Source organism: Lepisma saccharinum, chromosome 17, assembly GCF_977018435.1.
Source record: "Lepisma saccharinum chromosome 17, izLepSacc3.1, whole genome shotgun sequence".
NCBI classification, from domain to species: Eukaryota; Metazoa; Arthropoda; class Insecta; order Zygentoma; family Lepismatidae; genus Lepisma; species Lepisma saccharinum.
This window is the reverse complement of record NC_139245.1, coordinates 64,071,960-64,216,138: the sequence shown is the minus strand read 5'-3', so window position 1 is coordinate 64,216,138 and position 144,179 is coordinate 64,071,960.

Sequence of the window (144,179 nt, the reverse complement as noted above, 5' to 3'; positions counted from 1 at the left end):
ATGGAAGGCCTGTGTTGCTGCAGCCATGAACCTTCGGGTTTAAGAAGGCTAGGGAGAGTTATGGAGGCCGTTGATATTAAAATATTTAAAAAAATGAATACGATGCACACTTGAGAGACGTCCCTTCTGCGCATACTTCCCCTTAAAAGTTGCAGATTTCCAGATTTTAAAATTAATACTTTTTTTAGTTATTGTTCATATGTTGTGTTAACACACGCATCATGATTAATTCACAAATCACATATATGTATTCAGGATGCAAAATATAATGTTATTTATGTTATATATACAGTTATGTTAAGTAGTGATGTAGTGCATTCCTGTAACGAAGGAAAGGGTTTAATGAGTTCAAATTGCTGAGATTGGTAATTTTATGTCCGTTCCTTCGTAATGACTGTTGTCAATCCCATCACCACCATCTTGCCATGCGAATAAAATAATAGTAAATCGTCAATTAACATAAGTAAATGGTTGTTGCGATTGAGGCCGATTCGATAAGAAATTACTAATAAATATTTATATTGTGAGTGACAAGCAAAAAATTCAAAACCTCATAATGATCGTTAATTCGTCACTGCCTTTGTATCTAAAATGTTTGTCACATGCCTATGGTTCTATTTAAGAAACCTAAGATGCGTTCAAGATGGCGGATTCCAAGATGGCGGCCGGGGTTGGCACATGTGTCCTTGGGTTTGCCCCACCCCCCAAACATCATATGTGGCCAAAGTGGACCTCCAACACACCAGCCTTTCCTATGCCAATGCTGCCACCTGACTTTTGGCCCACCCTGTACTTTGAGGTTCTTTTTCAGGACACTATTATCGCTTTAATCTGTGGTTCGAAATTAAAATTAATCACAATATTACATGAAATTATACTCTGGTGTACGTGAAGCAGAACTGTATTTTCGGATGCTGGCCGACTACAGTATCGTAGACGGTTCAGTCTAAGAAGAGATGTATTGGTGTTTAAGTCAACTTTATGCACAGTAAAACTAATCGGGCCTGGACATACAGTTTAAAGTGGGATCCGAACCACTGTACAATGAGCCTCCACCTGATATTAAAACGGGGACACCTTGATTACAACATGCTGTTTAAGAACATGTATTTATGATATATTAATTCTTAATGTGTGTTGTCATAGCTTTTGAGAGCTAAATTAAAGGAAAGGTCTTGCCAAAAATCCTGCCAATCAGTGAAAAATCAAGAAGATGAGTAGAAACATTTCCGAGGTACGCATCGCATAAATATTTACAGTGATTTAATTTAATCTTATATTATTACAACACTTCGTACTCGGTAAACAACAATAAAAAAAGAATCAGGAGTGGGTGAGATTTGAACCTATGGTGTTTCGTTCTAGGCGAAAAAGTAAAACAAGGAGACCGTCTAACCAAATGCTCCAGGAGATTACTAACATGAAACGCCGTAAAACATGTTGATCTAAGTTGAAATAACATTTTGCCGAATTTCCTAACCATGTTTCGCCACAGATTAGGGAAAAGACGCACTTTGTAGAATCGTCCGGTATTGTGCAATTTATCTTTATTTTCATTTTGCCTAAAATCGAGGGAAATTTGCTTCATTTCATTAAAATGTGATTTCAATTCTCTCCAGGTGGTGGAGAACGAGTTCATTGTTTCCAACTGCACATAAATTCCCCTATTATCCATTTCAGAAAAATTGTCTTAAAAAAATCAACATTTCTATTTCCAAATTACGATTTTTGTTTAATTGCGTACTATATTACTGGTATAGGGTTTCTAACTTCATGGAATGTAAAAAAAATGAAACAAATTCACAAGAGCGTTTTCGTTTAGAAAGAAAAACTGTTGCTAAGTTGGATACTATTTGTGGACCCTGAAACGCTATGTTGCCAAATTTACGAATTATGGTCTTTGAATTATTTCAGGGTGGTCAATTAAGATGTAGCGAAAAATACATATGCGAGCGTGTGTAGTATTAGCCAGTTAAACTGCATGTGAGTCAACTCAACTTGTTGTTGCAATACTTCGGGTAAGTACATCAGTTGTGTTCAACTTTAAACATTTTTGATTCATTATACCTAACGTACGAAAAGCGACAACAACAAAATCCCTGAAAAGGAGAGAGGAGATGCGGACAAAGAATGGGAAAAAAGAAAAGAATGGGGGGCAGGTTTAGGGGTTAGGAAGAAAATTACTCTTCTTCATATTTTGTTACTTCTGGTTTTAGATGATGCATTGGAATTCCTGAAAAAAATATGGGAAGGAGCGAAATGCTAAAATAACAGATATTAGTGAAAAAAAACATATTTCCTGAGGCTGTCAAGATGAATAATTGCATGCTCGATTCCATTTATGTTCAATTTCATATCCCTTTTGCAGGGGATAGGTTGGAATGGGGCGACATGATAAAATAATTTAAAAAAATAATATTAGAGACAAGTCCATGACTTCTTGGGTTGTCGAGAGATGTGTTGACATTTGATCTTCTTCGGCGGGAACGAGATGGGGAGAGGTTGAAATATTAAAAATAATCTATAAGTAGTAAAATAAGACCGATTCTGTATCGTACTTAGTACGAGCTCACACTATTTATTATTTAAAGGGAAAATATCATCATTTTTATGCAAAAACTCATTGTTTTTTCATATATAAATATATATACAACCAAATCGAATCCATAGTTTTTTTATATCTAAGATGAATATTGACACCCTTGATGATGTTTATATTCAATATTAATCCTATAGTCAGGGTGGTGGAAAAAGGGTGAATTGTAAAAATAAAATCCTCAATGCACATATAGGGATTCATTTCCAAATTATTTGTTTACATAGCAAAGTTAAAACTTGAGTACTATATGATTTATAACAAAATCCCATTAGTCTCTCTTCCATTACTGAATATTATGCATGAAAAGAAAGACGATGACGATAGGATTTTGGGACAGGGAGAATGTAGGGTTTTATATTTACAGTTTGTCGCCGACTTCGAGGTCTATGGTTTGAGTTGCATCCTCGACATATACAGTCTCCCTGCTTTCAGGATGTGTAAAATCGACCAGTTCCATACCTCTGACTTTCGGATGGTTGCCGATGTCGGTTAACGTCGCTACCGCGAGCTGTGTAGAGCTCGCGGTAGCGACCAGTACGAAACCTTGACAAACTGAAGTTTGCCCCTGATGTAAAATTGATGGTAGGATTTTACGGAATGTAGAGTTTGCTGCGCGGATTGAAAGGGGAAGGGAACTCTCGATTCGGGATGCTGTACAACTCGATGACTGTTCTCGATTTCAAATTATCGAGGTTTGTGTTCAATATGTTGACATTGGTTCGAAGTTCATCCTGGACATCGTCCAGTTTGTTCTGCACGGGTTCCACAAGCTCAGTGATGTAGGTGATGATGTCGTACGAAGATTTGATCTTGACATCTATACGAAGTGCCTTGAGCTGCTGGTTCAGATCGCGAAGCTGAGTACTGAAACTCTTCAAGGCCGATTCTTGACTCACTTCCACGGTCCCGTTTTGAAGTTTGACATTAGTAATAATCTGCTGCAGGTTTTCTACGAGTTTAAATTTTGAATTTTGCATTGCGAGATAGTGTACTTGGTTTCTAATTTCGACAAACAGAGCATGCAGTTGATGGATGTGTTGGTTCGTGGGCAGGGCTGTGATGTTTTCTAGACTTTGAGGAATTTCCCCTTGTATGTTTTTCATGTCCTCGGATTTGAGTATTCGGTTCACGGTTCGCTTTACACTCTTCAATTCCTGCGATGTTGGTACAGTGGCCACGATACCCTTCAGTGAGGCCAAGGCATTCTTCACGGCTTCGAAGTCTGTGGCGTCGGCCACAGTACTCAGGGCATCCTGAAGTCGCGTCATGTCATGCTGCGTGGGCGTCGATTGCTGCAGAATTTCCAACTTGCTCTGTATGTCATCGATCAGATCGTGGATATGGGAAAGTTCAGTTTCGATGTTTAGGCTTTCCAGCCTTGCAATCTGCTGCTGTACTATGCTTAAGGTTCCGGTGGTACCAGGCAATTTCGATTCCAAAGTTTTCTGAATATTCGCGAGTTCGGTTTTCATGGTTGTCTAAGTGTCCTCGATTTATGCCACGGTGCCTTGAATCTTCCCGAAATCCTCGTATGTTTCGAGCTGGAGTTTTATGTTGGTCACTGACTACTTTGATTTCCACGGACGACGGAAGGTTGTTGATTCACTCTTCGACGATTTGATTTTTTCCCTGATGGATTACACCGAGTTTTCCAGTTCAGCATATGATTCCAGTGAAACAAAACTATTTCTAAAGCTCCCGATTTCGTTTCGTAAGCCTGCTACCGCCTGTTGGATCTGGAGAATGTCTTCAGGTGACGAATTCGTTTCGAGTTGGATCTTGATATCTGCGATGATGTTTTTTAGATCGCTGAAGCTAGCTTCGATGTTCGCATTCTGTTCATCAAATTTGGTTTTCAGCTGAAGAACGTCTCCAGATTTCTGAAGTTTGAACAGTTCGTCTCGCAGGTTGGTTATCGCTTCCTGAATGTCCGTTAAACTTTCCAAATATGTTAATTCGGCATACTTGGCCACTAGGGAATGGAGTTCCGCTTGGATTTTGAGGATAGAATCCACTAGTGTTTTCTCTAGACCCGTAATTTAATCCTGTAGACTTGAGGTAAGAGTATTCTGGAGAGTCAGTAGGTCGTTACGAAGTTTCTTCACTCGCTTGCCGAGTTTCAGTATTTCAGTGTTGTCAGGCAGCACAATATCTGTTCTACCTCTGGAGTGGCCGAAGATATTTATAGGCATATTGATGACACTTACTATTTATTTAGGTTATATATGACTTTTACGAAACTCCCAAATTATTATAATAGTCATTAAGTTACCAATGACTTTCTCACCAAATACATATATCTGAAATTTGATTTTCTGTTTTCCAGAAAATGGACCCATAGCAAGAACCATCAACTTCACCTTCTTTCTCCAAGACGAAAGAGACCAGAGTCACCTGCCCATACTGTAGCATTCTCCAAACCAAATCCAATATCAGCCGGCACAATGCAAGATGTCAACAGCGCCTTCGAAACTCGAGAAAACGTTCCAACGAAAGCAAGCTTTGCAAAAAATGTGGAAACATCAAAAACTTTGTCGTGTGTAAAAACGCAAGCTTCCCGAAGACGATGCCAGCCAAGCATGGCCTGATCAAAATAAAATGAAACTTCCGGAACCTGTATATGACGGGGATACCGAACCCATTTTAACTAACTGAACAGCTTTCAGGAAGAGATTGGCCAACTAAGGCCTGAACAATGGGGATTCACCCTGAAGCGCAAGTATATTCCTGGAGGATAAAAAGGAGAACGTATTAACAAAATTGTCAACGCAGTCAGTCTGGTATTAGGTTCTGAATTTTCCAAACAACCGGGGGACATTCATGCGTACTTCCATAGAGCCCAGCAGCAACAAATACTGGACATCGACAGTAAATTGGTGTACATTACGATAGGTTGACGGGGAAGCCTTTTCGGAAACAAGAAGAGTTCCAAAGAAAGGGTTCCGGGTGGAGCGTCTGCAATACGACGCATACACTAGATATTTGGTTAGCAAAAACACAAATTTCCGGCTCAAATTACGTGAAGTTCTCAGAAATGATTGAAAACAGTAGTTGTATTTGTGGTATTATAAACTCACAAAAGGAAGAGCTCCCCTCAAGCAGAATTGTCTACACTTAAACCTAGCTCAACATGCCCATATGAGCTTTTTGCTCTAGTGTAGAACCCTGCCTAATCCAAGATTTTTGTAAAAGAGCCCTCATGGATTCCATGAGAAAGGAAGAGCCCCCTTAGATTGAAGTGCCTACACTTACAAAAGGCACTTCTGTGAGATTGTTGTCCATAAACTTGTCAAAAATATGCCCTTCTTGATGGCCACACTTAAAACTAGGCCAAGATACACCTATATACACACACCCACCCATATACACACATATTTACTTCCAGTTTAAGTTTAAATGTTCACCAGGCTCAATTTGTATATCCAATATTAAAACAATGTAATTCTTCTAGAATTGCTCCGTGACTCTCTCATTTCTTACATCATAAACATATGATTTTTCACCTATGAGAATAACACTACATATGGTGTCATCAGGCAATGCCTCATGAAATTCACAGATAATTTTAATATTTGTCCTGTCATTCACCACAACCTGTTTTCTTTTTGAAGCATTGATTACAAACATGGGTCTCTGTGCCTTGAATTCATCTGGTGTGTAGTACATGTCAGTATTGCCTGTAGTGACACGTTTGAAGGAAGAAAATGCCTCATATAATTTGAGGAAATCATTCTTGGACATGTCTAAATTGTAATTTTCTCTAGGAAAAACCTCATTTCTGCCATTTTTAAGATATATGTTCTTGATGTTGCAGTTATCAAATTTACTTGAATTTTTTTCCTGATTGTTGTGTCTTCCAGTCTGAAACAGTACCACCACAAAATCAGGCATGTCAAATTGAATACTGGAGAATGAATTTGTAGCATCAAATTCATAATAAGAACCAGTTGCGGGCTTCTGTACGCATTGATATGTATAAAATTGCAGAGGAATCTGTGGATTTTTTATTATATCTGCTTTGTATTTAAGAGAATAACTGGCCTCATACTCAACAACAGGGATTCTTAGCTCCATAGTCTGAATAATGCATTTGCCTGCATCTGGTAGGGTATTGGGCAGAGCTTCCCCTGTAGAGTTTAATGTGCTGTACCTCATCAAAGCATTGTTATCATTGGCAGCTCTTCTAAATGTGATTCTTAACCCACCCTTCCACATAATTTCTTTGTAATCTGAGAAGAATCCTGGCAACAGGCGCATCGGGAACAGCACTGTGTGGTTCTTAGATAATATCTTGTCACCAGCCTCAAATCCTCCTATTTTGTAGTAAGAAGCCTCGGTTTTGGATAATTTTAATGTGGCCAAAGCTGTGGAGGTAATGCCGGGATAATCCACTCTGTTTATAACAACACCATGCTTTCTGATCTCAATTTCAGAGAATAGATGCGGCACAAAATTGTCTACCAATCTTATATTTGAATTTGCCGGATAATCTGTTCCATCGAGCTTTACAACATCAAATTTGATGTATAGATCTGCTCTGTGGGTGTGTATAAATCCATCCCCTACATCAAGATCAACCTCAATTTCTGTGTTGGGTTGATTTAAATTTGCAAATGTCCTCCTGTTTGGAGGGAATGATTGTAGCTCATAACTCTCAATATTTTCCATTGTATGTATTTTTATTTAAATGTTAATCTCTATGATTGCAGTTGTTGTGGCTCCAGCAAAATCAACTAATTCTTCTTTTTCATTAGTGACCATCAATTCAATATAATCTATTCTGTTATGGCACACAGGAAAATATAATGTTGAGGATGGATTGTAGATGATGGGCTCCATGAATTCAGAATTAGGTTTGAATGTTGCAATGATCCCAGTTTGTTTGTGAGAGCCTATGCCATTTGATTTGGTGATCATACCCTCAGCCACATTACAGTGAATATTCAGAGTCTCTATGGCTAAGAATTTAGGTATATTCATAGCAGTGTGTTTGATGCCTGGTTCAAGTTTTGTGTTGTTCTCAAAGCCTAACAGCTCTCCTATGGTACCCAGATCCACTGTTTCTGTGGCAGATACAATTTCTACTCTGTGAGTGACAGAATTTTGACTTAACACTATACCTCTGGGTAATTGAGCATTTAGAGTGGATAGATTATATTGCCCTGGAGTGATGACAATTTTTTCATCCCCAACTGCAATTGTGTTGTTGTGGTGTGTAATATTTGGGATCAGGTACATGCCATAAAATGCTCTGAGAGCAATTGTTTTGGGATACACTATGTCATCATGCAATTTGAGTTTCAATATTGAATTTTGGCTGGTGAGATGGAATACCCCCATGATGTTTCAGATACCACAAGGCTTTTTGAAAATCTTCAATTGATGGTTTATTTATTTGAGACATGTATCTAAGAACAGATAAACACAAATGTCCGCAATTAACATCTTTGAAATTTTGAATACGGGCATTATTGTAATAAAGATTAGATGAATTTAGATATTTTATTAAATTTTCAGGTGGAACACCTCCAAATGAATCAAACACAAATGCCTTATTTTTTAAATATTTAAGATAACAAATCCAGTGAGTGCCCTGATTTTTGTACTTATCCAAATTAACAATGCCACACTCTTCGTTGAGTAGTTGTTCTGGTAAAGAATCAGACATGTACACACCTCTAAAATTTTTGATGCCCAATGGCTTGATTAAAGTTTCAATATCTTGGTTTGTAAGTGATTCTTGTTTTTTTTAAACTTATTCATGGCTCTCTTAACACCTTTGCCCTGTTTCTCAATGGCCAGGTTATGGCGCCTCTGCTCATCTAATTCTGCCCTATTTTTCTTGGCATCTATTACTGTTTTTGCTATTGCAGCTGATCCCCCGGCCAAGCTCCCAACAGCCCCGAGAGCAGCTAAGATGGCAGGGATGGTAAATATAAATCCCCCCACATGTGATTTTTTTCTTGATTGCTGTAATTTTTTTAATTGGGGGGTACTAAGCAACAATTTCATACCATGCCCTTTTGCAATACAAGAATTTTTTTTCTTGCGCTGTTTTTTGGTCAAAAGACTGTCAATAGTTTTAAGAGATTTAAGACCTGCATAAGGTATTTGATACATAACACCCTTGGCCTTCATTGTAGGTTTATTATATATATATTCACAGCCCCCACCCCAGTTTTTGTTTGGTGCTCATAGCAATGGTGGTTCCCAATGCTGCTATTTTTTCACTTAAAGAAGCATCTTTGCTTACAAATCTACCAAATGCAGCCTCTTCTAATTTCTTGTCTGCAACATGTCTCTTGTCAAGATCAGTATGTGTGTTGTATGCTATGTCATGGTCTCTACAAGCAGCATCTAAAGGATTAACACCAGGATCACCTCTGTTTAATCTATGATCTAATTTTGTGCCGGGACCACAATACTGATAGCCTGGTATGTGTAGTTCAAATGGCAGTTTGTTTATAATGTCATTAACCAAGCCCCGACCCTCAGAAATATTCCAAAATTTAGGTGGTAGAGTATTAATTATTTTTATGAGATATCCAATCCCCTTAGTGTCATTCACTATAAAATTAGACAATTTGGTGCTTATCATGTCCATAATTCCAACCTTTTCATTGTAAAAATTGTGGTTCCCAGCATTTTCCTCCCCAGCTATCACCAGCAACCTATCTACAAGTTTCCTGACATCATCAACCCACACAAATTCTTTGGGCAGGGTGTTGTATTGTTTGATTCCACTGCCAGTCTTGATTTGTGACCATATGGGCTTGATTAAATTGTTGTATTTTGCCCCACTGCTCGACTTGACTCTTTTTTGTGTGGGATCATTGTTCTGGTAAAGAGCATCTGATTTTATTAATATTTCTTTGTAATCCTCATAATCCTGATCTGTATAGCTGCCAGGCCTCTTCCTAGTCATCAATTCCCACAATCCAGGTGTTCCGGCATATTTAACAAAAGCACCTTTTTCTCCAAGTCGAGATTCTGAATATACAATTATATCATCTCCCATAAATGTTACTCTGAAATTGCCAATTCTATGAATGATGCTGCCATCAAGCTCTGTGTCAGCATATAAGCCAAACACCTCATCTTTATTGTCTTTAGGTGTGGTTAAATATTTTTGAGCAAGAAGACCCAATTCAATAGGATCCTGACTAGCCTCAATTCTTCTAGGAGGTCTAGGTGTATGAATACTTGAAAGTGGAGTGAATGGATAATCTAATATGTTCCTAGCAGCTACAGGTACAAGCTCTGTGAGCAAATTTTGATTTTGCTCTGTAACAGTTTTGATATTCTTACCTAAATTATTAATAGCATCAATTACAGGCTGTTCTGTTTGTTTGTGTTTTTCATAAATTCCACGGTTCTCTGATTTCCATCCCTTAAATCTTTTTACAAGATAATCTCTTAACTTAAGATCATCAATAATTGGCCTTTTCATGTTTATTTATATATGTCTCTACGTCTAGAAAATTGTTGATTTTATTTCTGTATTTGCCACTATTGGGTGTTCTTGTCATATCAATTGTGACAAACCCATAACTGTCCTGGTTCCAACACCTGCTGCAAAACTTGGAAAAATCATTGTAGCTCAGGTCCCCACCTACATATTCATCATGTATGTGTTTGAGGTTGGTATGGTCATGATGAAATACACATGTAAAATTGCTGTTGTCTCGGATCAGTTGCTTCGGTATTTTTGAAAAAGTCTGTGCCAGGTAGAAGCAATCAATGTTTTTGTGCCGGCCCTGTGTAAAGAAGTTTCTAACCTTGTTTTGATTATCCAGTATAATGTCATCAAACACAACAACAGAATTATCGAGACAGTCATGAAGTGGCTTAACATCTGGTTCAAAAGTGGCAATATCCAATCCATCATATAGCTTCATCAGCTGCTGATATTTTAATTGTTCCAAGCTCTTAGAAAAAACATACCAGTGCCTGTTTTTCCAGTCTAACCAGTTGGGTGCCAATAAAAAATTATCAACTAATAGTGTAGTTTTACCACAAGCAGATGGCCCAACAATAAGACATCTAATATTATCAGGTAGCAGCACTCCATTTATCTTATTCTGTTGTTCAGGTTCTGGCAGCCTCTTTATAACATCCCAGGTGTTCATATTATTATTTTGTTTGCATCGATCCAGCTGTTTTCCGGATGACCCAGCCATTTGACAAGTAACTTGTTGCTTTTTCTGCGGATGATTTTTTCTATGAGATAAGTGTCAGGCTGTTTAGTTTTGCTGAGCTCTTGTTCATAGAACCTGCCTTTGAGAATTTCTCCTCTGTGATCCTTTATTATATAAGTGTTAAGGGTCCCGGGTTTAACCTGAACCACTGTAAATAATTCTGTGCTCCAGTTTCTTGTAAAGCCTCTCTTGAATAAGTGCTTATATTTGCTTATTCTTACTTGATCCCCCACCCTGTATTTGGGTTTTTTTGCTGTTGGCTGATATCTAGGATAATAAACAGTGCTGATCAATTTTTGCTCATCAGATGAAGTTACTTCAGAGGGTTTCATGTTGATTGTGGAATGGACAGAATTGTTATATTTATGTAGAAGTTCTGGAAGAATATTAATCCATTTATAATTACCTTGAAGGGTAAATTGTTTATACATAAGATTTTTTAAGGTTCTGTTGAATTTCTCTACAATTGAGGCCTTGAGATCACTGTAACTCGAGTAATGTTGTATTGCCTGGCTTTTAATAAATTATTGAAACACTGAATTATAAAATTCTTTGCCATTATCTGTTTGCAAATAGCGCGGGGATCTTCCACTCTGATTGATGATTGTCCTGAGGGCTTCTGTAACACATTTTCCAGTCTTGGATTTGAGTGGCACAGCCCAGGCAAATTTTGAAAATGTGTCTATTACAGTGAGTAGATACTTGTGGCCCTTGTTGATTTTGTCTAAGTTTTTCAACTGCCCACTCGACATTTCAATCAAGTCGCTTTGCCATAAATCATCTATGCCCTTTGTGACTACCGGGAGTCTCTTAAAATTATGTCGGGCTTGTCTGTGTAATTCATCAACAATAATTTGTCTAGACATAATATGTAAACAAGAATATTGCAACTATGGGGTGTTCAGCAGCTGAGACTGCAGGATTTTCTAAATATAATTTGTCCCCTATTTGTATTTTAAATTCCAGAGTGCCATCATCTTCAGTATAGGCTGTTTCTAATGTATCGGGATCTGTAAAATCCTCCAATTCTACACTGGTGATTTTCACTTTGTTATCAGCATTTGTTATTGATAATGTAGGGTAGTGATGTGCCTGTGGTTGAAGCCAATATTTGATCTTGATTGGTCTCAATGTGCCCCCAACAAAAAATTGGTAATAAAATTGTGCAGGGGACAGCATATATATTTTGCCTCCTGGTGTAAATGGAGAATCATATTCTTTGTTGGGGATGCTGTACAATTCAAGAATTACTGTATGTTTTGGATTCTCGATTATGCCTGTTATTTCCTTTTCTGCTGTGAGCAATCTGCTTGTTACAGATTCAAGGTGCTCATTGATGGTCCTAACAACATCATCATGGCCCGGCTTGATTTTTATGTCCACAGCAAGTCTCTTGTATTGCTGCACAATATCTTGAAGCTGGGTGGCAAAAACAGACAGGGCATTTGCTTGATTGGATTCCATGGTCCCTAGCTGTTGCTTGATATTAGCAACAATTTGTTGCAAATTTTCAACAACTGCCAATTTTGAATTCTGAGCTGTAAGATCATGGACCTGTCTTCTGATATCCTCAAACAGGGCATGCAGTTCATTAATATGTTGATTGGTTGGAAGAGTGGCCACTGTCTGTGTGAGATGTTTGATCTCTGCTTGGATATTCTTGATATCTTCTGATTTCAATATCCTATTCCCTGCCCTCTTAATATTTTTAAGTTCCTGTGATGTGGGCAGATTTGAGACTGTATTTTGCAAAGATTCAAGTGCCAATTTTACATTGTGTAATTCAGAAGCATCAGCCACATTTTGCATAGCATTTTGGAGCAGGGCTATATCTGCCTGAGAGGGTGTGGATTGTTGTAAAATTTCAAGTTTTGTTTGGATATCATCTATCAAGTGATGAAAATGAGACAGTTCAGATTCAGTGTTGAGGTTTTCAAGCTTTGTGAGTTGTTGCTGGACACTGACAAGGGTATCTACAATCCCGGGCAATCTGGATTCAAGTACATTTGCCAAATCACTTTGCACTGCTGCTATTGTACTTTCAAGATGGGTTATGGAACTTTGAATTTTTCCAAAATCTTCATATGTTTCAAGTTGCAGCTTGATGTTTGCAACACTCCGAGTTATTGCATTCAAAGCTTCAGAAGAGGGCAAGTTGTTCATAAAATTTTCAAGTGTCTCAATTTTTTCTTTAACCTCGGCTATGGCATTGTTCAGAGGGTCCAGATTAGGTATTCGGAGTGACTGAATCTGTTCCTTCAGAGTGGAAATCACCAGATCAAAATCCTCTTGTGATTTTATGCTTTTGACAATTGTTTGGAGCTGTGCCTGGACATTATTTATTTGCTCCTCTAATTGCTGTTTCAATTGCTCAGAGTTGGTGGCCTGGGTCTTAAATTTGGCTTGAAGAGCTGCTACAGCTTCTTCTAAACTTTGAAAATTATCCAATCTCGCCAGATCAGTATATTTCTGAAGCAGCAACTTGAGTTCAGAATCAATTTTAAGAAGAGGGTCCATGCATTGTGATTGCAAATTTGTAATTTCTAATTGAAGACTGGCATTGAGTGTAGTTTGTAGAGCTTGTAAATCACTTCTTAATTTCTTGACTCTGACATCAAGCATCAAAATCTCATCACTGTGATCTTCATGTCTTGTGTGGCCAAAAATATCATTAGGCATTTTGTTTAGTAGTTATTTATTATTGAATATCTGATTCTTAATTCTATAAAAAAAGGTATAAGCTTATCATAGGATCCAGGGACTTCAATATATAAGCAGTCACCAGCAGAAACAGTATAAACAGTGCCAGAAACCATGTTTGAGTGCTTAATTCTGTAAATATTTCTCCCTACTGAAATTTTGACATCACCCTCAGGGGTTGTAATAAATTGCAATTGCCCACCTACAGGTAATTGGTAATGATTTAAATTATTGTTAAATATGTACAATATTTTGCCTGTTTCATCATCAACATCTGTAAATATGCTGTTCAGGTGAATAATTAACAAGCCACTCAGTTTAGATATGATATCAGAAGAGGGTTGTGGTGGTGGTAGCTCCATAATAGCCCGTTTTTTGAACCCAAATAAGTTCATAGGCATGTTTATTTATTTCAAATCATGCTCTGTAATTGGGCATTGATTCCCATTTTTCAAATCACAATGACCCCATGGTAGAGTATGTATTCCACATGATAAAATGCATCTCTTATCATCATGTGGGTCCAGAGCCACTTTTCTTACAACATTTGAAGTCAATAAGTGATCCACACTCTGGATTCTGGATTCAGATGTTTTGATTGAACTCTGGGATTTGAGGCAATTTTTATAATCTTCAAATTGGAGCTCTTTTTCAACAGTCACTCTGCCAATGCCCTTGGCTTTTTTGACAACAGCACTACATGTTTTAAAACTGTACATCTTGGCACTTAACCCAGCAAATTCCACAATAACATCACCAAGTGTCTCATCTTTTAACTTGCCGGGCACTTTTTTGTTGTGGGGTTGAATATTCAAATGGTCTGGCAATTCACTGGTATCAAAATATTTGAACAATTCAGGCTGTGACATATCTTGATAAACATCTTCTGTTTGAATATCAAGAATAAAACTATCCGTGTCCATGTACATCAATTTTACATTATCACCATAAAAAGGTTTGAACACATCATAATACAATATTAACATATGTAATTTGGACAATTCCAATATTGCAGCCCCTACATAAATAGGTTTATCAAACTTAATTTTTGTTTTTTTCATGTTGAAAAGTGCCATATTTTCATCATAAATTCTTCTATAATTGAAATTAGGCTTTGCTATCAATTTTTTGCTCAGGCTGGGGTCAGTAATTAATTTAACATCGGTATGTTTTCTGACATTTTCAATTGTTTTGCCATATACAGAATTTACCATCAATTTAAACAAGGTCTTATCAAATTCGCTCTTTGCAGATGTTCGAAGCTCCGTGTTTGTATTAATATATGGTTTCAACCATTCTGAGTGCCTGAACCTCAAAACTTTTCCAAGTTTGGTCACTTGAACACCATGTTTCATCAGGAACTGGAGGTTCTTGTAATATCTGACATAGCCTTGTTTTGACTCCAGTGTCATCATGAGCTTCTTCTGTTTAGAGCCAGGTGAGCACTGAACCTCAGGAATTGGGGGCAGATCAGAAAATTTGTTATGTAAATGATCTGGAATTGTCAGATCAACCTCTAAGAAGAGGCCATGTTCACGGTCATCAAAATCCTGAAGATCCTCAATATTGAAATCTTCAACCCACTCAAGCCCTGCATATGGCAGTTTTTGCATCATGGCATGACCATAGAGGCTATTTGCATCCACATACAATATATAATTTGATGGCAATTCTGGATTATAATCAGGCATATATTTGTTATTTGCTCTGGCATATCTCTGAGAACATTGCACCATGCCTCCTCTTATACGTTGCTCCATAAACAGATACATATCTTGATCTTGGATCAGATCCAATTGCATGTTAGTGTTTAAAAACATTGCATCCCATGCTAGGCCCGGGGCACTGAAAAAATACACTGGGTCCAGTCCATAATTTTGCATACACAATTTTCTGAATGCCTGCCATATATCTGCTGAGATGGTCACATCAAGTTTCAAATATGCCATGTGATAATCACCAAATGTCCGGCATTTTAAATTGTTAAACATCAATTGGGCACGGTGATAATCCTCATCAGTGATTCCAGATCCTCTGATTTTGCTGTAAAACTCATGTTGTGGAGGCAGGGAACACTCATCAAATTTAGAAAAATCTGTGACATAGTCATAAGGATATACACCCTTCCGCCTAATTAATTTCAGGTCCAGATTTGGAAACAATGCACGTGTGATTTCGAATTGCTCATCAGATAATTGAGAAGCCAGTGTATCCAGGCTAGCAGGTAAAAATCTGTAAGAATCAAGAAATCTCATGTGAATAGAAACTCCATTAACTTTAATTGTTTTGCTAATAGATATATATTTCTCATCATTTTCAGCTAAAATATTTAAATTCTGCTTCTCAAACCCCTCGTACCTGATTAGATGATGGAAATCATAATTGGATGCTCCATGGCAAAATATGGGGACAAATCTTGGTACCTTGATCTTAATATTACAGCTATTACACAGGGCCATTAAGAATTTACCATCTGTATGAGAATGGTGATGTGCCTTGATATTTGTATCTGAAAATTTACAATCACATAGTGGGCATTTTTCTGCATTGTTGAAATCCTCATCTGAAAATTTACAATCACATAGTGGGCATTTTTCTGCATTGTTGAAATCCTCAATCTGTTTCTCTGTTAAAGGCAACATGGGCTTTGATTTTAATAAGATGTTAGATGCTATGTCACGGCACTCATTTTCTATTTTATGTGCAAATATTTTGATGGCATCTGGCCCCATGTATGAATATTCTTTACTAGCAACACCATCCTGTACAACCACATAACAAAAGCTGGAAGGTTCATGTAGCTGGTATGGTGTAATAGAAGATTCTTCAGGATCTGGATTGCAGAATGCAAGAGATTTGAGGTTTGATTCAAAATCACAGACAATATATGCTGGGTGTTCCAACAAGGCTTCAAATTTTTTGAATTTGGCATTTTCATTTGGATTGGGCATCACCATATGAACAGGTTTATGATTGCCACAGTATTTCCGATGCTCAATTAACTTGTTTTTAGCAATTTCTGCATTCTCTTCAGGAACCCCCTTCACCGTTTTTCTACCATCAAATACACTTAAACATCTTCTGCATATTCTGAATATTCTATTAGATTTGTCTAGTTGTGTTCTGACTAAAGCTTCAAAATTGTGTATCAGTGTATAATGATATTTGCCATCCCCTTCAATTAAGAGCAGATTAATCGGAACAGCAGAATCATCATCAAATGCACTGATTCTGAGAGGATCTATCAAGCAATTGCCAGTGGAGCAAATATATACATTAATAGATAATTGTTTGCCGTTCATATCCCTGGCTTTTTTTTCAAATTTATCAATATGCTGAACAGACATTGGATATTCTAAGCCCTCCATTGCATCGTCAAAAAGATGTTCATGTTGTTTGTAATAACTTATTCTCTGAGGATTCCTTGAAACTGGAAACAAAGCAGCTAATATACACCACAAAAAGCATTTCTGGTCGGTATTTTCTATATTAACCACGGCTCTTCTGTTTTTAATATTATCAGGTAATGGCAGATATGTAGATCCTTGCAATGGGCTGAATTCAGAAATATTAACATATAACCTGTGTGGAGAGCCGCATAGGCTCCATCCAGACTCTTTGGCCGCAAATTCAGAGTGTTTAATGTTCAATTGATCTATTAAACTGCTTATTATTGTGTCTGAATTTGCATTTGAATATACAGGTACAGTTGCTGTTATGTGGGGCTGTGTAAATTTAGTGCCGTTTGGTTTCTTATATTGTGCAAACAATTTGAGGGAGAGCTTATAAGAGCCATTTTGTGCATTTAGAATTGCCTGCAGATCAGGATTTACACTGTTCAAAAAATTCTCAATGCCACATCTTGGCTCTGATACAAACCGATAATCCCTAAGTTGGGCATTAAAACTGCTATGGATAGGTTCATAGCGTGGCTGCTTTGCAGGTCCGGCATTAAGAGGTGCTTCATGCTTTCTTTTCAGACCAGATGTAGATGGTTGTGGGGGCAATGTTGATGGCTGTGCAGAACAAGTATCTTTATGTGTATATTTGAAGTATTGCATGCTGTATTTTCTATTGCATTTGGGGCAAATTTTCGTGGGAGTTCTGTATTTGTCTGGGTTACAAATCTTTTGGTGTCTAGCCCAATTAGAGCTAAATATATTTTTATTGCACTGATTACAATATTTTTGACTTGGCATTTTTCCTGTTGTTTATTATATATATTTCCTGGGATTCAATTCAAAACTTTATACTGAATAAAAAATATCAGTTGGGTTCAGCACTGTGCTTTGTGTGTGTGTATGTGTGTATGTGTGTATGTGTGTTAATATTTCTCGCTTTGGTATTTATATAAAATTTCCTGGGTTTCAAATCTAATCTCTATGCTTAATCAGTTGGGTTCAGTACAGACAAAAAAACTGCATAGCTCTATGTCAATTAGTTCTTGAGATATTGTATTTAGGAACCACTTTGGCCCCCCCCTGCCAAAAATTGGCTTTTATTGTATCAGTGTATATTGTTTCTATGATCAAAATTCTATGCTTAATCAGTTGGGTTCAGTACAGACAAAAAAAACTGCATAGCTCTATGTCAATTAGTTCTTGAGATTTTGTATTTAGGATCCACTTTGGGCTTTCCCCCCCCTCTTCCCCCCCTGCCAAAAATTTCGCTTTTATTGTATTAGTGTATATTGTCTCTATGACCTTACTTGGGTTATTCCGCCAAATTATATGCTTCAAGTCTCCTATACTTTGGTGGAGCCTGTTCAGGTTCTATCCCCCACTTGTGGGTTCCATTGCCGATCCAGCAATGGTGAAGAATCTGCTCTGTGCCCTGCCTTATATAGTTTTACAGAGCCAATAGAAACACTGCTTATTTAAACCAATCAGAAAACACCACATCATCACATTATGCCATAAGCATTTAATCAATTAATATTGCAGAACATGATGCAATAGAAGTGTGCCGGGGAGTAAATATGTATGGATGTGGGTAGGTGGGGGTGGGGGTGGGGGTGCATCTTGGCTTAGTTTTAAGTGCTGTGTTCAAAATAAAAATATAGTGGCTGGTAGCTATATCCAAGCCCTATTATAATTTTTTGTTTTTTGCATTCTGTCACTAATTTTGATCCTAGAATAATTATATTTATGGGGGTGACTCTGCATGGCCCCCAGAGCAACATATTGAAATTTTGATTATTTTATTTTTGCAATTTTCACTAGTTTTGATCCTAGGCCAATTATATTTATGGGGGTGACTCTGCATGGCCCCCAGAGCAACATACTCAAATTTTGAAAAAATCGATAATTTTTTGGATTTTGATTATCTCTGGAACCATGAATCCTAGAGACATGGGGTTTGTTGCTTTGGCCTGGGCATGGCAAGATGCAACTTTTTGATCTCCATAATTTTTCAAAAATCTCTTGTTGTTCTCTAAATCTTGAATAACTTGCCTATTTTTCAAGATAGGAGCATGGGGGTTGCATATTTGAAGTTTAGAAATTTTGTGAAAAAATCGATAATTTTTTGGATTTTTATTATCTCTGGAACCATAAATCCTAGAGACATGGGGTTTGTTGCTTTGACCTGGGCATGGCAAGATGCAACTTTTTGATCTCTATAAATTTTTCAAAATATCTTGTTGTTCTCTAGATCTTGAATAACTTGCCTATTTTTCAAGATAGGAGCATGGGGGTTGCATATTTGAAATCTAGAGGCTGTTTAGAAGTTTTGTTAAAAAATCGATAATTTTTTGAATTTGAGATTTTTCAAAAACTATCAGTACTGGAGACTTGAAATTTTGTAGACATATTCTAGGCATGATTCTCTACATTTTTTGTCCCTATAATTTTCCTGATATATGCAATATTTAAGCTGTAAATGCCTAATTTTTATAAATAGAATTTTCTGAAAAGTGCAATATTAACAAAATTGTTAATATTTTGAAATCTATACATGCTAGAGCACTATAGCAGTTACTATACTTAAGATATCATACAATATCAAGAAGAGCATATTTTTGACAAGTTTATGGACAACAATCTCACAGAAGTGCCTTTTTGTAAGTATAGGCACATCAATCTGAGGGGCTCTTCCTTTCTCATGGAATCCATGAGGGCTTTTTTACAAAAATCTTGGATTAGGCAGGGTTCTACACTAGAGCAAAAAGCTCATATGGGCATGTTGAGCTAGGTTTAAGTGTAGACAATTCTGCTTGAGGGGAGCTCTTCCTTTTGTGAGTTTATAATACCACAAATACAACTACTGAAAACAAAGAAGCCATTTTGAGAATTCAGAACAACGAAACACAATGTTTCAAATGGTGCATCCTTGCCCATTTCCATCCTGCAAAAGAACACACAAAAAAAAAACGTGCAGTGTGTCGAGCTGGGCTGGTTTATCTTCCCAGAGGCAGAGCTGTATGCCACCAGGCGCGTCCCCAGGTTGCGGATAGGGGAACGGCCAGCAGATATGTTGGCTAGCTGGACAAGCAGCAGCAGGATTGGAGGAGGCAGCGAAATGTGGAGTGGCAACTGCATCTTGGTAAATACTGCAAGGCTCCGATGAAAATCCTGCGATGTGGCGAGGAGAGCCGCCACTAACTAAGCTCAGCCCCTGCTGCCTTGCAGGGAGGGGAGGGATCCCCAAAGGCTAAGGGAAGGATACCCTGACAGAAAACCAAGGGTGGGGCAGACTCGTAAGGCATAGTGAAGCCAGCTGCCCTACGGGAGTAAACCCTAAACAAATCCTGGTCCTCCAAGAATGGGGGTTGGGCGTGGGGCCGACAACCCTATCCCACAAAAGGAACCACGTTACGAGACCCCAAAGAAATGTAGCCGCACAGATCTACCGACGACGGACTGGCGTGAACAATGGACAAGCGAATTATGGAAAGGGAAGGGATCTATATGTAGGGAGCTGGAATGTGCTATCTTTGTATAGGGCAGGTGCATTGAGGATGTTGCTGGATCAACTAAATAATTATAAGCCTGCGATAGTGGCATTGCAAGAAGTACGTTGGATCGGAAAAGGAGTTTTGGAAAAGAGAGAAGCAACTGTCTTCTATAGCTGTGATGAAAGGCTGCATATGCTAGGAACTGGATTTATAATACATAAACAACTAAAACATCTAGTGATAGGATTTAATGCTATAAGTTCAAGATTATCGACATTAAGAGTTAAAGGAGAGTTCTTTAATTACAGTATAATCAATGCACATGCACCCACGGAAGTATCCACAGATGATGTAAAAGAAGATTTCTATGATGCGTTAGAGAAAACATTTCATGATTGCCCAAAAAATGACATAAAAATAGTAATTGGAGACTTCAATGCCCAGATAGGCATTGAAGACCTGTATCAACCAACAATTGGTAAAAAAAAGTATGCATAAAATAACAAATAACAATGGTATGAGGCTAATAATGTTTGCAGCATCTCGGAATCAAGTAATAACAACAACTCTGTTCCAGCACAAGGATATTCATAAAATGACATGGAGAGCCCCGGATGGAAAAACTTACAATCAAATTGACCACATGCTGATAGATTGTAGACATAGATCAGATATCATTGATGTTAGAATCTTTTTATCGATTCCGACCATTATTTGATTATGGGAAGGATTAGAGCAAGAATATCTAATAGCCGAAAAATGAAGGCGACTAGCCTGATTAAATTTAATGTCACGCAGTTAAGAAATCCAACGGTGGTTGAGAGGTACAGAAGTAAACTTCAAGAGGGATTCGTCGGGATGAAACCGGCAGAAGTGGAAAATGTAGATGAGAGGTGGGATAGATATAAGCTGAGGATCAGTAATGTAGCAAAGGAAATACTTGAAACACAAAAGCCAGTAAAGAAAGAAACGTGGTTCGATGAGGAATGTCAAAATGTAAGTAAAGAAAAGAATGATGTATGTAAGAGGATGCAGCAAAGAAGTGCAACAAGGAGAGCTAGTGATGAATATCAAGAGAAAAGAAGGATTGAGAAGATAGTCCATAGGAAAAGAAAAAGGGAATGGATGAAGCAAGAGATGAAGCAGTTGGAAAGCCTGCATGAGCAGAAGAATGTAAGACAGATGTATAAGCTGGTAAATAATACAAAAGATGTTTTAAACCAAGGACAACAGTCTGTAGAAATGAAACAGGCGATATAATTAGTGACACTAATGAAATTTTAGAAAGGTGGAGAAGGCATTTTAATGATGTATTGAATGGCAGTGCAGATGTAGCAGGTATGCTGGAAGAAGGATTAAATGAAGAAGAGGAAGGAGAAGAGGGCATAGAAAGTCCAAAGTTAGATGAAGTATGGGAGGCAGTCAAGATATTGAAAAATAGGAAAGCACCTGGTATAGATAACTTGCAAGCAGAGCTGCTTAAGCATGGAGGCGAGAGTGTCATTAGAGGCTTGAAGGAAATAATAAACATAATCTGGAAAAAGGGACAGATGCCAAGTGAACGGAGGACGGGTATCATAGTACCTATCTACAAGAAAGGGGACATGATGGAGTGTGCAAACTATCGTGGAATTACATTGTTGAACGTTGCATATAAAGTATTTGCAGGAATTATATATAAAAGACTACTACTATATGTAGAAAAGTGCATTGGACCATATCAATGTGGGTTCAGGCCAGGGAAATCTACAATTAACCAGATATTCACCTTAAGGCAAATACTGGAGAAAACGCTGGAGTTTGGGATAGGAACGCACCATCTATTTCTTGATTTTAAATCTGCATACGATAGTATAAACAGGACCCAAATATATATGGCAATGAAAGATCTCGGAATTCCAATAGGATTAATAAGAATGGTGAGGATAACTATGGAGGGCTCTAATAGTAAGATAAGAGTAGGAGGACAACTCTCAGAACCTGTTGAAATAGAAAATGGACTAAGACAAGGCGATGTGCTGTCATGTTTGTTGTTTAACATTGCCTTAGAGAAGGTTATACGGGAAGCTCGGGTGCAAATTAGGGGTACCATATATTATAAGTCAATCCAGACACTTGCATATGCAGATGATGTGGACATAGTAGGAAGATCTCTACATGCAGTGGAAGAAGCATTTCTGGGAAGGAAAAAAGATGGGATTGGTGGTGAATGAAGGGAAGACTAAGTACATGGCAGCAGGCAAAGCACACAGATATAATCCATCACCGACCATAACAATGGCTAATTATACCTTTGATAGAGTGGATGCCTTTACCTACCTGGGTTCTGTTGTGACATATGAAAATGATTCACAGGAGGAAGTAAAGGCACGACTTATAGCAGCGAATAGGGCCTATTATGGACTACAGAGACATTTTAAGAGCACCATATTGTCCAGAACAACTAAGTTAATACTTTACAAGACACTGATAAGACCTGTATTGACTTATGCTGCGGAAACTTGGACCAGTTCAAGGAAAGATGAAAAGTTGGTAGAGACCTTTGAAAGAAAGATATTACGAAGATTATTGGGACCAGTATGTGAGAATGGAAAATGGAGAAAGCGATTTAATAAGGAGCTCTACGACTTATATCAAGAACCAACAGTTATTGGTGTAATTAAGGCGGCTAGATTAAGATGGGCAGGTCATGTGATGCGCATGAGTGATAGTGACCCTGCAAAGAGAGTGATGTTGGATAGCCCAGGTGGACAAAGGAAACGAGGAAGGCCTAAATTAAGATGGGTGGATGGAGTGGATGAGGATGTTCGGAAGCTCCAGTATAGAAATTGGAAAGTTGTGGCGAAAGGTAGAGATAGATGGAGACAAATCACAGAGGAGGCCAAGGTTCATCAGTGGACTGTAGCGCCATAAGAAGAAGAAGTGTCGAGCTATAAGCAGTATTCAGAAGAATTGAACACATACTTCCGGGACATCAAATTTGCAAAATTCGTGAAGGATTAAAACGAGAAAAATGCAATCCCAATCGTCGTCAACGTTTATGGATATTGTCACGATACCAAAAAGTGAACAAGTTGCAAATAGATCCGCTTCGGAGCAGCGACATTGACGAAAAAGGTAAAGAAGTTAATTGATAGACCTGCTGCTAATAAAAAAATTAGGAGAATCATCACTATTGCATCATCAGTGATCTATCAAGGCTATTCCGATGTGGAATCACAAAACATAACGGTCACATCGAAATATCACACAGATGCCTGATATTCTTTCTTGGGCTGGGTTCAAGATTGGCCAAAGACAAGCTGAAAAAGCACCTGAAGGATTGCAGACGACATAAAGCTGCATGGTTCTTGTTCCCAGGGCGTTCCACGAATTCAAAAACCACAACGTCCTACTGGAAGCCCCGGTGATGATTGTTGCAAACTTTGAAGCTTTCCTGAAACCGATGGCTATTTGCGATAGCGATCCAGCAAACTCCTCAACTACAGCGTATCAGGAACACGAACCTGCAACTATGCTTATTAAATCCACTTGGTCGATGGAGCATAATCGAAGATTAAAATATCAATTATTTACCAGGGACCCGAGGCAGGTAAACAATTTCTCCAAACACTTGTGAAAGAAAAGAAAAAAATTGGGAAAGTTCTAACGAAGAAGAAATAGACTCTCACGAACATCGACAGAGAAAAACATTAATCATAAACACACTGAGAAAATTGCAAATGACAAATTTACTGATATATCCGAAAGAATAGTAATGAAAACATGTTATCATGATCACATAACAGGACACTACATTGGGCTGTATTGCGGGAAATGCAACTTAAATACGCAAACAGATACGTTTGTGCCGATATTTATGTACGGTCTCAGCAATTACGATGTACACCACTTTGGTAAGGAACTTGGATGCGATAGAAATCGTATCGAAGTGATTGTCGAGACCGATGGAAAATATATAACCGTCAGCAAGTGTGTGAATGTACCAACCGATTACTACCTTGTGAATTGTAAAAGAAAAATTCCCTGAGGAGATGCTTGTTCCATGTGTGCCGAGGGTAAATTATCGAAACAAGACCAAGTTCAGATGCGATTCTTGGACTCCTACCGCTTCTTCCAGCCAAGTTTGGACAAGTGCGTCGCTAAATTGGAAAGATTGGAAGTCACCAGAAAAACTTTAAAAACGTGCAATTGGATCTTATTCGTAGGAAAGGTTTGTATCGCTACGAGCATGTCGACTGCAAGACCAAGTTCGATGAAACAACGCTGCCGCCGAAAAAGGTTTTCAATTCCACCTTGACGTAAACAGTTTTATCCGACGAAGACTACGAGCACGCCAAGCGCGTGTAGAACGAATTCAAATGTAGGACACTGAGACATTTCCATGATCGATATATCGAACTCGATGTGCTGCTTCTTTTCGATGTGCTACAGACGTTTCGTCGAACCTTGATTCGGGTTACAAGATCGATCCTGCACACTTCGGCAGCCTCTCATCCTTATCGTGGAACGCCACGTTGAAATCCACCGCTCTTAAATTGCATCTTTTTAACGAAGAGGAATGTGCCATGCAGCTTTTTATCGAAAACTGCATAAGGGGTGGCATTGTCCAGTGTTTGCGCCATGTCGAAGCCAACAATAAGTATATGAAGGATGAATAGGATTAGAAAAAGAAAGAACAATACATCATGTATTTCGATGCTAACAACCTATATTGCTTTCCCATGAGTCAACACCTGCCGTGCATTCAGGTGGGATTCGAAGGTGACGAAGAAAGAACTGGAAGAACTACTAACTGACGAATTTGAGTGGCACGAAGGTTTCTCCGCCGAAGTGGATTTGGATTATCCTCAGAAATTGCACAAGCTTCATATTTGATTTTCCTTTGGCTCCCAAGTTGAAGTGTTACCTAACTCTCGACAGCCTAAATTGCTCTTGACGTTGAAGTCAAAGAAACAATATGTCGTTCATTGCAAGCTTCTGAAATTTTACATCCAGAAGGGACTTGAAATCACTAGATTGCATCGCGTGTTGCAATTTGCCCAAAGCAAGTGTCTGGAACCTTACATTATGTTGAACACCAAAAGAGGCAGGAGGCGACATCAGACCTAGACAAGGACATGTATAAGCTGATGAATAATTCGATTTGTGGCAAATCCATGGAAAATGTTAGAAAATATCAGGATATCAAGTTAGTTTCAGACAAGAAGAAATGCGAGAAGCATTTCATAAGCAAAAAAATTTTATCAGATAATCTAGCGTTAATGCATCTTGACAAAAACACCAACACGTTTAACAAACCTACTTACGTCGGTGCAGCAATTCTCCAGCTGTCCAAGTTCAAAATGTACGATCTCCATTACAACGTCATGAAAATGATATACAAGGAAACATTCGTATAGCATACATGGATACAGACAGCTTCGTCTATGTAATGGAAAAAATCCCTAAAAAGACAAGGAAGAAGAGCTAAAAGATAATTTCGACACTTCGGGATATTTGCGAAACAACCCATACAACATTCAGCCGACGAACAAGAAGGTTCGTGGTCTGATGAAGGATGATATTAACGGCGATATAATCATGAAGTTTGTGGGGCTCAGAGCCAAGATGTATTGCATCACAACAGATTCGGTCATCATCAAGAACTCGAAGGAAGTCGGCAAAAGAACGGTTCAGAAGAAGATCACGATCTACGACTATGTAAGCTGCATCAAGACGAATCGTTCTATCATGCGGGAAGAGAGGCAGATACAGATCAAGTATCAGAATGTAGCAATTGTGAAGCTGAACAAGGAGGCGCTGGATGGTCGTGACGACAAGAGGAGAATTTTAAACTGCGATATTCACACTGTTCCGTTAGGATACTTTCCGATCGAAAGGAAGTCTGTGTCATGCAATATCTGCCCAAAACAGAAACCCGAAAACTAAGAAGTAGAACCCCAGCTACCCGATGACAACTACTTGCTTGCTTGATTTGTTGTCTTAAGTCCACTTAATGCACAGTAAGGCTAATCGGGATTGGACCTACAGTTTAAAGTGGAATCCGAACCACTTGTGAATCCACCGGGTATCGAACCCGGGACCCCTTGGTTACAAGGCGACGACGCTACCACTGCGCCATCGGGAAGGCCGCAATGACAACAACTACAAGATGAATTTGTCGAGATTGAATTCAGTTCTCACGAAGAAGCAATGCGAGAAGAAGAGCAAATGCTTAAAGAAGGGCAACGGGATGAAGCACTTGCTCAGCAGATCTCAGCTGAGCAAGTTGCAAAAGTCCAAGACACAGAAGCAAGGGTGGTTTATTTTCAGTATCCCTGCTATCCTTGCGGCACTGGGAGCAGTGCGAAGCCTCGCGGGCGGCAGTGCCGCAATCGCCAAAACCTTGATAACGCCAAGAAGAGCAGGAAAGAGCTCGGAGAGCAGAAAAGGCACAACCTCGCCATGGAAAGCAATATGCTCGAGGCTACTACGGGTTCCGGAGTGGGACTACGACAAAGAAGAACAATGAAGCAGACAACTTCCGTTGCAGCATTGAAGAAATTCAACCTTAAAAAACGTGCCTCTTTCAAATGAAGATTTGAACTATCCGGAAAGAACTGTGCTACAACTGCTGGTCGGCCTTGTTCCTTGCAGCGAGATCCTCTTTGTCGCGGTACGCGATATCGTGGTCTTTGCAGGCAGCATCCAAGGGGTTAACCCTGGGATCGCCTCAATCCAGTCGGTCGGCCAACTTGGTAGCCGGGAATATGCATCTCGAAAGGCAACTTGTTGATGATGTCGTTGACAAGCTCCTTTCCTTCCGCCTGTCGCCAGAATCGCGGGGGTAAGGTGTTGTTGATCCTGATCAAGTACGCGATGCCTTTGGGTTCGTTGACGATGAAGCGATTCAGTTTGGAAGCGAACATATCTGTGATGCCGACTTTCTCGTTGTGGAAGATATGGTTCCCAGAACTTTCTTCGCCGAAAATGACCAGTAACCGATCCAATAGCTTGCAAACGTCGTCCAAGCACACGACTTCCACGTTCAAGTTCGTGTACCGTTTAATTCCGCTGCCGCTAGGCTCGGGCGGCGGAGGTTGTTGCTGCTGCAGATTGATTTCGTTCCACAGCGGTTTGATGATATTTTTGTACTTCTCGCTGATGTTCGACTTGACCCTGTTCTGGGAGGGCTCGTTGTTCTGGTACAGCGCGTTGGTCAGGTTGAGGATTTTCTTGTAGGTTTCGTAATCCTCTTCGGAATACACTTCGGCATCGGGACGTTTCTACGTGACCGTTTGTCACAGTTCCGGCGTACCTGAATACCTCCGGTAGATACCTATGCGTCCTGATCGACTTTCGTCGTAGACGATGAGGTCGTCTTTGTCGAAAGTAGCGTTGTAGCTGCCGATCCTAAGCACGCGACTCCGGAACGATCCGGTTCCGAATACTTTCCGAATACTTCGTCTCTGTAGCTTGCACTCAGATACTTAGCAGCGATTGGTCCCAGTCGTATTCCTTCGATGGAAGACGAACCGCTGCTTCTGCTGCCGCCTGTAGATTGGAGCCTAGTGGGAAGCGGCGGGAGCTGGAAGTGTTGGAGAGCCGCTGCGGGTGCAGGAGGAGTGGGAGGATAATTTATGATGTTGCGAACCGCCACCGGAACCAATTCCGTGATCAAATCCTTGTTGTGCTTGGCAACATCCTTGATTTCTTTGCCCAGGTCGCAGATCGCGTCGATTAACGGCTGCTCCTGTCACTTCTTCTGCTCATAATATTCGCGATTCTCTTCCTTCCACCCTCGAGATTGTTTGGCAAAATACTCCGTCAACTTGATGTTTTCCTCGGCTTTCCTTTTGGACATTGCGAAAAAAATTAAAGTTGGACTATTTGATTTTACAATTCGGTTATTTTATTTCTACGGAAGAAATAATACAAAGCTGTCAACGAAATGATATTGTTGATTTTCCTATATCTTTCGCTGTTCATCTTATACCATGCATCCATAAATTTTCTAACATTCAGGTTATGGTATCCATCATGCCTGTGTCCCATCTCTTCCGTTATTGCGAGAAGATCTTCGGTGATGTCGATCATATTCCCTGTGATTTTATATATGTGATCCTTCATGACCATCAGGCGCACGGCGAAGGCCGGCGAACTTTCGGCAATATCGATTATTCTATGGATGTAATTTTCTTCTTTATCGAACACGACCTTCAACCTCTGATAGAGCAGCTCTCCAAGAAGGTCGGATATGTTAAGCGTTCGAGGAGGCTCCATTTTATAATCCTTTATCACCTAGTGCTATTACGTTACACTTCCTGCTACGAGAAACTCGTTGATCTTGTTGCGGTATTTCCCCATGTTTGGTTTGCGAGTGATGTCTATCATAGCAAAGATGTAGTCGTCGGCATTCCATCAATGCAAGCAGAGATTCCGGAACGACTCGTACGATATGTCCCCGCCGACAAACTCGTAGTACGCATGCTTGAGATTGGTATTATTATGCCGGATAAAGGCACGGAAAGTTAAGTTTTTCCTGATCAGCTGCGTGGAGATTTTAAAAACAGTCTGAGCCAAAGTAAAATCAATCCATGCCCTTGTGGCGGCCTCGAGTGAAATAATTTCGCACCTTGTGTCGATTTTCCAGGATGACATCGTCGAAGACGACCACCGAATTCTAGCGACTCTCGTCCAAAGGCACCATACGAAGGGGAAAGTGGCTATTCCCAGATCGCCATAGATATCGGTCAGTTACTTGTATTTCGGTTTGCTGGAGACTTTTGGAAAAAAAACCTACAGCTGCCTGTTGTCCCAATCGAGCAAGTGGGGAACCAGCATGAAATTGTCCACCATTAATGTCGTTTTGCCGCATCCCGAGGGGCCCACTATGAGGCATCGAATGCTTTCGGGGAGCAACTCGCAATTTTTCTTTCTTCTTTCACCTTCAGCGACGTCGAGAGTAGCCTCTTGGTTATGTCTCAGCTCATATCGCCGGCATTTACCCAGTAATTCTGCGAACCGGGAAGACCCAGCCACTTGACCTGAAGTTTACCCTTCTTGCGTCGCAGCACTTTCTCTACGAGGTACGGGTCCGGGAATTGGGTGGAAGATATTTCCTGTTCGTATAATCTCCCCTCTATGTCCTCACCGTCCGCAGCGCTTTTAAGTCTGTAGGTGGGTATGTAGGGCGGGGATGATGTTAGGAGAACGTCGGTTAGGGTGAAGTTCTGTGTGGAGCAGTTGATGGTGTAACCTTTACAGAACACACCTGATCGCTTGATCTTGCTCACTCACACCTTTTCTGCTATTTTATACTTCGGTGTGCTGTATTTCCCATGCGTTCTCTCCACGTTTCACCGGCAGCACACATCCGAGAGCAGCTGTTGAGCGTCTTGCTCAGACACCATTGTTCTGTGGCGGCGATTGTTGTACCCTTCCAACAGTTCGGCACCAGGTCCATCCACTTGTAGTTCCCGCTTAAAGTAAACCATTTCCACATGAGGTTCTTGAGGGTCCTGTTGAAGCGCTCCACGGTGCTCGCCTTCAACTCGCTTTAGGTGGAATAGTGGAGAATGCCGTTATCCTTCAGCACCTTCTGGAAAACTGAGTTGTAAAATTCCTTGCAACGATCTGTCTGAAGGAATTTGAATGCGATCTTTTCTCGGAGGTGCCAACGCCGAAAACGGATCCGAAAGCTCTTGCGACCTCAAATTCCGTCTTGTTCTTGACGGGAATTGCCCAAGCGTACTTGCTGAGAGTTTCCACGACGGTGAGAAGGTACCTAAAACCTTTGTTGATCTTGTGAAGGCCCTTTAGGTTTCCCGTGCTCATTTCAACGAGTTCAGCTTGTCAGAGATTCTCGATCCCATTCGTAACCACGGGCAGTCGAGGATGTTTCCTGCGAGCATGTTTGTGCAGTTCGTTCACGATAGCCGCTCTCATGGTGACGGAGGCGGCTTTGGGGCTTATAGACGAAAGAGGAAGGTTCTGAAGCAAAGATGGGGCAAAACTATTATCTTGCTTGCTTTCTTTCAGTTCTTCACTTTTCTTTGTTTTCTTGCTTACTTAGTTACTTACGATCGACGACTGATGTTGGTGACGGGATAGATTGCACCATCTCCAAGAAAAGCGGTATTCGATGTTATACGCTTGTCACGGTAGCTTCTCCACACAGACGATCCACAAACGGAAACATTGTCGTACGAGACACCGGATTTCATGTTGTCCTGCTTCATCCTGAAAAGGCTCTTCCCGTGATGCAACCTGATCGCGATCCCCGATCCGGAGACTTACGCCACCGAGCAGGAGTTCGTAGAAAATGCTATTGTTGTTGAAAACGAAAAAGATCTAAGCCGGTGATCCCCTCGAACTGTCTCACGATGCTGTTCAAGTGAACGACCGTGGCGACCAGCAGATCGGTTCGGAAAGCGACCAATGTCTCGTAGACCATATCTCGAGCTTTGACGAACTCTTCGCTGGATACCTTGACGTACTTGGAAAGCAAGACAACGGTCTTCCTTCTTTTGTAGCGAAATATATTCGTCGGCATGTTACAGTGCATCACTTCCTTTTCCTGGTTTCCTTTTTCTCTCTTGCATCAAGAAAGGCCTCGCTTGAAATTAGCGACCGATTCTCCTGCCTGAAGAGCGACGGTTCGCCTCACAAATTTAGCTTATGGATAACAAAGTAAAGCGTTTCCTGCAAACCAAAGAGCACTAAATCCTTTACTTCTGTGCATTCAGTTACCGTTTTCTCGGTTAATAATGCAACAAAAGAACCGGATGGCAAAAAGTGCTCCTGGCCCTCGCTACAGACCAATTTTAAATTTTATTTTCTCGCACTTTTTGTGTTGCGGAAAACATGAAGGTATGTTGCCCCCTTTACTCTAAAGGGGAAACAACCATGAAGGCAATAACAGGAAGGTAGTGGCGCATGGACAAAAACTGTAAAAAAATAAGAGCGTAAAAGTCTTCGGGTCGACTATAGGGGAATTTAAAAAAAGCGTTAGGTTTAGTTTATACCGTAAAAGATTGTAAAAAATAAGGGCGTAAGACGAAACGACTCGCCCGATTTGCTCGCCCACTTCCGGTCACGTGCCCTGTTGCTTTGGGGCTTGATTCGATGCCTTGAAGGTCTCAAAAAAGCATCTCGTAAAAGGGAACGACTCTCCCGATTTGCTCGAATTCCGGTCACGTGACCTGAGGCTACGGGGCTCTATTCGATGGCTGCCAAGTTTGCAACACTGTTAGCGAAGTTAACATACACCGTAAAAGGCTACAAAAATATACACCATAAAAGGCTACGGCTCGCCCGATTACGTACACTAACGCGCAAAATAGCTCGTAAAATGCTACAACTCGTCCGAGTTGCTTGAACGTACACTAACGCGCTAAGATATCTCGTAAAAGGCTACAACTCGTCCGATTTGCTAGTTCGTACACTAACGCGCAAAAATAGCTCGTAAAATGCTACAACTCGTCCGGGCACACGTACGCTCACGTACAAAAAATGTAAAAAAAATATTGACCGTAAAAGGCTACTACTTGTCCGAGTTGCTCGTACGTACACTAACTCGCACAAATAGCTCGTAAAAGGCTACCACTCGTCCGGGCACACATACACTCTCGTACCAAAAAATATGTTAAAACTACACACCGTTAAAAGCTAGGAATCCTCTGAGTTCGCAACACTGCTAGTGAGGTTAACTTCACGTAGAAGGTTATAAAATTATACACCGTAAAAGACTACGGCACGTTCGATTTGCTCGTACTTACTTCGGACTTTTCAGAACCGCCTTTTGCTACCGAGTTGCAACTATGCTAGTGAGGTTAACATGTACCGTAAAAGGTTACAAAAGTATACACCGTAAAAGGCTACGAATCGTCCGACTTGGCAAAACTGCTCGTGAGGTTAACATACAATGTAAAACGTTACAAAATTATACACCGTAATAGGTTACGAATCGTCCGAGTTGGCAACACTGCTAGTGAGGTTAACATGCACCGTAAAAAGCTACGAAATGCACACTGTAAAAGTCCACAACTTGTCCGAATTGCTCGTACGTATTTCGGACGGACCAGAACGCTCCGTTGCTACCTACTAATAACTCTTCATATGTTATTTCTTACACTTGGATCTACGGAAATCAGGAGTCCTTGCGATATCACTGTACAGCGAGTCCAACCAACAATCCAATTCCTAGAATCAGCAAACTATACAAAAGTTGATGCCAAATTACTGAATTATTGTTTACATTTCAACTTTGGAAGAAAAATAGATATCCGGGAAATGGGACATGTTGCGTAATACTGAACAACCAGAAAAACCGACAATCATAATTCTGGAAAACAGCAAATTATACTATAATAATAATAATAGTAATGCAATAATATAATAATAATATCGAGCGGTAGAAGAAACAATAAATCGAAAAATGTAGTCTAGATTTTTCAAATGAATGTAATCAGAGAAAAGGGTATTAAAAGTTTGGAGCCGAACAGGTAAAAGTGCAATCTTCATAAGAAATCAAACAATAGCATGCTTTTTTGCACCACGGATTATGTCCATGTTAGTTAAACGCCAGCTTCCTAAGCTGAAATACGTTTGATTCCCCATGTGGTCAAATATTTCCCTACCCTTTTCTGCCAAATGAGTGACACGAGTTTTTAACCAATTCACAGCTTTATACTTTGTTCTTGCTTGTGTGGCAAGAAGAAAATAATTATTGAAGGGACTATGCGTGTGCAATAATCTTGAGCTTGGAACGTATTTTTTCTATATTGCGTTGTTACGTAACCAGAAGATCAAACTTTATCCTTCTGTGAAAGAGAAATTACAGAACTTGAGTTCCAAACTTTTGGTTACATCGATAAGTGAATATTTTTTTCCCTCATTCATTTGCCATTTCCCTCGTTTCACTCTCCCCCAAACACACACGCAAACACTGACATACTGGTTTCACGCTCGATTCTATATCAGTAATTCTAGATGTGAGGAGAAATATGTTGGTAAAAATTGAAAAATCAAGACATTTTTGTATATCTGGTTGAAGGTGATATTACTATAGATATTCGAAATTTATTTTAAATCAACCGAAGTGATAGTCATTATTTTGCGTTTGCTTGAAGAACAGGTAAAAATATCTTCTTGTTTGAGAAATCGATAATTCAATTTAAATACCATAGAAGTGTGAGATTTATAATACTTGGTTTGTATTACTGATGAGATTTTGTTTACTATTTTAAGATTTATGAGATAAAAAGCAAGTTTTTTTCATGGGATGTAGCAGATTTGACCACATATATAGTACCTATATAATAATAATAATAATAACTCATAACTCATAACTCATGGCGCGACAGCCCTCCAAAGGCCTTGACCTAATCTTCGGATTGCCATTCACCCACCCACAATCCCACCTAGAGGTGTGGAGTTCTTCAAGCGGTAATGGGTGAGGTGTGGTCAGCACGTCGAATCCCCATCTGTTTTAGTAGATATTCGCAACCGGGTTAGCTACTCACTTGTAGTTCCAGAATTTCCTCATGAAGATGTGAGGCCACCGACCCTGTGCACAGGTCAAGAACATAGAGACTGAACCCAGGTGATCTCGAATCCAAGCCGTCGCAGAGCAAAGCACAGTGTCTTAGACCGCATGACCACGGAGGAGGACATAGTAGCTAAATGCTCACAATAGAAAATTTCGTGGGCATGTATACGACTGTAATTGGAGGTTTCACTTCTATTGAGGGAATTTCAACAACCTAATCTTGTTGAAAATTATGCATTTAATGTTAAGAAGTTGAATCGCATCTGAAATGTATATACCTTTAAAAAACCGGTGGTGTGTGCTATTGTCTGGCACAGAGTAAGCACATTGGATAAACTTTATTTCTTAACTCCATTTTAAATAGTATCAGGTAAAGAGACTTGGAACTACCCAATCAGGAAACTAAATTTTTTACACAATTATTGAAACGCTTAAATAATATTTCCACTACACGATGGAGTTGCAATTTAGATATCGCAAATTTCATTTTGTGACTGCAAATTTGAGTTTGGGGCATATCAGGACTCACGAAGTTTGTCATATTAAGTGAGCGTTTAATTCCGACTATTAAAACAATTATATAAATTTGCGTACTGGCTTGCCTCATTTCTACGCAGAAACATGGGCTAATTCACTTTTTCATTATTGAACTATATTTTTTATATGTATTTTATGAATTAATTTAGAGAATCAATGTCTTCACAAGCTAAATCGTGCCTACGAACATTATATAAGAAAAGGCCTCCCCTATGACATAGTGGTAAACTCATCAACTTGCAATCGGGTGATCCGGGATTCAATACCCGATGAAGGTACGCAGAGGTTCTGATTCATCTCAAACTGTAGGCCAGGCACCGATTAGACTGTCTTTGCATGAGCGGACTTAAATCGAAAGTAAATCTCATGATGGAATAACTACAGGGTGGGCCAAAAGTCAGGTGACAGCATTGTCATAGGAAAGGCTGGTGTGTTGGAGGTCCACTTTGGCTACATATGATGTTTGGGGGAAGGGGCAAACCCAAGGATACATGTGACCACCCCGGGCGCCATCTTGGAATCCGCCATCTTGAACGCAACTTAGGTTTCTTAAATGGAACCATAGGCATGTGGCATATCATTTCCAATTGTTTTTTCGTCAGGAGTTCAATGCCGCAAACCGTTTTGTCCTATCGTGAACCTTTTCCTAATTATGGCCTGTTTTATCTTTGCAGGTATCACCGACTGAATAAATGTGCTGACGACCGAAGAACGTGTGGAGATCATCCTGATGTGTGGAAATCGGAGCTCGCGTGTGGTGGCTGCAGAGTTTAATGCATTACACCCCGATAGGGAGCCAATTTCCCACAATGAAGTGGCCAAACTCATCAGCAGATTCCGAAATACGGGATCTGTGGCCGATAAAGCACGCAGTGGTCGCCCGAAAACTTCCAACAGATGAGGCAACCACTGTCGCTGTCCTCGCATCCTTCTCCAAAAGCCCCCAACGTAGCACCGGACGTATCGCCCTTGAATCTGGAGTTAGCCGAACGTCCATACGGAGGATACTTGCTGTTAACAAGTGGCACCCATACAAAATTCAGATGCACCAGCATCTGACAGAGGGCGATCCTGACCGTCGGGTACAGTATCCTCCGTATGGACGTTCGGCTAACTCCAGATTCAAGGGCGATACGTCCGGTGCTACGTTGGGGGCTTTTGGAGAAGGATGCGAGGACAGCGACAGTGGTTGCCTCATCCGTTGGAAGTTTTCGGGCGACCACTGCGTGCTTTATCGGCCACAGATCCCGTATTTCGGAATCTGCTGATGAGTTAGGCCACACCATTGTGGGAAATTGGCTCCCTATCGGGGTGTAATGCATTAAACTCTGCAGCCACCACACGCGAGCTCCGATTTCCACACATGGGGATGATCTCCACACGTTCTTCGGTCGTCAGCACATTTATTCAGTCGGTGATACCTGCAAAGATAAAACAGGCCATAATTAGGAAAAGGTTCACGATAGGACAAAACGGTTTGCGGCATTGAACTCCTGACGAAGAAACAATTGGAAATGATATGCCACATGCCTATGGTTCCATTTAAGAAACCTAAGTTGCATTCAAGATGGCGGATTCCAAGATGGCGCCCGGGGTGGTCACATGTATCCTTGGGTTTGCCCCTCCCCCCAAACATCATATGTAGCCAAAGTGGACCTCCAACACACCAGCCTTTCCTATGACAATGCTGTCACCTGACTTTTGGCCCACCCTGTATAACAAAATATCAGCCTACATCGGTATTCAAGGTTCTAATTTTGTAACATCAAGTGCCTTAACACTTAACTAGGTGCGCGGGGGATAAGGCGAATCACACGTAGGTATTTCTTACCGCCCAGACACTTGTTGGTTGCCCCTGGTGCAAGCTTTGCTAGTAACTTCCAAAAACAGTTTGATTCAACTCTCGAGGTTATTTCCTTCATTGTGTGTGTAATTGCAGCAAGGTGAAGATGTTCCAAAGTTGATGGGGGTCAGATTTACCCCCACGCGCCTAGTTACTTATGTGATTTTTTCTTGTTCATTTTTTTAACTTTCGCCTAGTGCTTCGTGAGGGAACAATTTTAACAGTCTTACATCATCTGTGTTGTGTGACCATGTTTTAAAGTGAATATTTCATTTTTCAAAGAAATAGTTCAAAAGCCCTTAGTATTGAAAGACAGCAGGGGCTTATACGTTGGCTGTTGGAGGCCATGTCGAACATAGTTCATCTGAAGTGCTTCAAGATGAATAATTTACTACAAAAAGATCATGATGTAGAATATCATATTGCAGAGTGAGAGCATTATACTAATTCTTAGATACATCATGATGATGAGAATGATATCCCGGAGGAAGATGAAACTTATTTCCTGGGAAAAGACAATAACTCGTTGGAAAGAAGTTCCCTGCTGTTCGAATGTTCACAGAAGAAGTACGAACATTGTTTTATGTCTTCTTGGATCACTTGGAACTGCTAAAAATGCCAAACCTGTTTGTTGCCGGTACTGAACCATGCCGTTAAGAACTTTGGAACGCATCCAAATCGTCAAACTGTGGGGTGGGAGAAGTGCGCGTGCAGTGGCTGCCGATTTCAACCTGCGTCATCCAGAACATCACCCTGTGTCACATTTGCAGTGCCACAGTAATATACCAATTCGAGGAGACGGACACGGTCTCGGACAGACCGCCTAGTGGACGACCGCGGACAGTCACGGATGAAGCACAAGGTACGGTAGTGTTGGCCTCCTTCTCGACGTCACCGCAGCGAAACACACGTCGTATACCAATGCAATGAGCTATGAGTCACAGTTCAGTGTACCGGGTGCTACAGAGGCACAAGTGCCATCCATATAAGGTGAAAATGCAGCACCACCTCTTTGAGGACAATCCAGATCGCCGCGTGCAGTTTTGCTAGTGGGCTATCGCACAAGTACGGCTAATCCAAACGTCGCTATGCAAATAATCCATTCCGATGAAGCGAACTTCTACGTAAATGTCGAGGTGAGTAGGCCAAACATGCGCTATTGGTTGTCTGACAACCCCGCATGGACAGATCTCTTCAATATGACCGGTGAAGGGAAGATTCTGGTTTTGGCAAGCATATATATAGTCGGTCTTTTTTCATTCAACGAAATTTAAATGCGGAGCCATACCTGGGGATGCTACAGAAAAATATACTGCCAGCTTTGATGTCGGATAACAGTACATTTCACAAGTTTTTTCGTTATGGCGTTGAGCTGCGTAAGTACGTGGATGAACAATTTATTGTCGACATAGGCCCTTTGAATGGCCTGCCCGATCACCAGATCTAAAGCTGATGGACTTCTACCTTTGCGGCCACGTTAAGCGAATGGTATATGGTGTGAAAATTTGTGATCTTTGTCATCTGGAACAAAGTATGATGGCTGCCTTTTAGCAAATTTTACCAGATACCTTGCTTGGTGTCCACAGACATTGTGAGAAACGTGTGCACAAGTGCATTGCCCAACTCTGACAACATATGGAGCGCATTCTGTAGCAGGAAAACATTACTTTGAGTTGCCAATAACCTTTCACCAAATGAAGCTACATGAAATATGATTTTAGCTTTGACATCCTGATGAAATTCTAGCTCATGGTCATATATTACATGACCCACCTATCATTTTAAATAAAAGAGTTGCATTCAAAATGGCGGAACCAAGAAGAGGGCCCTCCGCGTGACATACTCCACATGGTGTCACCCACAGCCTATGAATTGTCGGCCATATCAAATTCCATGATAATACATCACTGCGGATTTTCCAAGGAGTGGTAGGGGTCTTCTGATAAACCCTGTACAATGGTCTCGTATAGTTAGTAGGGTGAAACAATTGAGATTTTTAAAATTGATACATAATTGTATTTGTTTTATAAATAGATATTGCTAAATTTACACAAGTACACGTATTTGAAGTGTATATCCTACAAAAAAATTGTAATTATTATTCCATACATTCCTCATTAGTATCATTAGATATAATTATTGCCATAAATGGTTTTGAAATGTGGAAAGAGGAGCGTGTTTCCTTATTTTCTTTGTAAATAGTTGCACCTCTTTTCTATATTAAAATAACTACTTTAAGTTTTTGCAAATAGTCAATTTAATCGTATATAAGTACTTTTTGGTCCATATGTATCTTACTTGATTACAAATAATATTTTATATTTAGGGTAAAATTTACCCCACCCGCCTACTTATGGTGGTGATAGAGGTGCGCCTGGTAAAAATTAAATTCTCCAACTGTGAAGTGTGACATGTCGACAGATTTGCGAGATATTATGCAGGCAAAAAAAAAACAGTTTACCAGAAGCATGTTAGTTTGAAAATTAAATATTTTCTTAAAAAAATAAAGTCATATTTTTGTTCGTTTTTGTGTATTTTCCCCTAAAAACGAAAGAAAAAATAGATTTCCCTTTGGCACTACTTTTTCACATCTCAATGTTTGCTATTGAATTGAAAGTTTGCGGCTTTTGCAATTATGTTATGCATTAATCATATTCGTAAATGCCAAATTGAGATGAAATAATAGGGTCTAATTTCGAAACCTCTTCCATGTAACCTTGAGAAAAATTTATAAAAAAAGTAATATTGTTCTCAGCAGGGTTCGAACTCAAGTCACGAAGTTTCAGACTTCTAATTTAAGAGTCTCAGCCACACGATTCATGCGCTCTATGTACGTCTTGTGTGCGAATGGTATTGCAAGGATCGTCGTTATTGCTTCCTGGTGAGTAGCCAGGTGCGACGGAAACACATGAATCCTCATTTTTGTCTAGCGCTCTGGCCACAGCGCGAGAAGAGGAAGTTTCAATTAGATAGTTTGTTGGCTGTATTACTTTCGTTTATTATACTTCGATTTTCTGTTACATTGAAGATGAGGATGAATGGCAATAAGGTGAATGATTCAATCACAAACACAAATGAACAGCATACAAATTCTAGTCCGCAAGGGGAGCTAGGGTGGCGTACCTCCCATTGTATGTCAATATAAAATATAGGACGCAAGGAAAAATAGGCTGGAAATTAAAAATGGAAAAGATTAGAAAAACACAATAAAATACGTTACAAACTAGAAATTCCACTCCTCTCTGCTGTCGAATTAATATGAACTTTTCCCCAAGAGCAGAGATTGAGGCAGTTTTCTCTTTGGATTAGTTATGGGTTACTGACATCCAAGTCCGCAGGATTTTGAACATAAATTCGGTGATTTTCTTTTTCACAGAAGAATAATGTTTGATCTTCCGGTGGGATCTTTTACCAGAAGAAAACGACAGGTTTGTTGTTATTTGCAAAGAGTTTCAGTAAAATCACAATAAAGAAGAATACGTTCCAAACTCAAAATTCCACTCCTCTCTGTTATCTAATGAATATCAACTTCTCCCCAAGAGCAGGGATTGAGACAGTTTTCTCTTTGGATTAGTTATGGGTTACTGACAAGGATGTCCGCAGGATTTTTCCAGGGAGGGGCAAGCAAGGTATTTTTTTCCAGAGGAACAAAGGAGTTATATTTTTCCAATAATAGTGATAGCTCGTCAAAAAAACACCATTTCAATCTGAAATTACCATGTTCGTTCAACATATCTATAATCATTAACAAATTACTGTCGCTAAAAATAAATTATGTATGAAATACAAAATTTTTAGGTGGAACTTCCCTACCGGAAGTTCATGGATACTGAGTATCTCGAACATATTTTCCTGAATTTGTTACCGCCATTCTCTTGTAAAATACAAGGCTTTTCTTTAACCGTCGTTTCTTTTCACTCGCCAAATCAGAAAATTACCTGCATCCTGTGAAAAACTTGCGTGGTAAGCAACACTGCAGAGTGCTGTTTTCCCGAACCTTTACTTCGGCTGTACTGTCACACTCGATCGGCTCCGAAGCTGACCTTTAACTCAAATGAGTGTGCCAGTTTCTGTGAACAGAAGTGTACACAAGAAGATTTAATGAAAGGAAGTTTTTGTAACACGAATGGAAACTGATATCTGGTTACTAAGTGAACGGCTGGGCCTTGCATGATAATATGAAAAATTAGTTTACTGTTGAATCATTTTGAGAGTGAAAATGTTTGAATATGTTTTGTGCGTTTAGAATAGGAAAGTAGCGATGTATCGGGTGCGGAAAGAGTAGTAAGTAAGGACAAGATAAGAAGGATGATTCAGATTTGTTTGTGAACTTACAATAGTTTTTCCGAAAGTTTATTTCCTGCTTTAGCAAAAATGGATTTAATGTAGTTATAGGAAACAAGCTCGAACAAGTTTACAGTGGGCGGAGTTGAAATACATTTTCAGTTATCCATTCAGAAGATAGCGCGGATTTTAGGCTGAACAATGAAACTTTTTTATGTATGTAACAAGTAAAGTGCGGAGAAATTCGGACAGTATTTTGTTATGTTACATGAAGGGCAATAATTTGTATAAATTGCGTAAATGTTCAGATTGATGCAAGAGGTTTCTTATTTTATATGTTGAAGCTGTATTATTGCGTGGGGTTCTGTCGAGTTTTAGGTTGCTAAGTTACTGATAAGTACATATTGTTCTCTAGTTTGAATATTTCAGATTATGGTGTTCTCATTTTTTCCTGCGTAAAGGTGAAATATGAAATTTAAAGAAGATTTTTAGAAACTAGTTTCTACTCAGAAAGAAGTTACTAAGACTTAGTAAAATTAATGTGCTTATATTTTTAGTTTTATCTCTAAGATACAAGTATCCTTACTTTAAATAACTCACTAAATCTCTAGCCTTCTTAAACACCAAAATAACCTGCACCAACACAAGGTCTCCAGCTGTACCCATCCTAGGCAAGATCAATCTATTGTTTATCGTCCTCATTGATTTCCCTTAAGTCTATATCAACGTAATCCCTCCATTTGTTATTGTCTTTCGTACAGAACTCTTACTATCAGGTTTCCCAAAAAAAATCCTGTAAATGTTTCTTTCCTCTCCTATTTCTGTCACATGTTGTGATTACCCAAGTTCTTTTGATTTAATTATAATGATAATATCTGTACTTGAATACAAATTATACAGTTCTAAATTTTATGACTTTCTCCACTTATCTGTTTCCTAATCCCTTACGCGATCTATATGATATACTTAAGTAGAATTATTGTTGTAGGATCTATTTCGATTTGCTTTGTAAACTACGAGCAGAGTGTTACTACTTTTCTGAAGATGGCTACCAATGTAATCACTATTCATATCAACGAAAAAAACAGTGTGAAAGATGTTGATGGTTGTACATTGGAAACCTACTCTTGTTTTCCCGAACTATTGGATTGTGCATATCAAATAGAAATATTGAATAAGTATACACCACATTATCCTATAATATGTAGAGGTTGTTATGAAAATCAGCCACATCAGCTAGCACGTCGGTTTATAACCGAAGATAAGCACAATTACGTTGGTGAAGTATGCTACAATTGTAGACTTAAAAGCCTACAAAATTATTTCAAGGAACCTCGAAACACTTTGCATATTTTCACGTTTTATATGCGATTCATGAAAACGATGCTAATGGACTATGTGGAATTTTACGATATGTTGCAGAATATTTGAAAATACCCTGACATTATATTGTTTTGTGGATGCTATTTCAATGAACGAAGCTGAGCATGGTGATCAGCAAATGTCGAGTGTAGAACAATAAAGTGTATTGGTTTTACAGATGTGTGAAGACTGAAGCTTAACAATAAAACTATTGCTCGAGAAAACTTTGTAAATTCTAAGTTCTAAATACTTTGATAATAAGATACAACTATATATTATTGGAAGTGTATCGTGATATTGAACACGTCACGTTATGTTTGTAAGATTTGTTATGAAGGAAACTTATATTACAATATTACTTATCTGAGCTGTTTAAGCTATTTTAAGAAAATATAAACATTACCTGAAAAATAGAGAGCATTTTATGTTTTTCAATTTATTGGTACAGATCTGATATCACAAGCAAACAATATATTCAAAGGAAGTACGCACGAAGTAAGTATAGCTAGCATAAAATGTTGTATAGAACAAGCTTAAAATTGTAATGTCGTAATGTGTCAGTCACTAAGTTAAATAAAAATAATGCAAAACAATTATCAATACTTATTAGACTGAGGAATGCGGTGATTGGTTACAAGTCCTACGAAATATTCTCAAACACTTATACACAGACCGTTACTTTTACCACTAAAGATTTTAATAGGACTTTGCTAGAGTACTGTTATCTTAAAAAATGTTGCCCAAGGTACAGGTAGGGTATGTTTGTATGTTTGAAATGTTTATTTGTATTCTTGCCTTTTGCGACGATAAAGATAAATGGTGAGAAAATGAAACGAAGGAAACAAAAGTTTCACAAATTTTAAGGACTAAATATAATGCCACAATAAAACTATACAAAATGTAGGTCAAATACAACGATCGTCCACAGTAGTTATAAACGGGGGTCGAGCGATCACCTCCTCAAAATCTAACAATTTGATAGTGAGTTCTCTTAGTGTAATTTAACTGAAAATCATCATTTTAGCTGATTTTCCAAATGTAAAAAACTGAAAATTTGTTTTACGCAAGAGCTTAAATTTCAATTTTATTGTATAAAATTCTAAGATTTAGATAATTTCCCCTATGACATCCAATTTTTACGTATCATCCACACCCACCCACGCACACCCACACTTATTTATTTCCGGCCCACTTCCGGTCTACTTCCGGTCAACTTCCGGTCCACTTCCGGTCTACTTAAGGTCCACTTCCGGTCAACTTGACAGACACGTGTGGGTTTTTCCAATTTTTTTACGTATACAAGTACATATATTTTGGGATTTCTAACCCATACTTGGTACGAGGCCTATTATTTTTATTAATTTAACTACAATGGAAAAAACCTATTTAGATGATGTTTTTGTTGATTTTAGGTTATTACGCAGACCCGTATCTAGCGTGTTGTTGGTTATGACGTGTTGGGTGTCTTCTGATTGACTTACTGTTTTCGGATGTTTTCATACGCGCTTAGGTTACTTAAAGGGTTTTCGTATTACAGATCAGTCAGTATCGTGAGAGTGTTTGAAGAGTACGGATGTGTTGTTGCAGTATTAAAAGTTCAAGTATTTAATTTATTTTGAAGCTACATACTATTTATTATTTTTAAGTTTATAAAGTGTAGTAAGTGATTTTTTTCATAGTAATTTCGATCAGATTGAGTTTTGATGTGATCAGATATTACTTATTGTCTCCGGAAGTTCTGTATAAATAACATAGCTGAAAATTTTATCGTAATAGCTAAAATTATTTTATTCTGAAGGTGGTTCAAGTCGTTTTTCATACAGATTGAATTTGTATAAATTTGTATTTGTATTGAATTTTGTATTTTTTTGAATTTATATTGCATGTTTCCCATGTCAACACAAAATATATATTTTCTCTTGGATTAATTTTAACTATGAGGATGAGAATTTAAGAAAGAGTAGAGAGAGAGAGAGAAAGAAAGAGAGAGAATACCATAACAAATAGCTTCTAAAATTTTAAGATATATCCTACCATATTCTACATATTCAACGAATTCATTTGATTACAATGCAACAACGTTTTATTATTAAATCATATGTTTCAATATTTTCATAGTCATCCAAACATTTGAGAAAACATTTTTTTTAAGAAGATAGGAAGAGAAATAGAGTGGTTGAATAATTTCGAGAAGTATTTCTTAAAAGGGGACAATGTTTTTATTTTATTTTTATTTCTTTCTTTCCTGTAACCAATATGTTATCGATAGGAACACGGAAAGACCAACAATACCACTATGCTACTGTGTTGAAGTGGATTTTTCCATTATCAAATGTGCCCACACACAAAATTTAGTACCTGTCTGCAAAATCAAAAATTCGAACCATGTCTCAGCCCCTTGTAACTTATTTAATTATTTACACTTGGGCTTGTATTTGTTCTCATCGGGTTTAAGAAATCTATGAGTTAATTAGTTAGTTGTTTCCCACTGCACTATTTGAATTTTGAATAATCCCATGTTAGTTATAAACGCATCATTAACATCCTGTCTGATGATATATGTGTTGGGGTTGAAGCTTCGTATCTGCCTGCAACATTTATTTTCTTCCTTTTCTTGTTATCTGCTTTCTATATAGAATAATAGAAACAACACATTTCCATTAACAGTATTTCATGTTATGCAAAACGTTTAAGTTTATATACCACCAGAACAACGTTACCACTACGTCATCCGACCAAATGCCAGAATAAGTATTGTTATATTTTATTGCTCAAGTCATTTTTTTTAAATATGTACAGCTATAGGTGAACATTGTAACATAAGCACTCTGAATTGTAAACCAAGAAAAGTACAACTCTGTTAACTCTCTTGTGTGGAGGGAGGGGGAGACAATTGTAGCTGTTGGTGCAATACACTTTGAAGTTTTGTTTTCTAAGTGCCACACATGAATTTCATCATAATTATCATTATTCATCCTCATCGTTGACATTAGCCAAATTGCCTCTTCTTTTTTACAAATTTTCGTACTATTATCCGTACACCCTGGGCCTTAGCATATTAACAGAAATCGTCTGAAGTATGAACTCGTGACCCCTCCCAATACCGTTGCAAGCTTATTTGTAATTGTTCTCCTCAATTATTCAAAGTATCTCATTTTCATATTTAAATACACACAAAGTGAAGGGAGTTCATATCACATTAGTGATCTTAAATTGTATTCTTGGGGCCATGCACACATTTTCTAACATTGTTGCCTAATATTAAAATAAGCGAAAACACACTGCTATGCTTAATAAAAAGAAACATCCATTCATTGCCAGATTGTACAACTGTATAGGTCGAGGTTCATAAGCCTTTTTGTGATTGTTCTCCTCAATTATTCAAAGTACCTCACTTTCATATTGAAATACACACAAGTGAAAAAAGTTCATATTACATTATTGATTTTAAATTGTATTCTTGGGGGCCATGCACACACTTTCTAAAATTGTTGTCTGATATTGAAATAAGTGAAAACAAACTGCAATGTTTAATGAAGAGAAACATCCATTCATTGCCAGATTGTACAACTGTATAGATCCAGGTTCAAAGCCTCGTCCATCTCATTCCAGGGACTGCATATTTGGTATACAGTTTATAGTGGTATCACAAAACAGGTTATAACTCATTATTAAATCTGTTAAAAAAATCGTCAGTCCATATGAGAATTCTTGCTGTGAAATTTTTATGATGTTAAACCTAACAGGATTCGAATCTCTGAGAGATTTGAGGTCCGCCTATGGTACCTGATAGACGACACCTTTGAGTGTCATAGTGATGGTATTTTATTTATAAATCATGCAAGGTTAGGAAGAAAGTTCGCGCCTCAGTCAATGCGATGAGTTGTGTGATGATGATGTCTGTTTCCACGTTTGACTCATACCAATCATCCGTATATCGTCTCCTTCCTTCCCTCGCCTCATGAAGCTCGCCATCCTGTTCGCCAATTTTTTGCCTGCAGCCCGAAAAAGATAATCCGGATTCTGCAAATTTTTCATACCGCTTATTTTGCGAAGAATGTCCATGAGAATCATCTCGCACGGTGGACGAAATTCAGGCGCTATTTTGCTGAAGACGACGAGCCTCGCTACATCCTCACCTCCGTCGAATGTGTACGCAAAAATCGTGTCCAGCAGTTCAAGTGGTAAGTCGGTTATACAAGTTGTCATTTTCACGAGGTGTTATTTAAATAGAAGGTTCTCGGTATTTATATATAAATTCTCTCAGGGAAAAATACAAAACGCACAATCAACTCAAAATTCAATAAGATTCTATTTACAAGAAAAAAAATTTTAAACATACGATAATTGATAGAATGTAACTTAAAAGACAATAATTATAATTATAATATTTTTTCACCTCTGATATTTATATAAAAATTTTCTCGGGAAAAATACAAAATTCAATACAAATACAAATTTATACAAATTCAATCTGTATGAAAAACGACTTGGACCACCTTCAAAATAAAATAATTTTAGCTATTACGATAAAATTTTCAGGTATGTTATTTATACAGAATTTTCGGAGACAATAAGTAACATCTGATCACATCAAAACTCAATCTGATCGAAATTACTATGAAAAAAATCACTTGATACACTTTTTAAACTTAAAAATTATAAATAGTATGTAGCTTTAAAATAAATTAAATACTTGAACTTTTAATACTGCAACAACACATCCGTACTCTTCAAACACTCTCACGATACTGACTGATCTGTAATACGAAAACCCTTTAAGTAACCTAAGCGCGTATGAAAACATCCGAAAACAGTAAGTCAATCAGAAGACACCCAACACGTCATAACCAACAACACGCTAGATACGGGTCTGCGTAATAACCTGTTGCGTAAACATTGCGTAATAACTTGTTGCATAACTTGGGCTTGCGTGGGTGGGTATAGGTGTACGTGTGCGTAGGTGTTCATGGGTGTGCGTGGGTGTAGGTATAGGTATGCGTAGGTGTGCGTAGGTGTGTGTAGGTGTGCGTGGGTGTTACGTACTTTAACTCGAAAGAAATTATGACACTCGTGCGAAGTATGAGGTGAAAGAAACACAGATTTGCAATAGTATAAAATCAACAAATTCATCATCTAAATAGGTTTTTTCCATTGTAGTTAAATTAATAAAAATAATAGGCCTCGTACCAAGTATGGCTTAGAACTCCCAAAATATATGTACTTGTATACTTAAAAAAAACTGGAAAAACCCACAGGTGTCTGTCAAGTAGACCGGAAGTGTACCGAAAGTAGACCGGACTTAGACCGGAAGTGGACCGGAAGTGGGCTGGAAGTAAATGAGTGTAGGTGTTGGTATGGGTTGCGTGGGTGTGCGTGGGTGGGTTTGGGTGATACGTAAATATTGGATGTCATAGGGGAAATTATCTAAATCTTAGAAATTTATACAATAAAATTGAAATTTAAACTCTTGCGTAAAACAAATTTTCAGTTTTTACACTTGGAAAATCTGCTAAAATGATGATTTTCAGTTAAATTACACTAAGAGAGCTCACTATGAAATTGTTAGATTTTGACGAGGTGATGGCTCGACCCCCGTTTATAACTACTGTCCACTCCCTTCTTCTTCCAAATAAATATGATGATTTCCCCCGATAGTAACAATTACGTCTGTTTCTTTTCGTTTAGTAATTGGATATTCAATTTTTCAAGAAATTTTCCAGGAATATTTCCTATTGTGGGATTGTAAAATTGGACACGGTATTGCATAAGTAATTGGAATTTATAATTTTTCGTAATCCTTCCTTACACTGGGCAAGTCACAAAATTCTCTTCAGGTATTGATATACTTTGCTAGTCAGCATCAGAACAGACTGCAATTTTCCAAACATTTACTTTGGGTGTACAGCCACACTCGATCGCCAACGATGCTGAAACTTAACTCAAACGAACAAGTGTGTCATTTTGTCTGAACAGAAGTGTACCTTGATCACCAAAAAATCATCTATCCCTTCTTTTTTATTTTTTCAAAAATCTTAGTGAAAGTTAAAAGTAACGTTTCATGGTTTTGTATGCAAAGGAGTCCAGAATTAAATAATACGTTACTTTAACAATCTAAAAGAAGTCATTTCTATTTGCTTAATAGTACGTCAATATTTTTCTGATATTTGTATGTTTGGTTAAACATAGATTCGACTAATGATAATAATATAAATATAACAGTACAACAACAATGAATTACATTTGATATACACTGGTCATAACAATTAGGGGGACACCATTGTTATTGCGAAAATCAGAAAACATTCGAAGGTCAGAGATAGATACTATATTGCACATTGATTGTTCATGGTTTGTTTACATAAATCATCAACCAAATATCTTTTTCTCGTGCGACCATGAGTAGTATATCCGTCTGTTCGGAAAACGAATCACTTTTATTTATTGGCCCTATGTACGGACTGTTTTATCTATTGGCTCTATGTAAGGATCACTTTATCTATCGGCCTTATGTACGGACTATTTTCTCTATCGACCCTATGTACACACCACTTTTATCTATTGGCCCTATGTACGGACTGTTTTATCTATTGGATCTATGTAAGGATCACTTTATCTATCGACCTTATTTACGGACTACTTTATCTATCGATCCTATGTACACACCACTTTTATCTATTGGCCCTATGTACGGACTGTTTCATCTATTGGATTTATGAAAGGATCAGTTTATCTATCGACCCTATGTACGGACTACTTTATTTATCGATCCTATGTACAGACCGTTTTACCTATCGACCCTATGTACGGGCTGTTTTATCTCTAAACCCTAAGTACAGACCACTTTTATCTATTGGCCCTATGTACGTACTGTCTTACATATTGGCTCTATGTAAGGATAACTTTATCTATCGGTCCTATGTACGTACTATTTTATCTTTCGACCCTATGTACAGACCACTTTTATCTATTGGCCCTATGTACGGACTTTTACCTATTAGCTCTATGTAAGGATCACTTTATCTATCGGGCCTATGTACGGACCACTTTATCTATCGACCCTATGTACAGTCCGCTTTACCTATCGACCCTATGTACGAGCCGTTTTATCTATCGACCCTATGTAAGGTTCACATTATCTATAGACTCTATAAGTAAGTACATGTGCACAATATTATCTACTAAAGAGACGAAGTTGAAACCCAGACAAGAGCTAAGACAAAACTGAAATCCAGACAAGACCAAAGACAAAATTGAAATCCGGACAAGAGCTAAGACAAAATTGAAATCTATACGAGAGAAAAGACAAAATTTGGAATCCATACAAGAATATAGACAAAATTGAAAACCAGACAAGTAATAAGACAAAATTGAAATCTATACGAAAGCTAAGACAAAATTAAAATACCGACAAGAGCTAAGACAAAATGAAAATCGAAACACAGTAAAAAGTTCAGTGATCCAGTTTCTGATGAACCGTTCTTGAACGTGAGCTCGAATTTGCTGACCCTCACCTGGTCTCCTACTTTGTATTTCGGTTTCTTGCTAGTAGGCGGGTACCTGGGATAGTAAACGCTGGAGATCAAACGCTCCTCGTCGCATTCGTCGATATCCTCCGCATTAGTGCGTAATGTGCGATGGACCGAATTCTTGTAGTCATCCACGAGATCCCGCAGCGCGTCTACCCACTTGTAGTTACCATGAAACATGAACCATTCTCGCAAGTGAGCTTCTAATGTGAGGTTGAAGCGTTCTACGATGCCGGCTTTCAGGTCACTTAACGTCGGGTAGTATTGGACGTCGTGCGTTCGCATTAAAGGTCGAGTAGTAGAATTTATTCCAGTTGTCCGTCTGCAAGAATATCGGCGTCTGTTGGATCACATGAAGATCTAGTCGAAGGCTTTCGCAACGCACGCCTCCGTCTTGGATTTCCACGGCACGGCCCACGCGAGTTTGGAAAAGGTGTCTATGACGGTCAAGAGGTACTTTTGACCCTTGTTGATTTTGTGCAAATTCTTCAAGTTACCACTGCTAATTTCAACGAGGTCCGCGTGCCACATATCGTTGCTGCCCTTCGTGACTACCAGCTAGCGTTCGCAGTTGCAACGTGCTGCTTTGTGCAGCTCATACAATTTGGTTTTGCTAGAAATCGAGTGAGAGATTTCGTCGGAAGAAAAGGATTATGGAAAACGGATTATCCTCGCCGTACAATTGTTCGACTTCGAAGAATAGTCTGTCTCAATTTTCAACGTGAAAAATGGATAATTGTTCATTCCTCGTATATTTTATATTTGTTCGTCGCATCGTCCCAATATGCGATCGGAATTTAAGCGCTCTGAATACGCCATTCTTTCTTTGTATGGTGAAGAGAGGCACCTCGGGATGCTTTCCATTTTTCCAGTATCTAAATATGAGAAACCGAACGGTGCCATTGAGGAAAAATTTGTGCGACTGAGTGTAAGAATACAATTTGTAAACATGATCGGCGCGTTCGTACATCCAATGCCCTCGAACATTCGGAGCGCTGTGAAGCCTGACAATCACGAAGGAGAACAAATGCCGCTAGTCTGAATCGTTAAATCTACTCAGCACATGTTCCAGGTTTTCCCCGATGCTGCGAACAACCTCGTCGTAGCCGGGTTTGATCTTCATGTCGACGTTCAGTTGCTTGAATTGTTCTTTCAATTCATGAAGTTTGGTGCCGATACTTTGCCTGGCCGATTCCTGGCTCGTTTCGACGGCACCGATCTGAAGCTTGACGTTCACCATGATATGCGGCAAGCTTTCCATGAGCCTCAACTTGGTGGTTTGGGTCGCGAGGTCGTGAACGTGGATTCTGATCTCAGCAAACAGCACATGAAGGTCGACAACGTTCTGATTGGTGGGAAAAGTGGCGACCGTTTTCCGAAGTTACGCGATTTTGGGTTGGAATTTTTTGACGTCGTCGGATTTGAGTATTTGTTTTACAGCCCTCTTCACGGCTTTCAGTTCCTGCGACGTGGGAATGGTGGCCACCATACTCTGAAGTGGCTGCAGAACTTTTTCACGGCATCCAACTCGGTGGTATTGCCACGGTAGGAATGACATCGTGAAGTTTCGCCATGGCATCCTTAGTGGGCATTGTTTGCTGCCCCATTTCCAACTTCAACTGTATGTCATCTATTAGGTGATGGAAGTGCGAGATTTAAGATTCGATGTTCAGTATTTAGAGCCTTGAACAGTGGTCCAGAGCTTCCTGGACGTTCCACAGATCGTTTTCTATGCTTGCCAAGGTATCCTCGATGTGGGCTACGGTGCCTTGAATTTTCCCGAAATCTTCGTAAGTCTCGAGCTGGAGTTTGATGTTGGCTACCTTTCGAGCGATGGCGTTCAGTTCGCTCGATGACTGCAGGTTGTTTATAAAGCTTTCCTGCGTTTGGAGTTTGGATTAGACATCTGCAGTGGCCGCGTGCAAAGCATCCGTTTAAAGTTCCATCTTAATATTTTCCAGCTTGAGAATTTACAAAGATTGAAACTGCTCGCGTAAATGCCGGCACAATGACCCAGAGTTTTGATACCCTGAACGATAGATTGCAGTTCCTTCTGGATGCTAATCGTTTCATCCTCTAATCGCTGTTTCATTTGTTTCACGTCATTGGTCTGTGCCTTCAGTTCGTGTTCCAACTTGCCAACGCTCGCTTCCAAGCTTCAGAGTTTGTAGATGGACCCTTCCTCGGTGTACTTTTGCAGAAGGGATTGAGTTCGGCGTCGACTTTGATGGTGGGATCCAGACACTGAGACTGCAGGCTTTCTATCTCGATTTATAGGCTGGTGTTGAGTGTGGACTGCAGTGCCTGCAGGTCGCTCCGCAACTTCTTGATCCTGACGTATAGCATGAGCAGCTCGTCATATTGGTCTTTGCGCTTCGTGTGGCCAAAGATGTAGTTAGGTATTGCTATTATGTTTATTTCTTATCCGCAACTCTACAAACAGAGGGATGAGTTTGTTGTAATCGCCCAGAAGTTTGACGTACAGGAAATTGTAGGCAGACACATCTTACGTTTTGGCAGTGTCCATCCTATCGTGCTTGATGCGATAAATTTTGTTGCCTATGGAACCTTTGACCTCCTTTTTGCTTTCAGTTATTATTGAAAACGTAAAATGTTTAGACAATGCTTTCATCGTACACGGCCAGGATGCTCTTCAGGTAAATGATCAACAGACGGTTGACTTTAAGGAAGGTGGATGGTAACAGGTTCTTCGACCTCAGCGTTGCTGTGGTCTGAACAGGGGATGCCATGACAAGCTGCTTCCTGAACCCGAACAAATTCATAGGCATGGTTATTTTTATGCCCGCGAGTTGAAACACCACAACAGAAATTTGGGAACGTTGTGGGTGGCGGTGCATGCAGATTTTCGCCAACTGCTAAATATCCGAGAAATTAAAGACGAGCCACATCACGATAAGGTTAAATGCCATCCATTTATGTTAGATTCGGTCATAGGCATCGGCAACACACTAATTCGGTTGCCAGAATAACGTAGTTGAGATCGTAAAAAAAATCAAAAATAGTAAGCTGCCATACATTTATGTGAGATGTGGTCGTAATAGAGTACGATGTTAGTTTAGATTACGCTGTGAAACAGTACATGACTCGGCAACACTGATTCGGTTGCTAGAGTAACATGAGTTGGCAAAACTGTTCGGTTGCTAGGCTAACATGGGTAGGTAACACCGCAAAACGCTAAGCCGAGGGCCCTCAAAATATACATCGTAAAAGGCTACGCTAAGGGCCCAGTGTGCTGGCAACACTTCCCGAGTTAGCCCGAGTTAACTTCACAGTAAAACGTTACGCACAGGGCCCTTGATTTTAACATACATCGTAAAACGCTGTGGGCTCTTCAAATATACATCGTAAAAGGCTACACCGACGGACCAGTGGGATGGTACCACTGTCGGTTTCCATACCAATATACATCGTAAATGGCTGTGAACCCTTAAAATATACTTCGTAAAAGGCTACGCCGAGGGCCAAGTGAGTTGGAAACACTGTTGAGGTTATGTCACTTCCGGCCACGCCCACTTCCGGTGATGTCACTTTGTCCACACTCACTCCCGGTCGCCAAATGATGAAAAAACGCCATTTGACTATAATGCACTACTGAAGGAGAAAGAATCATATCAAAAACAGAGCAAATTCAAAGTGGCAGCACAGGAAAAGTCCATACGTCAAGCGCAGTCTAGTGGACGTATGTTTGTGTACACGTTTCTGTGGTGTGCGTACAAGTATTCAGTCATCATGCGGCATCTGAGCTGACGTGGCCCGACCAGTTACAGTGCTAAAAGGGGGTCTATTAGAACAGTGGCTGCTGAGTTTAATGTGGCCCCTTCTGTGATCGACAGAGCTTACAAGAGGTACAGATATACAGCAGTTACAAATGAAGACCAGGGTAATGTCGAAGACGGAAAACATCTACATGAGAGGACCGTTATTTGAAACATTGTACTCTTCGATGCCACACTGCAACTGCTCAGGATCATACAAATGATCTTCGGGCCGCTACTGAAGTACATGTAATTACTCATACTGTAAGAAATAAGCTTAGGGAAGTGGGTCTGCTATCCCAAAGGCCTCTAGAGACAATAGGTCTTGAGGATGAGCATTGGAGAAGTCGAGTAGTAATTGCTCAAGAGCACACAAAGTGGCAAATTCGTCATTAAAGAAATGTATTGCTTAGCGACGAATTTCGTTTTCGCCTAACAAACTGTGATGAACGGGTGCGTGTTTATTGTAGCACTGGTGAGCGTCTTACAAATACTGCAGTGCTATAACGCAACAGATTTGGAGCCAACTCGATAATGGACTGGGGTAGCATCAGTTTAGACATCAGAACGGACCTGGTCAACATCAGAGGCCGACTTCAAGCAGACAGGTACATTATGCGAAGTTTGTGCTGGATCATGTGATGCCTATTGCAGTGGACGGAGGCCAAGGATTTTATATGCAACACGATAAAGCTTTGGCACATTCTGCAGTGGCCACAAGGAATGTCCTACAACACCTCGATATTCGCACACGGGTTTGGCTTTCCAACAGCTCTGATTTGAAAATATCTGCGATATCTTAGATTGGAGTGTTCGCAAATGCCCAAGAGCTCCCTAGACCCATGAGAAACTGGATGTGGCCCTTCACAACTTTCCTCAAAGGGACATGAGAAGGCTAATCAGAAGCATGCCTAGAAGGTGTGTGGCAGTATTTGTGGAAAATGGTGCTCATACAAAGTACTAAATTAGTGTCTGATCAAGAACTAGTGTCTCATTGTAAGGACGTTTCAATTTGTTTTATTACCATGGCACACACTTTTGTTTGTAATTAGTATACATCAAGTGACAAGCAAATGACATTCCGTTGACAACGAAAGATTGGTGTACTACAATTTACTTCTGTTTTCCCTTACAGCGAAATAGTGTATGAAATAAATCCCGTTCAAATGGTGTCCCTCTAATTGCCTTGACTGGTGCATATTATCGATAATGAAAAACATATATAGTCTTACCGTTATCATTAACACAAACAAGACCTTGAACATCACATTCTTTCTTGTTGTCTGTAATTAAAAAAATATTATGAAGGAAGAATATACATACATTTCCAATGTGAATTTTAGTAGAAACATGAACTTCTTAGAAAATTTATTTCATATAACATATGTTATAACAAATAGATTTAGATCTACGTGCAAGTTCATACATATGAGTTATTCCGCCAATACTTAGTGCATGTCAAGTAAAATTAAGACACAAACAAAGTCAAGGAAAATATAGTTACAAGCCATGTTGCGTAAGAGCATAATTGGTATTTTTCTTTACAAAACATGTGATGATTTATGTTAGTTTAGTGAAGAACCAAGCACCCATCACACGAAACGAATGTGTACTGTTATTTTATTATCGTAAAAATAACTTACGATTTCCCACAACGCAACAATAAATATACTTCAATATATACCAATCACCAATCCCACCACTCACCCACTCGCCAATCACTTACATAAAATGTATCCCTGGAAGCAAGAAATGGGCTAATACAAACCGCAAAAAAATTGTCTGACACAAAAAACAATAACATTTTTAAAATATCACTCATTAAGCCCCTTTTGAACTTGAAAATGCTCTTTCTCTACGCTCTCAGAAACATACGTTTCCGTGGGCATTTTTGTCAACACTGTTTCCTTCATTCTATATTGTCTGTACATTGTGACTCAAAGATCTGTAACACAGAGACGAATCAACTCCTGATTAGAATAGTTGCTTCAAACTAGAGTGACATATAGATAAGGAGATTCAGTCAAAATAATGATATTGGTACTAAATACGAAAATATGTGCATCGTGAATTTTTATTTGAATATTTACAGGTATAAGAACAATCCTCTCAAATTTGCCATGTTTGTTTTTCATCATGATAACGGACGTTGATGTGATTTTAAAGAACGTTTAATCTCACCCAGAAAACAACGATAGGTGAGTTATACTTAATTTTTCGTTTATCTAATATGAGTGTCAGAAATTATTGCAGTGGTAAGGTAGGAACTTAAGAAGAATCAGTAAAGAAAATCTACTAGAATATGTGAATATGACAAGGGACGTAAATGTTCGTTAAACCTCCGTCATACACGTCCTCATTGCAGCACAAATGTCTCGCGCGCGGCAGTAGTGTAGTAGACCGGTTCTGCGCCAGAAATGGTACTCAGTGTGGCTCGCAGTGTTCCTAACTTGTAGCTTTTTACGATGAATATTTTACTGTGTAGCCAACTCATTGCCTTCTACGATGTATATTTAACATTATTGCCAGCTTATAGTAGCTTTTTACGGTGTTTCGAAATTGGGGCTCGAAATGTTACTGACTCATGTTACGGTTTCACACCCTAATCTAAACTAACATTGTATTCTAATAAGACCTAATCTAACCTAAATGGATGACACCTTTCCTTACTGTGATGTGGCTAACTAATCGGATATATAGCATTTGTCGAAAATCCCCATTTGCAACATTGGCAACTTATTATTCTGGTGTTTCGACTCGCGCACATAAAAATTAACCATGCCTATGAATGTTTTCTGGTACAGGAAGCAGGCTATCATGGAAGCCACGAATCAGACTGCATTATCATCAACAAATCCATAATTTCGATAATTAGACCAAACCACTCACTTTTCTTCTTAGAAGCGCCAAACGTGGTCACCAAGAAAATGCTAATGCAGAAAACCCGAACTATCTACAACCAACGGTTTCCGAGATAGACCCACTTCCTGTGGCCATTTTGGATTTCCCAGCATGGGTTGTATTGAGATTTTTGCTCACACACAGGTGTATATTATATATTCGCAAACAGATTTTGGCTAAGTCTTATCGCTTAGGCTGTACACCCACTTCCTAAAGCAATTTTATATTAACGAGAATATGTTCTATTGAGACTATTACTCACAGTTAAGTAACATCATAAATTCGCAAACAGGTTTTGGCTAAGTCTCACTGCTTAGGGTGTAGACCTACTCCTGTGTAAGTGTAGAGTAGGTGAAATGATTCGTTTCAGAGCCGCACTCAGTGTTGCCAACCCACTCCCGAAAAAATACCATAATTTTTTCATGCCCTATCTTGGCCTAAGCAAATTAAAATCAAGGAGCTGGCAACCCTCCTTATGACGTGATAGTGTGTATTGATGGGAGCTGGACACAGTCTTTGACCTACTTTCAACCATGTGACCGGAAATGGCGTTACTTGAAATGTTGTCAGCTCTGTGTAGCCTATTATGATGCACATTTTGAGGGCCACAGCCTTTTAGGATGTATGTTAACCTCACTAGGAGCAATAGAAGAATTAGCCGTCCATTTTCGGTATGAGGGGTGTGAAGAGAAATCATGTGACAGGGAGGTGTGGCCAGATTCGCCCCTGCTCCATGTCTGGCTGTAGAAAATCACTTGATCTTGGATGCCACGCCACCTGACGTATGATTGCATACTAACGAGCCTGATTGGTTACTGGCAAACTCTGCCTCTCGATCCTGATTGACTGCTTATCTCTTGTGCCCTCATTGCCTGTTGGCAAGCCTTGTTGCTGGTTCCCTGATTGGCTGTTTAATTTGCATATTTAGTAACTAATTGCATATGCTATGGACGGATACATGCATACCTCTGTCTCTCTCTCACACACAGAGAGCTGTGCATAATGAAAATACAATTTTTAATTTTTAAATGGGAAAGGGGGGCAAACAACCCTACAACTAGCAATGCTTCTACTAATTATGACAATGCTCTGGCACCCTTGCTCTATGCAAATATATATATATATATATATATATATATATATATATATATATATATATATAAAGTAACCATGCCTGTGAACTTGTTCGGGTTCAAAAAGGAGCCTGTTATGGAAGCATCGTCAAGCTTCGACCTGTTGCCGTCCATGTTGTCAAAACTTGGTTGTGTATATAAAAACTAGTATTGGAAATGGACATGAATATAATATCAAAATCATTGCATAACTTAAAACATTGATAAAAAAGACATTTATTGCACTGCGCTTTCTAGCCAAGGTATCTATGTTTGCAAATGTGGAAAGCAAGAAGCTCAGTACCTTGTCTCTCAGGGTTTCGAATCCTGTTACGTTAAACAGAATACCAATGCCACTCTACCAAGGCGAAGGTACTTCATCAGGCGCACGTTTCGAACCTCGAGGGACTCCACACGAACTTTGGAAGAAGGTTAGCAAGTTCGCTCCCTGTATGTGTCCACCTTCGTCCCCCTACCACCAGACATTGCGAGCAGAAAGGTGGTTCTGAATATTCTGAAGACAACAAGTGCTTCCTGTGGTCGGTGCTGGCGGCGTTGCACCCAAGACTCCACTACTACTTGCAGTTCGAGACACAGTTGAAGAATGCGCTGGTGGAGATCCCCTACCCCGTGGTGATCAGCGACATTGGGAGATTTTAGACACCTGCGCGTAGTATGTCTGGCCTGCGACTATCCATAAGTGTTTACTACCTTACCGGAGAGAAGCATCTGGTGCATCCTATTCGGGTGAGCGAAGAGGATGAAGAGGATGCGGAAGAGATCAACTTGTTGTTGATTAAGAGTGACTCCTGCCACCACTACACCACTACACTACATCGAGGTATGGCGGAGGTGCCTAAACACCTTCGACAACCGACAACAAAAAAGATGATTACCAGCGCTCTCGAAGTCCCGACATTGCTGCCAAGAGACTCACCCATCACATGCTCTACTGTGGTACCAACAAACCCGCGCTAATGCTCCTGCCTAAACCCGGTGCGGTTGAGCACTTCCGCATAGAGAGTGACACTGTAGAGCAACCTGCAATCATCATAGCGGATTTTGAGGCCTTCCTCAAACCCCACTTCACTTGAAATCCCGATCCTGAGCTATCCTCCACCACCCCCTACAAGCTAGTTTCGCTTATGTTGTGGTGTGGCGAGACCAGCGTGTTGCCCCCGAGCCATATGTGTTTTGCGGTTCCAATGCGGTAAGACACTTCCTGAAGATAATGGTTATTGAGGCCGAGAGATAAGTTGTTGGCCACCAAGCCCATCCTGTCGCAATCTCCCTAAGACCAGCGTAAGCACGACGAGGCCACCACTTGCCACATCTGCAACTCGAGCTTGGCTGACAATAACAAAAGAGTGCGCCACCACGTCCATTATGTCACTGGCAGCTACATCGGTCCGTGGTGCAACTAGTGCAACCTGAGAGCCCGGGAACGCGCTTCATCCCTGTGATCTTCCACAACAGCTAAGGGTAGGATTTTTACAATTTAGTCCTTCGTCTAATGTACGACTGCTACTCATATTCGAGATACACTATTACACCATTAGTTTGCACTACGACGGTGACAACGCACTTCTTTACACGGATACGGAGAGTTTGGTATACCACGTGCGGACGGCCATCCTTAGTCGAGGTCTTCGACACGTCGGGCTCTCGCCAGCATAACAGGTATCCTGGCACAGAAAAAATAAGTGCCCCGCGAACTCCAAGACGAGAAGGATAGTGACATTATTATCGAGTTTGCCGGTCTTATAGCAAAGGCTTATGCGATTTGGACCGAGGGATCTGTTACCAGGAAGGTGAAAAGCGTGGGCAGGCAGGTGGTCCAGGAGCACCTCACGATCGAGGATTATGTCGATTGCCTTAGGATAAGATCACCGGTTCTAAGGGCAGAGCTGCGCATTCAGAGCGTCGACCATGTGTTGACCACCAAGGAGGTGAGAAAGGTCGCTCTGGATGCGGGCGACGACAAGAGGTGTGTTCTTCAATGTAGGATCCACACACTCCAGTGGGGTCATTGTCGCCTGAAAACCACCAAAGCCTGCAACATCTGTTCGTAGTCCCCTATTTTTTTTTCAATCGATTTTCCATACCTAAACTCTCTATCTTCTATACTGTACTTAATTCCCGCCTTGTGCTACGAGAAAAGAAAGGGGCACACGCATGACCAAAGGGGGCAGTTCCTTTGTGCGCTCAAGTGTGATCATTTTTTTGTCACTTGCAATGCTGTTAAAGTTCATTTAAAACTTATCGCACACTCGCTCGTTCTTGACCTCATTCACGAAAGTTTTCTCTGCATCAAGGATGACACTGCACAGAGTGTCGGAAGCCAGGACGTCGTGGAAGTGGTCCACGAACCTCAGGTACGCGTTGTCGGGGAAAGTTTCGCCTCTGTCTCTCTTGACCACATCGAAGTTGACGTACAGGACGGCTCTATGAGTGTTGATGAATCAATTACCGACGTCCACATCAAACTCGATCTTTCTGTTAGGTTCGTTCATGTTGGTAAAAGTGCGACGGTTGGGAGGGAAGGATTGCAACATGCAACTTTCAATTTGCTCCATACGTACGTGGGAATAGAAGGTTCTACTCCATCATAAGTACAATTTCATCGTAAGTACAAAGGGCCCAAAGAGAAATCTTCTACGAAGCATTTTTTTTTATTTTTCATGCCCTCGGAGTATCCTTTGACTGATTAAGCTAATCTAAACACACTGTTTTCTTACGCGCTATCATAAGTACGAAGGGCCCTTAGAGTAATCTTCTGCGATGTATTTTTTTGCGGGCGCCTAACGACTTTTCACGATGTCATGGGACTTTCTTTTTTGCGGGTAGCGTTTCACGGTTTAAGCTAAACTAGCGACTCTAAAAACATTACTTTCTTTCACCTCTTGCTATCTTCCACTGGATAAATTAACCTGCAGAAGAAACTTATGGTATGTTAATGTAATTTTTGGATAAAAAAAATCCCTGGTCCAAAAGAAACACAGTTCTATCGACAACGCCTGACAGGTTTTTTATCTTGTTTCTTAAACCCCCAGGTGCTTGTATGTAGCTTTCGATTCATGTGTGATTGATGTTGTTTTTGACATTGTGGAAAAAAATAGAACCTATTGAAAAATAATAGCATACTGGATGAATTTAATGTTTGTTTTCATAGTGTGATAGGAAGGTGATCTCGGCACCTGAAAAATATATATTCACAAGCATAATATTTGTGCTACTTGTGTCCTTTAGTGCTAATTTACAATTTTACTGAATGGTTCAAGAAATGAAAACATTGGTAATTGAGTTTTTTTTTTTTAGAACTGTTCCATGACCCTCTCGTTTTTGAAGACAAACGACTTCTCTTCCTACAGGATGACGTTGCATACGGTGTCGTCGGAGTTGTGGATTGTGAAATTCGAACACAATCTTTATGTTGGTGTGATCGTTGAACACAACCTGCTTTCTTTTCGACGTGTTGATTAAGAACATGGGTATAAGGGCTTTGAATTCGCTTGGGGTGTAGTAAATGTCCACGTTTTCTGTGGTTACTCTTTTGAAAGAGGTGTATGCTTTGTATAATTTAAGAAAATCATCTTTTGCTATGTCGAAGTTGTAATTTTCGCACCGGAAATCTTGGTTCCTTCCGTTTTTGAGGTATGCGTACTTGATTTAGCAGTTGTCAACTTTATCTTTCTCCTGGTCGTTGTCCCTCCCAGTTTGGAAGAGTACTATGACGAAATATGGCATGTCGAACTGTATGTTGTTGCACTGCGTCGCACCGTTAAATTCGTAATGGTTGCCCGAAGCGAGTTTCTGCACCCACTGGAAACTGTAAAATTGAACGGGTAAATGTGGATTTTTCAAGATATCCGTTTTGATCTTGAGGGTGTGGTTGGTTTCGTATTCTTCAATTGGAATTCTCAGCTCCATGGGTCGAATGATGCTTTTTCCTGCTTCGGGTTAATTGTTTGGAAGCGGAGTGATCCCGTCCGGACCCAAGTTACTTTATCTCATCAAACCATTGTTGTCGTTCGATGATCTGCGAAAAGTGATTCTCAAACCTCCTTTCCACATGATGTCCTTGTAGTCCGAGAATAAACCCGGGAGTAGACGCATGGGAAACAGTGCCGTTTGACTTTTCGTTGATATTTCCGTTCCCGCTTCGAATCCTCCTGCTTGGTAGTAAGCGGCATCTGTTTTCGAAAGTTTCAACGACTTTGTGAATGTTGGAACGTAACACGACGTTTAAAATAACCTCGTATCATCAACATGACAAAACGAAAAAATCGAAGACGACAATCTTAAGCTGCGAGATTTCCTTGCGAAACGATTCAAATGTTGGAAATCCAAATATCATGGATTTTATGAAGATAAAAATTGCGATGGTCAACCCATAATCGACACCATAAGCGGTCTCGGTAAGGAGATTAAAAATGTCACAGAACAGAACAAGGATCTCATCACGGAACTCGTACCTCTTGCTGCTCGAGATTATGAAGATTATCCTCCAACGTTTCTCTCTAGCATTCACACTATTCTCGAAACCTCAAACCATGGGAAACACTACATCTTCTTTGGATAAGATCGATTTGGGTCCGTTTTCGAGAGATTACTTGAGTACCGGGATATTCGACTAGGACGATGTGTTAGGATTGTATCCGAGCATGGAAACTAACGAAGGAATGATTTATAAAATTGGAAAATTGAAAATCAAATTCGAAGGAGACGACGTAAAAATTAATTTAGTGGACAAGTTAATTGGTCCAGGTACACAGGTAAGGTTGAACTTTAGAAACTCATCACCAAAAAATATCCGAAAGATTGTACGGACGAAGATTATCAAAGTTACAGTGATATTTTATTATTGTCGGATGCTCCGTACCAAAACAACGACGCCACTCAGAATCGTGTCAAATCCAGCCGCGGAGAGAAATACCGGAATATCACCAAACGCCTTTTGGAACAATATAAAAGGTGAAAGCGGCGTCAAACGCTACAACACGTTACCGAAGGAATTCGTTTGGGTTGACGACGTTAGTAATCTCGTGGATCGTTTACTTGTCAGAGCAGGCTAAAAAAATACCGATAATCGTAATTTTTACAAGAAAGTAGGAATCGTGGACATGATCAGCACCAAACTCTCCGATTTTATCGTGAACGACAGTAAAGGAATCGGGTACCTGATGAAAATAAGCAACACTCATCCACCGAAATGTTGGAACGTGGCAGGTTTTCAGTACTGCGGACAGGGTAAAAAGTAAAGATTGGAAAAATAAGACAGGTGAGTGAATCCGTTGGTCGAAGCATGCAAAGATCACGACATCGCTTACAACACACAAACAAATCTAGATGAACGTCACGAAGCCGATAGAGTTTGGTTTGAGTTGCTGTTTCAAGTCCACTTTATGCACAGTAAGGCTTACCGGGACTGGATCTACAGTTTAAAGTGGGATCCGAACCACTTGTGCCTCCACCGGGTATGGAACCCGGGACCCCTTGATTACAAGGCAATGACGCTACCACTGCGCCATAGGGGAGGCCCCACGAAGCCGATAGAAAACTGGAACATGCAACATTCGGGAAATTCATCAGCAGGGGAACAGGTATCAGAATTGGCCACGAACATCGCCATGAACACGAAACGAAAATTGGGATGGGGTCTATAAATAACACACCGTAAAAAAATGACGCAGTTTCACATTACTCAACTTCCTCCCGAACTGCTGCATAACATATTTATGTTCATATTCGATGAAGGTGAAGAGAATGTCGAAAAGCTCGTCAAACTGTCGGAATTAACGCCGGAATTTCGTGCACCGTGCCAAATGGTTGTCATGGACCATCTTCGGAAAATATGCGGCACGAAGAGTTAGCAAGATCTCAACATCCAATTTCTCTCCTTCAGTCTAAAAGTGGACAAGAGATTGCATAACGTGCACAAAACAAGGCAAAGAATGAGACGAAACACCGACGATTGGTACGAGTCAAAAGCGGAAACAGACAGCATCATCAATCACTTCATTGCGCTAGGCAAAGCGTCAACTTTCTTCTTCCACACCCACGATATATAAATAACCGATTGTCAAAAATAAAAAATAAAATTTATCACGTGAATTATTCACAGACCTAGGAATATCACATCATCGCGCTGAGTGAGCAAAAAAACGTTTCCCCAGAATATATATTTAAATAACCGATTGACAAAAATAAAAAAATTATCACTTGAATTATTCAGAGACCTAGCAAATATCACATCATCGCGCTGAGTGAGACAAAAAAAGTTTTCCCAGAATATATATATATAAATAACATAGCATCATCTTGAAGCCTAAGGGTGTAGTTCACCAAGCTTCTCGAATCTAAAAAATCTGGGTGCCCTCGACGGGTTACTCACCAAGAAACAACGAGAAAATAAACGTTCTTGTTTGTCCAAAGGTCACGGAATGAAATTGTTGCACAGCACTAGTCAATTCAAAAGATTGTTGCGTTCGAGGGAAAAATCTCACACGGGAGGCTTCACATTCAGCATTCTAGCAATTCTAGCGGCTTTGGGTACCGTGGAAAGTTTGGCAGGTGTTAGTGCCGCCATCGCGAAAACCGTAAACCGTCTACCTTGCAAGCCGAATTACCGAGAGGAGTACTTGTCTCTCAAAAGTCCGTGTCCCGCAGAGTTGAGTTGGTGTCCGCAACAGAAACCTTGGACCTGGGTATGATCGGACAACTTTTCGGTTTCTAGAACAACACAAACAATAACCTGGAATCAAGTATTTTGATGGAAACATTTCAAAATTTCTGGCCATCGAGACTCTGCACGTTCACTGCATCGTGGCGGAAGCATCACCATAAATGCAGACAATATCGGCAGTCACAAACAAACGGGAATCATAGCGCCTTTCAAAACAAATTTGTTATACATGGAACCGATCATCTTCACGCACTCGTCGCCGATATACTTTTCCATATGCCGCAATCGAATCTACCAAATTGAATTGGTGATGACAAGCGAAAGCGGCGAGGTTCTGAATTTCGTAGGAGCAACTTCCACGGCCATCGTGGAGATCAACATATAATAAATAACCTTCATGGAGCAAGACGAAAGTTACGAATTGCAATATTTCCCTCCTAACCGTCGCACGTTCGCCAAACGAACAGGGAAATCGAATTCGACGTGGACGTAGGGGTCGGATTCGTTCATCCTCACAGAGCAGACCCGTCCGTTAAATTTGACGTGGTGAAATAAGAAAGCAGAAAAGCATTCCCGCCCAACGCAAATTTGAAACTCGTGGTACACTTCGTACCCTACCTGTTCTCGCAGGTTTAAGTCAGAAAACACGGAACGATCATCGATATAACCGATTATCCAGGAATCACTTCCACGGTAGTGGGAACGTTGAAACTTTCGAAAACAAATGCCGCTTATTATCAAGCAGGAGGATTTAAAGCGGGAAAGATCATATCAACGAAAAGTCACACGGTACTATTTCCCATGCGTCTACTCCCGGGTTTATTCTCCGAGTACAAGGAGATCATGTGGAAAGGAGGTTTGAGAATCACTTTTCACAGATCATCGAACGACAACAATGGTTTGATGAGATACAGTAACTTGGGTCCGGACGGGATCACTCCGCTTCCAAACGCTTTACCCGAAGCAGCAATATGGATCATTCGAACCATGGAGCTGAGAATTCCAATGGAAGAATACGAAACCAAGCACGCCCTTAAATACAATGCGGATATCTTGAAAAATCGACAAGTTCCCGTTCAATTTTACAGATACCAGTGAGTGCAGAAACTCGCTTAGGGCAACCACTACGAATTTAACGTCACGACGCAGTGCAACAACATAGAGTTCGACTTGCCAGATTCCGTCATAGTACTCTTCCGAACCGGGAGGGAGAACGACTAGGAAAAGGATTCCAGAAAATTCGACAACTGCAAGATCAAGAAAGCATACCTCAAAAACGGAAGAAACAAAGATTTCCGACGCGAAAATTACAACCTCGACATAGCACAAACTGATTTTCTTAAATTATACGAAGCGTACACCTCTTAGAAAAGAGTAACGACAGGAAACGTGGACGTGTACTTTACCCCAAGCAAATTTAGACACCATATACCCATGTTCGTAATCAACACGTTGAAAAGGAAGCAGTTTGTGGTCAACGATCGCACCGACATCAAGATAATGTGCGAAATTCACAATACACTCCCCGATGACACCGTGTCCAAGATGTCAAGAACGAGAGGGTCATGCAACAGTTCTAAAAAATCGCAATAGTAAAGTTTTCATTTCTCTCACCATTCAGAAATATTGTAAATTAGCACTTAAAAACACGAGTAGCACCAATATTTTGCTTGTGAATATATGTTATTTTCAGGTGCCAAAATCCCTTTCCTATCACACTATGAAAACATTCAATTCATCCAATATGCAATTTTTGCTATAGGTTCTATTTTTTCACATTGTCAAAAACAACAATAATCACACTACAATCGATAGCTACATCCACGCACTTGGGGGTTTAAGAAAAAAGATCCCGTGAATCCCGTGAGACGTTGACGACAGAACTGTGTTTCCTTGAATGCCAGGGATTTTCCTTAAAAAAATAAATTAACAAACGTTAAGTTTCTTCTCCTGGAGGATTGCAAGAGTTGAAAAAAATGAATATTTTTAGAGTCGCTAGTTTAGCTTAACACGTGAAACGCTATCCTCTCAAGGAAAAAAATCCCATGACATCTTGAAAAGTCGTGGGCCCCCCAAAAAATACATCGCAGAAGATTACTCCGAAAGCCCTTCGTACTTATGATGAAATTCGTACTTATGATGGCGTGTAAGAAAAGAAAGAGTGTGTTTAGGTTAGCTTAACCAGTCAAAGGCTACTCCGTGAACATGAAAATTCAAAAAATACATCTTTGAATATTACTCTGAGGGTCCTTCGTACTTATGATGAAATTTGTACTATTTACACGTATGTCTCCATCATGGTTATTTATTATACGTTGGTCTCCACAACGGCGATGGTCGTGGCTAAGGGCGAAATTCACCATCTCTCCCTTCTTGTTTGTCACGGCCTTTTCGATGTTGTCTATGCGGTTACGACACAAAAGAAAGTATATCAGTGACGAGGGCATGTATATGATTGGCTCAATGAACTCCGGGTTCGGTTTGAACGAGGCGATGATCGCCGTCTGCTTGTGGCTGCCCGGGATGCCTTCCGAGTACTAGATGATCATTCCTTCCGGTTGTACTGGCCGGGGTGGTCCTCATCTTTGCGCTGTCGACCTTGATAGTGTTGTTGTGCACCGTCAGTTTGGGTATCAAGTACATGCTGTAGATTGAACGAAGGGCGACGGATTTTGGATAGATTATGTCATCGTGCAACACGAGTTTCAGGACCGAAGTCTCACTGGTGATATGGAACACACCTATCGTGCTTCAGGTTCCACAATGCTTTCTGGAAATCCTCGACCGTTGGGTTATTTATTCGAGACAAAAAAGAACATAGGCACACAGAGATGACCGCAGTTCACGTCGTCGAAACATTGGATGCTTTTGTCGTGGATTAGAGACCGAAAGCATCGAGGTACTTAACTAACCTAGCAGGTCGCACACCGCCAAAGAAAATCGAAAACGAAGGTGTTGTCGTTTGCTTACTTGTGGTAACAGATCCTTTGCGTCCCCGGATTTTAATAACTGTCCAAGTTCACCATGCCGCACTCTCATTTCTTCATAACGGAGGGTAGAGAATGTGACATGAAAGAAGCACTTTAGTGATTCATTCCCAGTGGTTAAATCAGAGATTCAATATCGATGTTGGACAGCGGCTCTTCTTTTATTTTAATTTTCTCATAGCTTCGAAGATGGTCTTTCGCTTCCTGCCTCCCTCTTTCCCTTTCTAGTCCATGGTCAGGTTTCAAAATGATTGCTCTTCTAGCTAGGCCATTTTCTTCTTCGCGTCGATAACAGTCTTGCCGATGGCGGCACTGGCTCCTGCTAAGCTACTCACGGCGCCCAGAGCGTCTAGGATGCTGAATATGAAAACTCCAGGATTCTGCTGCTTCCGCGAATGCAGCAAGCTACTTAGCTGAGGTGTGGAGCAACAATTTCATTCCATGATCTTTGTATAACCGATGTACCAATTACCAGATGTACGAATTACCATTACCATCGGTCTTTCTACTCATTCCCCCCAAGATTTCATTCTTATGCTCTCTGAGAAAAGACAGCTGCCTCAAGAAACCTGCATTCTTTCCCATGAAGCTCCTACTTCGAGTTAAAGGAGCCAATGTGTCCTGCAATAAACTCTCATATCCATCCCGTCCACATTCGGCTCACGTCAACATAAATTCAAGGTCTCCCCAAAGGAGACTCTCGGCCTCGTCCAAAACAAAGGACTCTCTGTTCTCTAGGGAGTTCGCAGATGGCCAGGCTCAGAATCGAGACAATTGCTCTACACATGGCAGTCTCGACGAGACGTCATAACTTCTACGATCGTGCCCGCTAGTCTAGTTCAGTGACAGTGAAGTGACAAGGGTAAATAGTACGGAATCTTGAACTACAACCCTGCCAGGAAATATCTCTTCATGTCTCTTCGCCTCAGTGAAGTTTGACAGCCACAGAAGGCATAACTTTAACGAAGTTTCCGAGTTGTGAGCAAAAAAAATTAATTAGAACAAGATACTTTTCATTCTCGAGAACAAGATACTTTTCATTCAGCTCTCAAACAAGGTGCTATTGTGTTTTTGTGCTACGCGATTATCACCCTTCAGTGTAAGCATTATCACCCTTCGGTACAGACATGACCACGCGTGGGAGGAGTTAAAAGTTCGACGACCAATAAGAGAAAAGCAACAATTCTTCCGGGAACAGGAACCCGAAAGAAAAGGAGGAAGTAAGGACTTGACAGACACAGTTCGATATTCACAGTTCGATAGACACAGAGCAACATACACAGTTTAGAACATTCACAGTTAAGACTCTCGTTTCAGCATCTTTGTAGGTCGGAGAGGAATTTGATTTCTCCACTTTCCTAGCTTTGAGATTTCAAACTTAACTTTTAACTTGATAGAAATGGTTCTCACGTAAAGGACTAGTGTTTGTACGTAACGCTGGCCATCAGCCGCTTTTAACTTGTTTTGACCATGTGCATCATGTGTCGACGATAGTGTTTTGTCTATAATGGTGCTTGTGTAGGCGAGCGACAAGGTGTTGTAAGTATGTCAACATTAATGCATTAAAAACTATGTCATAACATGTTTATGTGTTCAGTGTCTTGATTTCTGATTTCTGATTCCTACTTGTAGTGATACTTTTGGCTTGTAAATGAAGACCAAGGCATTGGGAACAAATGCGTCTCAGTCCATTGGCCGAATACTTGGACCGTAGACACGATGATTAATCCCGTGTCATAATTAAGTTGGTGCATTTAAATTTCTATTACATGAATGAACATCCATGCCTAATAATTAACGTAAGACCGGATTAGAACCCAAAAACGCCCCAATTCATTTATTACTAATATAAATGGCTTTTCACGAACAGGGACTTGTTTGCAAGCCATATTTAATGTACCGTTTCTAAAAATTGTAAATTTTCTAAATTTGCTCTAAATTTTATAAACTTCATGAATAAATCAGGACACTACATTTGTTTCTTCTTGCATGCCACGCGAGTGCACTAACCTCCGGCTAAAATTAACAACAATCACTGATTTTTTTTTTTTTTGCTTTTGTAAAATTTTGAATGCCCATAACCAGAAAAATGGCAAAATCATTAGAGGAACTCTGGGACTCCATGAAGGAAATGTTTAGGGATTCCATGAATGAAATGGTAAAGGCAATAGGGCTATTAAAAACAGACTTTAATGAAAAGATAGATGCAAGTAACGCAAGTTTAAGCCAAGGAATAGACTCATTACAAAGGGGAAATGAGGAATTGGGAAACAGGATAGATGCACAGATAAAGAAATGTGAAGTAACGAGAGGGAAAGTAGACCAGTTAGAGAAGAGAGTAGAGAAGTCAGAGGGGAAAATAGAGAGCTAATTGTTAGGAAGGTGCAGCAGGCAGAAGGTAGATTTAACAGGGAGGCTGTTAGCTACATGAACTCGTTAAGGGATGCCAGGGAATACGAGTTCAATACTTACAAGATTAGCTTTGAAACAAAAAGTAAAAAAAGTGCTTGAAGTGATTAAACGCAGAGTAGCTGGTATTGAAGAGCTTAATAAGAAAGAGAGTGATGAAGTGAATGCTAGGTAGGGTGAGTTAGAAAAGGGAAATGCTAAAATTCTGAATAAATTACAGAGCAGATTAGATAGAGTTAAGAACCTGTCTAAAAATGTAAAGGGAAAGAAAGATAATAGTGGGGAAATTGCCAAATTAGAGAAGGCTATCGAAGACCTAGAGAAAAAATATGAGAGCAACCAGGGGGAGACTCTGGACTCTGACAGTGACTCCGGGGTAGAGCGTAAGCCAAAGTCAAGGAAAAGGACTACCATGAGGTTTGTGGACCTAGAGAAACTCCCCAAATTCAGTGCTGCAAGACCTGATTACCTAGCCTCTCAGTTCCTTGTAGACATTGAAGAGTCGTTTTGCTTGCTGGGTGTGCAGGAGGAGGATATTTTATCCTACCTGCCAAAGTTACTAACTGGGGTAGCCAAAAACTGGTACCTACAAGTAAAGGGGAACTTCGATACATATTCAGGGTTAAATGCATTGTTTCTGTCCACGTATCAATCAGATGCGTGGAAGTCAACGTACCTAGCTAAGGTAATGAACAGTAGGTACATTGAGCATAGCAAGGGTTCCATGCTTTCTTATTTTTGGCAACAGGTCAACTTACTAAATAACATACAAACAGGCATGACGGACCAGCAAAAGACGGTCATCATAGCCAACCAGCTCCCCAACAAGGTTAAAGAAGCTCTCTTAATCCACCCCTATATTAGCCTAGAGATGGCAGCAGAGATTGTGGCCAGGTTGGACATAGTGTCCCAATCCAGCCAAATGGAGGACCAAAGGAGGTTCCAACCCCGGTTACCCCAAAATAGACAAGACAACTTTCAGGCTAGGCAGGTCAGGGTACAGAGACCTAGCTTCGAACCCAGTCCCTCACGAAGATCTGAAAATACCTTCCGTCGGGGTAGCACTTGGAATAGCAACCCGCGACGAAACAGTTCATACAGGGGCTGATCGAACACCTACTCCGATAATCATAACAGGGGAGGTAGTAGTTTCAGGTACAGTAACGGGAGAGAAAACTGCCCGGTACGTAGAAACAACAACCAGGCTAGCCAGGGTCGGGGTCCCACTTATGCACAAGTGGTGGCTGCGGATTGGACCCGAACACCTGAACAAGGCCCCACCTTAAATCCAAACAGCCCTCCATTTAGAACTGGTAACCAGCCTACCAGATCTTTAAATGCTTAGGCTCCCCTCTTACAGAAGGTAGGCAAGGGGGAAGCTCAATTGATACTGATGACAGGGAAACACAAATAAAGCAACTGGGGAATAATGACAATAAATATGAAATTTGTAGGGTTGATTTAAATTTTTATGAGGATTTTGAAGATAATGAGGAATACTATAGTACAAAAAACTTTTCATTGCCAGTAAATATAAGGAACAAAGTAAAATGTAGTTCATTTGTTAATGTAAGTTTCAATAATATAGAATATAAGGCACTTGTAGACTCGGGAGCAGAAATTTCTGTAATGGCTGAGAGTGTTTGGAGAGAAATAACAAGTGATATTTCAAGACCTACATTGCTTAATACTGATAATATTATACTGATAGATTACAGTGGGAAAAAGAGACAAAAATCACTAGGGAAATTCATTACAAATGTGAATATTGTGGGTAAAGTAGTAACCGTACAATTTTTAATAGTCAGAGAACTACCAGCAAGATTTTTGATTGGGTAAGATCTACTTTTTGCACTAGAGGCTAAGCTAGACCTGAAGGAGAGTTGTTGCTAAACACTGAACAAGGAAGTAAGGTAGTACCATTGTTACCCCTACCACTTGCTGAAGGCACTCAGGATTTAGATAATCCTTGTAACCAGGTACACAAGCAACCTAGGTATACAGTACCAGTTGGGAATACTCATTGTAATACACGGGCCACATCCCAAGAACTTTTTCAAAAAGCACAAGATGCAGAAATTCTAAATCCTGCAGAAAAGGATATACTTTTAGATACGTTATTAGAATTTAATGATCTTTTTGATGATAAGCCTGGGTGTTGCAATAAGTATGTGCAGACTTATCCCATACCATATAACTATATATCTCAAGTCAGGGAACACTTACAGAAACTTTTAGAGTGGGAAACAATAGAATTTAGTGAATCTTGTCGCCTCAACCCCCTGGTGGTAATACCGAAATCTGATGGGTCGCTACGCATTTGCACTGACATGCGTAATGCTAACTTGCAGCAGAAATTAATTCAAAAAAAGCCTATTAGGATAGATGAGGCTTTGCAAGTTTTTCAGGGCAAGAAATACATAACCACCATAGACATGTTTTCAGGTTTTTACTAGATTTTGATTACAGAAGAGTCGAAACCACTTACAGCGTTCAGTTTCGATGGTAAACTATACCAGTATAAAATGTTAGTTTTTGGTTCTTCGAATGGAGTGCAAGCTTTTACTGAAGCTATGAATAGAACACTGGGGGATACACTTTCAGATAAGGTAATGATTTATGTAGATGATTTATGTATTAGGACAGAGACTTTCGAAGAACACATAGAGCTCTTAAGAGAAGTATTTTCAAAGATCAGGGCTGCTAACATGACCATCAAACTGAAGAAAAGTTTATTTTGCAAAGAAAAAATAAACTATTTAGGCCATACAATTGATCAGAAAGGGATTCACATAAATCAGGATAGAATACAGTCAATAGTTGAACTTCCTAGATCTAGAACTAGGAAACAACTGCAGAAAATTTTAGGTGCTTTTGGTTGGTTGAGAAAATTCATTCCCAGTTATTCAGAGATCTGTAAACCACTAACTGACTTGCTTAAGAAAGACAAAAAGTGGGAGTGGGGTAGAAAAGAAGAAAATAGTTTCTTATCTATGAAGGATGCCATAGCCAGAGATGCTACATTACATCACCCTGACATGCAAAAGGAATTCTTCATACAGACAGATGCGAGTGGAATTGGCATAGGGGGATATCTATTTCAAATTGATAATGGGGAGCCTCGTGTCATCTATTATGTAAGTAGAACATTGAGACCATATGAGGAAAAGTACACTATTACTGAACTGGAGTGTTTGAGTATAATCTTTTGAATTTCAAAGTTTAGACAATATGTAGCTGGTACTAAATTTACAGTCATTTGTGACCACCATGCTTTGCGGTGGCTAAACAGCTCAAAAAACTGGAATGCTAGGCTAACCAGGTGGTTTTTACAGTTGCAAGCCTACCAGTTTCAAGTACATTACTGCAAGAGCAAAGAAAACGGTCTGGCAGACCTGTTAAGCAGGGCTTTTGAAAATAAAGAAACTGAAAACTTACATATAAATGCCACAAGTGAACCGTTCCGTAATGAGATACTTGACTTTTCCGTTGACTTCATAGCTGCGAAGCAACGGAAATACCCCATACTTCTTCCTATCATACAGTTTTTGGATGGTACGCACACAGAAAATTCAACCAGGTCTAGAAATTGGTTTAAGTTTTACAAAAGTTTGCCAAATAACTTGCTAGTTACTAGGGATTATCATTTTTTGAATGAATGGAAGCTCTGCATACCAGAATCATTTGTACCAGTAGTTCTTACAGCTTACCATGACAATTTAGGACATTTTGGTGTAGATAAAATGATGAGAAGGATTTTAAAACTGTATAATTGGAGAAATATGAGGAAAGATGTCAGATCTTATGTCGCAGACTCCATTACATGTCAAAGTACTAAAGATAACACACATCCACGTAGGCAAACGCTGTTGATGCACAGTATGGAAGGTAGAGATATTGTTTTCTTCATAGATATTCAGGGCCCATTACCAAGGGGTAAGAGAGGTTAAAGGTTCTTACTAACTATTCAAAATGCAAAAACTAGGTTTCTAACCGCATACACATTACGTAACAGTACTACCGACAGCATACTACGGAAGATAATTGATGTCTATTTTTTACATTTCGGGATCCCAAATTTAATAGTAAGTGACAATGGAGTCCAGTTCAAGGCAAATAAATATGTACAGTCGTTAGCCTCTCTAGGCATAAAGGTTGCTTACACCCCGGTATACAAACCGAGCAGTAACCTAGTAGAGAGGATACACAAAGATTTGAACCGGCTTATGCGAGTGGTCTGTAAAGGCGCGCATAAGGCTCGGCCAGAACATGTCACCAAAGTTGTTAACTTGTTGAACGGAAGTGTCAACCATTCCACTGGTTTTGCACCCATAGAGCTTCAGCTAAATTATCCCATTGACAACGCAGTAAAAACACACTTTGACTTGCCAGCTGGTGAAGAAATGAACTGGGAACACAAGCTGTACATGGCTAGTATTAATACAACGGGTGAAAGGAACAAAAGAAATACCAGGATAAATGCACAATTGTCCCAAAGGCAAAATGTCTCTGTAGGTAACCTAATCTTTCTGAAAACACACTTTCTTAGTAGCTTATTGGATGCCATAACCAGGAAATACTGCAATACCTTCTCCGGTCCTTATTACTGCTATCACAAGGAGAGAGTTGATGTGTTCACGCTGTTGGACTGCTGTACCGGCCAGATGGTAACCAATCAACATGTGGAAAACATGAAGCTGTGGCATTGTAAAGAAGGTAAAAGGACATTGTACCTAAGGATGTTGAAGGGTAATAGACCAGATTTTTTTCCACAGGATGTTAATGATACACATGTTACATACAAATTCTCAGGATGGCGTAAATAGAATCTTGTTCTTCATTTCTCCTTCAACCTAAAAATTGGTTCTTAAAAACAATACTTGGCTTATCATTTATTTTCCAAACTTAAACCATTTTCCAAACGCTGTTAAATAAAGCACTTAAATTGAATTTTCAGCATAAAAGCTACAAATTTTGTAACAATTTTATACATTTAGAATATAATAATAACAATTAAACTATAAATTACTTAAATATAAAGAGTGAAGCTTGTATTGCTTCATAAAATTGAACTATTATGACTTAAAATCCAAATTTTGTCTCAACTAGTACTTTTGCGGAGAACTTGAATTTTAAATCAACCATAAGATGCTTAATTACAGTTGGATCTTTATGAAAACTAATTACTGGAGTCATAAATAGACTACCCTTGAAGAAAATTACTAAATATCAACCAGAACTTGCATAATTTTATTTTTTAATATCCAGTTTTTATCGAAGGTGTCGTATCGGAGGCTCGTAAACCGAGAAACCTTGAATTTATTTAAAAATTTTACTTTTATTTCATGATATCTATTTCAAACTTGTTTAATTATATAATATAAGTATTCAGTGTCCTTTGCAACCAACTACCAGTTAAAGTTAGTGAAAATCAACGTTGCCAGCTAATTTTTTAGAAAATTTTTGACGTTCCGAGGAATTATTTTCCAAAATCACCTTTCTTCGATGTACTGATTAAACCAGCATACCTGTGACTTGTGTAATCATACAGTATAATAGTTACTAAGTAACAATTCATTTTAAATGGTTTTGCAACCATCAACTTTAATATTTCTCTCAGCATCTGTGCTTACCAGTACATGCTGAATGCGACGGATGACCTGATGATAAATAAGAACTTATAATGAAAGGGAGACCAACTTCTTCGTTTTATATATCTCCCTAGGGTTAATTTCTTTCTATAGAGAACCTCAAAACATCAAAATTTCTATTCTCAAAGGAGACTAGAACCCAAAATTTATTTTTGCCACCATTTTGGAATACTTTTGATATACCCCGGGTGTGGAAGTTAAGGAGTTAGGAAGAGGAAGACTGGAGCACACCGCGTGTCACCTGTCCTCCCAACAGCTCATAAGACGCTATGGCAGCGTGAGCTAAAACATGATTTTAAATATGGAATTGACTTAATCATTGCGGAATTCGACAGTTTTCATGCGCGGAGCATATTTGAAGTTACACTTTGCCTTCTTTAGGCTTTAAGGGATTTTTTTATCAACATATTATCTTGCTGTCGTATTCAGGGGGACTATTATATATATACATGCGGTTGGGTTTGGAGGTGTTCGGTTGCTAGGTTCTATCAGCCACGTGATAGGTCGACATCTGGCTGCTAGAAGTTAGGGCCTAACTACGTAGTCCTCATAAAATAGCCCTGTGTGGCTAAAACATTGCAACAATTGCTTACGAATAACTATGATTACATATGCACTCGACCGAAAGCAAAAATTCGTACACATGTTTACACTTGTAATATAGATACATTATGATCTTTTAACTTGGTTTTATGATGTAACTAACAGAAGGTGGTGTTAGGTCTTCTGTTTGTACTCATTTCATACATTTGTTCATATTAACTTCTTTATTATATTTAAACAATGATATCCTCTATTATTTTGATGTGTTTAAATTTTTAAGTTTGGTTTATCATTTTGTAATCCTAATTTTTATAAACTTGTGTAATCAGGTGCAACACTATAAATGCACACACGTTGACTCAGTAAGTCACCTTATAATTTTATTAATGTCTAGTTAGTACTGAAACTCATAATCTTGTTTATTAAGGGTAATTAACACAGTCATAGTGCCATGTAATATTTTTATTATTCTTTAAGAGGAATAGTTTTGTTTGATTTTTTTTCCATTTGATTAGTCGATATTTACAGAAAAATATTAATATCAATTGATTATTATTTGAAATATCTATTTTATCTAAAAGTGTATTTTGATTTATTATATTAATATTAGATAGGCTAGACAGACCAGACCAACCAAGGCAATGGAATGGCCAGTGATGAACGAAAATAAGTTGGATCTGTATAGTAAATGGAGGATTATATTTTTTTGTAATAAAACTAGTTTCATGCACCATTTAGCTTTGATCAGGAGAAAATGGAGGCTAGATCCCCATAATAAGTATTCACTGTTTGTTTTTATGTTGATAATGAGAATATTTAAATTTTTGCATTTTAAGTGGCTCAGGTTGCATATTTTTACTTAATGTGAGGCATAGGACACGGAATAAATACATCTACCACATACACTTGACAACAACACACAACAAGGATTTAATTGTTGTAAGAAGTTGTTATTTTTGATTTACCCAAGGAGGCCTATGCTTTACCTAGCATAAAGGATGTGCCTATGATGCACACATAATTCCTGCCATAGAGCAGAAGATTTGCCCACAGTAGCCATTATGTTGTTAAATATGCACATGTAAGGGGCCACGTACCCGTGCGTTAAATGCGGCTTAACCTGTAAAGTGTATTTGTAATATGGTCTTAGAAGTGTTAGTAAAACCTTGAGCCCAGTAATGGAATTTGAAAAAAGCTAAAAACGATGAGATAAAGTTGAAGACAAGGGTGCATGAAAAATATAAATTAAAAGGAATTTTCTTATTTTAATATATATATCGATAACTTTTTCAATTTCAATTTCAAAATCTAACCAACAATTTTTTATATAATATCTTATTAAATCATGTATTGATTTTCATAATTATACTATCTATGTAGAAGCTACAATTTTCTTTTTTGTGTAATTTTCATTAAAATGTGATCAAGAGACATAGTGGTCAAGTGCACGAAGACAAGGAACTTAAAGTGGTAAAGAGACTTGAAGTTGTGACATGTGAAGAAAGTACATGAACATAAATTAAGACTTTCAACTAAGCATATCTAATGCCTTTGAACTTTCACAGAATAAGATACTACAGCCAATAAGATGGCAGGAGAAAATGCACCAAGGAGACCCCGGACACATTTCTCCAGCCGGTATGAGAGCTCCAGCCAGGCAGACCAGATGGCAGAAGAAGAGGCCAGGACGGGCTGCTATTCCAAGATGACTAGACAATGAGGGCGGCACACCATTATTACCAACCGTACTCCTGAGCCATTCGACACCGGAGTTAGCAGGTGGGAAGAAGATGCTGTGGACACCAAATGAAGCAGTGAGGGCACGAACCACTTGCCCAGAGCCAATCCAGGCAGGAGGAGAAGCAGGCAGACTTGCCAATAAGAGGCAGATGTGGCCCGAACACTTAAGTCTACGGGTGCTAGAGTTACATTCTGACCTAAGCCAACATCATGAGGCAAGAAACATCAGAAGTCCTGCATGAGGTATCGCAGCAGCAAGCTGAAAAATTTGCTTCAGTACATTCAGCAAATTTTATTTGGGATCAGGGGGATGTATAACCGATGTACCTATTACCAGATGTACGAATTACCATTACCAACGGTCTCTCTACACATTCCCTCCAAGACTTCATTTTTCTGCTCTCTGAGAAAAGACAGCTGCCTCAAGAAACCAGCATTCTTTCCCATAAAGCCCCGCATACTTTACCGTCCCTACTTCGAGATAAAGGAGCCAGTGTGTCCTGCAATAAACTCTCATATCCATCCCGTCCACATTCGGCTCACGTCAAAATAAATTCAATCTCAGCTTGATGGCTGAAATTTTGAGATGGAGCTAATCACGTAACTTCAGGCATTTAAAATTTAAAAACCCCAAGGAGACTCTCGCCCTCGTCCCAAACAAAGGACACTCTGTTCTCTAGGGAGTTCGCAGATGGCCAGGTTCAGAATCAAGAAAATTGCTCTACACATGGCAGTCTCGACGACACGTCATAACTTCTACGATCGTGCCCGGCAGTCTAGTTCAGTGACAGTGAAGTGACACGGGTAAATTGTACGGAATCTTGAACTACAACCCTGCCCGGAAATATCTCTTCGTATCTCTTCGCCTCAGTGAAGTTTGACAGCCACAGAATGCATAACTTTAACGAAGAGTCCAAGTTGTGAGCAATAAAAATTAATTAGAACAAGATACTTTTCATTCTCGAGATCAGCTCTCAAACAAGGTGCTATTGTGTTTTTGTGCTACGCGATTATCAACCTTCAGTGTAAGCGTTATCACCCTTCGGTACAGACATGATCACGCGTGGGAGGAGTTAAAAGTTCGACGACCAATAAGAGAAAAGGAACAATTCTTCCGGGAACAGGAACTCGAAGGAAAAGGAGGAAGTAAGGACTTGACAGACACAGTTCGATAGACACAGAGCAACATACACAGTTTAGAACATTCACAGTTAAGACTCTCGTTTCAGCATCTTTGTAGGTCGGAGAGGATTTTGATTTCTCCTCTTTTCTAGCTTTGAGATTTCGAACTTAACTTTTAACTTGATAGAAATGGTTCTCACGTAAAGGACTAGTGTTTGTAAGTAACGCTGGCCATCAGCCGCTTTTAACTTGTTTTGACCCGGTGCATCATGGGTCGGCGATAGTGTTTTGTCTATAATGGTGCTTGTGAAGGCGAGCGACAAGGTGTTGTAAGTATGTCAACATTAATGCATTAAATATTATGTCATAACATGTTTAAATGTTCAGTGTCTTGATTTCTGATTTTTGATTCCTACTTGTAGTGATAATTTTGGCTCGTAAATGAAGACCAATGAATTGGGAACAAATGCGTCTCAGTCCATTGGTCGAATACTTGGACCGTAGACACGATGATTAATCCCGTGTCATAATTAAGTTTTTGCATTTAAATTTCTATTACATGAAAATAACATCCATGCCTAATAATTAACGTGAGACCGGATTCGAACCCGAAAACGCCCCAACTCATTTCTTACTAATATATTTTGCTACGCAGGAATATTTTTTCAACCTCTATTTTTCTTTTTGAGCAATCCATCAAGAGCTCCGAGGGACTTGAGGTTTGCGTAGTGTACCTGGTAGACAACACCCTTCAGCTTCTTGGTGACAGTATGTTATTTACATATTGTGGGAGGCTAGGATAAAAGTTTACGCTTTGCCTAATGCAGTGATGTGATTGATAATGTTGTCTGTTTTCACATTTCCCTCATACCAATCTTCCGTATATCGTCCCCTTCCTTCCCTGGCCTCATGAGCTCGTCCATCCTATCTGCCAACCTTTCGCATTTAGCCCAAAAAGGGCATCGGGATTCTCTAAGTTTTTCATACCGCTTATTTTGCCAAGATGATCCATAAGAATCATCTAGCACGGTGGGCGAAATTCTGACGCTTTTTTTCTTAAGTCGACAAGTTTCGCAACATCCTCACCTCCATCGAACGTGTACAAAAATCTTGTGCAGCAGTTCGAGTGGTAGGTTGGATATACAGGTTGCCATTTTCACGAGGGTGTTATTTATTTACAGTTCCCACCACAATTTTGTGTTAGGTTCATGGCGATTTTCGTACCCAAAGCGGGAAACCGTTCACCTAGAGAGGCGTCTGCCGGAACGAGTCTCCCGAAAGCCGGGTGCTCCAAATTCTTGTCGGCATCGTGACGTGCGACGAGATCTGTGTGTTTTGTAAGCAATGTCGTGATCCTTGCATGCAGCATTCAGCGAATTCACACCCTTGTCTCCTCTCTCCACTCGCTGTTCGATTTTGGTATCCGAATCGCAGTCCTGGTAACCTGGAAGTTGCATCTGGAAGGGAAGCTTGTTGATGATGTCGTTTAGAGAACCTCCACCCTCGGCCACGTTCCAAAATTTCGGAGGCAGGGTGTTGATGATTTTGATGAGGTACCCTATGCCTTTGCTGTCGTTCACAATGAAGTTGGCGATCTTGGAGCTTATCTTGTCCACGATGCCCAAATTCTCGTTGTGAAAATTACGGTTGGCAGCATTCTCTTCGCCTGCGATGACCAGCAAACGGTCCACCAGCTTTCTCACGTCGTCCACCCAGACAAACTCCTTAGGCAGAATGTTGTAGAGTTTGACACCGCTGCCCATTTCGATCTGGTTCCATATCGGCTTGATGAGGTTCTTGTACTTTTCACCGCTGCTGGAATTGACGCGATTTAGCGTGGCGTCGTTGTTTTGGTGTAGGGCGTCCGTTATGATCATAATTTCCGTGTTACTCTGGAAATCCTCGTCCGTGTAATTTTTGGGTTGCTTTTTGGTGATGAACTTCAACAATCCCACTGTGACCGGATACCTGGCCCAGCTGTTCTTCTCGCGCAAATTGACTTTCACATCGACTTTCGATTTTCCGATTTCGGAAACTACACCCTCGTTGAGTTCCATGGTCGGGTACAATCCGAACACCACATCCTTTTCGAATTTTCCGGTGCTTACTTAATCCCTTGCCAGTGGAACCAACTCGACTAGCTTGTCCGAAGAGGGGCTGTCTAGGGCCTGACGTTTCGGTGAGGTGAGAGTTCGAACGGAGTAGTGTGAATGCTGGATATCGGTGTGGGTACTGCATAATTTCGTTGATCACGTCTTTGTTTTGCTCAGTGACATCGATGATAGGTTGGTCATGCCGCTTTTTCTCTTCGTAAATTCCACGATAATCTTATTTCCACCCCTTGAACAGTTTTGCCAGATAGTAGCGCAGCTTCAGGTTTACGTCTGCGAGTTTGCGTATCGTCTATGTATGGACGTTATGTTATATTACGTAATGTTTCATCATTTGTGAAATCGTTGATTTTGTTTCGGTTTTCTCGTCATGTCGATCGTCACATATCCAAAGTCGTCCCTCTTCCAGCACAACTCTCAGAATTTTGAAAATGTGTTGTAGCTCAAATCTCCATCCACGTAGGTGTTGTGCACGTGCTTGACGTTTTGGCATCCTGACGAAAAAGTCATACAAGTTTGGTGTTGTTCTGAAACAGCAGCTTTAGAAATCTTGGAGAAGTTTTGAGCAAGGTAGAAGCAGTCTGTGCATCTGTGGTCACCCAGTGTGAAGAAGTTGCGAATCTCGTTCTGGTTCTCAAGGATCACATCGTAGAAGACCAAAACCAATTATTTTCAAGGAAGCGGTCCAGTGACATTACTTCAAAAGCAAAGGTGGTTATGCCCAGTCCTCGTACAATTATGCTAGCTGGCGATACAGGTCGAAGGTCAAATAATGTTGGATACCGTGCTTTTGAACAATTTGTCGGAATATACAGTTGTAAAATTCCTTTCCTTTGTCCGCTTGCAGGTAGCGTGGTATTCTAACACCTTGCTTGAAAACAGATTTGAATGCTTTCAGCGGCAAAGACCATGCGTATTTGAGAAACGTGTCTATGACGGTCAGGAGGTACTTGTGACTCTTGTTGACTTTGTGTAATTTCTTCAAATTACCGCTTATCATTTCGACGAGGTCCGACTGCCACAGGTTGTCGATGTCCATGTTGTAAGCACCGGCAAGCGTTCGTAGTTTCAACGTACAGGTTTGTGCAGCTCGTCCACGATAGCTTACCTGGACTTTTAGAGAGAGATTCTGTAGGAATGAAAACATTACGGGAAACGGTTTATTCTCGGGGTAAAATTGTTTAACTTCGAAGAATAGACTGTCTCCATTTTCGACATCAAAAACGGTTAATTGTTCATCCTTGTGTATTTTATATTTGTTGGTTGCGTCGTCCTAATATGCAATGGGTATTTGGAGAGCTCTGAATTCCCCATCGTTTATTTTAATAGTGATGAGCGGCACCTCTGCATGTTTTCTATTCTTCGAGTATATAAATTGAGAAATCGAACAGTGCCGTCGATTAAAAATCCGTGTGACTGGGTGTAAGCATACAATTTGTAAATGTTACCGGCGCGTTGGTACGTCCAATGCTCTCGAATATTCGCAACGCTTTGAAGCCTCACAATCTCGATAGAGAACGAATGACGCTAGTCTGAACCATCCAATCTGCTCAGCACCGGTTCCAGCTATTCCCCGATAGTGCAAGGAACCTCGTCGTAGCCGTGTTTGATCTTCACATCGACGTAGAGTTGCTTGAATTGTTCTTTCAAATCATGAAGCTTGGTACCGAAGTCGGCCAAGGCCGATTCCTGGTTCGCTTAGACTGCCACGATCTGGAGCTTGAGGTTCGCAACGATCTGCTGCAAGCTTTCCACGAGCCTTAATTTCAACTTTGGGTCGGAAGGTCGTGGACTTGGGTCCTGATCTCAGCAAACAACACGTGGAATTCGTCAACATTCTGGTTGGTGGGTAAAGCAGCTACCGTCCTTTCCAAGAATAGAAGGAAGAAAAGAAGAAGAAGTATTTTCCAAAAATAGAAGGAAGAAAAGAAGGAGAAGCCTTTCCCAAATCAGAGATAAGAAGGAAGAAGAAGCCTTCTCCCAGAAATTGTGAGAAGATAGAAGAAGAAGATTTCCTTTCAATTTGTATAAGAAGAATATAACCGACGTAAATTTGGAATCATCATATGTATATATATTTCAATGTATATACAAGCTTCGCTATATATTTTCTCTGTATTGTGTATAGTTTACAGAATATAGATCCGCATTTAACTATATACTCTTGGCTATAAAACACTATCTTATTTGGAATTCTCGAATAAAGAACCTATCCCCTGAGATTAAGATATTTCTATAGCCGTGGTAAATAACATTTAAGTACGTACCCCCAGGGTCGTAGCATAGTGGCGCCCATAACGTGGAGACTTACCTTAACATACACCCAAGGGCGTAGCAGATGTTTTTGACGTCGGCGGATTTGAGTATTCGGTTTACGGCCCTCTTCACGGCTTTCAGTTCCTGCGACTTGTGCATGGTGGCTACCGTACCTTGAAGCAACTCCAGAGCCTTTTTCGCAGAATCCAGGTCGGTGCTGTTGAAGTTACGCATCTTGAAGTTACGCCATGTTATCCTGGGTGGGAGTTGCAGTGTTTCCAACTTGTTCTGTATGTAGTCTACCAGCTGATGGAAATGCGAGGGTTCGGAATCGGTGCTTAGATTTTCAAACTTGGAGATCTGCTGTTGAACGTTGGCCATAGTTTAGGTAATGCTGGGCAATTATGATTCCAGAGCTTCCTGAACGCTCAAGAAATCGCTTTCCATGATTGCCAACGTATCCTCGATGTTAGCTACGGTGCCTTGAATTTTACCGTCATCCTCGTAAGTCTGGAACTGAAGTTTGATGTTGACAATGCTGCGAGCGAAAGCGTTCAATTCACCGGACGAAAATAGGTTTTCTATGAAGCTTTCCAGCGTTTGGAGTTTGGTTTGGACCTGGGCGGTGGCGGCGTGCAGGGCATCTGTTTGAAGATCCATCTTGATGTTTTCCAGCGTGGGAATTTCCAAGGATTGAATCTGCTCGTGTAAATCTGCGTAATCACTCTGAGTTTTTATACTCTGAACGATAGATTGCAGTTCGGTCTGGATGCACTCATTTGATCGTCTATTCGCTGTTTCAGTTGTTCTACGTCCTTGGTCCGTGCCTTGAGTTTGTTTTTCAACATGCCAACACTCACGTCCAAGATTTCGAGCTTAACGATCGACGCAAGGTCGGTGTACCTCTACAGCAGGGATTTGAGTTCGGCATCGAACTTGAGTAGGGGTCTAGTCATTGAGACTGCCGGCTGGCGATCTCGGTGTGGATGCTGGAGTTGGACGTGTACTGCATGGTCTGCAGGCCGCTACGCAAATTTTTGACCCTGTCGTCTAGCATGAGAAGCTCGTCGCCGAAGATTTCGTTAGGTATTGATACTATGCTTGTTTATTATGGGGTTGGTTATCCGCATCTCAACGAAGAGAGGGATGAGTTTGTCGTAATCGAACAGGAGCTCGACATACAGGTAATCGTCGGCATACACATCGTGGTGGCGCTGTCCATCTTATCGTGCTTGATGCCATAAATATTCTTTCCAACGGGAAGCTTGATTTCACCACATTCTCCGGATTCTCAATTATTTGAAGTTTACCACAGATCGGAATTTTGTAGTAATTTAGGTTGTTGTTAAGGGGGTTCTAAAGCCATGTTAAATCATAGGCCCAATTTTCAATGGATGAGCGTACAACTAATATAGATTCTGTGAGGAAGAAATTTTCCGATATAAAATTATGTTTTATTCACTAGAACATGTGAACCTTATAATGTTGTTACGATTAATGATATTTAAGTAAATAACAGAAAATAAACGGTCTGCGTCATGTTCAAACTTCTGCGTACAGATGGCGCTGAAGTGGTAGTTTTGTCAATAAAGGTGTTTTTTTTTTATTTTATGACTAGTATGGAAGATTTTGTGGTGAAGGAAAGATCACATGTTCTTCCCGCAAGCATTTGAAATAATATGTGAAAAAAATGAAAACATTTCGTACCTTCAGAGAATAGTGCTTATCATTAAAATTTTTGAAGTGGCGTTCCGTCGCAATATATTCCATGGTGCAGATTTTAGCCAACACTGTTGCCGAGATTTCACTCTGTGCTTTCTAACGATATGATCAATGCGAGTGCTTCGAAATTGTGAAAGTTAAACCAAGTTACCAGAGAATAATGAATCCAGTAAATGTTGGAAGAAGGAAACATCGAAAAAACTGAAAGGTAACTTTTATATTTAAATGCTTGTTGCTTATTCCATCAAAAGCAAAACGTTTGCAATATGCAAGAGTGATGCAGAATGTATGATTTATTTATATGTTGAGGAAATACCTTCAGATATTTCTGTGAGAATATCGCTTCGACGTGTCTACATTTTCAACGCAGCACGCCTTTTTTCCTTACAAACGAAGTTGGTAGTTCTTTGCAATTGTAAAATCAGAAGAGAATGTTATTTTAAATTAGGCATAATCCAGATATTACAGTTTTGTGATTATTACTAGAGCATGAAATACCTTGATATAGATTATATTCTGGCATTAAATCGATATTGCACAAAATGCTCTAATATCGTTCCTGTGAGATGAGATTATTTTCGTATTTCACTGGTGCTATTGAAAAGTACGTACTTACATCGGAATTTGTATTGCAAATCAGTCGTTCATTATAGTTTCACTTTGCCCTTGTACATGGTTGGAACGAGTCGTTTCTGGCCAGTTTTGAACAAGATTTGCTCCTTTATATATACATATATAGGTCGCAAGTGTTAAATGCATTAAGTACGTTAAGCTAAGGTAGGTTGGATTGAAATAGATTTAATGTGAGATAACCGAATTTTGTGTAAGTTCTGGACAACGTTCTGTTATCTTCTTTCACACCATCAGGTCAGAAAACCGTTTTTGTAAGCTGTATAAAACTCTTCGGTTTTCTCTTTCTTTCATAATTTTGAACGCCTTGTAATGGTAGTGCAGCATTTCCAATAAGTTCAAGCTTTACGTATTTAAAGTGTAAAAGTACACCCTAACAGCTAGAAGAGTAAAGTCCTAACAGTCTACCAAACAATAGTTTGCGTGTTTACTGAGAATTTACAAATTAGTATAGATTAGGAAAGTTTACTAGTTTACATATTTTACAATTGCAAAGCCAATCATTTATTTGTGGGTAAGATTGATTGATTTTCAGAGAAATCATAATCTGTCCTGATTATGTTACGAATATTTGATTCAATAACCTACCGAAGTCCAAGTCATATTTAACATGCACTGTAAAGATAGATCTGAATCTGAGCTGATATAGTGAATCAAACCTTTAATAATTCTGTTATAACAGGATCACTAAGTTAACAATTATGGTGTAGTTTAGATCAATTATATTCACATCCACTTACACAACATCTCTAATTTCTTTTCATTTCATTATTAACTTAATTTGTCTCAGGTTGTAACAATGTAATGAATTTTTTCATCTTTCTTAAGTTCATAGTCTCATACACCATATTAACAATATTTTTATTTGCTCCTTTTACAGATGAACATTTGAGAATCCATTTGATATGTATTCTAAGAATACCTTGGAATTTGTAAAAAGGACAACAGATTTGACAAACAATGGCAACCCAATACCGTAGAAGTTTGTGGATATGCTTCTATGGAATCCAAATCGTCTTTGTGGATTGTTTGACCTGTACACAATTTGCAGATACATGGTTGAATGGTGATGGTTTACAAGATATCAAGAGTCCAAAATATACTCAAGAAATTATGTTGCAAGACTTCTTAATATCTGGTTGCAAGTAGTCACCAATTAAGAACGGTATATTACAGAACTGAAAATAATGGGAATGGTACAACATATGTCTTGTCTGTCAAGTTATAGCACACATTCCTTGAAATTTTCGCTAGTTCCAATTTTTAAGGGTATTTGCCCATCATTACTTTCTGAATGGGATAATGATTACAAGACAGCAAGAAGCATACGTATCTATGAAAGAACGACATAATGTTTTGCAGGATGAGCAAGAAGGAGAATGAAGTTACATTGAAACAAAAATGTTAATGTGAATTTATACGTATATCCCGAATATATAGTTTTTGTAGTCCTTTCATGCAATGATTTTTGAATGATTTGAATTTTATTCTAATGGTAATTATTACCATATTGTATCTTAGCCCGAATATATAGTTTTTGTAGTCCTTTCATGCAATGATTTTTGAATGATTTGAATTTTATTCTAATGGTAATTATTACCATATTGTATCTTAGAAAACTTTTCTTACTATTCTTATCTGAGTAAAGCTGAACTCTAAGATATCAAGTGTTAGGAAAGTTACTTTTCAAAAGCAATTCAAAGTTAATCACTTGAGAAATTAATTCAGTTATAATTACTGTTGCTTTAAAATGTATATAATTTAGTTACTATTATAATAATTGTAATTATTACTTTATTATAGATTAGTTGTATATTTTAAGACATTGTTCAGAACATTAAATGCAAGCGCACTATTCATTTCATCACAGATGACCACCAACAACCTGGAGTGGTTAGAACAGCGCGCGTTACGACGCTAGGAGTCTCTGATTCGAATCCCGGCATGGATATTCTTTGTATGTGATCCTGTATAAGTTTCATCATATTTTCACTCATTCTCATCTTTGCGATTAGACAAAAATGGCAGAAAAGCGTAGTAAAATAAACTAAATCAATCAACCATATTATTATAACTAAGTTAATATATTTTATATGTAAATACAGAGGCAATAAAATCCACATATTTTACTTAAAGATGAAAAGATAATATTTTATTGTATTTTTGTTGAGCAAACAATATATTATTCAGAATTACTGTTGAACTGTGGTATTCCAATGAGGATTGTTGGAGATTATATAGCCTTAAATCGAAAATATTCTAATTAAAATACGTTTGGATGAGATACGTTCTGGTTCTTGGCAATAAATAAGATTGTTCTCATGTCTCACGATTTCAATCCATTGTTTCAGGCGAGTATATGATTCAACAAATTGTAAAGATGGAACAAAAGAAAATTCCTTTCTATGCGAAGAAAATAGTAATTGTACACATCTGTTTAGATCAATTGGTACATACTTCAACTGATAGACCTATAAAGAGTGACACTTTATGTGAACAGGAGTGTACAACTAACTTTCAATTTAGTTACTAGTTAGGTAGAAAAATAACTGACTTTCAGGTACTAATTTCATGAAGTAAGTAGTTTACAGTTACTGTTACACTAAAATGTTACTGTTACTTCCAAAGACAGCTACAGAGCAAACCAGTATAATTCGTGAAGAACTGTGAAACAGGACTTTGGACATTGAGCGGAGGCAACTTGTGTAAAATTGTACTTAAGTATTATGAAACGAACAAATAATCACTCTGCTTCTCGTTTCCTTTATTCCCGGTTCTCAAAATAAAAGCCTCCCCAATGGCGTACTGGTAACGTCGTCGCCTTGTACTCAAGAGGTTCGATACATGGTGGAGTTGCATTACACAGTGGTTCGGATGCCACTTTAAACTGTAGGTCCAGTCCTGATTAGCCTATCTGTGTATAAAAAGGACTTAAAACATCAATTCAAAGTTTTCAAATAAACAATTTTCTTATAGTATAGTAATTTGAGCTTTAATTTCCATTGTAAGACTGTTAAGCCTTGTTTCCATGTTAATAAAACATTAAAATGCTGACCAAGGAAAACTTTTATAGTATAAAGAAATATGCAAAAAACGAAACGTTTCCGCCCTTAATTGTGAATATTCGTCTGAAGAAGAGCCTGTTAGAGGGTGGATACTTTACGTTTTTATGTATATATTTTTTTATACTATAAAAGTATAAAAAGTCATGATTTTAATGTTTTTTGAATTTCCATCTTCAGTTTTCTTCCAATATTGCGAATAAGAAATTTTGCAGGTTTTAATATACCCGAAAATATTATAAACTAAAAGATTATTTGGTCTTATCGTTATCCTGAGAAAATGGAACACTTTTTTGTATCAGTTGAAATTCTGCAAGAAAAATACATTAAGAAACTGAAACCTCCAGCCTTGTGGAAAAATTAACATTACTACTTTTAAGCATTTTTCAACAATGTTTATAATTGAAAAAATTGAAAATGTGTTTTATCTTTAATTTCATTTTACTAATACAGGGTGCGGAAAATGGCGTTTCAACAATAAAAGCACGGTGCGTTGCGTTCTACCCAAGAATATTTTGAATGGTCACTTCATACACAAGAAAAGTACTTCGCTGGATCAAACGAACGAAAACAAGTCTCTGCGCAAGTAGTGACGAGAGATACCTCTACCAATGAACAGTTGAGAGGGAGCGGGGTTGCGTGGAACGGGTGAAAACGGCTGTAGTTACTAGCTTTCGCAGCATCGTGTACTGCCTCGCTCTGCCAACTCTATCCCCCCTTTCTCTGCCGCTATGTGCAGCCTTACTTCAGCAGAGATAGTTGGGACAGAGTATAAAGTCTCCCCTTGCCACCATTGTCGGATACAATCCAAACACTTCATCTATTTCAAATATACCAGTATTTAGGTAAACCCTTGCCAAGGGACCTAATTCGATTTTTTCAGGTTCTTCTATGGCTATTTTAGGTGGTTCTTGGAGGGTCAGAAGTGTGTGAATACTAGATAATGGTGTAGGAGGAAAATCTGCATAATTTTTACCAGTAAAAGAGGTACCAATTCATTTATGAGATTTTTATTTTGTTCTGTGAAACCCTTAATCTCTTTACCGAGACCACTGATTGCATCGATAATTGGTTGGTCTTGACGTTTGTGTTGTTCATAGAATCCTCGATTCCCAGATTTCCAACCTTTGAAACATTTGGACAAGTAATCACGTAATTTCGAATTGTCCTCAGTTTTATGTTTTGTCATATGTATTTTATGTTTTGACATATTTATTTTTTATTAGAGGTTATTTTATATCGTTTCAACGCTCAAAAAGTCGTTGATTTTATTTCTAAATTTTCCATTGTTAGGCTTTATAGTCATATCGATTGTAACAAATCCAAAATCGTCACTGTTCCAACAAGATAAACAGAATTTTGAAAATTGGTTGTAATTTAAGTCAACCCCCCACGTAATCATCATACACATGTTTCAAATTAAGACGATCTCGAAGAAACCAACAAATTGGGTTTGTATTTTCTCGGAGTAATTGTTGGGCAATTTAGGAATTAATTTGAGTTAAATGAAAGCAGTATACTTCTTTGTGACGACCCTGTGTAAAGATATTTCGGATTTCGTTATGGTTTTATAGAATGACATCATCAAAAACTACAACAGAATTTTTCAAACAATCATTGAGAGTTTTTTTTATGCAAATATAGCTATGTTAAGTCCCTCGGACAGCTTCATGAGTTGCTAGTACTTCGGTTGTTCTAAACTTTTATATATACATAGAGGTGTCCATTTTTCCAATCTATCCAATTAGGGGCGAGCAGGAAATTATCTACCAGCAGAGTGGTTTTTCCATAACTTCCAGAGGAGGGACCTACAATGAGACACCTTATATTATCACGTAAAAACTCCCCATTTTTTTTACTAGTTTCTACTAAATCTGGTAAACGCTGTTCCACATCCAATGTTGGTGTCAAAGAATCACCTGGTTTGCTTCTATGCATCTTCTTTCTGTCAATCCTAACCATTTAACATACAATTTATTATTTTTCTTACGTAATATTTTCTCAATTAAATATGTATCTATATATTAGTTTTAATGAGTTCCTCTTCATAAAATCTCCCCTTCAATATTTTATTATAATTATCTTTTATGATATATGTATTTCTATTTCCTGGTTAAACTTGAACTATAGTGAATAACTCTGTACTCCAATTTTTGGTAAATCCCTTTTCAAATAAATGTTTAAATTTACTGACTCTCACATGTTCTCCAATTTTGTATTTTGGTTTCTTGGTAGTATATTTATATTTTTGACAAACAAGAGTAGAAATCAACCTATACTCATCAGACTTGGTTTCCTCAGGAGGTTTCATGTTAATAGTTCTGTGTACTGAATTATTAAAATCATGAACTAGCTCGGATAAAATTTGTACCCAGTTATAGTTACCCTGTAGAGTAAGTTGCCGCCACATTCGATTATTTAATGTTCTGTTGAATCGTTCTACTATACTAGCTTCCAAATCACTGTACGTAGAATATTGTTGCATTAACTTGGTAAAAATAAAATTATAGAATTCATTTCTTCTGTCTGTCTGAAAATAATTTGGTATCCTACCCTCACTAAATATCGACTTTAAAAGCTCGATAACACAAGTACCTGTCTTGGATTTTAGAGGAATAGCCCTGCCATATTTACTGAAAGTATCAATAAGTGTGAGCATATATTTGTAACCGTCCTCCTCCGTAGTCGAGCGGGTTAAGGCGTTCATTCGTCTTGAGATCTCTCGCTGCGGGACGGAGTAGGTTCGAATCCGACTCTGGTCGGAATTTATTCGGCCTACGTATAGGGCCGGTAGCAACCCACCATCGTGAGGAAATTGGGGAGCTCCGAGTGAGTGAGCGTAATCCGGTCGGGACGACCTACTATAACGGCTGGGGATACGTCGGGCTGACCCCCGACTATTCCAATACTGGTTGCAGCTCTCCACGCTTAGAGGTGACGAAAGAAAGTGTGGGAGGGAGACCGGCAGCCGGTAGGTATGCCCAGGCCCTTCATGGGCTGTTGCGAAAAGGATTATTATATATTTGTAACCATAATGTATCTTATGCAATTTTTTTAAAGTTCCTGTGCTCATTTCTATCAGATCAGCTTGGAACAAATCGTACACACCTTTTGTTGCCACACTCAGTCGTTTGTACTTACGAAGAACTGCTTTATGTAACTCATTAACTATATCTTGTCTTGACGTCGGGTGCTATAAGAAAATATGAGATAAAATAGATTATTTTCAGGGTATACTTGTTTCACTTCAAATAATAATTGGTCATCAGCTTCCACAGGCAAACCAGATAATTGTTCATCTTAATTTTTTTATGTTTCTTTGCAGATTCATCCCAATATGCAATAGGTATCTGAAGTGCTCTATACACACCATCTTTTCTTTAATGTTGAAATTTGGCACTTCCATATGTTTCCCTTCTTTACATAGCAAAATTTTAAAAACCTAATATTACCATCAAGAAAAAAATTCATAAGACTGACTGTAGGGATACAATTTTAAACATTACCTGCATTAACATATGTTCAGTCAACTCGTACATTTGCTATAATTTTAAGTCTAACTATCTCAACAGTGAAAAATTGACGTAATTCAAGATCGTCTAATCTGATTAATACTGATTCTTGATATTCGTTTACGGTGCGTACCACTTCATCGTAGCTGGGTTTGATTTTCACATCGACATTCAATTGTTCTTTGAGATCATGAAGTTGTGAGGTAGAACTTGATAAAGCAGATTCCTGACTTGTTTCGAGGGTACTAATTTGTAGCTTAATGTTAGAAATAATCTCCTGTAAACTTTCTACAAGTTTCAATTTAGTACTTTGGCTTGCAAGATCGTGTACCTGGCTTCTGATTTCTTCAAACAATGCACGAAGTTCGTTGACTATCTGGTTGGTAGGGAAAGTAGTGATGGTGACTTGAATTACAGCAATTCCCGCTTGAATATTCTTGATTCGCTCTGACTTCAGTATTCGATTTACTGCTCTTTTTACAGATCTTAACTCCTGGGAAGTGGGTAAATTAGTTACAGTATTTTAAAGTGTGGTCAAAGCTTGTTTGACAGCATCCGAATCCGTAGCATCTGCAACATTGCTCAAAGCATCTTTAAGTTTTTTTATGTCATCTTGTGTAAGGCGTAGATTGTTGTAATATTTGTAATTTGTTCTGCATGTCATCTAAGAGATGATGAAAATGGGATAGTTCAGATTCGGTATTAAGGTTTTCCAGCTTGGTAATCTGTTCTTGAATTACGTTTAAAGATTCGGTTATGCTTGGCAACTTGAATTCCAGAGTTTCCTGTATATTTGTCAATTCATTTCTCATGGTTGTTAAAGTGTCTTCAATATGAGCTATGGTACCCTGTTTCTTCCCGAAATCTTCATAAGTCACAAACTGTAATATGATACTGGCAACATTGCTTCCGATGGCATTTAATTCAGAAGATGAAGGTAAATTATTGATAAAATCTTCCAACGTTTGCAGTCTGGCTTGAACTTCTGTTATGGCCCTGTGTAACTGATCTGTTTGCAGTTCATTTTTAATATTTCCTAGTGTAGGAATTTCGAAAGATAGAAATTGCTCTCGTAAATTGCGGATACTGGCATTAAGCTGTTTGTACTGCTCTTGTGATTTGATATTTTGAATAATAGAAAGCAGTTCGGTACGAATAGTATCTGCTTGCTTGTTTAATTCTTCTTTCAATTGTTCTGAAGTGGTTGTTTGGAGTTGTCGAAATTTATTAAGTTCATTTTTCAACTTGGCTATATTTTCTTCTAAGTTTTGAACATTGTCTAATGAGGCTAAATTAGTATATTTTTGGAGTAGGTATTTAAGTTCGCTATTAATTTTGACTATGGGATTAATTAATTCAGTTTGGAGATTTGTAATCTCGGCATGTATATTTAAATTTAGTGAATTGTGTAAAATTAATAAATCTGATTTAAGTTTCTTAAGACGCTCGTCTAATCTGGCAATGTCGCTGAAATTATTAAGTATCTCTTGTCGTCTTCTATTTCCAAATATATCCATTGTTTTATTTATTTATTTTCATTTTTAATTTGTTTTATTTTTTGTTTTGTATTTTTAATTATTCATGAGAGGATAAATTATTCTTATTTCGATGAAGAGAGGAATTAATTTATTATACTCCCCAATTATTTCAGCATAAAGGAAGTCGCCTGCTTCCACACCATATGTTGTGCAGGGAATCATATTATTGTGTTTAATCCTGTACAAATTTCGACCTATGTGTACAACTGTTGCATTGGGTGGAGAGGTACTAATTTGAATTTTTCCATTACAGGAATTATATATGACTGTTGGTTATTATTGAATACATGTAATTGTTTACCCGTATCTTCATCCACTTCATACCAGATACTATTTAGATTAATAATAACCAAACCTCTTAATTTACGATGAATATCCCTAGTAATACCCATTTTTACTGGAATTCTCTCTAATTTTTTGAAAATTTTTCTTGAAACCGAACACATTCATGGGCATTTTTCTTTTTGGTTATTTTATTGGAAAAAGATACATTACTTAATGATTTGATATATCTTCCGGTATCAATACGATTAGCTGAAGACATATGACAGAGCGCTCCCTAGCTGACGTTGTTAATTGCTAGACATCGCACATTGCTAAAATACTTTTCTACTTGTATATTTCTCATAGAGCCATTATGTTACTGATTAGTTTCAAGCACAAACAGTGTAAAAGATAAGGAAGTACATATGGTAATATGGAAATATGCATGTGTAGTATCTTCGGTTCAGATAAAAGAACCGAATTGATACTGGGGTATTTTGCAAAAATTAAAACAGACTAGATACACACTTAGAGAAACAAATAAATTTCGCCTCAATTATTAAAAAAGCGAAATTTTTTAAAAAAATAAGTGGAAATTATCCAAATCTTGCGATTTTTGTGAATTTTGCAATATAAAAATATGTATTCTAGCTTTGATAAAAAACATAATTATTTTTTATACCATAAAAATAGTAAATTTTGGAATTTTTGGATATTTTATCATTAGAAAATTAGCTGAAATCGGGGTAAAATGAATAAATACAAAATAAATGATCCAGAACGAAGCTGTTATACTAATAATACTTTATCCTCTCATGAATATATAAAAAATACATAACAAAAACAAAACAAATTAATAATTTTAAAAAAATAAGGGATATATTTGGAAACAGAAGGCGACAAGACATAATAGATAATTCCAGCGACATTGCCAGATTAAACGAGCGTCTTAGTATTCCTGTCCCATGGCTATTTACCGTTGAGAACTGCTGTACATGTCCTGGAAACTTTTAGAAAAGTCTTCTTTCAAGACGATGCTTATCACTTTCTTTAACAGTGATGGCATGATCCACAAGGAATTCCTGCCGGAGGGAACAACAATTTTTCCGCCTTGGTCTTCTCCCGACGGGGTGATGCAGGAGAACGCCATTCCATGCTTTGGCGTTTTGTTTCAGGGTCGTACCTTACACACCAGCTCTCATCCTTTGTAGCAATGCATTGCAAGAAATTTGGATCTGAAGCCTCCAGATTTCTTTCTCTTCCCACGCCTCAAAATCGCTTTGAAATGTCAGAGATTTGAGGATATTCCGGACATCCAACGGAACGTGACGAGGGTATTGAACACTTTTTTAAACGTTTCTAGGACATGTACAGCCGTTCTCGACGGTGAATAGCCATGGTAGGGGACTACTTCGAAGGACAGTAAGGTAGGTTTCATTAAGAATTCGTCTACTTTCGATATTAAGGATCATTCACAGAAATTTAGTGCCACACCTTGTATATTGAAACTTGTAAAAAGTTTCAAGATATTATTCCTAACATTAAGCTACAAATTAGTACCCTCGATACAAGTCAAGAATCTGCTTTATCAAGTTTTACCTCACAACTTCATGATCTCAAAGAATAATTTAAACAATTGAATGTCGATGTAAAAATCAAACCCAGCAACGATGATGTGGTACGCACCATAAACGAATATCAAGAATAAGTATTAATCAGATTAGACGATCTTGAATTACGTCAATTTTTCACTCTTGTGATAGTTAGACTTCAGAGTGTAGCAAATGTGCGAGAGCACTAGACTTATATTAATGCAGGTAATGTTTATAAATTGTATCCCTACAGTCAGTCTCATGATTTTTTTTTTTGATGTTAATGTTAGGTTTTTAAAATTTGGCTATGTAAAGAAGGGAAAACATGTGGAAGTGCCAAATTTCACAATAGAGAGAACAGATGGTGTGTATAGAGCACTTCAGATACCTATTGCGAGGGAGACAAATTTATGGTAAATATAAACCGAGGAGAGCGGTGAATAAAATGTTAGATCAGCGGTATATACCAGCGGTGGAAACAATAAATAAATTTTCACACACTTTTTCATTATGAGAGGAAACAACATACAAAAGAGCTGTAAATTGAAAAACTGCTTCATTTTTATATACTGTACACATACACGAGTACGTAGCTGTCCAACCAAAAACAAAACATCAACACAAAATCACTTCATTTATAAATTGCATATATCAAGTGATTTATTAATTGTATGTATTTAAAGGAGATCCTCGCTGTCCAACAAATAAAATAATCACTACTGCACATACACAAACACATGTTGAAAATCACATGATGATAAACAAAATTCATTCATGACTTAACACAAATGTCACCATTGTTTCCCTTGATGTGCGGGAACAGATTAATCTTTTCGGTGCTACTACTAGCAAGTTCAATGAAACTGGAAGTTGAGTAGACATTCGGCAGAAAAAAGGAATGCAGCTTGACAGGGAGCGAAGTTTTCGAACTGAGATTATGTGCATGGGAAATACCAATTTGCAGCGTCTTCCTGATGTGATCAAAGATAAAACGTTCTTCAGCTGGAAGTGGTAGGATACTTTAGGCAAACGTTTCATTACAAATCGACAGTTTGCGCGCACAACCTCGATTGCTTCTTTTTGCGTGTTTTCTACTTGATTTGATGATATTTCACGGTTATTTCGCGGAAAAGCGTTCTTTTCGTAGAAAAGCACACATTTCGCATTACTTCGCGAATAAAACTCATGCATATTTCAACATTGGGGTGTAGTTACGTGCAGAATGTTCAAAATTGCATCCTTTTTTACATTTCGCAATTTCACGCATCGCGAAAATTCAATGTCCCTACCTATTGCATATTGGGATGAATGTAAAGAAATATAAAATACATGAAGATGAACAATTATCTGGTTTTCGTGATGAAGCTGGTGACAAATTATTATTTGAAGTTAAACAATTATACCATGAAAATAATCCATTTTATGTCATATTTTCTTATAGCACCCGATGTCAAGACAAGATATAGTTAATGAATTTCATAATTATAAATATTCAGTACACAAGCTATTCACATAAAGCCTGCTAAGGTAACCAAGTCTAGGTTGATTTCTACTGTTCATTGTCAAAAATATAAATACACTACCAAGAAACCAAAATACAAAAGAGGAGATCAAGTGAGAATTAGTAAATTTAAACATTTATTTGAAAAGGGATTCACCAAAAATTGGAGTACACAGTTATTCACTTTAGTTCAAGTTTTACCAGGGAATATAAATACATGTATCATAAAAGATAATGATAATAAAATATTGAAGGGGAGATTCTATGAAGAGCAATTCAGTAAAACAAAATATCCAGATACATAATTCATTGAGAAATTATTACGTAAGAAAAATAATGAAGCGTATATTAAATGGCTAGGATTGCCGGAAAGATGTAGGATAGAAACAAACTAGGTGATTCCTTGACACCAACATGGAATGTGGTACAGCGATTACCAAATTTAGTGGAAGCTAGTAAAAAAAATAGGAAGTTGTTACTTGATAACATAAGATGCCTCATTGTAGGTCTCTCTGGTTGTAGAAAAAACACTCTGCTGGTAGATAATTTTCTGCTCACCCCTAATTGGCTAAATTGGGAAAAATATACACCTGTATGTATTCTCTAAAAGTTTAGAACAACCGAAATATCAACAACTCATGAAGCTGTAAGAGGGAATTAACACAGCCACATTTGCATCAAAAATAAAACCTGTCAATGATTGTTTAAAAAAATTATCTTGTAGTTTTTGATGATGTAATTCTAGAAAATAAAACCGAAATCCGAAATTTCTTTACCCAGGTTAATCACAAAGAAATAAACTGCTTTCATATAGCTCTAACTTATTTCAAGCTTCCTAAACAATTACTACAAGATAATACAAACCTAATTTGTTCGCTTCATCTACATTATACTAATTTGAAACATTTAAGTAGTTATGCATCCCCGTTGAGTCCGATAAATCAATTGATTGGAAAAGATCGATCAAAATCAATTGATGATAAAGCTGTGTGGGCAAGCAAGGGTGGGTTCTTTGGAGGAACAGGGTGTTGTTTATGTTGTTAGGATGAATTTGATTGGTGTGACGTCATAAAATGGGTGTTGTTTATTTTGTGAGGAGTGTTTTGATTGGTTGTTGTTGAGGAGGAAAAGCGGGTGTTTTTCTTTGGCGGTTGGGGATTGATAAGGTGGTTTCCTGTTGTTAATGAGGAGGTGACGGTTGGTTTTCTGGGAATGTTGATATGTGTCTCCATTGCGGTTGGGAATAAAGGGGTGTAAATGAGTGTTGAAGTTGATAAGAGTCGACGGTTGAGGAGATAAAGGAGTTGGAAAGGAATTGGGTTGGGATGTTGAAGCGATATGGAGAGATTGTGGAACACGTGTCCGGAAATGTCGGGGGTTTTGTGGAATGGGCCTGTAGAAGTTTGTGGGAACGTTGATAATGTATGATTGTGTGCAGGATACGTTAGTGGGCTGTGGAATGGAGAGCGGGCAAAAGGAAAAAAAGCTTCCGGGAGGGAGGATGTGAATATAATAATAAAAGTTGTGTTCTCCGAGGAGGTGGAGTATCATAGTGTACCGGAGGAGGACCGCCAAGGCACGTGAGCGTTGGATGCTTTGCGCGAGAGAATGTGCAGAGAAAAACAGGGAATTGTTACAGAGGAGGGGTAGGTAGGTATATATAAGAAGTTTGCCGTGTTTCACTTCCACAGTTAGGCAGACTGTAAGCTATCAGGTAGTAATCATCTGCGACCTTGCTGACACTTGTTCCTGGACGACCTTGCTGACGACTTGTTCCTGGAAGAGCTAGGTATAAAATTTCGTATTCCGAGGTGACTATTATGGGTTTTGTATCCTGGATGCTGACATTTGTCGGTGGGATGATTGAAAAGTCATCCCCACCTGAACGGTAACTGATGATAGTTCGCTACCTACTTATCAATGTTCACCAGAGTCGTCTATGCGTTCAGGTGTGAGTACGGAAGCGAATTCGGATGTGCCGAGCTGGATTAGTGAAGAGGAATTTCTTAAATCGTGGGAAGAATGGAATGCGGCACAGCATGCAAGCAGTCTGTGTTGAAGGATCTAACGTGCAATCCTTTATAAGGGTATAAGGAACGTCCTACAAGTGAGACGATGTGTCTGGCATATCCTGTTACGGTTTCTGGTTTACTGTTATTAATTTTCGATGCTCCTGTGAGGTACAGAGGAACCCTTTTTGTTACTTTTTATAATAGAGATTTACCATCGGAAACGTATATGGGAATGCAAAGTGACGGTTTTCCTATCAGTATGTATTTTTGCATAAACCGTAGACATGGATTATGCAAGACACATTTTATTTATGAAAGAGCGCCAGTATATTGCCACCTACCATACGGTGTGTGGTCAGACCGTGTGGTAGATGAGATAGCTGCTCACGGGTATAATGCACGACCTTTGGCTGTAGTGTCAGGAATTTCGTCAATTCACTGTATATGCCAAGAGAGCGAATCGGAACTAATTTCGGAACATGCAAATATAGATTATCTACATGATCCTCCAAACTGTGAAGTAACAAAATATCTGATGATGGCGGATGAGAGACTAAATCGTGTTGTTTCAGGAATCGAATAGGTTCGATATGAGAATTTGGAAGAATTGATAGATGACGAAATTCCGCGCCTCTATCGGGTAGGATGCCACAGGCTGTACATGATGGTAGATTACTGGAATGTTTCGACGTTGATGCAGATGTTTCGGAAACATTATCGAAAGTCTGTGTTGACGTTGAACGAAATTCTTAAATGGTTCAAGAGTGGCATAGGTTTGAAAGACCCGACAGGCTTAGTGATGGGGGTGAAAGGTCGTGTTCTGGACCCTGAGGAGTTATTAGAGTACACTGTTAACCCTTAAGAAGGAGTGATCTAAGGAGAAATATGATTTTCTTTCTAGCATCTTCAAAGTGGAAAAGCAATTCAACCGAAGTTCGAGTCCTCGAACACGGCAATTTCCGACCATCATAGAGGAGACGGATACTTCGGAAGCTGAAAACTAGAACGTTCTAAAGTAAGAAGAAAAATATTATCTGTTTTTTGTACATGTTATTTGTTTTATTCAGGAGAACGACGAACTCATAAATCATCGTCGCCGTCACTCTCCTCCACCAAATCCACTACAGATGGAGAGGAAGGCGACGCCTCCTCCTGCTCCAGCTGAGGGATTTGTAGAGGAGACGGAACAGGCACGAGCTCTTGACCAGGAGGCACAGGACCAGCAACGTTGTCGTGCCAAACGGCTCCAGGGACAGGAATGCCTGCCCCAGCAAGACCAGCAGCTACGACGATATCGTGCTGGAAAAGGTGCCGGGGCAGGTCGCCGAGTAGACGATCAACGGCATCAAAAAGTTGCGCGGTGAACTCTGAAAAATAATAATAACAGCGATCAGAAATATGACGTATTATGTATTGAGATGTTAACAATTATAAAAACCAAAAAAATATGAAAATAGATACCTGTTCCAATGCTCGTCGATCTGCTCGGCAGTTCTTCTGCTATCCTGTAGCATCTCCGCACGGAATAGCTCGCCCTGCTGCAACAGTTCGCGAAAAAGTTCAGGCTAATTGGGACTGGACCTAAAGTTTAAAGTGGGATCCGAACCTCTATGAGATTCACAGGGAATATAAAAGTATAATATATATATATATAAGTATAATATATATATATATATATATATATATATATATATATATATATATATATATATATATATAATTCTTTGAACTTGACCTTGACCCCGACCTTGACCTTGACCTTGAAAATTTCAAATTCGGATATCTCGGCTCCTTATTCAGGTAGAGGGATAATTCAAACGCCATTTTCCTCAGAAATAAATGCAATTTCATATGAACCGGGTTTCATCCTCCTAGGTCCAGTGGTTTCCTAGTCTCTTCCTTTCCGGTCGGAGACCTTTGATGTTACATTCAAATGAATGGTCCTGTCGTGCAGATTTCGAATCTGTAATTACTTTTGCTCTAGCTCAATTACGAGCCGAGATATTTCCTTATCTACGTCATTCTTTCTATGTCGATAAATATACATTTCAGAAGTTCCTTCGTTAAGAATTTATCTACATCCTGTTTCCTGTGTTTACAGATAAACATGAAAACCGTTACATATCGATATCAACGAGGAAAACATGAGGTGAAGACGTTTTACCATTTCCGGGATAATTACATTGGGTTCATATTAGTCAGATAAACGTCAGAAGACTGTTACAGATTTCCGAAAAGTTTACAGATTAGACAGTACAACCGTTAGGATAGGAGATAACTGTTGTGTCGTGCTTGCGTATATAAAGAACGGTGTTCTCTCCACAAAACAGTCTTTGTGAAATAATCATTGTAATCATGGACGTACAGTTATCCGCTGACGATCTGTTAGTGCTATATCGTGACGGATATTACACAACACCTAGACAATTACGGGAAGTGTTGATGAAGCAGATACCCGTCGCATCCGACACAGGAACTTCTAGAAACGCTGCATCGAGATCACATCCGGAGCCTTTGCCAGGACCGTCATTGGAGACCGGACCCCTTACCACCAGCAGAACAGCCATCTCAGAATGCTTCTGTATCATATGGGAAAGGTAAGAAAATAAAACGTGCTTCAGTGTCTCGTGAACAGATAGGGAATATAACATTACATAACATTCAAGAACTTGAATATCCTAAATTCCGTTCCATGGGACGACGTGTTGAATTCAGTTTCTCACACCCGCCAGAAAATGTCGATCCTCACACTTGGATTCGCGAAGGTGTTGAAAATCTTCTCACCTACGTTAAAAAGGATACCAAGGATGAAGACAAAATAGGTTTAACTCTGTCTAACATATCTGATCCAACTGTGAAAGATATTTATATGGGGTGGCATAGATGTGATCAGTCGCATAGTGATATGGTGTGGAACATTATGTACAAAATATTGCAAAGCGCGAAAACCTTCACTCCTACAGATCGCTTAGTTTTACGAGCAGACCATGTCAATATACCTGTTGGAGGTGGGGGTAATAGAACATATTGTTTACCTAATTACATGTCAAGCACGCAAAAAAGAAATATCGTCGGTGTGCCAAATAGAAAAGAAAACCCTCTGTTTAGCTGAAGCTCTTGTTTTAGGGAGAGCCTATGCTGATAACGATCCTTCCTATACTCAATACAGAAAGAACAGAAATCTTCTTAAACCAGTTTTCGAAATTATGCGAAAAGCAGATGTAGATCTGACAGACAATACGTGTGCAGGAAATAGAATTCCTGAACTGAGAAAATTTCAACAAGTTCTTCCAGAATATAAGATTAATGTATACAACAATCTTCGTGATGTCAAAGATGTTTTGTTTGAAGGATTGGTTGAAAATGCTTCCAAATTTATATACATTCTCTATGATAACCTCAGACAGCATTATGATGTGATAGTGAACCGTGTTGGAGAAATATTTCAGAAAGCTCATAACCATCGGTGTAAACAATTATGTTCTATGTGCCGTTACACTCCACCGTGTGTGCCTGAACAGGATGTTCGCAGATTATGTCAGACATGTCACAGAAGTTTCAAAAATGAGAACTGCTTCACGAATCATGTTTCTACACCTTTCAGAAACGGTACTGTCTGCAGTGAAATCCAAGAGTGTCCCCGATGTTTCAGAATTATTCTCACGAACAATAGATATGAGAAAGTATTTAGATGCAACATGACATATTGTGCGGTATGTAATTGTGTGAAAGCTGTAAATCATTTCTGTTACATGTCTATACCGAAAACCAAACAGAACTCAAAATTTCTATTTGTGTTTTACGACTTTGAATGCTACACTGATATTCCTTATCTTGAGAAAGAAAAAACGTTTCTTCACGTTCCGAATCTTATTGTGGTGCAGACTTCCTGTCACGCATGTTACAAAAAAGAGGATTTAACGGTTCCATGTTCTGTTTGTGGAACAAGAGAGTTTATATTCTGGGATGACGCTGTAGACACATTCCAGTCCTATCTGGAATTGCATCATAAGTTTTCCGACATAACCATCTGTGCACATAATGCACGAGGTTACGGTTGTACATTTCTATTACGGAGAATGTTGGAGAGAGAAATGAAACCTCGTGTCATCTTAGATGATAATAAAATCATTAGCATGACATACCAAAATCTTCATTTTGTGGACAGTCTCAACTACGTTCAGACAAATCTTGCAGGCTTTTCGAAACTTTTCGGTTTCCCTTTTCAGAAAGGATATTATCCGTTTTGTGGAACACCTACAAGAACAGAAATTACATTGGACCGATGCCTCCTCCTTCTGCATATGGTTATGAATACATGAAAACAGTTGAAGATCAACACCGTTTCATGTCTTGGTATGACGTCGAATGCATGAAAAACATAACTTTCAACAACAGAAACCAACTTCTCCAATACTGCATCAAGGATGTTACCCTGTTGACACAAGGATGTTTGAAGCTAAGACAGAATTTCCTAGACATATGCAAAATAGACATTTTCAAGGATTGCCTCATAACAGCATCTGCCTGTTCACTAATTTACAGACAGAAATGTATGCCTGCTAACACTATAGGAATAATTCCTAAAGGAGGTTACCATCATGCAGATCAGATGTCGAAGTTTGCAATGAAATGGCTAACCTATATTGAAGAACAGAATGATGCAATACTTCTTCACGGCGGACGTACTGTGAAAAATATGACATAGGAGGACGTTACAGAGTGGACGGCTATCACGATGAGACGCAGACAGTGTATGAGGCCCTGGGTTGTTACTGGCATTGTTGTCTACGTTGCATATCAGTAGTATAAAATACAATATAACCAGGACCGGAAAGTATGAACCCCCCTAAGGCAGATTTGCCTACACTTAAAACTAGCTCAACATGCCCATATGAGCTTTTTGCTCAAGTGTGGAACCCTATCTAATCCAAGATTTTTGTAAAAACGCTCTCAGGAATTTTCCGGAAAGTATGACCCCCCTCAGATTGATTTGCCTACATTTACAAAAGACACTTCTGTGAGATTGTTGTCCATAATCCTATCAAAATATGCCCCTCTTGATATTTTTTTTGCCCACACCTAAAAGTAGGCCCCACACACACACACACATACGTTTAAACGTGGTCTTATAAGGCCCGAGTGAGTGTACATATGTTGTTGGAACCACTATAATTTGATAAATTAGCATAATCAAATTCATTTTAAAATGTCGAGACCATGCATGTGATTACAAATACCACCGTGGTTTTTGAAAATTATCATTTATGCAGTTTTCCTGACGAAAAAATGGTTACTATTCTTGTTGGAACCTGGTACCAATATCACCTGTCTGATTTACGTGTTGTAATTTTTGATACAATTGCATCCGTTGTGGGTACCGATCAATATTGCACAAACCGTCCAACCAATCACAATTCTTGTAGGTCACATGATTTCTTCCTGTGTGTAAGCAGCTACGTGCCATACCGAATTGGGCAATAGTTGTGAAATGAGCTTTACGGCGTCAATTGAGAGGGCGTAGCTCGCGCGTCTCTGTCTCGGCACAGAGCATTAGGAAGGGGAGGGGGGAAAGAGTTCCTCTCGCGGGAAGGGCGGAGTTGAGGAAGGACGCAGTCAGACTGCTGCGCAGTCAGTGGCGTACTGAAGGAGTTTTTGCCTCACTGTGGAATTGAGATAATAATCACATTTACCCTAATCGCTTACTCTTAATTTTTACTTTGCATACTTTTTTGTGTTGTTTGAAGATTTCAGAAATCAAAGCAGACTTGTGCGGCCTATCATGCCGCAACGGTGTGAACTTTATTGGCACGCTACCAAGCGAAACGCAATAGGTAACAAGCGACAAGAGATACGCATCGCTTGGAAGTGAACCCTCAGTAATCAATTCGACCTTTCGCATCGATGCGACAGGGAAAGCTGCACATGTCGCTTTCCGCTCGATGCATTAGGTTTTTCGCTCATTAGCGGTGAATTTCTTGCTTTAGATTGAAGTCGCCAGTGTTCATGGGCGCCCGGAAGGGGGGCAAGAGGGGGGGGGGCGTGCCCCCCCTGGAAAATGAAAATTAACCAAAAATTATATATTTCACACATATAATTTCATTTCAGCCACAATAATATGTGTTAATGCACGAACATGATAAATTCAAATTTAAGCAATATTTTTTTAGAGAACATTGGGGAAAATGTGGCTTAGTTGCCCCCTGGAAAAAAATAAATTCCTTGCCCCTCCCTGGAAAAAATCCTGCTGACGTTCATGCCAGTGTTGCCTGTCGATTGTCGTCTGCCACTTGTCGCTTCGATCTGAAGTCTCCTTGAAGGGGGTCAGGGGAAGAATTCTGACGGAGGCGACAAGCGACAGTGTGCTTCCACATCGTTAAGAGACACGGGTCCCTTTTGTCTTGTAGACTAAAACATTCACCGCCCGTGCACGACAACAAGTGGAGGCGTCACGGTGCACAACATTGATTAAGTAGCCAGTTTGAGTGACACAACCAAGCGACATGCAATATTTGCAGCTTACCTTGCTTTATCAGTTCAAAACGTTGCATTGATTACCGAGGCTTGTCGCTTGTCGCTTTACGCTTCTGTTAGAAAGGTTCAATTCATTACTGCTGGTTCGCTTCCAAGAGACATGTGTTGGTTCGTGTGTAATCTCCCTTACAAAGCATAAAAGCTGCAAACGACAGACGACAAGTGAGACGACAAGCGACACGGAGAATTCACACAAAATCTCCAAGCGGGAGGCGACACTAGCACAGTTAGTTTAAATTCAAACATTCACCTCGCATGAGCTAACAAGAGCACGAGGTGACAGGATGCACGCTATTGAGAAAACTGCCAAATCAGACCGACACGTGCAGCTTGTCCTGTCGCTTTGATACGAAAGGTTGCATTTATTTCTGAATGCTGGTTTGCAAGTGAAGCGTGTCATGAGCAGCTTCTCTCTGAAAGCTACACCAAGCCATTGTTTTATTGAATTCTCCTCAGGAAAGGAAGAGAATGCTTATACAAATATAGTCTCCGTAGATCATTTACGAAGCCACTCGTTGTATTTGAAACTCTATTTTCTGTGCACACTCAGCGTGCACTTTAATCTACTGAAGCGGCCTTAACAAATTATTCGCTGGAACTAGGATCTCACTTTCCTCATCGTTGTGAAGGGTCACTCGCAATAGAATTGTTAGATTTTATCTCTCTGGGTGAGAACAGAATTTGGAGACTATAGTCCACAAAAAATTTACTTCTTCTGTTGGAGTTATTAGATTGGGGGCGGAGGGTGGTGCTTCAGATAGCTGTTCCATGTAGACTGTACATTTGAACAAAAGGAGCAAAGGAAAAGTAACTTATTTAATTTCTTTGTAAAATGAATTAAGTGTCAATTTACCAGAAGTCCAGTACAGTAAAACTATCCAAGTATATAATGGTGTGAGTCTTAATCGACATTTTAATTAAACCTTTCGTCGCAAACTGATTCAAAATTGAATAGAGCAGTGGTTCCCAAAGTGTGCTCCGCGGCGCCCCGGGGTGTGATATTTTCACTGAAATGCCACTTACTTGTTAGTCTACAGATGGTTTTAGATATGATTGTTTCATACATTTGCTTATTTAGTCCTTTTTACGTAAACAATGTTTCTGAATTTAAAATATGTGCTTAATTTTTAACTTAAGGCAAGCAACCTAACAACACTAACTTAGCGTTGCAAGTTTTAGATAGGCCTATGCCTACATTCTGACTTGGGCGCCGTGGAAAAAAATTGAAAATACAAAGTTTGGGATCCCCTGAAATGGAGTATAATTTTAATAATGAATGATTGACGTATAAACTTGATTTGAAGCGTACAGAAATGTTTGTTTCGCGAATGGAACGGACAAGAAAATGTTTTATAAATCTCATTCCTTGAAAGAACCCATTCACAGTAACTGTTGATTACCTGACCTCTACTTCCACGTCACCCATGAAGTTTGCTGGTGTTTCTTTGCGTCCTAGCACAAGCATTTCGTTTTCGCGCCTTTTTTACCGGACGCCCGGTCCTTTCTTACTTCGGTAGTTCTTCTCGCAGTCAAGTAGGAGGGGTACGAGTTCCACCTAAGGCCTCCCCGATGGTCCTGTCGACCTCCTTGGCGGAGTGGTTAGCACAGCGCGCTACGACGCCAGGGGTTCCGGATTCAAGTCCCGGGTAAGGCACGGGTATTTGTGTTTGTCCAAATGAGAAAAACTGAAAATTGAGAATAACCGAGAAATGAAAATCTTGAGATTATAATGAAAAAAGGGGGATACTTCTGGTTAGGGGTATTCCTTTAAAAAAAATGGCGTAGTGGTTCCTTCGTCGCCTTGTAATCAAGGGGTCACAGGTTCGATACCTGGTGGAGGCACTTCGTGGTTTGGATTCCACTTTAAAATGTAGGTCCAGTCCCGATTAGCCTTACTGTGCATATAGCGGACTTAAAACACCAACTCAAACAAACGAGTTCCACCTGCACCAAAAGCTAGCATACAGTCAAGAAGTTTAAATATCGTACGTCTTCAGGATAAAAAATAACCCTTTTTACCACCTTGCTACCTCCATATCACAAACACGTCACCCTTGCAATACGCAACCACGATTAAGAAAGAGAAAAGAACCAACGTTCTCGAGGCCGAGTTGGGAGAAGTATATTATGGTAAATAATCATATCGTACAGTCACGGACACTTCTTTGTTGTAGCAACACTATTAACTTTCAAGGGAATCATTACTACCCAGAAGAGTCTGTGACAGCACAACCCTAATCTGACGCTGCGTTACATTTTTTGGAATGTCGATTAAAAAACTCTCATAACATGTCGCAATAAAACAAGTGGCTTCACCAAAGTGAGGTAGAGACGAACACACCATTATTCTGCACTGTTATCTCAAGAGTCCGATATTAGCAACAGAGGGAGACATTTCTTAGTCACAAGAAATGCTTTCAATTAATTACTTATAAAAAGTAGACGGTGTCGTCTTGGCAGAACATACTGACTCAAATACAAAAGCACAAGAAGCTAACTGTCTCCATTATATACGGTCTAGTTTTATTATTGTGTGTAGTTTTACCAACTAACCTTGAAAGAGACAATTTGGATCGACGTACACACGGAACATTTTCAACCAATTGCAGCACAAAACATGTCGCTACTAATACATAGTGCAACAAGCCTTCGAGCATACAATGAACAATCTCTATTTTATGGTGGTATTTTAAGACTTTAGATTTGAATGTCGTTGGAAAGGTGTAGAGCTCTTAATACAAAAAATACTAATAAATAATATGAATGTGAAACATGCAAGGGTAAAGTAAAGTGCATTACAGGTTTGCATGGATGTAGTTGTAAGGAGCCACATATTATATCACTCTTAATGTCCCAATATTTTGGAACATTTCTTGATTTAGGGCAATTATTTGGAAAATATTGACCGTCGACGAAGCTGCTATGGCTGCAGTCATCTGTATAAGACATAGAAAATTTCAGTCCGGATACGAGTGCATCAGCTCAATCTATGGCGTAAACTCGTTCTGACTCTTGTAATTGTTATTCAGTCCAGATTTGAAAGCACCACTGATGCAAGGCCTCTTGTTGAGTGAGCGTGTCATCAATTTCTTTTCCTCCCTCCTAATTTATGATGGCGGGCCTCATGCAAAAAGTGCATAATTTTAAAGAGTTGGAAGTTGCATTAACGTTTACTACACCCTATCTGAGAAATGATGACTACAATGACAGAAATATATTAATGTTGCAACAAAGTTATCATTGAGAAATTACAACATCTTGTAACTTGGATATCTAGAAAAGTATTACAAGAAAGTTTGAACATTGTATTTTTGACTTCATTAAAACGTGATGAAAATGTAGGAACATTTTTATTAGATTCTCGTGTTTGCAGTCAAAAATACAATTAATACCTGCTATTTAAAATATTCTGGCACAATACCGTCTCCCCGATGGTTCAGTGGTAGCGTCGTCGCCTTGTAATCAAGGGGTCTTAAGAAATCTTGTTAATAATAAGTTGATAGGATTATTTGTGTGTAAAATATTTGTGTTTCACATAAGAAAGTGGAAAAAAAAACTGTACTGTTTGATCGGGGGAGCAGACTTTTCCGTTGCAGCTATAAGGGATTAAGGGATTAGCGAGCTAGCGATAAGTAGGTCAGTGGTACAAACATGGTTCGAACGTCGATCTCTCCTTCTCAGGACGAAACAGCCGAAATAGGCTGGAATAAAATACTTGGATGCTGCTGCAAATAACTTTGTTATGAGGGGACAATAGAATGTAGTTTTTGTAAAAAGTTGTACCATAAATCTTGCGCGGGAATGAGCGAAGAAGAATTTACGAAATTTGAGTTGCATAGAAGAATGTTTTTCTTCCAAGATATGCTACACGCTGTCAGAAAAGGAAAAGTAAAAGTGCACAGGGTGTTCAAAAATTAACTGACGAGAATAAAGAGAGCGTTAGCCTCGCGACACTTTTATTATTTGTGAAGCAGAGTAGAGAAGAGGATAGGCAAGAGCTGCTTAAATTTAGAGAAGAGGATAGCTTTGGCTGCAAGTCGTCTCTCTCTTCTGGCTTTAACTTTAGAAAGATCTGACCATTAAAATTTCGAGACAGCAGGGGAGACATAGTTTTCATTATTATTATAATGGTTGATTCTACATTCTTAATTTTTTGTGGACGCATTTGGAGGTGTTCATGCACCACTGGCAACCCCCGTGCTCACTCCTATGCCCTCACATATCACTTTTAATTTGCTTCATATGTACAAGATGTTGTTTGAAAGTGTGTTAATATCGGGTGTCTAATAGAGCAAAGAAAATAAATTTTACACTGTTACTCTTCTTTGTACTCATAATATATATATATATATAGAGTAGTTATGGTACCGCCTTGAGTCCGATAAATCAATTGATTGGAAAAGATCGATCAAAGATCAATTGATGACGCAGCAGTTTTTTTTGTCACGTGACTGTGACGTCACAAAATGGAAGTCACGTGACCGGATTATATTATTAAATTAATTTAAATATTATATTATTATTATTAAATTAATTTAAATATTATTATTATTATTATTAATTGTTTTAATTGCTGTGACACCATTTTGTTTTTGTTACGCTATTTTGGCGTGTGACGTCATATATAAATTGGAGTAAGTGTTTCCGGTGTTTGAAAACAGATGGCGTTGATGAGTTTGAAATTCTCGGAATTGAATACGTGTATCCTGTGTTTTTTCCAGTGTTTGAAAAGAGATGGCGTTGATGAGTCTGAAATTCTCGGAATTGAATACGTGTATCCTGTGTTTGAGGAGAGATGGCGTTGATGAGTCATTCTAGGAAATTCCAGGAATTGGGTGTGTCTGTTTTCTGTTTGAAAGGAACATGTTTTAAGTTGATGAGGCATTCTTGGAAATTCCTGGAAGAGGGTGTGACTGTTTTTTGTCTGAAAGGAGCATGTTCGAACACGTTTTAGGCTCGGTCTTCTAGAGGACTATTTGAAGTGTGTTTAACGGAAATCGTGACGTAGGAAAAAAGAAGGTATAAATAGAAGGGATACATGAGAATAGTGTCATGCGAGGATGGATGTGTGCGGTACAAGACTGTCTGATAATGGTGTGAATTTCTACGAGGTCAGCTACGAGGAGTTCTGGGAACTTGTTCGATCTTGCGGCGACCTGGACAACGATCGAACGGCCCTGCATCGGGTGCTGAGCTAATTCCCGTTTATATATGTAGCGATACCTGAATCTCCCTGGTGTGGATGTTACCTGTTCAACGGATTAGGAAAAGGAGTCCATCATCACTGCGAGACGTTGAAGGAGATAGAAGAGAGGAAAAGAAGAGCGGACGAGAGAACAGGATTTCCAAGTCACGGGTGTAAGTGCGAACTACGTCGCAGGAAGGAAGAGGACAGGATCGGCGAAGCTTTGAAGGAGAGAGTGAAAGAGTGGCTTTCATTGCTGGCAGACAGAGATTCCTTGTCGTGTTCTGGCTGTGATCGTCCTTTGTTACGTAAATTAGAAGGACACCCCTGTTTCCGTGTGGTTCCTGCAGAAGGTTTCAGTGTACGCAGACGTCTGTTCCCCGACGATCCTCTGGCTGTTCCTTTATCTCCGATACCTGGGACACCGTCACCTACAGTATCCGATTATTTCACCTTTTATGACGTATGAGAGTGTTTACTTATCACGTCTGCTGGACTCACGCCGAGCCGTATGTTATCAATTACTTATCAGTGAATTCGAGATATAGAACATACAGAAAGTGGCCTATAGGATTACGTCAGACTCCGGAAGAATTAGTGACTGCAGGATTTTACTATTCAGGCTTTAGCGACAGAGTATTATGTTTTCATTGTTCGTACGGACTTTGCGATTGGACATACAAAGATTGTCCGATTCTAGGACATTACATGTTGGTACCCCAGTGTCCTTTTATACAGAGTGTTGCGGCGTTACATCGTAACTCCAAGAGCTGCAAGTATTGCGACAGTATAGAGACTCCTGAGAAAACGTCCGATAAATCTAGTAGGGATTCTGTATGCAAAATATGTTTTGAGAATCCTAGCAGTGTTGTAATTCTCCCGTGTCGACATTTTGTTTCCTGCGGATCCTGTGCTTCCCAATTGGACAAGTGCGCCGTATGCCGGGGCAGCATTGAACATACGTTGACAGTTTTCACCTGATGAACAAAATGGATGTCTGTTTTTTGGACGTTCAAGGTCTTCGAGGAGCAGGAGGAGAATTTGTGTGGAAAGAAGTCGGAATTTTAAAATTTCCTTTTGACAATGCATTTGACTGTTTAGTGAAATCTCCATATGGTGTACACTTTTTGAGTGAAAAGTATCACCGAGTGAATTACTGGCTCCGTGCCAACAAACACGATCTCAACTGGGGAGATGGATGGCTACCGTATGAGAAATTAGGAGATCTGTTATATGTTGTGCTTGTGAATCAAATAGTGTACGTCAAAGGTACGGAGAAAGTGAAATGGTTTGAAAAATTACTTAAAAAAAAAGGTAAGGGTAAAATATCCGTACGTAACATCGAAGAACTTGAATGTCCAAAATTGAATAGTGTGAAAAACACTTCAGGAAGATGCAAAGAACATAGCAAATGTGAAAATGTAAAAAAAACCTGTGCAGTTGAAAATGTCTGGAAGATGTACAGTTTCTATTGTAATAAGTACAAGAAATGAAAGAGTTTTGTAAAATATACAAATGTTTTATTTACAATCGATAATATGGATATAGGTTTAAATACATAGAATAACACAATTGAATATGAAAGGTTTACAATACCTGAAGGGTTATATTACAATACATAAAATAACAGTGGTTGATGTACAATACATAAAAGAACAATGGTTAATTTACAATGGCTATTTACAACATCAGATACATGAAAGTAACAGAACTTATTTACAATGTCAATGTCTGCCCAAGATTGTTCTCAAGATATATTTCAATCATCAGTTCGTTGTACCAAAGAATATAAAAATAGTTCATTAAATTGGGCACTTCTTTTTTTTCTGAAACCATATTTTTCTTGATACAATATACAAAAGCCTCCATTTCGGGTTGCAATTTATGATAACGTTCGTTCTTTAATTTCTGCAGAGGCCAAAAAAGGTTACACAAAAATAAGTGTAGTTCAGAGGCTGTGAAAATAAAAGCATCGGATGAATGATGCTGATACATCGAGATACAACGTTTCCCGAAAAAATTGACACCACTGACGGTGATATTTCCTGTAACGAAGTAATTGAATTGACGACCTGTTTCGACGTAATTCAGTAAGTCAGATTTCAAAGCCCACAGTTCTCTAATCTGCTTAGAATCGATGCGTACGGGTGATCTCCCCTGTTGCGAAAACTCAAACACCAAATTGAAAGGGGATTGCTTTTCGAATCCTATTGCTACGAACTTGTTTTTTTCCTTGTTCAGAAAATATGTGTTAGCAAGATAGAGATCTAAACACGCCTCTACGTTGTGTAGTCCAGGACATTCGATTGTATCTGGGGAAAAGCCGATCTCCCTACGACGTTTCATGAAATCACTGTCTGTAGTCACATCAATCCCCTCGTCCATCGGTTCGTTCTTGATAGGGACAGTTCCGATTTTGAGGGGCTGCACACGTTTGCGGGTTTTACGTTTTGAAGCATCATCCTGATGGGTCATGCGTTTCACTAGTTTATCGTGTTTTTCCATTGTAGAATCCTTAGTAGGCTCCATGATGTTTTCACTAGAGCTGTCTCGACGGCACTGAGAGAAAGCTACAGCAGCACACATTTATATAGCTTTTTGCATAACACGACACCGGATCGTGTGGATGGAACAACACGATTGATCCCCTCTCGGGCACTTGGAATGGGGTAAACATTTGAAGATCTGACGAAAACGGTGTAGGATATATACATCTTTACTGACACCGGGCGGAAATGCTCGAATGAAATCGTTGGTCGTAACATGGCGTGCTTTGTAATAAGCATACACGCAACAGTAATGTTTGCACGTCGTGGCCAATATCCCCTGTAAGGGAATGTTGTTGTAAGTCCAGACCGAGGAATGACGATTCAGGAAAGTTACGAATTCTGGATAGAAAGGATGAAATCCGTATGAATCAAAATATTCAGCAATATTGTTTTTGCCAAAATAGAAGGCCACCCAGTGTGCACCCTGGAAGTTGGAAGTGTCAGTGTTTGCGATTATCAAGGCAGGGGTAGGAAACGTCCGAGGTAAAAGATCTCTCGAGTAAACACCGTAGAAAATGTTCTTGGTGGAACAGTTTCGAGATAGGATCTCCCTGATCTGCGACGTGTTCATACTGCCTATGTTCCCGAAAACGTACAATGAGAGTAAGATGATATTCTTCTAATATTTGGGGGACGGTTGCGGGTCAACAGGTTTGGCGGACAGTACTTCCGAAGAATCACTATTATAAATATCATCACAGGTTAACAGTTCGATGAGTTTTCCCATCTCACGTTACATATGTTTTCATATGTTCATAATAATAGTTCTGTCTTTGGTCATTTCTACGAGTCCAGGGCTGCTGTCAAGTAGTTCGGGAAACGATTGTATGTTCACAGGTTTTGAAGTTGTCACTTTCGAAGAAACACTACTATGCTTAATGCTACGAGTTATCACTTTGGTAGGTTTTTCCATCACAGGTAGTATAATGTCTACATCAGAACTGTCTCGATAACACTGCGAGCCAGAAACACGAGCACACATATTTATAGACAATTCGGCCTCACTGATGGAGAATAACACCTCTGTCTTTTGTTATATCTACTGCACATTCGAATTCAGCATACAGAAGTCATGTTATATTTTCCGACAGCTGGGAAGAAAATTGCATCTCGGCTCCGATGATACCTTGTTCCTGGAGACTGGTGTGCGAGTCGTTTCCTGAAGAGTCAGGCGTTATGTCGAAAATTAGGAAAAAGGACCCGTTCTCGAACATTTTCCTTGTGATCTGGTGTCCGTAATTGGCGTGGTGAATGCCTGTACCGGAAAATAGAGTTTGATAGGCACGTGTTATCAATCCGCCGTTTCCTCCTGTGGTGACCCGCAAGGGTTCGTAAAATACGAGTTCTCCATTTTTCACAAGATGGAAAGAAGATAGGTTAAAACTTCTAAAGTCGAACGGATTTTTCTTACTGTCTCCGAGAAAGCTGGCGGTGGATACCATAGCAAAAAGAACAACATTCGGAAAAGGACCTTGAAAAGCATTATCGATCGAAATCTGCTGCGTTCCGGCAACGTAAGAATAAGCTTTGATGACGCTTCTGGTGAACGGATAATGGGCAGGAGCGTAAGAGAGTGCTCTGTCTATGGCCAAACTGGTCGTAGGAGTAGGAATGATGTGATTTAGTTCGAGAACAGCTTTTAAAATTTTTAATCTGGTGGTTGGTGAAGTTTTATCACCCCAGATGTAAAAAGCATCACGTGACCTGGCTAGATCGATACGTACTTCAACGCCGTTGATCAGGTATTTAGGCTGGTGGAAAAAATCTATGTGCAGTTTTCCCATAAGTTCGACTACGGCAGACACTTCCGTAGGATTTCCGGTTGTCGGAACGTGCTGGAAAAAGTCTTTTCTGGCGGTAAAACCTTTGTTGTCGGCGGTGATTTGATCTTGATGTCCAGGTGTGTCCAAGTACCACATGGCATTTGTGAGATGCGTGTTCGCAGCATCGCTGCCGTAATTTATTTCTGCTTCGAAGATTGATTTATATGCGTAATTGTTATCGGCAACTGTTACAGCGATACCGTTGAGAGCCACTGTAACTTGTGAAAAAAGTGAATGGAGAGGATAATTTACGACCCCGCAGTTTTTTGTGAGGGCGTTGGAAGGTTCGGAAGCACTCATGGGAGACCCATCTTGATTGACCATCTGCGTCAGCAGACGAAGATAGGCAGATGAAAGATCTAGAAAATCTGTTCCTGTCGGCGGAATGGCAAACTGAAGTATGTTCTGATTATCGATGGAAGCGATAGGCTTGTAGGCGACCGTGTAAGTTTTTTCGACATTTTGCTGAATAGGTTTTTTGCTGAAAAGATCGAACTGCGAGATCATGAAAGTGTTATTCTCCATTATTATCCAAAAATATCTTTTCCTGCCGCCTTCTGTTTAATTTTCCTTTTGCGTGTTGTCCTAGATTTTGTGGATGTTTTTCTCCGCTTTTTGGATGCGCTTTTTTTACGGATCGCGGATGTTCTAATACGGGTGGCTGAACGTTTTAACATCGACTGAGCAATTTTTGTTGCAGGTTTTGTTCTTATACCGGAACCTACCAGAGACTCGATTTGAAGATACTTTGAAGATTTTGACCCGCTTCACGTACACGTTGACGGACGATAGTTCTCGGAGTCTGCTGGCTTGTTGCAATGTCGGTGATAATGTTGGCGCCTGTTTTTAAAGCTTCTTTTCCGATTGCTTTTGCACCGCTCCAGAGTAGAGGTTTCACCATTCTAAAGAGTCCTGCGAAAAGTGACCCCAATCCTCTCCCTTTTTGAACTCTAGTTGAACGGTATATGGGTCCAATTCCCCCACGGATCTGATTACTGTAATATTCGGTCTGCGAATTCATGGTGATTCATCAGCTTTTCGGCATAGACTGAGCAAAATGATTCCTTACTGTTTTTTAAAAGGACTTAGCTTTCCTACGAAAATGTAAAACAGCTATTGTGGGTACGGAGCCGTTTCTCAAAGGTAGGAGATCTCCTTTTCTATCGTACATCGCAATTTCTATTGTTTCGAAAGAACCATTATCCAGAGAAACGTAATGAATCGGATTAAATGTATGATGGGCTACGGGTACTGTGCAAGATGATTCTGTTTCCGAATACTGTTTTCGGGCAAGACGTAAAAGACGTAGCATTTCTCCTCCGACCAATTGCTGTTTCACGAGATCGGAATAAATGAATATGTAGGGGTTTTTATCCACGACGTTATTGGACACTGCGTGCGTAGAATAAATAGATTTCAATACGTCATATCGAAATTTAGCGTAGTCATCAGTTTCGTCTATGGGTGTAACAGTATTTGTTGGAACACCTTCAGATTCAGGATCGGGAACCCCTATCACGGACAGATGTTTGTTCACAGCCTCTTTAAAGAAAAATCTGAGATGAGTAGGAACAACGTCGTTAGCAGGGTTTGTTTTCAGGAACTGAATGAACTCCTCTATTGTATATGTTGCTGCAGGAAAATAAAATGGCTGCTCGTTAATATAGAGTGTATTATCCGTAGAAACAGAAGATCCCGACGCGTCCCATTGCGCTTCCAACAGAAAATGCCAGAATTGCTTAAGAACGTTTCTCCGTATTTCCAGGTCGTTGGGGAGGGATTCTTCGATGGTAGAGATCAGGTCCTCATCACTTGCATACGTCCGAACAGGAAAGGTTACCGTTCCGTAATCAGTTTCCAAAACATTGTCGTATAGAGTTGAATAATGCAGTTCTGCTAATCCGACTTCCCACAATTCTGGAGACAGATCGATCCATTTTGCAAGTTTTACGGGGTCATGGGTCAGCGTGTTGCTCGGAAAATATTTCTCCGATGCAGATGACGGAAGGTAAACATAGAAATTATCGTCCATTCTCGCCGAACACAAAGAATTCACTGGATCGTAGTGACGATATATTTTGATATAAATATGTTTGGGAAATTATTTTTCTGATAACTGTTTTACGGGAGATGCCTTGATCCACGAATCGAAACTAGGTGGATATCCGAGCCAGCGAACCAGGTATTCCAAATTCTTACCTTTTCCCCGGCTGTTTAAAATCTTATCAATTTTAAACTCTTCGTCAGGATCCGAATAAACTTTTTGCAGTTCATGTTTGTAAAATGTACCTTTTACAGGTTCTCCATTTAAATCGTCTAATATGTATACAGGTACAGGTGTTCGCTGAACGAGGGAATGGATTTTGAAATGTTCTCGTGACCACGATTGTTCGTATCCCTTCTCAAAATGTCCTTTGACGACAGAGATTCGTACGAAATCACCAACATTCAGATCTGAAGACGGTTGTGAAATATGTTTGTCAGGTTTGTTGAGACGTTTCCACACAATGTAAACGTTTGTCTCGTTCACATCTCGAGGCGCCATTCCTATGGAACTGTGGATAGTTGTATTGTAACCTTCGAGAAGTTGCGGTAAAATGTCTACGTAACGTCTTGTTTGTTTCGATGTGAAATATTTCCACATTCGTTCTTTCAATGTTCTGTTGAAACGTTCCACTACACTTGCTTTCACAGGATAATTTGAAGCAATCGAAAAATTTACATTTTCATTTTTTAAGAACTTCTGGAATGTAGAATTCGTGAATTCCGTTCCTTGGTCGGTCTGTAGTGTGACGGGTTTTCGTCTGCTTCGTCCGAAAATAGTTTTGAAAGCTTCGGTTACCGAATTGCTTGTTTTATTTTTTAGCGGTAATGCAAAGGCATATTTTGAGAATACATCGATCACTGTCAGAAGATATCTGTATCCATCGTTATGTTTTTGTATCGAAGTCATGTCATTGAGATCAGCTTCCCAAAGCATGTCTATGTTCCACACATTGTAATGATTCCGGAGGAACCTTTTTCTCGCAGGTTTGTGGAGAGTGTACGTTTCCTGGTGCATCAACCATTTTTTCACCGTATTGCGGGATATATTTTTATCCCGTACCGCGTTCCATAAACGATCTACAGATGAGAATGAAGCACTGTGTCGGGGATCGTAATATATTTTGGTGAGGATTTTATCTTGTTTTAACTTAGGGACTCCCATGACTGATCTCTCTGTCTACGGCTTTTTCTCAAAGGAATCAGCTTGTATGCGTCAGGTGTTCTCAGAAAAGGTGTAGTTTTTCTGGAAACACGGACGCCCACTTTCTTCTTTTTTTTCTGTTTCTGTCGATGAAACGGTCCAGGGCTTTCCGTTGACGACGCTGAGAAGTTCAGCGTCTTCGGATCAGGAAGTGTTTTTTCCTGACGTTCGTCTATCAAATGTTGAGCCGTAGATTGGTACTCGTCGATGATATTTTGTAACTGATGACGTGTATTACGGGGTAACGTCTCTGCTAGGTTCGGAGGAAAATACGTCGATCCTGGCGAAATAGTAGAAGAACCGTCGTTATCTTGAACAATAGGAATTTGTAATGGTTCTTGGTATTTTCGACTCAGCCATAAATACTCGTCCAGTTCTTTTCTATAAAGCCGCCATTTTTGATCGTCTGTTATATTTTCCATTTTCAGAATATCATTCATTTTCTTATCCAGAACGGATAATTTTTGAGTTACAGACAAGTCGGAACCGCGAATACGTGCTAGTTTTTCCGGTGAAAGGACGATCATCTTTTTGTAAGAAGATGCCATTTTTCAATGAGGAATGAGAGTACCGAGAAGACCCGATAACAAAGACCCTAGAAGTAAGGGTAGAAATCCTCCTTTCTGCACAAGAAGTTTTCTTCTTTTTTCGATGTTCACTTTCGGTTTCACGAGATTGCGTAAGACCGTCTTGTAAGGTGCCAGACGACGTTTTGTGGACGGTTTAATCTTCACGTTTCCTTTTAAAACGTTCAGGCAGCATTCGCTGATGAAACGGATTGTCTTCTTCGGAGCACTTTTCAGCAACGATTTACGGAGTTTGGTCGGTGAATTTTTCAACACGTGCAAGAAAGGTGAATGTTTCTTGAAAGAAGTCGAATTCCTGTTAGAACGTGATTTGGTACGTGTCTTCCTCGTTCTCCTCATCTCGATGTTTTAAACATTCCTGAGGAAGATATGCAGTTGAGTAATTCTGGTTAAAAATGTCTCTCGGATAACGTAAAGGATCCGGTGTTGACTGTGAAAGATCAATATACAAATAACTGAAAGGTTGAGTGGTAGCATCTATATATACTTTTTCGAGTTCCTTCATGCGGTGAGGATGAAGTTGTCGTGCAAACACAGTGAATTGGTTCATATCTCGCGGATTTTTAAAAATAACGAAATGCTTTACGTTCAGCGAAATGTCTCTGCAATTTTTCCCTTGATGAAAAAGATTCTGTGTTATGAACACCACCGAAATGTTTTTGTGATGACTGCCTTTTGTGAAAAGGTCGGCGACTTTTTCTCCTTGAGCAACCATCATAAGATCATCCAGGATTATGAGAGTAGGGGTTTTTCCGTTCCACGACTGCCAATCGACGATCCTTTTATGATATTGCACATCTCGAAGATTTTGCGGAATACTGTTTTCCTGATCGTAACACCATACGATTTTCTTGACGGGTTCTTGGACAAGATGAACAATGGAGTCGACCATATTTGTCACAAAAGTAGTTTTTCCACTTCCTGATGCTCCGCAAACCATCATGGTGAAGGGGTGGGAAAGTTTAGGAATCATGCTGAAGAAACGTCTTACCAATTCTGAAGAAAAATGAAGATCCGACAGTCTGCAAACACATTTTATATCCTGGCATCCCAAATTCGAACTCTGACCACTACAGACATATTTTAGTCAGCACAGTATCCGAAAGGATACGATAAATGTTCATCGTCGAAACGTCGTTTCAACAGTACCGGCTGAAACAACTTTTTTTCATATGTACTGATTACTTGAAACTGTTTTGTTCTTCTGATCCTGAAAATATTTTCGACCATAACTTCAGATTGCTAATTGTTTATCATGTCGCACATGGTATCAAAATTAACCAATTCCGATGTGGAGGTATTCAATGTGATTCCTTTCACTTTACATATATAGTGCGGTTCGGAGAACGGTTTTGTTATTTTTATGCTGTAACTTTTCGGTCCCGTTGAAACAAACTGTTCACAAACTGCATCGGGTTCGAAATCTGCCAATTCATCGGTGAGTTCTCCTAGTGCGTCACCTGTCTGGGGATGATATTCCATTTCAGGACTATCTACGTAAATAACAGAATCTGTATCACAATAACATATCCTATCATCCAATTTTTCGAGAAGTTCATACAGTTTCAGACGAGCATGGCATGTTGTGAAGGCTCCGATAGGAATATTTACTTTCCTGTTCAGACTGACAGCCTCTTCAACATATTTCCAGTTCACTAAAACGGTGTCCTGATTGATGAATACCACTCCTCCAATCATTATATTTGGATCAGTCATTTTATCGAGAAAATCTTTCTATTCCTTGATGATGGTTGTCTGGGAAAGATTGTCCCGTTGACAGAACTTACCCCATAAAGAATTAAGGCAGAGTTTAGCCAGAGTACGTTTACCAGGATTGACTTCGATACTGTTTTCTTCCAATAGAATACCCTCCTTATCGAAATATTTCTGTATGTACTTCTTTTTATCCTCGTCGTTCTGGCACCATGAAGGCCAGCCGCTCGCTTCCTGTTTTATTTTCAAGAAGGTGTTGACATAACCAGCAAAAAGTCCTCCAGTTTTTGTGACAGGGTCGTACATCGATGTTTCATACTTCCACACTTCCGACACTGACAGTACTCTGTAGCCTAAACTGTAAGCTTTACGCACCTCGGCGATGACCCAAGTCCCCGAAAGTGCGCGTTGTTCATCGGAATGGTTGCATGTACCTTCACATTTTAATCTGATAGCACATTCGTTACACAAGACAAACATCAGTTTTCCATGCATTTTTGTAGGTAAAACAGGATGTAAAAGGGTTTTTGGTGGCAGAACAGTACATTTTATGAGCCCCTCCATGTTCAAAACCTCATTTACCGAAGGAATAGAAGTTCCTAGAAATATGGTAGGATGTCCGACAGGATAGGCACAGTATTTGTTCACATAAGGGTACAAACTTGTAAAATCATAGTACTGTAATTTCTCATTTTCGTTGATTTTGTAATACGTCCTGACTGTTTCAACTCTTCCTCCATATAAGGCGTCTCGTGGATTTAAAGGAATGCAGCAAACGATAGGATGTGTCGATAGATGTCTATCGAGTTCAGGATCTGCTTGCAATATTTTTTTGAAATCGCATTCCCACATTGTGACAACATGGTATCCTTCAGAACGTAGAGCCTCAAGTTTACGGCACGTTGTCTCGTATCTGAAGGCTGCAGTGTTCAACATGTAACTAATTTTGTCACTGCTACTATCCTGAACGGTTTCATCTTCTCCGTCACCTTTCGGATACATATCCCTGTTAATTGATATGCAGCGTTGACAACCATGCCAGTAGCATCCAAGCGCCTCGTACACCGTCTGCGTCTCCTCGTGATAGCCGTCCACTCTGTAACGCCCTCCTATGACATATTTTTCACGAGTACGTCCGCCGTGAAGAAGTATTACGTCATTTTGTTCTTCCACGTAGGTTAACCATTTCAATGCGAACTTGGACATCTGATCTGCATGATGGTAACCTCCTTTAGGTATTATTCCTATAGTGTTAGCCGGCATAAATTTCTGCCTGTAAATTAGTGAACAGGCAGATGCTATTGTGAGGCAATCCTTGAAAATGTCGATCTTGCATATGTCTAGGAAATTCTGTCTCAGCTTCAAACATCCTTGTCTCAACAGGGTAACATCCTTGATGCAGTATTGGAGTAGTTGGTTTTTGTTGTTGAAAGGTACATTTTTGCTGCATTCAATGTCATACCAAGACATAAAACGGTGCTGATCTTCAACTGTTTTCATATATTCATAGCCGTATGCAGAAGGAGGAGGCATCTGTCCTATGTAATTTCTATTTTTGTAGGTGTTCCACAGATGCGGATAATAGCCTTTCTGAACAGGCAAACCGAAAAGTTTGGAAAATCCAGCAAGATTTGTCTGAACGTAGTTGAGACTGTCCACAAAATGGAGATTTTGGTATGACATACTGATGATTTTGGTACCGTCTAAGATCACACGAGGTTTCATTTCTCTTTCCAGCATTCTTCGTAATAGAAACGTGCAATCGTAACCTCGTGCATTGTGCGCACAAATGGTTATGTTGGAAAACTTATGTTGCAATTCCAGGTAGGACAGGAATGTGTCTACAGGGTCATCCCAGAATATAAACTCTCTTGTTCCACAAACAGAACACAGAACCGTTAGATCCTCTTTTTTGTAACATGCGTGACAGGCCGTCTGCACCACAATAAGATTAGGAACATGAAGAAAAGTTCTCTCTTTCTCGGAGTGAGGAATATCTGTGTAACATTCAAAATTGTAAAATATATATAGAAATTTAGAATTCTGCTTAGGTTTAGGTATAGCCATGTAGCAGAAATGATTTATAGGTTTCACGCAGTTGCATACAGTACAGTATTTCATGTTACATTTATGCACTTTTTCATATGTATTGTGTGTTACAATAATTCTGAAACATCGGGGACACTGCTGGATTTCACTACAGACTGTACCGTTTCGGAATGGTGTAGAAACATGATTTGTGAAGCAGTTCTCATTTTTGAAAATTCTGTGACATGTCTGACATATTCTGCGAACACCCTGTTCAGGCACACACGGTGGAGTTGATCGGCACATAGAACATAATTGTTTACACAGATGGTTATGAGCTGTTCGAAATATGAGTTCGTTACACCCGCGACATTCTTGTTTTGCCGCAAATGCTCCAACACGGTTTACTATCACATCATAATGCTGTCGAGTGTTATCATAGAGAAGGTATATATATTTGGAAGCATTTTCAACCTGTCCTTCAAACAAAACATCTTTCACATCACGAAGATTGTTGTATACAACAATTTTATATTCTGTAAGAACTTGCTGAAATTTTCTCAGTTCAGGAATTCCACTTCCTGCACACGCATTGTCTGTGAGATCTACATCTGCTTTGCGCATAAGTTCGAAAACAGGTTTGAGAAGATTTCTATTTTTTCGATACTGTGAATAGGACGGATCATTATCGGCATGGGCTTTTCCTATTACCAAAGCTTCAGCTAAACAGAGTGGTTTTTTCCTATTCGGCACACCGACGATACTCCTTTTTTGCGTGCTTAACATGTAATTAGGTAAACAATATGTTCGTTTACCTCCACCACCTCCGACAGGTATATCGACATGGTCGGCTCGTAAAATTAACCGATCTGTAGCCGTGAATGTTTTCGCACTCTGCAATATTTTATACATAATGTTCCACACCATATCACTGTGTAACTGATCACATCTGTGCCACCCAACATAAATATCTTTCACGGTGGGGTCAGATATGTTAGACAGAGTTAAACCTATTTTGTCTTCATCTTTGGTGTTTTTCTTAACATAGGTGAGAAGATTTTCGACACCTTCACGGATCCATGTGTGAGGATCGACATTTTCTGGAGGGTGTGAGAAACTGAATTCCACACGGCGTCCTTTGGAACGGAATTTGGGATATTCGCGTTCTTGAATGTTATGTAATATTATGTTCCCTATTTGTTCACGAGGCACTGTATCACGTTTTCTTTTTTACCTCTTCTATCTGATACAGAAGCACTTTGGGATGACGGTTCTGCTGACGGTAAGGGGTCAAGTTTCCATGACGGTCCTGGTAAAGGGTCCGGGTCTGATCCGGATGCGGTGTTTCTGGAAGTTCCTGATGATGTGACAGCTATATGCTTCTCCTCGGTAACTCTGGATACAGGATCGGGTGTCGATGACGGGCCTGGCGACTCTTCGGAAATATCTCTCCATCCTTCTCCGGTAAGATCGGGTACGAATGATGTCACGGTCTGTAGTAGACGGTCATACTCCTCTACTAGGGAGATACTTTCTCCCGCGATGATTTTTTGCGCGATGATCGTCAACACTTTCCGCAACTGTTCATGTGTTGTGTAATATCCATCACGATAACGTGCTAACAGATCGTCAGCGGATAACTGTACATCCATGATCGTACGATGACTGTTTCACGAACACTGTGTTGTGGAGAGAACGGCTTTCTTTTATATACGCAAGCATGACAAAGCAGTTATTTACGTTCCTAACGGTTCTACTGCGGCTAGTTAACCGTCTTCACCAGATGTTTTCCTGGCAAATATGGTGACTCATGTAAAATTCTCAGAAATCCTCAACAGTCTTCAGCAGATGTTTTTCAGGCTGATATGACTGTCTTTAACAGCAATTTTCAATTCGCTCTAGCTCCGCTCCTAATTGACGTAGAGCAAATCCGTTTACATATTCGTAATCTGCACGTCGAGATCTTTCGAGAGAGTGGTCGGAAGGGGGTTCTACGATTGCAAATAAAGAAAGTAGGAAACCACCGGTCCTAGAACAATGAAACCTGGTTCACCGGAAAGAGGACTTCACTGCGAGTCCAGCAAGCTATCAACCATCCTCCTAGCTCAATTAGGAGCCGAGATACAGCGATTTTAAGTTTTCAAAAAATATAGCATACTGTTGTATATTTCTGTATCGGTCAGCTTTGATGCATTAAACGGTTCATCCTCGGTGCATAAAACAGGTTTCAAACATCAATTCAATCCGTTGGACATTTCACATTTTACGTTATATTCATTTAAGAGGTATCATTCGTTCCTCGTTGAAGAACTTGAGTCGACACGGAACAAGGAAGTCCTGTGACAATCATCAAGGAACTCCTGCAGAACCCATCAAGGAACTGTTGTGCCTCACACACAAAAACGCCGTGATCTCATATCCAGACTTTTAAAGTACGTCACAAAATGATTCCAGATGTTCGTCTCTATAAGGAAGTGGATATATTTCTTTTGCAGCATTCTTCCTCCCAGTTCATCTCCTCTTCATCTCTACATTGTAATGGACGGAGCTCGAGAATTCTTCCGTATTGTAAGTTTTTGCATTTTACTCTGTATTCTATGTCTTCTGACTGATTTGTAAAAATCGAATAAGTGCTAAATAGACATTCAGAACCAAACCTCTCCGATGGTGTAGTGGTAGTGTAGTCGTTTTGTAATCAAGGACCTCGGATTCGATACCCTATGGAGATATAAGCGAACCCGATCCTATTTTAAAGTGTACGTTCTGTCCCGATTAGCCTTACTGTGCATAAAGTCAGGATGGTATTTGTAGAGCATGGGGGGATTTCCCCCCTCGGAGGTACTGGTGTCCCCCCTGTTAAATTTTACCCTTGGGGAAGATTTGTAAAAATGGAATAAGTGCTAAATAGACATTCAGAACCAAACCTCTCCGATGGTGCAGTGGTAGTGTAGGCGTCTTGTGATCAAGGACCCCGGGTTCGATACCCTATGGCGATATAAACGGTCCCGATCCTATTTTAAAGTGTACGTTCTGTCCCGATTAGCCTTACTGTGCATAAAATCAGGATGATATTTGTAGAGCTTGGGGGGGGCCTCGGGGGGTACTGGTGCCCCCTATTTTCAACATTCGTGGTATTTTTCATTAAATTTTAGGGTTTGTATCCTGTGTCTTAGGCATTCTAATACAATACTATTTATGTACAAAAACAACATGGTTCTGTACAAAATCTTTTATTAACACACCGGATAACACACCGGAATTCTATAGAAACATTACACGTTTTCTACATATACAAACAGCTGTTTTATTTCAGCACACAGGTTATATTTTACACATTTTTTGTTACATTTCATGATTTATATCTTCTACAGAAACATCACAGGTTTCATTTTACAACAATGGTTACATACAGATGCCCGTTTATCAACACAGTGAACATCTGTAGAATTATTACACCATGTAAGGGTTCCGGGTTCGATACCTGATGGAGGCACAAGTTGTCAGGATCCCACTTTAAACTGTAGGTTCAGTTCCGATTAACCTTACTGTGCATAAAGTGGTCTTAACACACCTAATCAATCAATTGTCACCAGATGCTTTTTCATAAATGTCCGCAATATGTCCTATATACATTTCTATAGCTATAACATATTAGTCAGTGTTAGATATTAGTGTATTAGTATGTGTTAGTTACTCGTTAAGTTTCCTTTTCTTCAGCATTTCCATCATCCGTTCATGCATATCTACCCCTGTTTCTACTGTCTTTTTATTTTCACCCTTCTCATTTCTCACACCTTTAAACACCTCCATTAATTCAAAACATATTCTTAAAGAAAGATGTGAAGGTACATATTGCGCTTTCTGTACATTTTCTATAAAATCGCCAAACACTGGCGCATCTCGTTTTTTATCAACAATGTAAGTAAATATTTTGACCAAACAGTCCAGCGATACCTCAATATCTTTACATGTCTCTTCTAATTTTGTCAATAACTCTTCCGCCAGTCCGTTTTCTTCGCAAAAATTCACATAATTGCAGATGTGTTTTTCAACCTGTCTTGCATGCGTTTTACTCCATAAGTTCCTTCGTTCTGTTGGACCTGTTGTCGTCTCCTTGATATCTCCATACACCAAACTGAATCCTAGGGGAAGTGTCGACATCTGAAAATATATACAGATTATGTTAGATTTCTATTGCACGCAAACCGCGATTACAGTTATACATTTTTGTTTTAGAACGGAAGCCTCGATCTATACGAGGGATATGTCAATTACATGGCGAGTGCGGGGATGCAGGTGGAAAGCGAAAATCTGCAGGCGGCACTCCGTCGTTTCCGCCAGACATCGGAAGGGATTGGCGAGGAGCATCGCACCGCAAACCATTGCATAATGACTGAGGTTGCGGCCCGTATGACGGAGGTCTTCGCCGGGCTGTACAGGGAGCATGATGCATTCCTGACCCGGCGAAGTCAGGCGGAACGGGATCTGGTTGCGGAGATTACCGCAATCCTGGGAAGGTGATTATTTTCTCAATTATATTTATTCTGTACTAATTTTGTAGTTTTTCAGATAATGACCATCTATGAAAACCATTTGTACTAATTTTTTAAATTTTCAGACCTATATATATATATATATATATATATATATACAGCTATACTATATTATTTTTTCTTTATTGTTTTTGCAGGTTCCGGCATGCCTCTGATGTTCACACGGCGAATTTCCTGAGGGTTCTGCCGGAGCCCCTTCTCACAGCAATCAGGGAAGGTCGTGTCACCCTGATCCCCCCGGTCCCTGTCGCTTCACCTCCGCCTCCTCCCGCTGCTGAACCTCAGCCAGGCCCAGCCGCTCCGCCGGCCCCTGCTGCCGCTGCTCCACCACCCCCTACCCCTGTCGCTACACCTCCGCCGGCCCCTGCCCCCATTGCTTCACCTCCGCCGGTCTCTCCTGTTTCACCTCCCGTCATCGATATCGATGCGGAAGCCGCTGCTTTGGTTGCAGCTCTTTCGCCGCCCGTCATCGATATCGTTGACGTGGAGGTTGATGTAAAGGAACAATAAACATCTAAATGCAGGTAATATTTTTCTTTTCTCACCTTTTATTCTGCATCTACCACTTCTGATGTATCTGTTTCGGCAAGTATTTGAGGAAACTCTCTGTGGGGCCTCCGACTCTCGAATTGGTCCTCTAGCTTACCAATACCTGAAACAAAGAGATATTTCCGTCTGAGATCCGGGTGGCATGAGGGATGGTCGGAAAATTCCGCCATCTGTTTCACATCTAATGTAGAACCTTTTATGTCTAGCGTCTCGCCCAATTTAGCATACAACCTCATATCGCACCTGAACCACTGCATCACTTCGGTCATCTTCAGCACAGATTCCGTATATGTTTTACGGAATTCGTGCATCAATGCCGCCACGTCATCGCTCCCAACAACCATATATTTCTTGTGGCAGCCTACCCGGTACAGCTCGGGAATTTCCACATAAATCAGCTCTTCCAAATTCTCATATAACACCAATTCTAAATTCGTTGTGTCCATGCGGTGCCTCTCGTCTGCCATCATAATATATTTTCTAGCCAGACAGTATGGAGACGCATGCAGGTGTGTCACATCTACATGTTCGGAATTTAATTCCGTTTCCGTCTCCATACACAGGCATTCTAATGGGGCGATTCCCGACGCTACAATAAAAGGTCCTGCACTATACACGTCTGCAGCTATATTACCTGCTACCCGGTTACTCCAGGCACGAAAAGGTACATGGCCGTAAACAGGTGCCCTCTCATACCGAAAACGTGTCTCGCATAATCCGCTTTTCCGATCGTTGATGAAGTACATGTCAATAGGAAACCCTTGATCATTGTACTGCATCATACACTGATCAGGCAAATTTCTATTATAAAATGTGACCAAAAGCGATTCCCTGTATCTAACAGGGATATCCAGTATCAGCAATTTAGAATTTATACACGCCGAAATTCTTTTTTTGTGATTTATCGGGATTTTCAATGTGGAAACTGTTGCCAGATATGCAAGACACGTTTTCGGGCAGGGAAAGCACTCTGTATACTCGTACATTGGATTGATGTTAACTCTCCGTTCCCGTTTCCTCACACCGCCACCGATATTGTCTATTCCGCCATCTTTAATTTCCTCATACTGATGCTTTTCATAGTTTCTCGCCCCCCACCTTGCCCGAACTTGCTGTTCCGTCAGATATTCCGGAACTTCAACATACGCTTTCCCTTCTGTTGTTTTGTTAGGCGATTCTGGCAATATCGGTGATTGTGGAGGTGTCGGTAACGGGCGTCGGTAACTAACTGCTGGCTCCATCTGCGGAGGTTGATCGGAGGATTTTCTACAGATCACGACACTCACCAGTTTCGTCAGCCACGATACCACACCCATACTCACCTTTCAGTTGCTTCACTCGATACCTGCTCGGACAAAGGCGATAGTATTTTGCGTCGATGCAAGGTAAGTCTGCAGACAACAAAGTTTTTTCTTCCAGGTGACAGAAAGGCTGCTGCTTCGACAACTGCTATGATGATTCTGGTAACTTCACAATCCACTAATCCTTTATATACCACCCTTCCGATCTACGTCATCGATAAACATTGCTCGCATCCGTTCACGCAAAGCGTCCAACGCCCACGCTCCTCTCCTATCTTCTTCCTGTCCTGGTACACTATACACAGTCACTTCTTCCGCGAAACCTACTCTTTTTGCTCTCTTTATTTTCTTTACATCTAGACTCTCCGACTCCTTTTTCTTTTTTTGCTGTTCTTCCTCCATGATATGCTAGAAGACTTTTATTCTCCTTTTCTTTAACAGTCTGATGATGTCATAACCTCTTCTTAATCACCAGACACATTACCATTCCACCCACCCCCATCCCAACAAACATACCACACATATCACTCACTAATTCCAAGAATTGTATAACGCTCACACACCATCTGCTCTCATCCATTAACAGCCCGACAAACACGTCACACCAAAGCCTCTCGTAACAAACACCATCTGTTCTTGTCCATTAACAGTCTGCAACCCTTGACTCCATTCCAACAGACACAACACACTCCCCGTTCCAAGAATTCGATAACGGTCACACCATCTGTTCTCAACCGAACTCATCGACGCCATCTGTTTTCAGACGTCGGAAACTCCCGACCAACCGTCACCGGGAGAAACCCGAATACTTTTCCTCATACAACCAATCAGACTCCTCTTCACCAATTAAGCCCCACCCATTTATGACGTCACAAAAAAAACAAAAAAAAAACTGCTGCGTCATCAATTGATCTTTGATCGATCTTTTCCAATCAATTGATTTATCGGACTCAAGGCGGTACCATAACTACTTATAGGTTACTGGTACTCCCTTTTGGCGTAGTGGTAACGTCGTCGCCTTGTAATCAAGGGGTCCCGGGGGGTTCGATAAAACGTTTAGTCAGAAAACGGTTCGGATTCCAGTTTAAACTGTAGGTCTAGTCCCGATTAACTAATCTGTAAGTAAAGTGGACTTAAACACGAACTCGATCAATCTATCAATTTGTTTATTGAAAGGTTCTATTCGGAAAAGAAACAAAGCGTTTTCGTTACTTACGAAAAATTATCCAACTTTAACCAACAGAATTATAATCGAGACGTTGTTTTATATATCTCGGTTATGACTGCCTGGAAAAGTTAAAGTACGTAATGATTGTTAAACGTCGATCGACTCATTTTCTTAGCTTAGCACAATAAATTCGGCTTCGAATTCCTATGTCGATTTCATCTGTCGTATGTGGCAAATAAGTAATTAATTAGAACCATATATATATATATATAAAGAGACAATAAACATATCATTTTGGGGGCAGGGGGTAGCTACAGACTGCATTTACGCACAGTATCGGCAGTATTAAAAATCAAAGATTGGTAATTGCTTTGGTAATATATCAAGAGGTTGATTTCTGGTTAAATATTTTTTTACTATTTCGGTGTTGTTAATTTTATCGGAAGAGAAAATTCTTGCACTCCGCAGAAGAGAAATCATGTATTAATTTCCGAATCATAATCACCATTTTATATCATATGCATATCATTAAAATTCTTCTGTTAAGCCTTGCATGTATCCTGCAGCGAACGACGGAAACCTGTCAAAATACTTCATGGCAACCAAAGCAGTGGGACAAAGGCCACGACTGTAGAAATGCAGGATCCAACGAACGTCTATTTCAGGCGCCAAACAGTCGGGAGTTGTCTCGCTGAGAGCTCGAGTTTCGGTTTCGCTTGTAAGTGAGTGAACACTTATATACACAAGCAACAGTGGCGTGTGCATGGGGGCAATTAGTTGGGAATACAGTACTCCTAATATGCTTCAAGTTCGCTGTAAAATTAATTTCAACTGGAAATAAAGATGGCGAAATGGTGTAAATGTTGTCTGCTATCGTAATTGTCCCCAATGACGTAGTGGTAACGATATCACATATAATGATTTGGTCCGGCGTTCGATCACCATTAGAGCCTCAGCGGCTGTTTCCATTGGATGATATTCAGCCAACAACGTCCCCCACAATTATGTACGCGAAATCACACCCATTGCAATGATTCCGACAAACGTTTCGGAGCGTGTTGTAAACACTCTTGAAGGTGCAAATATAACGATTACATTCTAAATGTAGTCATGCATTTTGTTTAGTCTCTTAACAGTGGGGCGTTACCCCCACACCCCCTATACGCCTTCATGGCGTAGTGCTAAGCACTTTACCTTTCTTTTACCTCTTAACAATGACCATACTATCTATCAGACTAGATAAAACGATGTGTAGGGCTTCACACACCCTTGAATCGCGGCTAATTTGGAGGTGATGGTAATGTGATGTGAACAAGAAAAAGCATTGATTCAATATTAACATATTATTTTTGAGGTTTAGAGAATGATAAAATGTGTGTAAAACTCGTGCAATTGGTTCTCTTTTTTTTCAATGATGATAATTTTGCAATTATTATAATTATTACATAACTGCACCTAATATAAACTACAAAGGAAGAAATTATTCATTAGAAAATAGTTTCTTGAATTTTAATGTTAAAAAATATCAATATCTATTCATGTCACTGATTAGGAATGACCTACTAAGAGCACAGACTGTCATGAATGACTAGCATGAGAGTCAACATGTGAAAACACCGTTACGAGTAGAACCCAGTACACAGAGCCCCTGGTAGCAGCAGATTTTTCATTTATACTTTAGAAAAGTTCAAGTTGCTGCTTCTCATGTACTAGTACATGCATGCTACATATTGAGGACAAAGAGATGAAAACAATTCTCCCCTCTTCCTTTGTTGCTACTAGCGTTTTAGGTGAGAATATTTACGTTTTGAACGCAGAGTTTCCCTCTCCCCTTGTATGAATAATGCGGCGAATTCAGCAGTCTTTCAACAACCATCCCTCCACCCTCTGTGATGTCTCATACTTACACTATATATAACCTTCAAGTACATTAACTTGACATTTGTGTGAAAATGTAAAACATTTTACCAATATATTTTAGGTAGCCTTACTGTGCATAAAGTGAACATAAAACACCAAATCAACCAACAACCAATAGATTTTAGGCGAACCTAACTACAAATATATAATTTTCGATAGTTATAACTGCGAAAGTCAGCTAAAGCAACACATTTAATCCACCATCATGCAAATATCATTTATTTTATTTTAACGGTTATCCCAACGTTAGCATTTTTCACATGTCCTTTTGTAAGCAAGAGGTTCTGTGTTCGATGGAGGCATATAGTGTTATGATTCAACTTTAAACTGTAGGTGTCCACTATGACTAACCTATTTGTACATAAAGTAGATTTGAAATAAAACCTCAAGTCAATTACCTGATTCTTCTAAGTTTATAGGACCAAAACATTACTCGGAACGAATTATTCGGAAATCCTCGTAACTACTTATCGTTCTTAAATTTTACAGTGATTTCATAATTGTTTTTTTACAATCCTGTAATATTGTATATTTCCCAGTGTTGAAATCTTTCTATACATATATAAATGGTGGACTACGAACGATGTCACTTTCTAATCAAGGTTTTTATTAAGGGCAAGGTCCGTGAAGACTTTCTCCTACCCCGCTTGAAGAGGTCTGTCCATAACAGCCCCTTTTCCGCGAGGGGTGGGGGTCGTAAACTTGTGGCGTCACCTCGGAAGGAAGCTTCTCCTCTGCCTTGACAAATTCATTTCAAACAACGACGAGGTGTCAATATTTTCCAATAGTTACAACAAAATATTTAACTCATTACATCTTTTATTTTATTTCTGGGGTATGAAATGGACGCAGACATTTATCTAGAAATATATTCCGGGAAGGGTTCATGAACGTTGGTCAATTGTATCACATATAATAGTATAATATGTATCACACAAAAATATCTTGGTATTACAATATCTGCTAATAACCCTATGTTAAAAGACAAAGAATAGACGGATCTATGGCAGAGTGCGTAAAGGGTTGACTTTCATAAAATAGGAATAATAATTATTATTATGTAATAATTATGGATGATTTGTGAATAGAGGCAGGGAGCTGTGGTGATTAAGTCGGTAGGGCGTCTGACTGCTACGAGACCCGAGATTGTTATTTTTATTGATTTATTGATATTGATTGAAATGCTTTATTTTACTTCGCTTTTTGGGCAATTTTTGGCTAACTTGCGATAATAATAATATATAATTATTATTATTACCGAAATGTATTTTTCTTCTAAATTTTCGGACCAACCACCGACAAGAGTAAAATTTAGTTCAAGATCTTTCTCCTTCCTCCTTACCTATTGTTTACAAGGTGTAACAAAGAATGGACTTTCGTGTATTATGTCGCAGCAGGATCTGAGTTCCCTCAACAGAGTTCCGGAGCGTTCCGGCTCACTGGTCATACTGTAATCAAGTATTTTGCTTTTTAAATTTAAGTAGCTACTTCGCAAGTTTTCCGGGGGAGCTTGACCCCAGAACCCACCCTCTAAATACGACGTTGCATACAAAAATTCCAACAACAATTGCATACATATAGGTCTGTATACTAATTCAAAACATTCGTGCCTCCAATGCGCTTCCATGTGAAAGACTGGCGAAGGAAGGCAAGTGCTTTCGCGATGACGTCACAGAATTCTCGACCGCAGGGTTGTTAGAAAAGCCCAGTTATGACGGGACCTTCTCAGACGGGGAGGAAGAATGATTCTACGGACCTTGATTAAGGGCTCCTGGATTCGATGTCCGGTGGAGGCACATATTGTTTCGGATCCCATTCAGTCCCGATTAGTCGATCTGTTCACAAAGTAGACTTGCAACAACCCATTATCTCTTTACTTTGCATCAATAACATAGTGTTAATGCGCAGGGATATGTGAAAAATGCCAACATTGAGATATCCGATAAAATAAAAGAAATGATAATTCAAGGATCGTGGATTAAGGGTGTTGCTTTGGTAACTGGCTGCCGCAATTATAACTATATATATACATAAAACTCTTATATTTAAATTACTAAGATATATTGCTTTAATAATTCAAATTTAACCCGTGATGTACGTACATAGTATAAACTCTGCATGTCTATTATTAAAACAACGAAACTTGGTTCACATAAAAATAGAGGCCTAGCAATCTTTGTCGAATTGTATTCCTCGTCCCCATCTGTCTCCATATCGATGGCGGGCAATCGTTTCAAGGTTAAGCTCTCGCAATTAGTAATATTTTATAATTACTGCAAGAATTGTGCGTTAGCTTTCCTTTCCTTTATGCTTACTTGTGAAATCTCTATTATTTATTTCAATTTCACTGGCTTTTATAGTTTTTATTCTTATTTTTAACATACGTATATTGTATTTTAACCTGTTCAAAAGATGTAACTTGTTTCTCTAATATCTAGACTTGAAACACGACCAATTTGTACTATTTTTATACCTTACTTAAACCTGTTCTTCCAACAAAAATGAATTGTGTTATTTAAGTCACGACTTTACAATCTTAAGATATGTAGGAATTGAACAGGAAAGGGTCTCAAATTACATTAGATTTACCTTTTATCGGCTACAATTGAATTGTACCTATTCTGGCTCAAGAGAAAAAGAGAAAAAGACAGAAGAGGATAGGTGGCAGCCAAAATGTTGAATGAATGAGAATCTGACCAAAGAACCCTTGCAGAAATATTATACGTATAAGACATGATTGCATGCATGAAACCATTGTTTAACAAAATAACTGCAGTTAAGACTGGAAGAAGTTTTATATTATCCCTAGCTTATTACTGGCGGACAATAAACGTAGACAGACTACTTATATAAGGGAGGCCTCAGAGGCCCACACATTTTCTTCTTCTTTAACATTAAAATTCAAGAAACAATATTTTAAAATGAATCATTTCTTCCTTTGTTGTTCATATAGCTGCAGTTATATAATATTGCACGAGTGTCACACACAAATTTTATCATTCACTAAACCTGAAAATAACATGTTAATGTTGAATCAATGATTCTTTTGTTTACATATGAGCAGTTCTATAGTTGTTATAATAATTACATTAATTACCATAATTACCAACCAATTGTACACTGTTACAAGGTACACAAGTACCTTGGTGGAACATACATCTGTATTAGGGCTGATAGGCCCTCAACCTAAATTTTCCTCGTATGTACGTTACCTTCATCATTTTATGAACGAAGGCAATTGAGAAATATTGGTAGCGAACATTGTAATTGACTTTAGTTTATTTTCAATTTTTTTATACAAATATCAACAGTTCAAAATTTGATAAAAAGAGGTGGTGGGTTTGGAGTCTCTCCCTCCCCCCTGCCCATCACGGATAAGCTATTGCTAACAATAAATCATTTTAATTAAGAGCGCGGGGGAAGGGGCTGTAGTGAAACTAAGTAGCTTATACACAATACAGTAGGGATCCTGGCTCCCACGGGAGTCCCGTGGATGATCTAAGGTCAATTTTTTTTCGGCCATGTCCATGCATAAAACGGCTCTGGAGCTCACCCAGCCTCAAACAAACGGGTGCCTAGGGTTAAACTTTGGGGGGGGGGGGTTAAAGGCGGCAAGAACGTGTTGCTTGGGCTTGTTCACTTAGAAGCGAAACCGAAACTCGAGCTCTCTAGCACACAAGTGGCGATGCAACTCCAGACGTTGCAACTCCAGTGTAGTCCTGATTACCCACACTGTGCATAAAGTACACTTAAAACACAAAGTCAATCAATGAATCCTTTGTTTACTGAAAGGTGCTATTCTGATATGAGCAAAGCGCTTTCGTTACTTACGAAAAATTCTCCTACTTCAACAGAATTGTAATCTAAACTTTCTTTTATATATCGCAGCTATGACTGCGACTCATAATCACAGCTCCAAAAATTCTGGGTTCGAATTCGCATATCAGTTTCATCTGCCTAAGGAGGCCAATAAGTAAATAGTTAGAAATAGAGAGCGTTGGAAGAGACAGTAAACATACCATTTTGGGGGCAGGGTTACTGACTGCATTTACGCACAGTATCGGCAGTATTTAAAAACAAAGACAGCTAATTCCTTTGGTAATACATCAAAAGGTAAAGAAAAGTAAATGCTGTATTCATTTTGTTGATTTCTGATTAAATACTTTGCTATCTTGCCGTTGTTAATTTTATCCAAAGAGAGATAATAATCCATGTTATATCACACGAGGTAATACTAGCATTAACATTCTTTTATTACCCCTTGCAACAACCCTGCAGCGAAATACAGACAACTGTTAAAATACTTCATCGCAACCAAAGCAGTGGAACAAAGCCTCGACTGTAGAAATGCAGTTTCCAACCGAACCTCAGTTGATAAACCGTTCTCTGTTCCTGGCGAAAAACCGTCTGGAGTTGCATCGCCACTTGTGTGCTAGAGAGCTCGAGTTTCGGTTTCGCTTCTAAGTGAACAAGCCCAAGCAACACGTTCTTGCCGCCTTTAACCCCCCCCCCCCAAAGTTTAACCCTAGGCACCCGTTTGTTTGAGGCTGGGTGAGCTCCAGAGCCGTTTTATGCATGGACATGGCCGAAAAAAAATTGACCTTAGATCATCCACGGGACTCCCGTGGGAGCCAGGATCCCTACTGTATTGTGTATAAGCTACTTAGTTTCACTACAGCCCCTTCCCCCGCGCTCTTAATTAAAATGATTTATTGTTAGCAATAGCTTATCCGTGATGGGCAGGGGGGAGGGAGAGACTCCAAACCCACCACCTCTTTTTATCAAATTTTGAACTGTTGATATTTGTATAAAAAAATTGAAAATAAACTAAAGTCAATTACAATGTTCGCTACCAATATTTCTCAATTGCCTTCGTTCATAAAATGATGAAGGTAACGTACATACGAGGAAAATTTAGGTTGAGGGCCTATCAGCCCTAATACAGATGTATGTTCCACCAAGGTACTTGTGTACCTTGTAACAGTGTACAATTGGTTGGTAATTATGGTAATTAATGTAATTATTATAACAACTATAGAACTGCTCATATGTAAACAAAAGAATCATTGATTCAACATTAACATGTTATTTTCAGGTTTAGTGAATGATAAAATTTGTGTGTGACACTCGTGCAATATTATATAACTGCAGCTATATGAACAACAAAGGAAGAAATGATTCATTTTAAAATATTGTTTCTTGAATTTTAATGTTAAAGAAGAAGAAAATGTGTGGGCCTCTGAGGCCTCCCTTATATAAGTAGTCTGTCTACGTTTATTGTCCGCCAGTAATAAGCTAGGGATAATATAAAACTTCTTCCAGTCTTAACTGCAGTTATTTTGTTAAACAATGGTTTCATGCATGCAATCATGTCTTATACGTATAATATTTCTGCAAGGGTTCTTTGGTCAGATTCTCATTCATTCAACATTTTGGCTGCCACCTATCCTCTTCTGTCTTTTTCTCTTTTTCTCTTGAGCCAGAATAGGTACAATTCAATTGTAGCCGATAAAAGGTAAATCTAATGTAATTTGAGACCCTTTCCTGTTCAATTCCTACATATCTTAAGATTGTAAAGTCGTGACTTAAATAACACAATTCATTTTTGTTGGAAGAACAGGTTTAAGTAAGGTATAAAAATAGTACAAATTGGTCGTGTTTCAAGTCTAGATATTAGAGAAACAAGTTACATCTTTTGAACAGGTTAAAATACAATATACGTATGTTAAAAATAAGAATAAAAACTATAAAAGCCAGTGAAATTGAAATAAATAATAGAGATTTCACAAGTAAGCATAAAGGAAAGGAAAGCTAACGCACAATTCTTGCAGTAATTATAAAATATTACTAATTGCGAGAGCTTAACCTTGAAACGATTGCCCGCCATCGATATGGAGACAGATGGGGACGAGGAATACAATTCGACAAAGATTGCTAGGCCTCTATTTTTATGTGAACCAAGTTTCGTTGTTTTAATAATAGACATGCAGAGTTTATACTATGTACGTACATCACGGGTTAAATTTGAATTATTAAAGCAATATATCTTAGTAATTTAAATATAAGAGTTTTATGTATATATATAGTTATAATTGCGGCAGCCAGTTACCAAAGCAACACCCTTAATCCACGATCCTTGAATTATCATTTCTTTTATTTTATCGGATATCTCAATGTTGGCATTTTTCACATATCCCTGCGCATTAACACTATGTTATTGATGCAAATCTATAAGTTGTACGGCAGAAACACAACATACTATTCACCTTGAAACCATGAAATCAAGTTGAGGTATTGTAACTGATATGGTTGAATGCTCTGCGCAGACTTCAAGGCGCCAATGCAAGAGTCCTTTTTTATCTTCCCAGTTGTATCGTGTAAGTGTCGGGAATCACTCTCCCAATTACAAAGTATTTCAGTTCGGCTCTGTGGCTGAAATGTTACCATGACGCGCTACAAAACTCGGTGTCCTAGGTTCGCATCCTGGATAGAAGTTGTGTTTGTTCCGAAAGTATTTTTCATCGTTCATTCTAACCTTCATATTATATGAGAGACTTGCCACAGGAATCCTCAATTTGAGAAAGGTACAGCCATTTGCTGCTGTTTTATACTGCCGCTGTAACTCGGTCGGCAGGGCGTCTGACTACCAGGCGAGGGAGAACCGGGCTTTTCTTGCACCTGTTCAAGCGGCCTTGGCGCCCACCCAGCGTCTTACAAAGTGGGTATCTGGAGGAAACTCTGGGGGCGGCCAGGGCTTCGGCTGTGACCAAGAAAGTGTGGGGCCCAACTCCACACCCCGTATATGCCCTCATGGCGTGGTACAAAGCACAGGGGAGGATTTTACTTTTTTTCCTACGGATTGATTTGATTTATTTTCTTCTCCCTTCTGTCTCTTTTACCCAATCGCGAAAATTAGGTTGTAATTGATGCGCGGGCAATAACAAATACGTATGGACAGTGCGCAATACAGACTGACTGTAGTCCAGGCAGAGTGGGATTTATAAAATTTGGGCTCCTGGACTATCCCTTGTTTTAGGCACTGTCGATATTATCATTGTTATTATGATTATTATTATTATTATTATTATTATTATTATTAACCGTTTTGTTTTCATGGTACTTCACTTCCACTAATTGCATGCTCTCTATTAATAACACTTGTAAACTTTAAAATATACACACGTCTGATTATAAATTATTCAGTAAATTTCAGTTTCTTTTAAAATTGCCACTTTCAATATGCATTTCACCATACCAGACTAATACTGCACAAACACTAAAGAACAGAAACCAACATTACATTACGGTAGCCACACTGGACGCGAATTAACCAAGAAACAAGGATGTTAATTTGACCGTTAGTATCCCTCCACTTTACTTGACTTTTAATTATTGGCATTTAAAATGTTTACATTCGTTTTTACGAGGAAAAATTGTTTATATTCGAGCATAAAAATTGTACATATTGTTTATATGACTTGACCTTTGAAAATAGGATCATCATGCAAGAACTTATTTAAACGCTAGAAACTCCTTCCTTCTACCTTCATTCATTAGATAAGCAGGTAATAAGATCTTACATGTTCTAATTTGCTATTATCACAACATTAAGAAAATGTAATAGTCGATGGTCTTTTTAACTTCTGCGCATTCAGGGTCTCATTTTTGTACGGCCCTAGGATATAGCATAAGATGGCTTAGTGCCAACCCCCCCACCCCCTCACCCTGCCTGAGTACAGGATGTAATACGTGGAGAGAGGTTGGCATTTTGGTGCTTACAGGAGAATCATCCTTTACACCCCGCTTCTGTTATCGCCAAATATGGAAACCTCTCCACTTGTGGGCTGTATTCACCAGCTTTCAGTGGCGTGTACATAAATGTAGTAAAGAAATGTGAGCATAAGGGAGTTATGAGTTATTTTTACCACTCCTAGATCCTGAATTATTTTCCTATGTTTTACGTGTTTTGAAAGGAAAGTTGATCAAAAATAAGACTATGTCCCTCTAAAACTACTTCTAGATACGCCACTGTTACATAACTTCGCAGCTTGCACATCATAATACTGGTCTATCACCCGGTAACAGAATTTAACCCCGTTTAGCGTGAACATAATACAAGCCGATGTAGTGGTTACTATAACAGCCTGTTTTGTTAATATTTACCCGCTCAATTTATATATTAATTATCTTCGTAACAGTTACGATGAACTAACTCCGTGGCAAAAGGTTCCTTCAATAACAACGGCCCGTTAATAGACTTCCTCATTGGTTGACACGTGGTCAGTACATCGAATCGCATTGCCGCTGTTATCTGGTTTTCTCGACCGGAACCTGCTAGTCCACGTAGCTCCCCAATTGCCTTCAAGAAACCGAAATGTTATGTGATTGCGCTAACTTGAGTTCTAAATATACTTTATGCAAAGATAGGCTAATCAGGATTGACCTACAGTTATCCGAACCACTCTCCCGTGTATCGAACCCGGATCTCCTTGATTACAGGCCGACGACGTTACTACTACTAAATCGGGGATGCCCTATATGTTAGGCCCTTACCATTCGACTGTTTCGAAGCTCCGATCATAACATGACGGAAATAAAAACGATAAAGCAAACACAGCCACAGTAATCTTTGCAGTAAAGAATCACCCGTAAATACTTTGAACAAGCCAAAGAAAAGTTTCGCAAAGATACTTCGTAACCTCGTCTTTGAGCTCTGAAAGATGGGCCAAACATTCATTTTGTAACATTTTACTGCCTATTCCGTCCTCAGTCAACCACCGAGCCCAGGTCTTGTAATGTGTTTGACATGATTAACTGAATGGATTTGGGTGAAGACAACGAAGGACGTAATTCTTATTGCTTTCTTACAGAGAGTGGGAGGGACGAACGAACACGTTTTTAATGCTCTTAGCTTCTCACACAAGGCGTGCTTTTCCTGCATTTACTTGAAAGGCGAAAACGTATCAGCAGCCAAGGAAGTGAATAACTCGTATATTCGCCCAAGTTTGATTTGATTTCGAAATCCACCCAAGAAAAGTAGCTTCATCAAGATAAGAACAATCCACTGGCGCTGTTGCATAATTTTCAACAGTAAGGGAGCAATCAGGTGTTTACCATGCAATCCTGCTCCTGCGTTGCCAAAATGTTCAGCACGGTCATCATCTTTATTCAGTGCTGAGCATTTGTATCATCACGAACCTCACACGTCGAAAGTAGAGATGTAATATTTATCGTTGTTAAACCTTTTGACAATGAAGCACTGAAGGAAACTGGCAACACTGCAGTACTCGGCTGAAAGGGAAAAAATAAAGATACACACGCGTGAAAGGAAATGTTAAAACTTTTGCTGCTATTCAGTTTCTTCAATGTATGGATGTTGGTTGTGTGTTCGCGGTCTTGGAAAGATTTGATTTTGTTATTTAGCGTCGCTTTCCTACCACTTTTGGCTAATCGCGACGACGAGGATGAGTGATGACAGGATGAAATTTGTAACATTTGTAATCTTTGTAACATTTAATTACATCGATGAAACTTTTATTTCTGTTATTTATTTTTCTAAATAAGCATTCAAACCAGAGACCTAAACGAATACGTACATGTGGGCATGTTAGAGATTTATCCTATTAAAAAATATTCTTCGTAATAAAGGAGTTAGTTAACACGAACAGTTTTCTTTCTCTTCGTCGGATACGTTCACAGTTCACTTTTCCCTTCAACGGTTTCTCATGAGTAGACCTGTCATAAAAAAACTGCAAATGGCTAAATATTGATTCGAAGTATTGAATTAATTAATAATAAAATCCTAGGTAGGTCACCCCGTGATAGTCAGACACCATACCACGTTCATTATTGCACTTCAGAAATTGCATTGTAATATTAATTGTCAGAAAGGTGTGGAATATTTATTGATGATATGAATGTGAATCATGTAAAGGTAAAATAAAATTTATTAAATCGTTGCACGAATATAGCTGTAAGGGGCCACACTTTCTATCTCACTTAATGTCCACTATTTTGGACAATTACTTGATTTAGGAATATTTGAAAAATACTGGCCAACGACGAAGCTTCTATGCTTGCAGTCGTTTGTAGAAACCACAGAAAATCTCAGTCCGGATACGAGTGCATCAACTTAAACTACGGCGTAAACTTGATCTGACTTTTGTAATTGTTACTCGGCCCAGATTTGAAAGCACCACTGATGCAAGGCCTCTTGTTGAGTGAGCGTGTCATCCGTTTCTGTTCCTCAAATCCTAACTTATGGTGGCGGGATCTCACCTCACGTAAAGGTGTATCATTTTAAAGAGTGGGAAGTTGCATGAACGATTACTATACCGTAGCTAAGAAATGCTGATTACAATGACAGAAGTATATTAATGTTGCAACAAAGTTATCGTTGAGAAATCACATCTTGTAACTTGTATATCTAGAAAAGTATTACAAGAAAGTTTGAACAGTGTAATTTTTGACTTATTGAAACGTGATGAAAAATGTGGGAAGATTTTTATTAGATGCTTGTGTTTACAGTCAAAAATACAATTAACACCTGTTATTGTAAAATATTTTGGCTGCGAATATGGGAGTTGTTGAAAGGTTCCCAATATAGCTATTTCGTTCTTTGATTTATTGGGCTGCTTTAAATAAAATTCGTGAAGGCAACGAGAGCAAGTGAAATATTCATTCGAGAATTAGACTGCAACAATCACTAGCCGAGTTGTCTGTTTCCATTCGAATCGTGCCCGCGACAAAAGCAAGTTCCGAGCGACCCAGCTGCCAGCTGGCGCCAAAGTGTCGGGAATCGTTTCAAGCAGACCTTCAGTGAGCACACAGGCAATGAATTCTGTTTCTAACTGACACGTATACATACAAGACAAGGGACGTGACCGGGGATGGAGGATTGGGACAAAATATACTTTGTTCAATTTGGACCAAATTGTCTGTTTTTTACCATATATTTAGTAACAATTGATTTGCTCGCTCACACTCTATACATTTGTTTCTATGACCCGAAACTCAAGATTATGCTTATTACTTCAAAATTGCTATTACAAAATTGTTAATTTGACTTCACGTAATGGATTTTCAGTTTTCAATATAACGCAGGTGCTCTGCATAGCCATGGAGTCCAACAGCCTTCTTAAAGACAAAAGCCTATCAACAGGTTCTTCGTTGAGCGCATTGAGTCCCACCGCCGCTGTTATCAGACTTTCTCAATAGGAGTCAGATCGTCCTTATTAAGTTTTCCTAACTATATTCTCATTCTTTAGAGTCATCACCCAAATTTTGGAGCTATGACCAGAGTTCGAACCCGGGACCGCGGATAATACGTGGGAGACCTTTTCATGGTAAGAGCATGATAATTACAATGGAATGAGAACGCAGGAGCTAGATATTTTGGCGCCCTAGTAGTAGGGTGACCATAATATTTTGGCCCAAAAACGGGACATCCCAAGGAGATCAGTTTACCTCCTCCCCTCCTGAAAAATCAGTTAGGCCTAATTATAAAATTATTGTTATAATTATACTATCGTTATTATTATTTGAAATATGAACTGTCGTTTTTATAATCTCGGTGTGACTTACACGGTATTTCTGGTTCCTTCTGATCAACCTTTCATGTTAGCCCTACGCTAAAGTTGAGGCGTGCAAGAAGTATTTATCAGAACAATCAATCTTCTTGAGAGGAGCTATATTTTTTCATCAACCGTTTATAAATCTCCTTGAAAACCTTACCCCACACATCTGACGCGAGATTAGCCATTTGAGTTTCTGGTTTGTGTCTTGTACCAAGTCCCTATTGAAACTGCATGTACGCTTCTTGGGCATGCTTATGCACTGCTCTACAAATAACGGAACACACGCAAAACAATACAAACTTTTTTAGCATGAAATGTCTCAACTTTATACTTGGTTTTCAACCTAACACCTAGACTTTTATAAAACGGGACAAATAGTGTTTTTAAATAATATCGAAGGGACAACCGGGACACGCCTCTCAAACGGGACGTACGGTCACCCTATATAAATGACAACATCAATAAGGACCTAATGAGTGAACTGTTGAAATGAAGAGCGTGTCAAACAACTCGGTGTATTGAAATCGAGAGGTTAGGGTACGATGAAATGTTGCACGCAGAATGAAGCAACAACTGTCTACAATTTATCACAACCGAAACTTAGTCTTGATGGTTATTTATATCTCGAGGGTAGCAGCTTTGATGACGTCAGTGTTCTTATAACGACGAGTAGATGAATGGTTACTACGAAGTCAACGGTTGTGAACTCGATTTACTTGTCGCCCGGCGTCCAATGTTCCGAATTCTGGACTGGGCATGGATGCGAGTGTCACTTCATCAACTTCATCCTCATCGTCGCGATTAGTCAAAAGTGACCGAAAAGTGAAGTAAAATAATAA